The sequence below is a fragment of the Gobio gobio genome (assembly GCF_949357685.1).
Source record: "Gobio gobio genome assembly, chromosome: 1".
Lineage (NCBI taxonomy): Eukaryota > Metazoa > Chordata > Actinopteri > Cypriniformes > Gobionidae > Gobio > Gobio gobio.
In genome coordinates, this window is record NC_137097.1 from 52,547,265 (window position 1) to 52,663,806 (window position 116,542).

The window sequence follows — 116,542 nt, forward strand, 5'->3', positions numbered from 1 at the left end:
TGAAGCACGACATGAGATGAAAGAGCTGCTGGAAGTAGCCCGCTCGCTGAGGGAAAACCTGGCCCAAGTTAATAGTCCAGCCGCAAACTACAGCAACCCCACATCTCCACAGGCCGGTGCTGTGGCCTCAAGAAGTTTCACTGATGCAGCACACTCGAAGGAAATGGAGGATGAGGACTGGCCTGATCCTCCACCCTGGCCTGAACCTGATGAGAACCTGACGGGAGGCATGCGCAATCTCAGGGTCGAAGAACAAGGGCTAGACCGGTAACCAGCTCGACTTTTCCCCCGGAGGTAGAGTATGTATGCCTTGTAAGTCTCCACTGCATCCTCAGTACCCCGCTCCTGCTTCTGATTGAGGGATATCATCATACCACTCTAAACGGCCCTCTCAGTTGCTCACACACCCTGCCCCAGCTCATGCACCTGTAATGAAATCAGCACCTGCCCGTGCCTACCATCCCTTAGAGGCCAGATACGGAGCGATACATGGTATGCCGCCATCTAACCCGTTTATGCAGCCGCTGGGGAATGAACAAGTGTATCGAGGGCCTCAACCCACAATCCCAAGGTTCATTCATCCGGATCCCAGTGAGTTTGCACGGCTTCGCATAGCTTTAGAAAACCTACTCCCATCCACGGCTACAGAACTCTTCAAGTATCAGATACTTGTAGATCATTTAAAGCTGGAGGAAGCCAAGCTGATAGCTGATGCTTATCTAAACTCACCCACCCCTTATAGTGACACTATGTCAGCCCTCCATGACAAATTCGGGCAGCCTCATCAACTTGCCTTAAAGAAGATAGCGAACGTCCTGGAGACTCCCGAGGTGAGGCGAGGTGATACTATGACATTCCAGAAGTTCTCTCTCCAGATACAATCTTTAGTGGGTTTATTGCAGACTCTGGGACCTGAAGGGGGAATCGAACTCAACTGCGGATCACATGTTGCTCGTCTGCTGAGTAAGCTCCCTCCGGAGCAGCGAGCTGATTTCCGTCGACATCAGTTCAAGCAGTTGGGGGCGACCCACACTTTACATGATTTGTCAGAATGGCTCCGCTATGAATCATGGTGTCAGGGCTTCGACAGTCAGGCTACTGGACGCAGAATAAAGGAAAGGCAGAACGTGAAGACTGATGGTCGTCCTGGTAGACAGACGGTGACTGTCCTTCATGGAGCTGGTGAGTCGGCAGAGACAGCTTCTTCGTATCTTAAAGAGAGTTCAACTAACCGAGGAGCCAAGAGTAAAGCCTACTGTGCCTACTGTGAGAGTACTGAACATTATCTTAGTCAATGCAGTGCTGTCACCAAACTCTCTAGAGACCAGCTTAGGGAATGGATCCGGGTTAACAAACGGTGCTGGCGCTGCGCACAAACTCATCAAGCTGCTCAGTGCACATTGAAGAAACCTTGCAACATCTGTCAGGCAAAGCACCTACTGGCTCTTCACGAGATAAATACAAGAGCAGAGAGGGGCAATAAAGATGTAGCTGCTAAAGAAGAGAGCTGCTTAACTAGCTCTGCGGCTGATTCGCTCTACCTGGACAGACCTGGAGCCGGGAATCGAGTCATGTTGAAGGTCGTCCCGGTGCTTGTACATTATGGAGATCGGACGCTGGACACCTTTGCGATCCTCGATGATGGGTCAGAGAGGACCATGTTGTTGCCAGCAGCAGCTAAGTTTCTTGGCCTAAAGGGCAAACCCGAAGCGCTTCCTTTGCGTACAGTCCGACAGGACATCCAGATCCTCCATGGCCACACAGTGTCTTTCAGCGTCTCACCAGTGGCGAACCCTCACATCAGCTATAAGATCAAGGGGGCCTTCACAGCTGGCCGCCTCAGCCTAGCACAGCATACTTACCCCATTGACCGCCTGAAGAGAAAATACAAATACCTAAGTGGTATTCCCCTACCTGCCTTAAGAGATGCTCAGCCAACACTCCTTGTAGGATCCGATAACCCTCAGCTGATAACACCTGTTGAGCCAGTCAGACTTGGTCCATCAGGTGGCCCAGCCGCAGTCCGCACCCGGCTTGGGTGGACTCTTCAGGGCCCCACCCCATTCATGGGGCGGCCTATCCAACCTGCACAGTGCCTGTATACTTCATATGCGCCATCAATGGATGAGCTTTACAAGCATGTTGAGAGGCTCTGGCAAGTAGACACTGTACCTTACCGACCAGAAAGAGAGGTGACTCGGTCAAAGCAGGATCAACAGGCTGTAGCATTGCTTGAATCCACTGTCCGTACTAATGTGGATGGAATTCTTAGGTATGCCACACCATTGCTGCGACAGGCAAGCATGCCACCATTGCACTCGCCAAAGGAGGCAGTTATGCCCATGTTACGTAGTACTGAGAAGCGACTCTTAAAGGACCCCAGGCTGGCGGATGCATACAGGAAGGAAATGCAGAAGCTCATTGAAGCAGGTGCTGTGAGGGAAATCACTGAGGATACCTCAACCAAAGAAGGATGGTACATCTCACATCATCTCGTCAGCCACAATGGGAAACCCCGCCTGGTCTTTAACTGCTCTCACCAGTACCTTGGGCAGACCCTGAACCAGTACCTGTTACCGGGCCCTACTCTTGGTGCCCCTTTGCTGGGAGTTTTACTGAGATTTCGTGAACACCCCATCGCGGTTAGTGGAGACATCAAGGGGATGTTCCATCAAGTCCGCCTCATCCCTGAAGATCGCCGCCTTCTAAGGTTCCTGTGGCGGGACCTGAAGGTGGAAGAGCCTCCAAGAACATTTGAGTGGCAAGTTTTGCCTTTCGGCGCAACCTGTAGCCCGTGCTGTGCGACATATGCCTTACAGTGCCATGTTGTTGACCACTTCGGGCCTGACGATGACCTGAAATTCTCGGTTGAGAACTGCTTTTATGTGGATAATTGCCTGCAGAGCATGGGTACATCGGGTGAGGCCAAACGACTTGTTGATCGACTCAGGGATCTTCTGATATCTGCAGGTTTTGAGTTGCGCCAATGGGCTTACAACGATCCAAGCGTCCTGCGTCACTTGCCTCAAGAGGCCAGATCGGAAAGCCTGGACCTGTGGCTGGCACAGGATAAGTCCAACCCTCTCGAGTCAACACTTGGTCTCAGCTGGAATTGGGCAACCGACTCCTTGGGCTACAAACATAGGCCTGTGTCCTACGAGGAACCAACCTTGAGGAACATCTACAGAGTTCTAGCTACACAATATGATCCCCAGGGTTATATGTTACCTTTCTCCACCCGAGCAAAGCTCATCATCAGGCAGCTGTGGGATAAGAAGCGAGGATGGGATGACTCGAACTTACCCACCGACCTCCTGCAGGCCTGGTTCAGCTGGGAGGCTGAACTTGAGTCCTTACCTCTACTTACATTCCCACGTGCATATGTTCCGGCGGACGTTAACCTTGCGGGTGCCACACGTGAGGTGCACATCTTTGCAGACGCCTCTGAGCAAGCATATGGAGCCGTAGCCTACATGAGAACCGAAGACAAGGAAGGACAGGTCCACCTGTCTTTTATCCTTGCTAGTTCACAAGTAGCTCCAAGACGTCTGCATTCTATCCCACGCCTGGAGCTTTGCGGAGCTCTGGTTGCAGCACAGCTGGCTCGCGTTCTCGAGAGGGAACTTACTTTGACAGTGGCTCGAACTGTGATGTGGTCCGACTCCACTACAGTACTGACCTGGCTACACTCTCAGTCTTGTCGATACAAGGTCTTCGTGGGCGCCAGAACAGCTGAGATCCAGGAGTTAACGGAGAAGTGCACTTGGCGCTACGTGGACTCTGCAAATAATCCTGCTGACGATCTGACGAGAGGGAAGACCCTGGAGGCCTTAATAGATCCCAACCGATGGTCTCAAGGACCTCCCTTCCTTCTCCAGAACCCAGCTACTTGGCCAGAAAGACCCAGCACCGAACCATTTGAGGATAAAGCGGAACTCCGGAAGACCACCTTCTGTGGAGTAACGATTACCTCACCAATGTCAATCAGCAGGGATGACAAGCTGTACCGAAACTGGCAGGAGCTCATAGATGCTCAAGAAATCCTAGGACAAACCCCTTCTAGTTTACCACGAGTGCTGAAGAGTACCAAAAGGTGGAGATGATAGTTCTCCAGCGAGCCCAACAACAGTCTTTCCCAGAGGACTACAAACTCCTTGCAGTAGGGAAGCCTGTCGCACATGGGAGTCGGTTACTCACCTTGGCTCCAGAGTTGGACAAATCCACGGACCTTATAAGAGTAGGAGGTCGGCTGCGACGTTTGGAAGGTCAAGACGACTTGACATTGCACCCTGTGGTTTTGGATGCCTCACACCCCTTTACACGCTTGCTTATCCAAAAGTATGATAGCGACCTGCATCATCCTGGTCCAGAGCGAGTCTTTGCGGAGATGCGGCGGTCATTCTGGATAATCCGTGGGAGGGAGGCAATTCGCAGACACCAGCATTCTTGTGCCGATTGTCAGCGTTGGAGAGCTCAACCCTCCATTCCCCGAATGGCGGACCTTCCCGTTGCTCGTCTCCGATTACACAAACCAGCCTTCCACTCCACTGGCGTGGATTGTTTTGGGCCCATGTTAGTGAAGATAGGCAGACGTCAGGAGAAACACTGGGGGATAATATTTAAGTGTTTAACAACCAGGGCGGTACACTTGGATCTCCTCAGAAATATGGATGCGGATGCTTATTTGATGGCCCTAAGACGGTTCATCGCCAGAAGGGGGACACCTGCAGAGTTGTTGTCAGATCAGGGAACCAATTTTAAAGGAGGAGAACGGGAAATAAGAGAGGCTTTTGCCAGTATGGAGCCAACCTTGCAGAAACCACTCGCGCGACAGAGGATTAAGTTCCAGTTCAACCCTCCTGCAGCTTCACACCTCGGTGGAGTGTGGGAAAGAGAGGTCCGCTCTGTCAAGTCTGCACTTTACACCTGTGTTGGGGCCCAACCTGTTCATGAGGACGTCCTGCTCACCGTTCTCCTGGAAGTTGAGGCAATTCTCAATTCCAAACCATTGGGTTACGTATCTGCCGACATCGCGGATATCGACCCCGTGACACCCAATAGTCTGCTTATGGGGCGGCCTGATGGATCTCTTCCCCAAGTGGTTTATCCTGAGACGGAGCTCCTGAGCCGTAGACGCTGGAGGCATTCACAGGTTCTCGCTGATCAGTTCTGGTCCAGATTCATCAGGGAATATCTCCCTGGGCTGCAAACTAGACAGAAATGGCACTCCTCTTCCCCTGAACTACTGGAAAAGGCTGTTGTCATGCTGGTGGACCCGCAGCTACCTCGAGCCTTGTGGCCCATTGGGCATGTAATCAAGAGTCACCGCAGCGACGATGGACGCATTAGATCTGCCGATGTGGACATCAAAGGACATGTGTACACCCGACCAGTAGCTCGGTTGGTGATGTTGCCAGCTCTCCCGTCGGGGATGGACGATGCCTCTGTGAGCCCCTCACAGCCTGACTGATAAGCCTTTTAAAGGGAGCAAATGTGCTTGCACATTTATGGAAACGAGTTCAAGTTTAACGACATCATTTAGCCTACGTATCTGTGCTGTGCAGCTTCCTTAGTCCCTACTGAACAATCCAGCTTCCAATGTTCATGCGTTGAGTTAATGACGGAAAGTAAGTGACTGCTACTTTGCTGTGTTAATGTTTCTATTGTAGAAATGATTATGCATTATCATGTGCCAGAGTGAGATTTATAGTGATAGAACAATGTTTATGTTGTAAAACACTGTAGGAAATAATAAGTTAACTAGTGTGAGCCTTCTGATATATAAGTTTCATCGTTACGTTTATAATATTGAGTTAAGGGAATTAATATCGTGCTCACTAGACCATGTGCAGACGCTGTTTGAGTTGTAGCCTTGTCTGGCCAGAAGATGTCGCCATTGCTCCTTTTGTAAACCTTTTCTAATACAGTTTAATGTGAACTGGTCAGTGAAATAGGTGAAGCGCTTTATATTTCTCCAAGTAGTAATATTCATGTTTATGTAATTGTAGATTATGTTCTAAGGGGCATATTAATGTTTATTGAGATATTTATGTTAGATGAACCTGATTTGTATTATATGTGTGGATATATTCTTTACGTTGCATAGAAATGTATGTACTGTAACTGTTTAGATGGCAGTACCTAATGGTGATTTATTTGTTTTATTATCAGACTATAATGACAATACTGGATATTGGAATGTTCTGATGAGCACTGCTGAAGTCCAATACAATCTAAAGAAGAATATCTCCTCGTCTTTATTCCTGTATTCTGACCGATACACCATCCTGTTTATTGCCTGAAACCCTAGATGAACTAGCCCTACTAGATTACCTCTTTTACAACACTGTTAAAAAACAGTAAAAAATAAAATAAAATAAAAAAATAAGAAGGGGCACCAGAAAAGGTCTATTTAAAAAAGAAAAATACTGTCAGGAAAAAACATAGATAAAGTGTAAAAACGACCACTACCTTTCATCGCTTTGCAGCAAAATGACTTCAAGGAATGCAAGGAAATTTCTGCAAAGAACAGGCCTACTGCACCTGAAAGAACTATTTACCCGGATATTAAACCCAAAGAGAACCTGGTCAATCCTCTAAAGGCAAGTGGACAAGATAAAATCCACAAATTGTGATCAACTGCAAGCCCTAATAAGGCAAGAATAGATCCCCATCAGAAGCTGATATCCAGCATGCCAGCGCGATTTGCAGAGGTTATGCAGTAGATGGATCAACTGTAAATATCGACTCTTTGCATGAATGTTTTTGCCAATAAAACCTTTTAAAACTTACAAAATTCTAATCGTTGTTTCCCAGTATAGCCTACCATAGGAACATGTGAAAAACATACTGAAATACGCATGATACAAATACTGAAGCAGCAGCAAAATTTGTCACATGAGGCATATATAGAGTGAACATAAAACTAATTTATTGTGAACTAACATAGGCCGGCCACCAGATGTCAACAGATCAACCCGTTCAGTTTAGGTAAAATGTAATTTTAAAGGTCCTGTTCTTCGTGATCCCATTTTTCAAACTTTAGTTAGTGTGTAATGTTGCTGTTAGAGCATTTATAATACCTGTAAAATTATAAAGCTCAAAGTTCAATGCCAAGCGAGATATTTTATTTAACAGAAGTTCCCTTTCAAAGCCTACAGCGAACGGCTGGTTAGAACTACATCCTGGTATTTCCTGCTGTAATTACGTCAGTAGAGCAGTATGTCGACTAATGCTGCGTTCTATTATTTATCCGTGTCGGAGCTCCGACTAGGAAGACAGACGTTACCTAGCAACACGCACCAACACGCCCCCTTTCCTCTGATTTTTCCGCTCGGAAGTTTGGACAACCGTGAGGACACCGAGCAAGAATTCCGAATCGGAATACAAGATGGCTGCGACCTGTGTGACTTGTAATTATGAATTGTTTTCATTGTTTTTGGACCAATTTAGTTGTTTAAATGTTCATTTGGCAAAGATGTTCAGATATCTCTATGCCTAGTAGACCTACAACAAACGTTCATTAAAAAGGGTCCTGTACCCGCCTTTTTCAAACTGGCGCAGCGCTGACTCGCGGTAGGTAACGTTAGAAAATGCATGATTTGATTTGATAACGTTAACCTAGATTATTGTTAGCTATTATTAGGCGCATAACCAAGTGTGTGTGCGGAGTGTGGAGCGCGCACTGCATGACGAGGCGCCGTCCATGTTTTTCTCCGACTCGGACGCGCAAAACATACCAGAACGCTTGAAGTGTGGAAGTGACGTCATATCCGAGGGCCGAGTCGGATCGTTGACCATAATGGAACGCAGCATAACCTCCGCCCACAAGAACGCGCGAAAAAGGGGGCGTGGTCTTGTTGCTCCCGCGTGGAGAATAGGAAGTGTTGCGTTCGTATAGTTTGTTTGTTGCCATGTCGTCGAGACGCTGTTATTTTCATCCCGGAGTCAAGTCACCTTTGTTTGGCTTTCCCAGGGACGCTGTACTTACTCGTTCAGAAACACGTAAGTACAGAAACACGTAACGAGTTCTGATTGTGCCAGCGGTTCCCGTGTTGTGATTCGACAGCAGCTTAGGGCACGCAGAGCGCACGTTACCGGAAAGGTCACGCCTCTCACCATAACGGGGATGCATGCGCTCAATGATCAACTGTGCGTTCACACCGCCGCCGGCGAGAGCGTCAAAGTGGCCGGAAGTCATTCATTCTCAATGGGAGCCCGGCGGCGAGCTCCGGCGAGAGCGGTGCGGCGCGTCTTGGACGATTTGGGCGTCGAGGAGAGTTGGGATCAGGTCAACTTTATGGTAATGAGCTATGACGCGGTTCGGCGGCAGCCGGCGGCAACCAATGGGAATGTAGAAGTGCTCCGCTTGAGATGATTCTAGAGAACGCAGCGCTGTAAACTTCGGTTCCGACCACATTAGTTCCCAAGCAAAATAGAGAGAGGTTGATCACTGCTGGTGCGGCGGGTTTGATAAGAAGATGCGCAACATTATTTATACACCACACAAATGGCTTTTAATTGGTTTATTTCGTTAGCAAACATGTAACTATATTTGTTAAGTTCTTTCCATCGATCTGCTTTTTTTAACTTTCACATTCAAATGATTTCATGAGGTTATATTATACGGTTATACCCTACTTGTGGTCAGTCAGCACAATAGCCGATCAACATGAGTGTTTGCTTTGCAGCCCCTTTAAATGCTGTTTCAAAAAAGACCAAGCATTCGATCTACGTCAGAGCGGCAGTGCGTCCACGAATCTTCTACAGCGTCGATGGCAGGGCGGCCAGAGCGAAGTTTGACGCTCTCGCCGGCGGCGGTGTGAACGCACAGTTGATCATTGAGCGCATGCATCCCCGTTATGGTGAGAGGCGTGACCTTTCCGGTAACGTGCGCTCTGCGTGCCCTAAGCTGCTGTCGAATCACAACACGGGAACCGCTGGCACAATCAGAACTCGTTACGTGTTTCTGAAGGAGGGACTTCATAGAACAGGGAAATCTTTCAAGCCGTTTTGAGGACAGTGAAAACAGCAGTATACAAGTAAATTGTGTGAAAAATACTGTTTTTTTACACGCGAAACATGAACACATGTTATATTGCACACTCTAAACACAATCAAAGCTTCAAAAAAACACGAAAAACGGGACATTTAATGTGATTTTACAAGTTCAAATTTTACAATAATATATATATATATTGTAACATGTAAAACTACTAACGCATGTTTTACCTGCATGTAATTAGATCTGTAACTGTATCTATTATTATTACCCTTCCCCTTAACTCAACCTTAAAGGGTTAGTTCACACCAAAAATTTCTTCCATTAATGACTCACCCCAATGTTGTTCCACACCCGTAAGACCTCCGTTCATCCTCGGAACACAGTTTAAGATAAGATAAGATTTGAATGTTAGTGTATGCACACTTTGCTGTCCACGTCCAGAAAGGTAATGAAAACATCATCAAAGTAGTCCATATGTGACATCATTTGGTTAGACTCTTTTGAAGCGTCGACAATACATTTTGGTCCAAAAATAACAAAAACTAAGACTTTATTAAGCATTGTCTTCTCTTCCGGTTTAGTTTGAATCCGCGTTCACAACGCCACAGTGACGCTGCTGACGTAAGACGCTGTGACGTGTTATCTGGTGCGATTTGAATGTTAGTGTTCATACACTTACATTCAAAGGACTGAAAGCCCTCGGACTAAATCTAAAATATCTTAAACTGTGTTCCGAGGATGAACGGAGGTCTTACGGGTGTGGAACAACATTGGGGTGAGTCATTAATGGAAGAAATTTCATGCAGCCTTAGCTATTAGAGTACACACCTTTTTCTTTCTTTCACAATTACACTTGTAATTGAAACACAAGTATTTGCTGGGAGCTAAATGGCATAATGATGGTTTATGAAAGAGGTGAACACTCCCTAACACAATATTTTCCTACTTTCGGTCACTCCAGCACAAGAGACTTCATCTGATTATAACAGTTTTAACTTTTGGGTTCCTTGGCAAATTATAACATCCCATTTTACTTCAACTAACCCAATGAAAACTGACCAAAAGATATTTAGGGAAGTACTTGGAAATTACTTTTGCTAATAGCCAGACATGTGAGCTGGAAACCCACATTTTCCAAACAGGATTCGCAGACTGTTTTATACAGTATGCATGAAGGGCAGACGCTTTTAAAGGTCCCATGGCATGAAATTTTCATTTTATGAGGTTTTTCAACATTAATATGAGTTCCCCTAGCCTGAATATTGTCCCCAAGTGGATAGAAATGTTGATCGGTGTAAACCCGAGTTCTGGCTGTCTTTCTCTGCCTTTGAGAAAATGACAGGCCAGACGAGCCAATCCTGAAGTCTCCTGGTTTGACGTCCAAGCAGGAACGGTTACCTCCCTTTCCTCCACCCAGAGAATCTGGCACGCCCATGCAAACGCTCGAGAGATCATTGCTTGTGAACGAGTGAACGCTGGCAGTTTCTCAGTGTTTGGATGTACAAATGAAAACAGAAGTCTTTTTTCAGTTCCTTCTGATCTGTGATCAGTGTTTTCTTATGTGTAGCTAATTATTTGCTTTCCTGTAGCTCAAACAGTAGAGCATGGCGCTAGCAACGCCAAGGTCATGTGTTCGATTCCCAGGGAAAGCAAGAACTGACAAATATGTAAAATGTGTACCTTGAATGCAATGTAAGTCGCTTTGGATAAAAGCGTCTGCCAAATGCATAAATGTAAATGTAAATATTTATTATTCGTGCACACGCTGCGGCTTCTCTCTCTCCCGACAGAGCGTGTTTTCGTGTTTTCTATCTTGTGAGACAGTGTTTTTGTACGTCCTCGTCGCGTCTATCTGTTCTACAATGTGCATACAGTCGTGAGTTTCTGCTCAACATCAGCAGAGTAACATCTTTAGAGATAAACCTTACACACGCCGAGGCTCGGGCTGCACTGGCCCGTCGGCCTCCAACATCCCCGACCCCCAGTACTGCATCTGGCCCACAGCGGAGGCGCCATACACGGCGCGAGATTAAGCAGAAGGGGGGTAAGCGTGAGGGTATCTGGGCTAGGCTAGCCAGCTATTCCCACAATAAACTGGATTACATTCGATTACTGCTGTTGTGTCTTTGTTTGCGCTGTGTACTCAATGCGCGTCACTGACGCTTTTCATATGATAGGAACATATCTAAAAATAATGGTATTATCAACACTTACTCATAACTCGTTCATCTCGACAGCTGTAATGGTACTTTGCATGTGTTACAAAGTTGGTAATAATGATGAAGACGGACTCAGTGTGACTGGGACTCGTGTTTATTCAGAACTCTCAAATACAAACACAATAAACTCGCGCTGACTGACAGCGCTCTCATAACTCAGTAGTTACTATAAACAGTGCTTTAAGTGGGCCGGTACGCGCCGGTACCCAGTACCGCCACTTCCAAATATAGCTCTTGAGCGTACCGCCACCTCTCCGTGCGCCCAGAACGTGCTTTTAGCGTACCGGTACGCTCATTTGCGAGCAGGGACTACATTACCCATACACCCTTGAGTTTTACAAGTGAAAAGCGCATGCGTCGCTTTTGCCGCTGTCAGTGTCAACAACTCAAAGTGGTCCGGAGAGGGTGTGTGAAACGCCACGTGAGACTGGGTTGGAAACGCGCAACCATAGCTGCTCGTTTAAAATCTATGGTTAAAATACAAAGCACTTGTGCCGCGGACGAGGGTGGCACCACTTCTACCGATGACAACAGCCGCATGTTATAGCTGGGTCGTTCATGTTATACAGTGACTTTTCTGTCTTTATGATTTACTTACTCATATTTTCTATTAAATGAGTCACATAAGAAATGGCTTAAATTATAAATGTAGGTCTTCTTTATCACTTAAACAGATATAATAGGTATTAAAAATACTATTTTGTATTTTGCACACCTTTTTATTGATATATGCATTCAATTTTATCATGTCCTCAGTGCAAAGTAATCAACTTCCACAAGAACTATAAACCATGAAAAGATGAAAATCTCAAAATATTTTTAGATTATGTTATAGAATAGGCTAAACTACCTCTAGTTATACATATAAATCATGCGAAACTATAGGGTTTTTTTTTTTTTTTTTTTTTACAATTGTCTTCATTTACTGTGTCCCTGAAGTCATCTTCCACCCTGTTAGTATGTATTTCTCGACTTCCAAAAAAGACCACAATTTCATTGAGACAATTTTCAGGAAATTACATAATTTGTTTTTCCTGCTGGAATTCAACCGTACAAAATTAAGTAAGCTTCAACTCACCTCTACCTTTTTTTTAGTTTTTGAAATGTTATCCTGCTTGTCCCACTCTTAAAGTTCCACCCTGTTAGGCTCTGTTATGAAGAATGTTTGTCCGGTCAAATTTTTTTAAAAACATATCTGACATAGTTATAAAAGTTCTGTTTATCTGTAAAAGGTTAGTTAGCTAAACGTTGATCCCTCAAAGAGCAACGGCTAACTTATCTTAAAATGCTCCACCCTGTTGATTCCGCCCTGTTAGATCTATAAACCTAACAGGGTGGAAATTCTAATAGAATAAATCGTATTTTGTGTATATTGCAAATTCTATAAACACATATATGCATATATAAATATTATATATAAAACCATGTTATATAGGTGCAGTGCCACTGATGGCAAATCATGCAGGACAATGACGGAAAACTCATCCACTGTTATGGTCTTCCACCCTGTTAGGCGAGTCATTTTTAAATAATAATTTGACAGCAACGTTAAATGTTTTGCATACTTATGTTTCATTTTGGGAGGTGAGGATCATTAAAAGCATATACAATATATGTTTTTAAACACATTTTTTTATTATTTACCATCCTGTTGGCAAAAATGGGTACAAAAAGTACCTGTTCTTAATAATCAAGACATTCTATTCATCAATAATAGTTTTGTTATTGTTTCAAGAATTTAAAAAAAATACCATGATGGCATAAGGGACATATACTATCCAAGAAAAACTTGTTATTGTTTAACATTTACATTATTAACATTTTGTGATAACTATGTATATGTCCCTAACAGGGTGGAACACCTTCACGGCCAGTGTCTGAACAATGAATCTACCCATAATTATTATTTTTTTAGTCCCTGAGCTTGACCAATATGTATTCTGACTAGTTAAACATGTCACCATTTTGGTAGAATGCTAAAAACATGAAAATCATGTACTTTTTTTTCAAACATTTATGAAGCCAAAATGTTACCGCATACCAGGAATGACCCAACTATAGTTTCTAACTGTGTTGATTAGAAAAAAGAAAGAAAAAAGTGAAAATTGGCCTGCATGGTAGCCTAATGAGGTGCCGTCAATGGTCTTGCTTTGTAAATAAACCCTTATTGTAACAAATTATATATTTACACAATTACAAGAACTATATGTAAGTTCTAAGGCTGAGAACAAGTTAGAAAGAGCTTTAAAATACAGACCTTCTTGAATTACTGACTAAACAATCCCCCAATAACCACGCCCCCAACAAAGCCCCGCCCCCTCTGGTGAGTACCGGCACTTTATTTTTTCCACTTAAAGCACTGACTATAAATAACTTTGTTAGCAATCGCTGAGCTCAGTCTCTGGTACATTAGTGATGTCCGGTTCGCGAACGATCTTTCTTTTGAACCGGTTCTTTTTAGTGAACCGAATCAGTTCACCAAATCGGACTGAATCGTTCTAAACGGTTCGCGTCTCCAGTCAGCGCTGATCCATAATTTACTAAAGTTACTAACTTTCTGACATGAGTGACAGCCCCTCCGACTAGAAATAGACTAATAACCTGAAGTATATGCTGTAACTAAAACAGTTCACTGAACTGAGACTGACAGAACCGATGTGAAGTGAACTCCGGTCCATCCATCTCTCTGGCAGCAGCTCGTGCCTGCTCGTGCCTCGTAGACCTCGTTAAACCACGCCCCCTCCGCTCATATCAAATGCAAAGATGTCAGCCTATCACAACAGTGGGCGTTTTTACTGAAGTCTCACAGCAGACACGCCTCTTGTAACAGGGCCTTCAGCCACAGGGCAAACAGCAGTATAGGAAAAATGCCTTTTATTTCTAAATGATGACATTTTATGATGTAAAAATCATACTAACAATATAAGTACACCTCAGGAAACATTATAAAATAATAGAAAAATGCCATGCCATGGGACCTTTAAATCACGTCAAAGACGCTTCTCCCCTTTCAGAGTGAAATGGTTTCAGTTGCATAACCAGTCTACTTTACTAAAGGTCAGTCTGTGATTAAGTGATGAATCAGACACAGTTTACATTTACATTTATTAATTTAGCAGACACTTTTATCCACAGTGCCTTACAAATGAAAATAAAACAAGCAGAAGCGGTTAATCTAATCCAAGCACATCAGATCTGAGAGAGGTTTTGAACATATTCAGAAATTATTATTTTTTTGCAGAGGCTGTGAAATTGTCAGAAGAGTCAGAAGTAAAAGCATCCATGTTGGCTTTTCAGAATTATCCAATGTCTTATTTCCAGCGACCTCCGACCTTTCCTTTACCATGGACTTTTTTGCTGTGATAAAGAAAGAGGTGAAACTTCAGCACAACTGAGAGACAATTTTTCATATAGACAGATTACCAGTCTTTTTCATGAAAGAAAAATGCTTAAGAAATAAGCAAAGCCTAATTTTGGCTTAAAGGGATAGTCCAAAAAAACAAAACAAAAAAACAATTCTGTTATCATTTACTCACCAAGACTTCTTTTTGCTTCTGTGGAATATAAAGTAAGATATTCTAAAGAATGTTGGAAACTAAAGCAGTGAAAAGGGACTTCAGGGACTTTGGGGTGGCACTCTGTGTGTTTCGACCATAGGGACCAGGGTTTAAATTAAGTTCTGGGTAAAAATGTCCCCCTCAAAAAGACCCTACTCGCGAGGTAGTACTTTTTCAAAGTTCAGGAACTTTTAGGAGTGGGACTTGCTGAACAACAATGCTGAGTTAATGCAGCATTTTGATTGGTTGACTCCAACGCAGCATTTTATTTCAACCACCATTTTTAAAAGTCTGTTGCGTGGGTGCAGTAAGAGTTGTTTTCTATTCGCACACAGTCCTATGTCACCGGACTAATCTTCACTGTACTTTAGACTGCGGTGGAAACGCAGACAGCAACAGGTCTGGGGGTAAAATATTTCCTTGTCCTGGGACAAATTGTGGGTAATTTTAGTGGAAACTGTTCTTAAGCGAGTTTCAGTTCCCATTGACTTCCATTGTATGCAATGGAAGTCAATGGGAACCGAAACTGCTTGGCTATCAATATCTTTTCCAAAATATCTTCTTTTGTGCAGTAGAAAAAAGAAATGAAAGAAATACATCTTTGGAATGACATGAGGGTGAGTAAATGATGACAGAATTTCCATCTCTTTAAAGGGTTAGTTCACCCAAAAATGAAAATTCTGTCATTAATTACTTACCCTCATGTCGTTTGACACCCGTAAGACCTCCGTTGATCTTCGGAACACAAATGAAGATATTTTAGTTGAAATCTGATGGCTCTGAAAGGCCTCCATTGGCACAATGCACGGTTCACTCTCAAGACCATTAAAAGGTACTAAAGACGTCGTTACAAAGTCCATCTCACTACAGTGGCTCTACAATAACTTTATGAATCGGCGAGAATAGTTTTTGTGCGCAAAAAACCCTAAATAACGACTTATATAGTGATGACGATTTCAAAACACGGAATCATGAAGCTTCGAAGTGTTATGAATCAGTGAGTCGAATCATGATTCGGATCGCGTGTCAAACCACCAAACTGCTGAAATTTGGCGATCCAAACTGCTGATTCGACTCACTGATTCATAACGCTTCGAAGCTTCATGATTCCGTGTTTTGAAATCGTCATCACTATATAAGTCGTTATTTAGGGTTTTTTGCGCACAAAAACAATTCTCGCCGATTCATAAAGTTATTGTAGAACCACTGTAGAGAGATGGACTTTGTAACGACGTCTTTAGTACCTTTTAAGGGTCTTGAGAGTGAACCGTGCATTGTGCCAATGGAGGCCTTTCAGAGCCATCAGATTTCAACTAGAAATATCTTCATTTGTGTTCCGAAGATCAACGGAGGTCTTACGGGTGTCAAACGACATGAGGGTAAGTAATTAATGACAGAATTTTCATTTTTGGGTGAACTAACCCTTTAAGGCTGATATGCCTTTTGCTCAGATTTTTACACCGATTTGTAGTATGGACAAGTCGATGCTAGTTTTCGAAAGTCAAAGTCATTCTGCAGATTTTGGGCAGTCTGAGTTGACAGATTTCACAGAAAATTGCAGATTGAAGATTTTTTTGCTTCAGGCATTGAATCAATCGAGGTGGATATCAAACATGTTCGATATTTGGAGCTGATTTTAGAACACATATTGTTTTCATTTGTCTCTTAGCAAAGAGGCACATTTTTCTGCATAAATGTTACCCCTTTTCCACCAGAATGAACCGGGTGCTAGTTCAGAGCTAGTGCTAGTGCCATTTCTTAGTTGGTTTGACTGACGTGCCTTCTAAAGAACCAGTTTGCCTTTCCACCACAGAGCCAGTTCTTACGTCACTGTATACCTCTCATCTTTCTCAGCAACGTTAGCGAGGCAGCGGGAAACACAAACACTGAAACACACCAGAGGCCTGTACCATGATGGTAGTTTAACAAACTCAGAGTTACAGGATTAGTTTCGAGTTGACAAAACCAAACCAATCTATTCAGGCTTTGTTGGTCCCATGATACTGATCATCCGCTTTCTCTATCAACTCAGGCTTTGATCCTGAGTTTAGGAGTTTAGCTGTGACATCAACAGTGAACAGCCAATCACATGCTGTGGATCAAGGAAACTGAGATTCACTTCTCGCGAGAGAAGCAGTGAAATTCATTTCTCTCTTCAGCAGAATATGACATGATTGAAAAATACTAAGAATTTAAACTAATTTACACAGGAAGAAGAAAAGAGCTGTCTATAAAAGAGGACCACTTAAAGAAAAATCTTACTACGTCAATGCAAGTAAAAGTTATGAAGTTAGTTTAGTTGATATATTGAGAAAATATAGCTTTATTTATTGATTTTAAAGCTTAGTTGTATGACCTTTATATAGGCTATTTATAATAATTTTAACCAAGTGCCTATTAATGATTGATTAACTAAAATTATACATGTGTAATTGATTAAAGCAGCACCAGGTAACTTTTCAACCTTCATAATATATTTTCAAGACTCTTGTGATGATACATCGACTTACAATAGGTTGAATGACACGTCTGCCATAGCCTGACGGGGTCTGTATCGTTTTTAATCGTACTTTTAAACTTCGGGTTTCGGGTAGTAAGATGAGAACAAAAAGAACTACAAAATTCGACCGCTTTACGGCATATACGTCACTTCCACCACCACCCCCACTTCCTTAAATTCGGTCAGATTCATCTATGGTAGCTTGATATTATAATATTGACGATATATGGTTATTACCTACCACTCAAACATTGAATTGAAGTATCAAATAGATTCTGTAAAACGGGAACCAATAGACTAGGCTACTATAATGACGCTGGCTTGTAAACGTGAGCATCGCGATCATTTGGCGTTTGAAAAAAATGAAACCCATGAAATTATATTCATATGACATGCTGAAACATATGCCACTGTACCTGGGATGAAGACATTTCACACGCGACGCAAGCAGAACACCTGCATGTGAACTCCTCCTGCAGTGTTCAGGGCTATCATGGTTGTCATGTCAACAAATGCAAGTGCGCATCCCCTGATGTAGGATGACAGAGTTTACGACAGTAGTAGAGGACAATACTGTTTCCCAACTGTAGGGGGACCCCGAGAGCAAAACCTACCTGGTGCTGCTTTAAAGGATTAGTTCACTTTTAAATAAACTTTTGCTGATAATTTACTCACCCCCATGTCATCCAAGATGTCCATGTCTTTCTTTCTGAAGTCGAAAAGAAATTAAGGTTTTGGATGAAAACAGTCCAGGGTTTTTCTCCATATAATGGACTTCAGTGGGACCCAAACGGTTCAAGGTCCAAAAGACAGTTTCAGTGCAGCTTCAAAGGGCTTTAAACGACACCAGACGATGAATAAGGGTCTTATCTAGCGAAACGATCAGTTTCTGCGAGAAACCGAGCAGTATTTATGATATTATTTTACCTCTTAACAGAGGAACGCGATCGTCTCTGAGCTACGGCATTACTTCCGGAGAGTGAGTTCAAATTTGATCGTGGTCATAGATGTATACGTAGATGCCTCATTAGCGACTGCACGGATCAGTAGAATGAGGCATTTACTATCGATATATCTATAACCACGATCAAATTTGACCTCACTCTCCGGAAGTAATGGCGGAGCTCAGAGACGATCGTGTTCCTCTGTTAAGAGGCAAAATAATATCATAAATACTGCTCGGTTTCTCGCAGAAACTGATCGTTTCGCTAGATAAGACCCTTATTCATCGTCTGGTGTCGTTTAAAGCCCTTTGAAGCTGCACTGAAACTGTCTTTTGGACCTTGAACCGTTTGGGTCCCACTGAAGTCCATTATATGGAGAAAAACCCTGGACTGTTTTCATCCAAAACCTTAATTTCTTTTCTTTTCGCATCGTTAAAAGCCAGACGCTTTGATATGTAGTGACCTTTAATTTGGAGTAGAAAAAGGGGGAGTGACTTTATGGCATCAGAGGTGTGCTCACAGCTGATTGGTCCAATTTCAGTTTGAGATCTCTTATCCAGAACATAACCTGCCCTGGAGCAGGTTAGACGTGGAACGTAAGTTACTATGGAGATGAACACTGCTAAAAGCCAAACCTCTTTAATGGTGCCAAAAACCCAGGATTGGCACAAACTAAGCTTAAACATGTCTGGTTAGCCAGCTAAACCGGCTTCATGGTATAGGCCCCAGGCTCGTTCGTGATGAATCGGCGCTATGCAGACGATCAGCGTAGGATATCAAAATACAGCATGAGCGATTCAAAAGCATAAGGAGTCGTTTGCTCTCGTGTACTCGTTGTCATACGGCAATCGGTCTGCACAGCATTGATGAATCTCAAACAAGCTCATCAACAATGACGAACATTGCGTTACTTGATTCACATGGCTTTACGATCCTACATCAGCAGAATGACAGCGAATCCAACGCATTCGTGCAGTTCACCGTAATTTGAATAGACGGAGATTACAAACGAGCAGCTATTTCAAAAATGGCGGTCACAAGTTTGTGTTCCCCGCCCCCAGCCCAGTTCTTACTTCTAGACCACTTTTCCTGGTTCGGAGCTGGTGCTTTGGGTGTGTAAAGACAAAGAACCAATTTGAAACTAGGCTCTGGCTCCGCACCTGCACTGCCTCGGTGGAAAAGGGGTAGGCCTATTTGTTATGTTCAGAACGACTTAATCAGAAACAATCTGCTTATCAACTTAATGTGACTTACAACTTTTGAGCATGAGAAATCCTGTTCAGCAAAACAACAATCTGTTGAGAAGGAAGCATATTTCAGATAAATACTGTTTTCCTTGCACTTTGAAAACTCACTATATCCTGCTTTCTCTAGTTAAATGGAATAGAGATTAGTAGGCTATTTGCCAATAAAAACACAGTCAGGTTTCATTCCAGTAGCCACCACCTAGATTTATCTAACCTCAGTTCAGCAAAAATAGTCACTACACCTCATACTTCTGCCTCTTCATTTGATCCAAGAGATCAAACTTCTCTGACTCCAGCTGGTGAATCCAGTTCCACATCTCCTGAGCTCGTTTCCTGGTTTTTTGTTGTTATATTTTGGGAGTAAGGAACAGATGAAAACAATTATTCATGGATCATGGAAAAAAACATGTTTGGTAGCGATAAGTGATCCGAATGACTGATTAAGAATAAGAGTCCCACTTTATATTAGGTGTTTTAAAGGTCCCATGGCATGAAATTTTCATTGTATGAGATTTTTCAACATTAATATGAGTTCCCCTAGCCTGAATATTGTCCCCAAGTGGCTAGAAATTTTGATCAGTGTAAACCGAGTTGTGGCTGTCTCTCTCTGCCTTTGAGAAAATGACAGCCCAGACGAGCTGATCTGGAATTTTCCTGTTATGAAGTCATAACAGGAACGGTTACCTCCCTTTCCTCCGCCCAGAGAATTTGGCACGCGCCCATGCAAGCGCTATATTTGTCCTCGAGAGATCATGGCTTGTGAACGAGTGAATGCTGGCAGTTTCTCAGTGTTTGGATGTACAAATGAAAACAGAAGTCTTTTTTCAGTTCCTTCTGATCTGTGATCAGTGATTTCTGATGTGTAGCTAATTATTTATTATTCGTGCACACACTGCGGCTTCTCTCTCTCCCGACAGAACGGTGTTTTCTATCTTGTGAGTCAGTGTTTTTGTACGTCCTCGTCGCGTCTATCTGTTCTAAAATGTGCATACAGTCGAGAGTTTCTGCTCAACATCTTTAGAGATAAACCTCACGCACGCCGAAGCTCGGGCTGTACTGGCCGGTCGGCCTTCAACATCACAGACCCCCAGTACTGCATCTGGCCCACAGCGGAGGCACCAAACGCGGCGCGAGATTAAGCAGAAGGGGGGTAAGCGTGAGCATATCCGGGCTAGCCAGCCTAGACCCACAATAAACTGGATTACATTCGATTACTGCTGTTGTGTCTTTGTTTGTGCTGTGTACTCAATGCGCGTCACTGACACTTTTCATATGATAGGAAAATATCTAAAAATAATGCTATAATCAACACTTACTCGTAACTCGTTCATCTCGACAGCTGTAATGGTACATTGCATGTGTTACAAAGTTCGTAGAATAATGATGAAGACGGACTCGGTGTGACTGGGACTCGTGTTTATTCAGAACTCTCAGATACAAACACAATAAACTCGCGCTGACAGACAGCGCTCTCATAACTCAGTAGTTACTATAAATAACTGTGTTAGCAATCGCTCCATCTCTGGTACATTAGTGATGTCCGGTTCGCGAACTAATCATTCTTTTGAACTGTTTTTTTTTAGTGAACCGAATCAGTTCACCAAATCGGACTGAATCGTTCTAAACAGTTCGCGTCTCCAGTCAGCGCTGATCCATAATTTACTAAAGTTACTAACTTTCTGACATGAGTGACAGCCCCTCCGACTAGAAATAAACTAATAACCTGAAGTTTATGCTAGTAACTACAACAGTTCACTGAACTGAGACGATGAACTGATGAGAAGTGAACTCAGGTCCATCCGTCTCTCTGGCAGCAGCTTGTGCCTCGTAGACCTTGTTAAACCACGCCCCCTCCGCTACATGATCTGATACTCATTTCAAATGCAAAGATGTCAGCCAATCACAACAGTGGGCGTTTTTACTGAAGTCTCACAGCAGACACGCCTCTTGAAACAGGGCATTCAGCCACAGGGCAAACATCAGTATAGAAAAAATGCCTTTAATTTCTGAATTATGACATTTTATGATGTAAAAATCATACTAACAATATAAGTACACCTCAGGAAACATTATAAAATAATAGAAAAATGCCATGCCATGGGACCTTTAAAAATTATGTATTGTCGTTAAAGAAAAATGTTAGGTACAATGTACTGATTCATTATCTTCATATGGCAAAACACTTTTGCTGCCATTGAGGTGGATACGAGTAAGGTTAAGGACAGGTTTGGTGGTATGGGTAGGTTTATAGGTGGGTTAAGGGGTCAACAGTGCAAGGGATATCCTATTTAAAGATATAGTATACTAATTGTTGAGGCAATAAAACATGTTTTGCACCCAAATTACAATTATGTGGTGTTATGTTTTATAGCCTAAACCTAACCCTAACCCTTTACACAAACGTTATTTATAAATATTTACAAATGGTGAATAGTTTCAATTTTAGATTGGGTACTGCAAAAAACATGAACAAATAATTAATAGGCAAGACAAGTTTATTTATATAGCACATTTCATGCACAATGGTAATTCAAAGTGCTTTACTTATAGAAGGTATTAAAATAATGATAAAATAATCACAAAATATGCATAAGAAATAAAAGTCCTGAATCATTAAATTCGGGGTGCTCCTGTCTGGGAAAGATTGAGAGTCAGGTTTGTTATTTTACACTAGAACTTTTTGGCAGTGTCTAGTGTCTTTTAATTAATAAATTATTTGTAAAAAAAAAAAAATAAAAATACACACCATGACAAATGACTGGTTATGAGTTAATGAATAATATGTTAACATGAAGAGTGTGTGAAGCGCTTAAAATTACTTAGATAATATATGAATCTAGGTTTAATGTGTCTTGTGCTGCGTTCCACTCCAGTTTTAAACACACTTCCCTAAGCACTTCCCCTCGGGGGAATCCCCGCTGCCATTTTGAAGTGCGTTCCACTTCGTGAAGTGGACAAGGGAAGTTTATATGGACAGACCCTTGCACCCTCAATTTTGACAGAGGGAGCGAGTCTACTTCATATGTACACTTCAGGCAGCTTCATATACCACAATCCAACACGATTGTGACGTCACCGCATATCGCGTTTAATTTACCCCACCACTCTATGAACTTTTTATTATTTTTAAAAACATTTAAAGGGGTGGTAAAACACATTCTTTTGAAGGCTTGATTGTGTTTGTGGGGTGCACTGTAACATGTGTTCATGCTTCGTTTAAAAAAAAATTGCCTTATTTTTCATATATTTGACCTTTATTCTACACTGCTCTGTCCCTCCTTGTAAAACGGTCTGATGGTTTCCGGGTTGTATGAAGCCAGTCCCTCAAAAATACGCAGTGGGCTCAGATTGGTTAGCTGGCCCAGTGTGTTGTGTTTCGCTAACCACCTAGTGCACGTTTGTCGGAAACGTCACGCCCCTACCTTTACCGGTAGACTGTGCTTTGGTCAATATTAGAAACATGGCGTCAATAAAACCATATGAACCCGAATCAGACCCAGAACATTTTAGTGAAGATGATCGAACAGAACCTGTTCAGTCCTCAAGAGTAAAGACTGCGGATCTATAGTGATCGCTACTGAATGGCACTTTTGTATTTTTAGAACGATTATAGCCAAATATCTGTCGCAAGAACTATTAACCCAAAACGAACACTAAACACTGGCTTTACTAGTAAGTTAGCCAAATCACACACAGAACCATGTTTAGCATGCCTGTAGATAAATAATACATAAAAGCTCTAATCAAAGAATAATTTACACTAATGCCAAGTTCGCTGTTGAGATTTTAACGTTAGGTGTTTGTAATGTTAGGTGTTCGTCGGATAACGTTAAGTATGAATGAGCATTTAACAGACTGGTTTGCAGAACCACAATTCTGCTACAACGTACAATTAACCTATTACAGGAAAACACATAGATGAAAAATAAATCAGACTTACAGGTTGTGTTAAACAGCCCATAAACAGCCCATAAACAGATTCTGTTTTTAAATCCAGCTTTCAGGACAAGCCGTTGTGCAAATCCGGCATTGAACTCGCAAAGATTGTGGATGTTTTCCTCCGTGAAATGTGCAGCGGGAGGCGCGCCCGTAGTGCATGATTCACACTGGCAGTGTTTGTCTCACTGAACCGCTGCTCATGAATTGCAATGGACGAATATTGTCCATTAAGTCACATTTTCCAGTCTTCTCCTCCGACCCTGTCTGTCTCGTGCTTTATGATGGGCCTCTGCCTCCAGCCTAACTATACCACAACAACAGCGATACAAAATGCCCCCCCCCCCCCCTATTTAATATTCTCGGAGGAGGGGTTTATGTAAATATTGAGGCTGGTGATGTCACCAACCCTGGAGGAATGTCTGTAGTCGCCTACCGGCCGTTTGCTGTAGTTCTTAGAAACTGATTTCGTTAAAAGCAAATATCTCCCTTTGCTTTAAACTTTGAACGTTGTAACTTTGCAGATGCTGTTTATGCTCAAGCAGCAACATTACACGCTAGTTAAAGTTAGAATAGTGAAATCGTGGTTTACCACCCCTTTAAAACAACCCAAATACACCTATATACATATTAGGGATGCCACAATTCTCAATATAATATTGAACCTAGTTATTCACAATCACGAAAGTTCATTATTTGCATGCGTTTTAAAGCCTTGCCGGCTCATTCGCGTGCGTGGTTTTAACATGCGCTTTTCCAAGCGCTCGCACTAAACGCCTGTCAAACACGTGATTACTGAACTAAGTAGTCGTCTTACTGCGCTAATACTGTCAAATACACACAAGGTTAACATAAACACAGTCGGTTATGTCTAAAGTGAAAGTAAAATCGAATGTGTCTGTATATTAGATGCACGGAGGTCTTAAATTGACAGCAGTGCAGTAGTGAACACGCTGTCCTTAAAGGGACAGACAGACCTCTAAAATTATGTCATTATTTACTCACTCTAATATTGTTCTAAACCTGTATTCATTTCTCGATTACAGAATTTTCATTTTTGAACGAACTATCCCTTTAATGTTAATACAACAACAAAAGACAGAGAAAATCACTCACTGCTCTTGACTGAAAAACTAATACAGTAGCTTTAATAAGAATCAATGTATATTTTATAGTGAAGTCTATGTAGTGTTTTATTTTTACATTTATTCATTCAATTTCATACTTAAATGCTGCTGTACAGCTCTGAGCTGCCAGTGTAAATCTTTATATATATTTATTTTGTATTTTACAATACACTAGGAATGTGTACAAGGGTTTTTTTTAAAGTAAAGTTTTGAAGTTTAAGTAAGGGTTTTCAATTATTTAAAGTAAAATAAAGAAAGAGTATTGCAATAAAAAATTGTATTTTTTCTCCTTAACCTCTTGCTGTTCCTGTCGCCTAAGAATAGAATAACAAAAAACTGATGTGACAAGTCATCAGAACCGAACCGAAAACCGTGGTTAAAAACCGAGGTATGTATTGAACCGTGGACTAACTGTTTTGTTGCATCCCTAATACATATAGAATGCTGCATTAAACAATTTCGTGAAGGAAAAAAAAAAAAAAAAATCAACTCCATAGGCTGCTCTTTGCGGATGACGTTGTCGTGTTGGCCCCTTCTAACCAGGGCCTTCAGCATGCACTGGGACGGTTTGCAGCCGAGTGTGAAGCGGCTGGGATGAGGATCAGCACCTCCAAATCCGAGGCCATGGTCCTCAGTCGGAAAAGGGTGGTTTGCCCTCTTCAGGTTGGTGGAGAGTTCCTGCCTCAAGTGGAGGAGTTCAAGTATCTAGGGGTCTTGTTCACGAGTGAGGGGAGGATGGAACGGGAGATTGACAGATGGATCGGTACAGCTTCTGCAGTAATGCGGTCGATGTACCGGTCTGTTGTGGTGAAGAAAGAGCTAAGCCGTAAGGCGAAGCTCTCGATTTACCGGTCAATCTACGTTCCTACTCTCACCTATGGTCATGAGCTTTGGGTCATGACCGAAAGGACAAGATCCCGGATACAGACGGCCGAAATGAGTTTTCTCCGCAGGGTGGCTGGGCGCTCCCTTAGAGATAGGGTGAGGAGCTCAGTCACTCGGGAGGAACTCGGAGTAGAGCCGCTGCTCCTCCACATCGAGAGGGGTCAGCTGAGGTGGCTCGGGCATCTGTTCCGGATGCCTCCTGATCGCCTTCCCGGGAAGGTGTTTCAGGCATGTCCAACCGGGAGGAGGCCCCGGGGAAGACCTAGGACACGCTGGAGGGACTATGTCTTCCGGCTGGCCTGGGAACGCCTCGGTGTACCCCCGGAAGAGCTAGAGGAAGTGTCTAGGGAGAGGGAAGTCTGGGCGTCTCTGCTTAGACTGCTGCCCCCGCGACCCGGCCCTGGATAAAGCGGAAGAAGAAGGATGGATGGATGGATCAACTCCATAGTGGATTCGAAGTGATCAAGGGCTTAGGACATTCCAGTTCAGTCCATTGCAAATGTTCCTCCAGTAGTGGGCACTCATGCAACGTAAGCAATGACGCACATCCGAGTGAACGAGACGGAGGGAAGTTAGCGAGTGAAGGGCCTAATAAAAATTAACTGGAACGCAGCATGGGTTATATTTGATCTTTATTGAGTTGGTTTTGCACACTTTCCTATCCCTGTTTTCTTTGTCTCTGCTTCTAATCAGTCTCTCATTGTGTAATGCCAGCTGTCTATTGTTTCATTGATTAGTTCACTGTGTATTTAAGCCCTGTGTTTGGTTCAGTTCAGTTGTTATAAGCTTGTTTGTTCTGTTCCTGTCTGAGAGTTAGTTCCTGAGTTTCCTTTGAATTCTTGATAATAAATTTACATTGCTGATTAGATCTTCTTTTTCCTCATCTCTACAACCCGCATGTGACATAATGAGAATTATTATATTATATTATATATAACATGGATATGTGTATCGGTGGTCACCTCAACCCATCCTCTCGCAGATTTTCGATGCCAAGTGGAGAGCGCCTCTCTGAAAGAGTCTTTCTCTTGATCTCTCGTCCAGTCAAACGCTTCCCCCTTTTCTGTTCTGCCTAAAACACAAACACAAGAACACATATGTACAAACATGTATTAATGGTACATTAATGTACTTATGGGAAGGCTCAGTAACTTACCTTGGCCAAGAAGCCACCAAAGTTTGCCCCCATATTGGACAAAACCTTCTTCTTCTTGGCATCGTCTTCTGCTCTCTTCTTAGCCTCCTCATCCTCTTTCCTCTGGCGCTCTTCCTGATGACAGAGCGCAGACATTATATTTCACATTGATTTTGATATTCTGTATTAAATTCCACAGACACCTTTAAGAGCAATTGAGCTTTTTTTTTTTTACAATGATTTAAGTTTGATTTCTAATTTACCGCAATCCTTGTCTGTCTGTCTCTTTCTTTCTCTGCTCTAACACGCTGCTGCTCTGCTCGTTCGAACCGCCGCCGCTCCTGAGGACAGATGGACAGGAGGGCCAACATGGAGAAAATTAGTATAAAGCAAACAGAAAAGTGAGTACAGAATGTTTCTGTGGTAAATAAGTCATGAAAGATTAAAAAAAAAATGTAAAGATCAAGACAATTTACAATTCTCTCCTTGAGACCGATCAGCTCTTCCTCCTCTTTCTTCCTCTGCTCAAAGTGGACATCAATTAAAGTCTGTAACTCCAAAAAGTCTTTTTCCATCCTTTTTCTGTGAATATCCTTAGATAGAAAATGATATAGATTAGAAATAGAAAGCCATAACTTCCATGAAGTCCAAGCTGAATGTTATTTTTAATTACATTTGGTAATTAATTGGGTATGAATTTAATCCGGCCTCAATAATAGACAAACACAGTCTGCTTTGTCTTCATTCAGTTTACAATTCATCCTAAACTGGTGAGCTGAATTGAAATGGTACTTACATCAAAATCTACCCGATCACCCTCTGGAATCTTTGGAGGGGCAAGTTGTGGAACCATGGGCCTGTGTGTGAGAGGACGATAAAAGCCAGAGATTTCGGGGATTAAAGGCCTGACAACATCTGGAAAATGCAGAGCGTGCCTGTGGTTTGATCACTGCATGTTGAAACACTTACTTGGGCCGGGGTCTTTCCTCCTCTGACAAAAGAAAAAAGAAACAAGGCAGTACTTGTCAAATGTAATTATTCAACCCTTCTTGTCAACCATACAATATGCCACTAGTCTTGCTGCCCTTTGCAGTGTCTTATACTGAATTTTCACATTTTAAAAATATCTGGAAATTATTTTTTAATAAAGCTGGTTCCCCTGAAGCAATATGAGACTAAAGGACACAACTGTAACACAGTTCTTTCATGGACTCTCATACCCCTTTTCCACCAAAGCAGAACTAGACCTAGATCGGAGCCAGAGCCTAGTTTCAAATCGGTTCTTTGTGTTTCCACACCCAAAGCCCCAGCTCCGAGCCAGGAAAAGTGGTTCTTAAGTAGCACCAAAACATTGCTGGGCTAGAACAGAGCTAGAAGTAAGAACCGATTACGTCAAGCGCTGGGGGCGGGGTCAACAAGGCCAACACAAACTTGAGATCCTCCATTTTTTAAATAGCAGCTAATGGAGCTAACAGCTGCTGCTCGTTTGTAATCACCGTCTATACAAATTACGGCGAACTGCATGAATGCGTTGGATTCTCTGTGTTTTCATGCCGATGTAGGATCGTAAAGCCATGTGAATCAATAGTAACGCAACGTTTGCTTTGTTGATGGAAGGCTTGTTCGCAGCGGTGCTGACCGATCGCCGTATGATAACGAGTCCAGCGAGAGCACACGACTCCTTATGCTTTTGATTCACTCATGCGTTTTTTTTATATATATATCATACGTGGATCGGTCTGCGCAACACCGATGCATCTCGAAAAAGCCTGGTGTGTGTGTGTGTTTCCCGCTGCCCAGGGTTGCCAGGTTTTCACAACCAAACCCGCCCAATTGCTACTCAAAACAAGCCCAATCGCGTTTCAGGGGGGCTTCCCCAGTAAAAATCTAAAAAATGACCCCCACTAGATAAGAATCACAAGCTGAAGTGTTGTAAAATACATGAAGAAGGTTTTTTTATAGGCTTTAAGGACAGATAGGTTGAGAGTGACTCTTGAAGGACCAGCACCACATCCTCTAGTACCACTGTTTGAAGAATTCATCTTCCAGAATCTGGCAGTACGTTTTGGGAGTTCATTTTTAGTCCATCTTTGCAAAACGGACTTCAGGATGGACAATAGTAAAATCAATAGTAGTTATTAGGATTACTGTGGTTTGGAATTGGTCAAATGTGCCTGGAAAAAAAATATGATCAGAAAATCAACATGCCTAATAATTCTGAACTCCCTGTAGTGACGTAAGACATGGCTCTGTTGTGGCTCTCAGCCATAGCTCTCAGCCCGTGGAAAAGCAAACGGTTCTTAGAAAGCTCCTCAGTCGAACCAACTATGAACTGGGACTAGCTCTGGCTCTGTATTAGCTCTAGCACTGCCTTGGTGGAAAAGGGGTATCACAGGCCTAATTTTAATAAACTCAGTGACTTATAGCATTACAGTTCATTAGTTACAGTATATAACATTCTGTGTTTAAAAAGCATGTCAGTGGTTAGTACAAAGTTAGCAGTAAAAGTTGGATTCAATCACACATTTAGAATCTGTTTATACTAATCTGATGTGGATAAAAGATGTATATATATATATACTCTATACACACACACACACATTCAACACACACACACATCATCATCATCATCGGCGGTCACTCGAAACTATGAGTATAGCCGTGTTTCCACCGCAGGAACTTTCCCCAGGAACTAGGAACTTTGGGGTGGTAGTCGGTGTGTTTCGACCGCAGGAACCAGGGTCTAAATGAAGTTCCGGGTAAATATTTCCCCCTCCGAAAGTCCCTGCTTGCGAGGTAGTACTTTTTCAAAGTTCAGGAACTTTCAGGGGTGGGACTGGGCGCTGAACATGCTGATTGGTTGAGCTCACGCAGCATTGTATTTCAACTGGCATTTTTAAAAGTCTTGTGAGGTTCATTCTGCGTTCAATAAATATCAGTCTTGCTCTTTCTGTCTGATGGCACGCGTTCGTCTGAGCCATCTCACGGTCAATGTCTGTAATGGCTGATAACATACGTTGTCATTTTAAATCTAGCTTTACGAGCTTTCAGAATACGCTTTAGAATCAGTGCTCGTCTCTTTTCCGCCATTTTGTTAATTGCCTCTTTAGTAAACCAATACATAACCAGAAAAACCAGCACAGCTTGAATCTCCTCCATACTTGTTATTGTTGCAGACAGTGTTGCACAAAAATAATTACTGTCCATCGCTGACTGGGAGGAGCAGTCACGTGCAGTCCTACGTTACCGGACTAATTTGCCTAATCGTCACGGTACTTTAGACTGCAGTGGAAACGCAGACACGGTCTGGGGGAAAAAAAGTTCCTGTAAAAAAAGTTCCTGGTACAAATTGTTCCGGGTAATTTCGGTGGAAACGGGGCATATGACTGTCCTCTCTGTTGGGTCTACTTGTGGGTCTTCAGGTGGCTGTAGAGGCCGATCCGCGATCCACATACTTTGGTGCAGTGTGGGCAAAGAAGAGTAGTGATCATTGGTGGTGGTTGGGCCTTTTTGTCTTTCTCCTTGCGAAACTGTCGCTTTGTATCTGCGGCACGGCGAAGATCTGTTTTCATGATGTGCTGCTCCTACCTGCACTGATTTCTTCCAGGAGCTCCTGTCAAGTGCAATGTGTTCCCAGTTGGTTGATGTGATCTGGAATTTCTTTAGAATGGCCTTGATATTGTCCTTGTAATGCTTCTTTTGCCTCCCAGTTGCTCGACTACCTTTCTTCAGCTTGGAGTACAGGATCTTCTTGGGGAGATGTGTATTAGACATACGGATGACATGACTGGCCCATCACAGTTGGTACTGCATTATTGTAGTGGTGATGCTGGTCATGTTGGCATGCTGGCTCTAAGATGCTGATGTTAGTGTGTCTGTCCTTCCAGCTGATCCTCAGAATCTTTCGTAAGTATCTTTGATGGTATTGTTCCATGGCTTTCAGGTGCCTGCTGTAGGTGGTCCATGACTCAGCACCATACAGCAGGGTAGGGAGGACAATGGCTCTGTAGACCAGAAGTTTTGTTTGGACTGTTAGAGTCTGGCATAGGCTCCACTGGCACAACTCAGATGATGGTTAACCTCAGAGTCCATGTCAGCTTTTGAGGAAAGAAGGCTGCCGAGGTAGGGGAAATGGTCCACGTTCTCAAGAGCAGTGTCGTCCACTTTTATGGTTGGCTGGGTAGCTTGCTCATTGGGTGGAGTCGGATATAGGACCTGGGTCTTCTTTATGTTTAATTTTAGGCCCAGGGTTCTGTACTGCCCTGGAGGTCTTCTGCAGAGTTTGCTGCAATGACGTTATCATCTGCATACTGAACCTCTGTGATGATGGTGTAGTTGACTTTGCTCTTTGCTCTTGGCCTTGAACCTGTTAAGGTTCTGCCATCAGTTTTATACATGATTGGAATCCCCTGTGCCAGCTCTTTGATTTGATTTCAGACCAATGTTCAATCTTAAATTGAGCTTGGTCTGGTGATAGCCAGACAAATGCTCCACAGGCCTGGCGTTCTACCATGTCAAAAGCCTTTTTCAGGTCTATAAAGGCCTCGTACAAAGGCTGCCTTTGTTCACAGCATTTTCCTGCAGTTGCCGTGCGGTCAATATAATGTCTGCTGTACCTCTGGATGGGCAAACTGCGATTCAGGGAGTACACCCTCAGACGGTGGCAGCAGATGGGTTGCAAGGACGCGAGCAAGGACTTTGCCTGTTGTTGACAGGAGCGAGATGCCCCTGTAGTTTCCACATTCAGCCTTGTCCCCCTTCTTGAATATGGTCACTATAAGAGCGTCCTTGAGCTCTGAAGGAAGTTCTTCTCTTTCCCAGACTTTAAGTAGTAGGGCAAGACTCTGGTGTCACCAAAGTCTGCCAGTCCCTGTATTTCCAGTGCTTTTTCTGTCCACCAAGAGTTATTTACCTCCCTTACCCGTCTCTGGACATCCGCCAGCCTTTTGGCCTTGCAGGTTACATCATTTTGCCAGGCACGAAAGGCTTTCCTTTTCTTGGAGATGAGTTGTTCTATCTCTGTCTAATTTTCATCGAACCAGTCCTGGTGTTTTCTGGACTTGTGCCCAAGAATGGTTTTGCAGGTAACAAGAATGGTAGACTTTAGCTGATTTTAGCAGAGCTCTTCGTTGTCTTCAGGGTATTCTTGTTGCATAGTTTCCTCTTTCTCTTGAGTTTGATTGACATTTTGGAGTGGATGAGGCGATGATCTGTCCAGGAGTCATCCGCACCGACCATGGCCCTTGTGATGTTCACGTCATGGCAGTCCCTGGCTCATACAATGACATAGTCAATGAGATGCCACTGTTTGGAGAGGGGTGTCTCCGAGATGCCTTAAATTTGTTTTTCTGGCGAAAGAGAGTGTTAGTGATGGTGAGGTCATGCTGAGCACACTTGCTGAGAAGCATGACTCCTTTAGAGTTGATGTTCCCGATGTCTTCCTTTCCTATAGTGCCCTTCCAGAGGTGTCGATCCCGGCCAACCCTGGCATTGAAGTCTTCTAGGAGAATAATCTCATCTTCCCTGGGGATATAAGCTGGTTCCTAATGTCAATTCCAACACCATGGAACCTAGGCTCATCAGCAGCTTTTCCTTTCCAGAAGAAAGTGTAGCCTTCATCCGCTAATCGGGTTTCAGAAAGGGTAGCTAGGTCCTTTCTGAAAGGAACTAGCTGAAAGGACCGGTATCTTCTCATTTCTCTAGCAATGATGGTTGCACTATTCATCAGTGTGCGCACATTCCAGGCTCAAAAGTTCATAGTTTTGTATTTTTGACCGCGAATGGTGATCCCTCTGGATACACTAAAAAAAAAATGGTGCTATACGGCACTAAAAGTGGTTCTTGGCTCGTAATCATAGCGGAACCTCTTGAAGTGCTGTATAGCACCAATCTTGGTGTTTCAGTGGTTCTTCAGCGGTTTTTCACCAGTTCTTCAGCTGAGGTTGTCAGGAACGGTTACAAATGAAAAGGAGCGAGGACTCAATTGCAGGAAGGTGAAGGTGAAGGTGATTTATTAACAATAAAATAAAACAAACAAATGGACACCCAGGAGGGGGGGAAAAAACAAACCAGAAATACCATAGGATGGGAGGAACAGACCAGGGTGGCACACACAGTTCAGGAGGCCCGGGCGGCGCACACAGTTCAGGAGGCCAGGGCGGCACACACAGTTCAGGAGGCCCGGGCGGCGCACACAGTTCAGGAGGCCAGGGCGGCGCACACAGTTCAGGAGGCCAGGGCGGCACACACAGTTCAGGAGGCCCGGGCGGCGCACACAATTCAGGAGGCCAGGGTGGCGCACACAATTCAGGAGGCCAGGTGCGGGCAGAGCAAGACGCCTGGGCGGTGCGGGCAGAGCAAGGCGTCTGGGCGGCGCAGGCAAGGCAAGAAGCCTGGACAGCACATTAAGGACAGCAGCGACCTCCGGAATAGTCTCTGGTCTTGGGACCACCGGACTCGGGACCACCAGACTCGGGACCACCGGACTTGGGACCACCGGACTTGGGACCAGGACTGAAGCCTTCCTCTTCCTGCGCCTACGCGGCCTAGACGAGGTGGAGAACCTCCACTTCCATTTCCTCCACTTCTCTAGCCGCTTCTGTGGTTGCTGCAGCAGCTTCGGCCGCCCTTGGAGGAGTCACCGCCTCTCTGGCAGCCTTCTCTACCTGGCGAGCGAGATACTCCACTGCCGCCTCAAATCCTGTGTGATCCAGCCCCCTCAAAACATACCAGTCAAACGGCTCATCGAGGCCTTCGAGGGCATAATTAAAAAGGTCCTTGAGAGTCCCATCATTGAGCTCTAGACCCTCCGCCGCTCTAATGAATTCTGCCGCAAACCTTCTCAGATCCGCTCTTTGTTGATGGAGAGAACATAAGGCCTCAAACTGGAGTGTACGCTGGTAGCGGTGGCACAGGACAGTGGGGGCTGGTGGATGAGGCGAACCCTTCTTCCGCTGAGTCCTCATAGTTGGCTGGATCATTATGTCAGGAACAGGTACAAATGAAAAGGAGCGAGGACTCAATTGCAGGAAGGGGAAGGTCTTTTACCAACAATAAAATAAAACAAACACAAATGAACACCCATGGGGGGGGGGGGGGGACTAACCAGAAATACCATAAACACTAGGAGCAAGACATGTAGCACGATGGGGAACAGACGAGGGTGGGACAACACAATGAACAGCACAGAACTCAGGGATCAAGATATGGAGTTAAAGGAAGTATTTTCATCAAAGCACTCACCTTCTTCCTGAGTCTCCTCTGATGAATACAACATTGAAATAATAAAAGAAGAAAATCATCAGAGAATAATGGGCAATGTGAAAATAAGATGATGTGTGTGGATGCATTGCTTTCCCAAAAAAATAAAATACTGTTCAGAAGCACAAATCGTAGCACAAATTTTCTTTTTCCATTTCCAATTTCCCACTGTGGCCATATGACCCACTGTCTCTTGTGAGCCGTTATCTGCTTGTTAAGTTGTGACGGAAGGAACGCCGTTTCTGGGTCCAAGCCTCAACTTGCTTCACTTGAGAAAGCCATCGACGGCCGTTCATGAGCGCTATTTATTCATATTAAACATCAAACATTTAAAAAAGTTAAACATTTCAAATACTTACAGTCTACACAACAGTCTCTGTGCTCACAGCGTCACAGACATTAATATTTTAACGATTTATAAAAGATGAATCACTGTCTGGCCATCTGGAATTTTGGTATGGAGATAAAGGTTATGATTATAATTTTTTTTGTAGTATTAGACCACATTGTGTGTGTATATTAGCACCGTTTTTTGTTTTTCTTGTGGTATGAGATAGAACATTTGGACCCGGAAATGCTGCCACGTGATGTCAGACTTAACAACCGAATTGTTAAGTACTGCCAAACATTTACAAAAAACACTATATTCACAAACATGTGCAATATGGTTGATAATATAGTGCTATATTTGACTGACTGACTAAATATTACATCACCCTTCAAAACATAAACAAAAACATGCTACCCATCAACCTTCCATAAGGTTTTTTTTTCATGCTGTTCTGATTTTTTCTATTTACGAAGATAAACAAAGTACCTTGATAATCTGTATACTCCTGCTCTTCTGTAATATAGATCCAGAAAAGAAACATGAAATCAAATTAAGTCAAACAAATCAATATCTCAATATCTTATATATATAAACTGGGTATTTTGTTCTCAATAATCACGTTTTCTCCTCAAGCTAAACTTTTGATTTGTTTATGTTCTGCCACTGTGATGCAAAAATTATGACCTCGTAGGCTCATGACCATATGCTCTGTCCTTTTGTTTAACAAGATACAAAATAATGGGTTTTGAGCTATACTGTGGGTTTTGACTTGGGAAATGAAGCCCTCTTCTCTTCGTTTAGGGTCTTAGAATGTATTTTTTTTGGTCAATATGGCCTTTGTGTGGGTAGGTGGGACAGAAAGATTTGCAATTTGTGATCATTGAGCAGAATAGAGTATAAGGGAGAGGAAATAGTCAATGATGGTGTAACATTGGACTGATCAGAAATGCATCAGAAGAAGGGAGACAGATGGCATCAAATACAGCATTTTACATGTTGTATACTGTAAAAAGATTACCATGGTAGAGACTGCCACATTACACCGTAACTCACCCTTATAAAGGCTTTTTACTCATTTCGCCCGGCTTCCACAGAATAAATATGTATTTGTTTTGTAATGAATTTGCTCATAATACCAAATTAATCAAGAATTATATTTTGTAGAAAGAGAATTGTCTGTTTGAACTATATTCTTATGCATTGTATTCTGCTCTTCTCCTGATAGCTGTATGAGACATTTAAGACAAATGTGTCTAAGGTCATGAAGGTCAACAACGCATTTCATGTATCCACTAACACATATGTATACTTAGCATGTGTAATTCTTTTTAGGATTTGTAGCACCATTAGTAACTATTGGTCAATATGTCCTTTGGAAGTGTGGAGAGCTTCAGTAAACTCTCTGTCAAATGATTGAATGTCAACTTTGACTCCCGGTCTTCATTGAGCATACTGGTCTTTTAACTGTAAATCCCCTACAGAAACAGTTTTAGATTTGCGCTCCACGAACTGATTGGAACACAACCTCCTGTCATGTGACCTTTTTTTTTTTTTTTTTTTTTTTTGCTGCTGCTGCTGCTGCTGCTGGATTTCACAGCTACTCCCTCACATTCACATTATTTCCGCTGGTGCGTTGCTCGAGTAAATGAGTGGATACAATCTCATATTTCATAATATTAATTTTTTGTACGGCCTTTTATTTTCTCATCAACTTTGAAGAGACTTCAATGCTTTAAACCCTCACTGAGGTATTATTTTACCTGCTCCTGCATCTTCTGCAGCCTCCTCCTCCTCTGCTTCTCACAAATACACAAGCAACAATGACAGGGTGATAAATGAAAGGAAAACATAAGTCATGAAATATCAATTATGTGCCAGACAGAGCACGTGAGGACAATCAGGAAAGAATATACGTGTGTGTATATAAATAAGTGTGTGCAAAGGATTATGTAAGTGTACACCATTTGTTAGGGATGTATGCTAGCAGAAACATGAGATCACTGTGGAATAATAAGCCTTCCAGGAAAAGGCAGGGTAACAAGCCTAAGCTCCCAATCAGTCTTGTGCGTAGCTCCAATCAGTCTGAGTGAAGCTCAGCTGAGCCTCTAGAGGCATCTATAACTGGCCTCTAGGTACACATTACATCAAGGCTTTACTGATAATCACTAAACCTACAGTTGAAGCTCGCCAAAAATTTAAATAAAAAATAAAGACTTACCCTCTGCTTGTTCCCTAACGGGCCATTTAGGGAAGAGAAAGGACTGAGTAAACATTACAGTATACCCTTTAAATGTAATGCTTTAATAGTCAAAAATTAAAGTAATGATTAAAAAAAGGAAACATTACTCACTCATATTCTTCCTCTACATCAGACATGATGAAACTGGATGACAGAAGGAGAGAAAGATAAAGCGAGAGTGAGACAGGAAGGAAGGAAGGAAGGAATGTTCAATCAGAACCACATAACTTAACATTTCGCCATCACGGTAGAAAGAGGATGAGAGAGCAGGAGATAGTGACAAAACCAAGGCACCGGATCTAAATTGTTCCATTGTTCCAAAGTGCTGACACCCCATCGAATGCTTCATATGAAGATTGATGGAGTGAGAACAGGTGGGAATGTGGAGACAAAGACAGGGTGAGATACAATTTCTGACACTTTCTACAGTTCAGTTCTTCCATTTAACTCGCACTTTGCTGTTTCAGATCTCACAGAGCAAGAAGCATCTAGTTCTGTTATGTAAGTAGACAAAACAGCCTGCATGTTTGTGAGATAACGGAGAAAACTCAGCTTTACTGTGAACCTGCCTTTGCTCGTTTATTTCTAATTGGAACTTCAGGATTTGATTGCAGGAATTGCAGCCAATGACTATCACACACTGTTTGGTTGCTGTCTATAACCTTCCACTGAGAGATTTCTCTCCCTGTGCCTCATCTTTCATATCAGTGCCATTTCATATCTGCTGTTTGAAATAATTGTATAGCTGTATGTCATCGGTAGAGAGAATTTATGAGGCATGTAGCTGTCACCACTCCACTTGTACTTCATGGTCTCAAGACAAAGGCTTGTAAGCAGTGCCCATCTAAAACCAGCCTTTCAACAGTTCGCCCTTACTTTGTTAATGAGATTCTAAGCATCTAAAGGGCACGAGTCTGGCTAAATTTTGCACCAAACGATTAAATTACAAATGAAAGATGCCCCTTGTCCTGGATCGTCCCAGGTAGGAATAGAAGCAAGAGTCATTTTGAGACAACAGGATGGGGAAAGTGTGAGACAAAGAGGGCATTTTGGGGACATGTCATAGCAGCATTAACCACATAATTCTGATAGGATAATTTTAGCCAAGGATGCAGGGAAGGATTACATGAGATAAGACAAATCTTTATTGTTCTGAGAGTGACTTTTATTAATAGGTCCACGTCCATTTGGTCCAGGACGCACTCAAACTCTACAAAAATCAGTACAGACAACTACAGGAACTTATAAGTATGAAAGTTGTGACCATTTTTGTCCATAGTTATTTAAGGCTGCAGTCCGTGAACATTGCAGCCGGAGCTACTTGTCTCTGTTTATGTCTATGGCGGGTCAAACAGGGACTGTGCTCCTCCGCAGCGGTTCCTACCAGACCAATATAAACACTTATTATAAGTGTATCATAGTGATTCAGGGTGAGACAAAAACACGGTTTAGAAAATGGGTTTATGTTGTACATTCTCATTATATAATTTTTGTAAATCTTGAACACAAAAAAAGTTACGGACAGCAGCTTTAATTACATCTATTTTTTGCTCCTGAAGTAGCACAAAAGTCTGGTACAAGAAATTAACGGATACAACATTATTATAACTGCACACAAGAACTAAAAATAACAAACAGACCTTCTACTTTCATAAAATGTAGCTAATTTACTGTCTGAATTATACTGATAAATTCAGTTACTTTTCGCCAGGTGGAAAGAACAGACTAAAAACAATGCAGTTGTTTAAGAAGTAACAAAAATACTTTTACCTTTTAGGATGGGTTCACAGTGGAAAAGGATAAAACACAGGCTCACAAAGGATGAGAGGAGAGTCCCCGTGAATTATGAGTTTTGTAATGCGGGACAATGGGTTGTTTTTATATGAGGACAGGGACAGATGGAGGGTGTTAGCAGCTACGGCATAGGACCATGGATGGATTAGAAATGAACCCAGGGACAGAAAGATGACCACCACAAGGGATTAGGGGAGACAGGGGGAATGACCTCATACAACAAACACAGGGATATAAAAAGAGATAGAAAAAACAAAGGGACAGTTGGAGACAAAAATAGCACTGGGGATTTAGACCCAATTCTTCCCAGAAGACATATTTTCTATTTGACACAAAGTAAAATATGGTAATAACCAAGACAACTTTAAAGGGTTAGTTCACCCAAAAATGACAGTTCTGTCATTAATTACTTACCCTCATGTCGTTCGACACCCGTAAGACCTCCGTTCATCTAAAACATGAAGATATTTTTGTTGAAATCCGATGGCTCAGAAAGGCCTCCATTGGCACAATGCACTGTACACTCTCAAGACCCATAAAAGGTACTAAAGACGTCGTTACAAAGTCCATCTCTCTACAGTGGTTCTACAATAATTTAATGAATTGACGAGAATAGTTTTTGTGCGCAAAAAAACCCCTAAATAACGACTTATATAGTGATGACCGATTTCAAAACACTGCATCATGAAGCTTCGAAGCGTTATGAATCAGTGAGTCGATTCAGTGGTTTGGATCGCCAAAGTCACGTGATTTCAGCAGTTTGGCGGTTTGACACGCGATCCGAATCATGATTTGACTCGCTGATTCATAACGCTTCGAAGCTTCATGATGCAGTGTTTTGAAATCGGTTATCACTATACAAGTTGTTATTTAGGTTTTTTTATGGTAAGTAATTAATTACAGAATTTTCATTTTTGGGTGAACTAACCCTTTAAGGTTAAAGGATGGGTAGATGGGAAAGTTGCTGATTCAATTTGGGAAAGTGAGATTCAAGGCAACATGTTTAACTCACACAGTTGTTGGAAATGTGCTTGGCTGGCCATACAAAAGACTTTAATAGATTACAGTTCAGTTGTTTTTTTGAAACTGTAACATTAAAACAAAGCATTGTACGCCTGCAAACTAGAACAGCTTGCAGTCTTGTAATATTTTAGAATATTCATTTAATCAGAATGAGAGACATTTCTTTCTTTTCTTTTTTTGTAGTCCTTCTAATGCCACTCACAGCTGTTAAATTATGATGGAAATTTACTTCAACTGAGTGCTTGGCCACTTCATATTGCAGCAAATCCAGAATCCCAACCTTCTTTTTTTTTGCCAACTTTTTTTCTCTGTCTGTTCAGAGAAAGCACTTATGGCAGAGATGTTTTTTTCCTGTGGGTTTGCACCAAACATAGAACATTTGTACTCATAAGACCACAGATTGTTTTTCCATGGTTTTCAGGTTTCGACATAATAAGAGTTTAACTCTCGACATGATGGTTTTTCTCAAAAGTGTCTCTCTTTGCTGTTTAAAGCACAGAGTTATAAAAAAAATCCCTGGGGGAATGATAGAAGGCAACACAGAAGACATCTTCAGAAATGTATTCTACACCTCTAAAGTAAATAACTTTTATAGCTATGTTAACGATTAAATCTTGTAGAGTAAATTGGAAAAAGATGGGAAAGTTGCTGATTCAAGTTGGGAAAGTGAGATTCAAGGCAACATGTTCAACTCACACAGTTGTTGGAAATGTGCTTGGCTGGCCATACAACAGACTTTAATAGATTACACTTCAGTTGTTTTTTTGAAACTGTAACATTAAAACAAAGCATTGTACGTCTGCAAACTAGAACAGCTTGCAGTCTTGTAATATTTTAGAATATTCATTTAATCAGAATGAGAGACATTTCTTTATTTTCTTTTTTTGTAGTCCTTCTAATGCCACTCACAGCTGTTAAATTAGATGATGGAAATTTACTTCAACTGAGTGCTTGGCCACTTCATATTGCAGCAAATCCAGAATCCCAACCTTTTTTTTTGCCAACTTTTTTTCTCTGTCTGTTCAGAGAAAGCACTTATGGCAGAGATGTTTTTTTCCTGTGGGTTTGCACCAAACATAGAACATTTGTACTCATAAGACCACAGATTGTTTTTCCATGGTTTTCAGGTTTCGACATAATAAGAGTTTAACTCTCGACATGATGGTTTTTCTCAAAAGTGTCTCTCTTTGCTGTTTAAAGCACAGAGTTATAAAAAAAATCCCTGGGGGAATGATAGAAGGCAACACAGAAGACATCTTCAGAAATGTATTCTACACCTCTAAAGTAAATAACTTTTATAGCTATGTTAACGATTAAATCTTGTAGAGTAAATTGGAAAAACACACAACACTCTGTGTACAAAAGGAAGTCAGTTTATTGTGAAATAATTGCCTTGCAATATATTTTATGAAGACACTACCGGCATGGTCACTGTGAGCGTCTGAAAGGAAGACAGTAAAAGACTATGTGAGACATACCGCAAATCTGCAACAGCACAAATATAATGAGCAGTAATTGTGTAGCGCTCAAAAAGACCACACAAAAAAAGAGTTTAAATGGAAGGACGCGAGGCAAAGCACACTATTCTGACAGAACTTACCTGCGTATTTGTGTTGTACTGGGCAACACTGTTTTCTTGGTCAATAAGCAGGGGAAAGAAAATATCCAAGTGGAAAAGAGCAGGTCGAGCAATCAGCACTAGTCTGTCTTCTCCCAAGTCCAGAACAAGAGAGCGAGCAGATATCTGGAAGACACAGTAATATCTTACTTTTTACCTAGAATATCTTACTTTTTGTTAACACGTGATTGAATGCAATACAAAACCAGGCAACCATTCCTCACCACTCCAGGAAGCAAGATCTCAGCGATCAGATACTCTGCATCTCCACTTGGGGGCTCCACTAATAAACTGAATTCTGGACTGGAATTAATGAAGCACAATAAAAGCATGAATTATTAAGTTATGTTATTTACAATAACAATATATCAAATTAAAATATTTACAAATCAATAAGATGCACAAATGCATTCAAACAACTCCAAATAAACTTACCGTTTGGTTGATGAAGGCAAGGAGTGAGGTTCCCTGTCCACAAAGAACAAAAGTGATTAGAGCAATTCTAGTTATAGTTATTTCAACAACTGATGGGATGAGGGGGGTATTCCAGAAAGCAAGGTTAACTTAACATCACATATACCCTGATGATACTCCCGGTTGATTAACCCAAACCTTGCTTACTCGAGGCTGGCTCCAAAAACACATCCGTGAGTAAGTTCAGCCAACCCAGAGTATGTTCCCCGTTTAACACACAAGACATTCTAAACAGAGCGTTGAATCAATGATTCACCATGAAAACAGATGCTAATAAAAAGCATGCCATTCTAGTTCCTCCTTCTTCTTTTTTTTAATGGCGATTTACATAACTTACTTAGTGCACGCCTATGGTGGTTTTGCAATCATATTTTCAACCTTTTCGTTTAATAAGTAATCGTTATTCACTGAGAATAAGGATTATATTATTCGTTTTATGCTAATTAGTTGAATGCAGATCCATGTGTGAGATAATAAAAGAAATAATAAATATATATGAATTGAATGATCATTTAAACATTACCTTGTAGTAATAGTGCTTTAGAATTAGGAAATCGTATTTTATATTACATAACTGTAACTATATAACAAATTTGGTATTATTAACATAACTATATTAATTATGTAACACACATCTGAATACCTCTTAAGCAAACTAACCCGGGAACATTACCCTCTTTTCTGGAATACCCCCGAGGTGTAGTGAAGAGCAATGAGCTGCAGTTGCGCATGTTAAAAGAATGGACGGCACACACAGTAACATACAAGCAAACTGTCAAGGATAACTTAATCTGCAGGCTTTTTTGGCACTGATTTTGAAACAAAATTGCCAGCATTCTGTGGAATGAATTTCATTGTGGTAAGATGTGGTGAACAGTGAGCATTAAACTCTTATTGGTAGCTGAAAGCATAACCATTAGATAAAATATTTATCATACAACCAAACAAGGGCCTGGTGATGTGCAGAAGTTTGTGAGATAATTATATTTTCCCACAGGTAGATTCTAAATATATCACTTATGCATTCATACTGTTATTCCGATTGCTACTATAGACATGTCAAGAATAGAAATCCCACCCCTCCTTCAGGCACACCTTGTTTAAGTATGAGCAACTATCCATTGTGTTTCAGTGATGTATCACCAGACATGTTAGAACATTGGCAGAAGGCTTTCTGTATGGTTGGTGATGTAAGTTACAACTGATACATTTGCTTTTGCATCTAATAAATTAATAAATAAATGAGAAATGGCACACTTTTCTGATTGTTTCTGAGTGAGTATTTTTAATACACAAGGTTGTTGTAAATAGTTTTTTGTGATAAGTGATGAAGGTTTAGTATTATATTTATCAATATTTTTTCACAGCAGTGAACCAACATCATATATACACTCTTAAAAAAAATATGTTGCTATATAGCACTAAAAGTGGTTCTTGGCTTGTAATCATAGGAGAACCACTTTTGGTGCTATATAGCACCATATCTTTAAAGGTGCTCTACAGTAGAATGGTGCTATGTAGAACCCATAAGAGGTGCCATATGGTATTTTATTTCTTTAAAGGTCCCATGGCATGAAAATTTCATTTTATGAGGTATTTCATTTTTGGATAGAAATGTTGATCGGTGTAAAACCGAGTTCTGGCTGTCTTTCTCTGCCTTTGAGAAAATGACAGGCCAGACGAGCCAATCCTGAAGTCTCCTGGTTTGACGTCCAAGCAGGAACGGTTACCTCCCTTTCCTCCACCCAGAGAATCTGGCACGCCCATGCAAACGCTATATTATTGTCCTCGGCTTGTGAACGAGTGAACGCTGGCAGTTTCTCAGTGTTTGGATGTCCAAATGAAAACAGAAGTCTTTTTTCAGTTCCTTCTGATCTGTGATCAGTGATTTCTAATGTGTAGCTAATTATTTATTATTCGTGCACACACAGCGGCTTCTCTCTCTCCCGACAGAACGGTGTTTTCGTGTTTTCTATCTTGTGAGTCAGTGTTTTTGTACGTCCTCGTCGCGTCTATCTGTTCTTAAATGTGCATACAGTCGTGAGTTTCTGCTCAACATCGGCAGAGCCACATCTTTAGAGATAAACCTTAAGCACGCCGAAGCTCGGCCTTCAACATCCCCGACCCCCAGTAATGCATCTGGCCCACAGCGGAGGAGCCAAACGCGGCGTGAGATTAAGCAGAAGGGGGGTAAGCGTGAGGGTATCCGGCTAGGCTAGCCAGCTTTCCCCACAATAAACTGGATTACATTCGATTACTGCTGTTGTGTCTTTGTTTGCGCTGTGTAAGTTACTCAATGCGCGTCACTGACGCTTTTCATATGATTGGAACATATCTAGAAATAATGCTTTAATAAAACTTACTAACTCGTTCATCTCGCTGTAATGGTACATTGCATGTGTTACAAAGTTGGTAATAATGATGAAGACTGACTCGGCGTGACTGGGACTCATGTTTATTCAGAACTCTCAGATACAAACACAATAAACTTGCGCTGACAGACAGCGCTCTCACAACTCAGTAGTTACTATAAATAACTTTGTTAGCAATCGCTCCGTCTCCGTGATGTCCGGTTCGCGACCGAATCATTCTTTTTAATCGGTTCTTTTTAGTGAACCGAACCAGTTCACCAAATCGGACTGAATCGTTCTAAACGGTTCGCGTCTCCAGTCAGCGCTGATCCATAATTTACTAAAGTTACTAACTTTCTGACATGAGTGATAGCCCCTCCGACTAGAAATAAACTAATAACCTGAAGTATATTCTAGTAACTACAACAGTTCACCCTGAACTGAGACATGCTGAGAGAACTGATGAGAAGTGAACTCAGGTCCATCCGTCTCTCTGGCAGCAGCTCGTGCGTCATAGACCTCGTTAAACCACGCCCCCTCCGCTCATTTCAAATGCAAAGATGTCAGCCAATCACAACAGTGGGCGTTTTTACTGAAGTCTCACAGCAGACACGCCTCTTGTAACAGGGCCTTCAGCCACAGGGCAAACAGCAGTATAGACAAAATGGCTTTTATTTCTAAATTATGACATTTTATGATGTAAAAATCATACTAACAATATAAGTACACCTCAGGAAACACTATAAAATAATAGAAAAATGCCATGCCATGGGACCTTTAACAAAAATGGTGCTAAACAGCACCAACACTGGTTCTTTGGCTCGTAAAGAACCTTTAAAGGGGCTTAACGGGTTCTTTGTACGGGAGTGGTGCAATATAGCACTTAAACCACCCCAAAGAACTGCTGAAGAACCATACAGGGGCTTAACAGGTTCTGTATACGGTAGCGGTGCCATATAGCACCTAAGTCATCCCAAAGAACCGCTGAAGAGCCACTGAAGCACCCAGATTTGGTGCTATACAGCACTTAAAGTGGTTCCCCTATGATTATGAGCAAAAGAACCACTTATAGCACTATATAGCACCATTTTTAGAGAGTGTTTTCAATGGCTGATGCTGATAACATTATCTAGAAAACATTTTGTACTTAACATGTACTTAAAATTCACTATGAAATTGGAATCATGACCGTTTACTGTCCAATGACAAAGCTGTGAGCAGAATTTTGGCTATTATAAATTCAATCAATACTTTTTATGCACAAATTATACAGCCAGATAAAGTTCAACCAAACATCTTACAGCTACCAACAGCTAAATACAATGATACTTATAATGCACCAATGTCACCTTATGAGAAAATATAGATTTTTCATATTGATACATAATTAGTTTCAATACTAATTTTTCGCTGTATCGATACACAGATACCAGCTACTCTCTTCTCACCAACAGAGAGTTCGAAGGCATGTTCTGTGTACAGTGTACAATGGTGTTAATAGACACAGCGCTGCTTTAGGTACAGGGGTAACCGCTGTATTTCTGCTTTTCCATAAGATCTGACAAAGTGTGAATGTGCATTTTCTGTTTAGACCAATGTAAAATACATCATTTTTAATGAGGTTTATTATTTTAGAAAACTTTTTGTTCTTTGTCAGAACTTGTTTGAACTGTAAAGTCTTTTAAATCATTTTACAGTTTAGGATGTTAACATAGACACTGTTCTAGTCAAACAAGTAGTTATATTCTAATATCTGAATTTTCTAAAACAATTTTAACGGCTGATTCCTATATGGAGCCCAGCTTATTTTACCAAAAATCAATTATCCATTCTCAATGATTCCACCCCACCCCACACTCACCTGGTTTAAATCACTAGACACGATTTTCACTCACTTCTACTGGAAAAATAAAACGCCAAGGATAAAACTGACTACACTACAAAAAAACAAGGTTCAAGGAGGACTAGAAGCACCAAATTTTCATTATTACTCAATGGCTAACCAACTGCAATACATATACAACTGGATCCACCCCACCCAATCCGATATTATATGGCTAGATATAGAACAATCACTATGCAAAGAATTAAATATAGCTGACATACTATTCCTCATCCAAAATCAATCAAACAACACACGTTTTAATGCTGTAACTATAGCTTCCACTCTGACAGCCTGGTGGAAATTTCACCAAATCACAAATTCTATACTAGCTCCATCTAACCTCACCCCACTGTGGAACAACCGTGACTTCATAAGCAATAAAAAAAATACTGAATTTTCGCACATGGGCTGAAAAAGGGTATCACCCACATTAACCATATTTTCAAATCTAACACATTCACAACATTTCCGCAATTGGCCCAGGAGTTTGGCATCGGGACCAACGAATTTTTAAAATACCTTCAACTCAAATCTTCTGTTCTGGCAAAAATAAATATCAGAGCCACAAATTTAGAACTTCCACCGGCAATATCAGACTTGGTTAACATTTCCTCTCCAAAGAAACTTCTCTCAAAAATATACAAAATCATTTCAAATCAACTTCAGACCACATACTTACCAACAATAAAATGGGAAAACGATCTCTCAATAGCTCCTGATGCCAACTTCTGGACCCAAATCCCAATCTCATGTCCAAAAATGCTAATCTTCAATTAATACAATACAAAACACTTCATAGAACACATTACACGGACAATAGATTAGCTAAAATGGGTTTCACATCAGAAGTCTGCACACATTGCAATCAGAAATCTACAGATACATACATCCATGCAACCTGGCACTGCACTCCAATCAAACACTTTTGGGAAGAGGTCACACAGTCACTATCTGCTACAGTGGGCTGCCGCATCCCACTGGAAAACTCATAAACAAAATACACATTAACCACTGGAAAAACCTTATTACAGACTTAATTTCAATGGAATGCACATCTCCCCCTTATATTTACGCATCTGGAACCGACCTCTGCCATCCCACACTTTCTGACCTCTTGCAACTATGAATCCCTTCTATCCTCTCAACTCTGACTCCTTCCACCTTTTAATCAACCAACGGATATTACTGCATTTTTGTTATTATTGTCATCATTGTCATTATTTTCATTACTGTTATTGTTATGATTACTAGTATTCTTTTTATGGTTGTAATTGCTGTTGTTATTGTCGTTGCTCTCATCATTGTTTTCACCATCATCATTCTTATTATTAATTTTATTGCTGTTTTGGAATTACTAACCTGGTTTTCATTGCTATCACTACTGCCAGGGCCGGCCCGTGGCATAGGTGGAATAGGCAAATTCTAGGGGCGCCACTCATCCATAGGGTGGCAAAATTTATTAGGCTACTGTTACCATTTTATTAATATTAATTAGAAATATTACCAAATAAAGCACAAAAAAAACTTAACTAAGTCCCCCGCCTCTTCTCGGTCCACCTCATCAATCTCCCCCGCCGAGCTACTTGAAGTGCGTCAGAAATATAACGCGCGATCAGTTTAACGTTGGGATTTTTTTGTGTCGCGTCGCCTCTCGCCACAGCCAACGTAGACAGGATTGCTTTCATTTTTTAGGGTGCTTGGCCGCTCGCGCCAGGTGTAGACACAGTGAAAGTTGCCTGTTTATTTATGATGGATGGCCGAGTTGTAGTGTCAAAAAAGACAGAAGCCCTCTGATGCAGGGAAGATAAGGGATAGACTACACTGCAAAAAAAATGCTCTTCTTACTTAGTATTCTTCTTTCTTAGTATCTTGTTTCTAGTCTAAATTTCTACAAATTCTTAAATTAAGATGCATTTAGATAAGTAAAATTACATAAGATATTTTTTCTTGTTTTCTTGAAAATAAAATCAAAATGTAATGAGTTTTTGCTTAAAACAGACAAAATTATCTGCCAATGGGGTGAGAAAAAATTATCTTGTTTCTGATTGAAATCTTGTTTCTGTCCCAAACAGAAATAAGATTATTTTTCTCACCCCATTGGCAGATAATTTTGCTTGTTTTAAGCAAAAACTCACTTCATTTAGATTTTTTCCCCCCAGAAAACAAGAAAAAATATGTAATTTTATTAAATGCATCTTGATTTAAGAAGTTTTAGATATTTGGACAGGTAAAGTGATATAGGCTAATGAATGAACAGTTTATCTAATTGCATTAAATGTGACCCTGTCTGTGAAAACCCAGCTAAAGTCATTTGTCATTCGCTGTTTTATACATAAAATCATCCTACATAATGTAAAGAACATTCTGTGAAAATATAACCTTGATATCTTTAATATTGACTGAGTAAGATCATGTCAAAAGTTAGCTGAATTTCGGCCTCAGAAAATCATGATTTTGAGAAATTCCAATTTTAAAATCAAGCTTATTTTTGAAATTGTAAAACATTTTAACCATTATTATTCTGATAATGTGACATATACCACATAAAAGCTCAGATTCTCCCATTTTCAGTGATATAGGACACATTTATAGGAAAATTCTTAGTTTTGTAAAACAAGTCTATTTATTATGATGTGCATGTCCAAAAAGCGTGAAACATTGAAACGAATGGGGGCACCACAAGAGCTTGATATACCAAGTCAGTTCACTCTAATGATTTGTAGGCTATAACTTTATTAGTAAAATGAAATCTCAGTAGAAAATGTAATTAATAGGCCTATATATATCCATTAATATATAAAACATCCATAGAAAATCTCACTGTGTAACATTTGGAGTAAATCCAGGACTAGGCCTAATGCCCTTTACTGTAAAAATAATTCCGCATTTTAGTTATTTCAAAGTAATTTTGTAAGTTAATACAACTTGCAGTTTCTGAATTTGTTAATTCAACTTCACATGTTACGTTTTCACGGTCTCAACTAGTCTGTAAGTTGACTTAACTAGAGTATGTGTCACCTCAACTTAAGAACATAAGTAAGTATGCTAAGTTAGTTAGTATATAAGTTCTCATTATTTATCGCGAGATCACGTGAAGCGGGAAACAGGTCTCGTTCATCCATGCAGGATCGAGTTTATCAGCAGATGATATAACCCTCCCATCATCATCATCATATCTGGTAAGTAAATATTCGTTCATATTGGTGTAATAACTTGTAAAATTACATATATGAAGTAACCATCCATGTATTGTTTACGTATCAACGTTTCTATATTAAGAAGCTATATAAGCTTAACTAACTATATCACATTGGACAGTTTCTAACCCAGTTTGGCCATTTATGTAGTTGATAGCTAGCAAACTATAGTTAAAATCTATAAAACTAGTCAATTATTACTTGTTTTCCTTTTATTTATCATGCAACATTATTTCATTTAGATGCCAAATAGGCACGTGGCTAGACGTTAAAATTTAATTCGGAGGATATTTCGATCCCCCCATATTTTTTATATAACGTTATGTATTCAAATGACACCGAATTCAGTTTTTTTTTTTTTTTTTTTGAGAAATACGTGATAGGGATGAATGGCATAACGCGCGTTCATAATCACTGTCGTGTTCAAGTTCTTTCCGCCAAATCAGCGAGTCTAACATTAATCACCATACAGGCAAAGCAGCTTCGACGCGTGAGTATGATATCAACGAGCTGACAAATATAATGTCATTTAATGTGAAACTGTGTGAGTGGTGCGGCAGGATTGTCACGAATCCTCCGGTGTTCAAACTGGATGCTCCATAACTGAAAAATTGTTCTCTTATGAAGCATGTACTCTTATGAACGCTTTTGTGTACAAGTAGTCAAGCTTTGGGATATACGTTATAACTGCATCTTTAATGGACAGCTCTGTTGTTTAGATCCATCTGGTCCATCCTGTCATCGTTTAAACTGGCCTGTCAATCATATTATTAAAAAAATTTATGTCTCTTACCGTTAAATAAGGTTTTGGTCATATTCACCTCTACAATTTAGGATGGATAGGAAAGTATAGCTTTTATTAATAAATTTTAATGTTGATCTATCTTAGTGCAAGTGTCTCAGACAGCCACCAAGCTAACACAGTAAAAAAACTAACATTCCTCACACTCAAATGTAGTTTAGTATGATCGTTTAGAGGAAATAAAACAGCTCTGTAACATTACATTTTTGATTTTATAAATACATGTCAATAAATATATATCAAGAAATTTGGTGAGACATTATTACTGTAGTTCTATTACTCTAATCTTGATTTGTGTACTCTGTTTTTTAAATGTTGGTTGACATAATTTTTCTTTTCTTCATAGAATTACTTAAGGCAGTGCCGCAAGCTCGACCAATGAAGTGGAGCTGCAAGTTCTGCCATTTCACAACAAACAATCAACGCATTGTCATAAGGCACTACAAGGTGAAGCACTGCCATCACGCAAGTAATTGTCCACTTCCCTGCATCTATAAAGACTGTGTGTGTTCATTTAGAACTGAGGTTGCTCTACAAAAACATTTGGCCAGGAACCATAAACAATCTGTCCGACTCAGTGCTGCGGCATTCACGTTGAATCGTATAATTTGTCCAGCATAATTTTTGCTGCAAATATTGAAATTAATTTGTTAATGCAGAAGTATTCAAAGGATAAGTTCACCCAAAAATGAATATTGCCCCATGATTTTCCCCCATTTACTCACCCTCAAGTCATCCTAGGTGTATATGACAATCTTCTTTCAGATGAACACAATCAGAGTTGTATTAAAAAACACCCTGATGCTTCCGGACTTTATAATGGCAGTTAATTACAACCATCAGTTATAAGCTTAAAAAAGTAAATACATCCATCAACTGCTCCACATGGCTCTGGTGGGTTAATAAAGGCCTTCAGAAGCAAAGCGATGAGTTTTGTATAAGAAAAATATCCATATTTAATAATTAGCTTCTGACCAAACAAACATATGGATTTGACTTAAGTCTAAAGCGCAACTTATGCGAGTAATGCGACAAACTGCTGATATTTAGTCTCCGCCATAACGCACTACGCTACTTCCGACGTTACAAATTGCACAAGTTTTATGTGCAAGTACAATTAGGATGACTTATTTATTTATTTATTTATAGTTTATTTAATAGGGACCGATACAGTAAATATAGATTATCTTCATGACTTGAGTAAATCATGAGGTAATCTTCATTTTAAAGTGAACTAATCATTTAAAATATTGTAGCTTGATTGTAACTTTTTATACCATTGCTTCATTTAGTGTACAGCACTATGAATATGCAAAATTCCTCCATTTATTCACAGTGTATAGTATTTGACTTAATTCTATCAGTTTAAAGGAATAGTTCATCCAAAAATTAATATTCTTCCAATAATTACTCACTCTCATGTCGTTCCAAACCTGCAAGACCTTTTTCGGAACACAAATTAAAATATTTGGATTGAAATCCACAACCTTTCAGACCCTTCATAGACAGCAATGTAATTACCAAGTTTCAAGGCCCAGAAAGGTATTATGGACATCTATAAAATAGTCTGTGTGGCATCAGTGGTTCAACCTTAACTTAATGAAGCTACAAGAATACTGTATGTGAGAAAATAAAACAAAAATATTGACTTTATTCAATCATTTCTTCTCTTCCGTGTCAGTCGACATGCACTCACAAGAGTACCACAAAATGAAGTAGAACCCAGATTTGCTGCAACTTGTTTACAAGCAGAGGAATGTACACACATGCGTTGTGGCACTCTTGTATCTGTGTGTCAAAGACTGATATGGAAGAGCAAACATTTTTGAACAGAGTCATTATTTTTGTTTTCTTTGCGCACAAAAATTATTCTGGTGGCTTCACAACATTACACTTGAACTACTGGTGTCACATGGACTCAATTAACGATGTCCTCAGTACCTTTCTAGGCCTTGAATGTAGTAGTTCGTAGTTGGGTCAGAAAGCTCTCTACTTTCATCAAAAATATCTTAATTTGTGTCCTGAAGAAGAACGAAGGAAAAACACTAAAACTAAATAAACACTTAAACTGGCTTCAATGAAACAGGCCTCAAATCAGTAAATCAACTTCTAACAACAGTTATAAGTAAACATTTTTTTCTCTAGGGGGAGGCATCAAATCAACGAAAGAGAGTTGCAGTACTGCAGGGGCTGCCATGGTTCATGCGTGAAAATCCATCACAATTCATAAAGATCTGTGAGGTATGTGGAAAGTAAGGAGGCACACTGGAGGCAGTTGAGTAGTTGAAGTTAATGTATTATTTCTAAGTATGTGGATGGAGAATGTGTAAAAAATATACAAAAATATATGATTTGTTGACTTATGGTAATTAAGATTTGGTGTACTAATGTTGTATTTAAGTCTTTGAATGTGAAAGCACATTTTGAAGTTTGTCATTTTTTAATACAGCACACAGATTCTGAGGAACATGATCAGGGGCATGACTCTTGGAATCCTCACAGTGGTGGAAGATGTGACGGATCCCATTCCCTGCAACCCCAGTGATGTGGCCCTTGTCATTGAGGAAGCAGTTGTTCTGCGAGGACTTGGTGACGTACCAAATGCGTATATGAATATGATGGGATTGCTTTATGCTCTCAACATAAACTACCCAAAAAACCTCAGATACACTTTTGAGGTGATTCAGAGGCTGTTGATGGACATTGGAGCCGATACCTGCAGTGCTAGAGTGCACTCCCTTAAAAATACACTGTTGAATTGAAGATGTTGTGGAGGTAAGGTGTTATGTTTTTCTACCAAGAGCCTGTGTTTGCATTTTACAGTTCTCTGCATCAATGGCCTGACATCCATTTTCATTGTTTTTTCAAGATGTTATGCGTTTTAAAGTTATTTCACAGTTAAAGGGGTATTATTAATGTGAAAAGTGTTAGTTTACCAAAAAAAAAAGCTTTTGTTAATCCTTGAATTATAAAGGAAGATATTTTTAATGAAATCTGTGAGCTTTCTGTCCCTTCTTTGACAGTCTATGCAACTAGCACATTCAAGGTCTGCAAAGATAGTAAAAAAATATCTTAAAGTAATCCAAGTGACTCCAGTGGTTTATATATTTACATGCAACAGTGTCTGCATTCGTGTACACACAAGAAGCATGTGCTGTTATGCTCTTGTTAACATGCAATGAAACGCTCACAATGCTTAATAAAACTGAGGTTAAACCACTGAAATCACTTAGATTACTTTAAGTATGTCTTTTCTGGACCTTGAATGTGCTAATTGCGTAGGCTGTTAAAGAAGGGACAGAAAGCTCACTGATTTCCTTAAACATATTTAAAATTTTTCTTCCAACAAAAGAAAAACTTAAAGGGTTAGTTCACCCAAAAATGAAAATTCTGTCATTAATGACTCACCCTAATGTCGTTCCAAACCCGTAAGACCTCCGTTCATCTCCGGAACACAGTTTAAGATATTTTAGATTTAGTCCGAGAGCTTTCTGTCCTTCCATTGAAAGTGTATGCACACTCTACAGTCCGTGCCAGAAAGGGAAGAAGAAAGGTATGAAAAACATCATCAAAGTAGTCCATGTGACATCAGTGGGTAAGTTAGACTCTTTTGAAGCATCGGCAATACATTTTGGTCCGAAAATAACAAAAACTACGACTTTATCCAGCATTGTCTTCTCTTCCGCGTTTGTTTGAATCCCGCTGCTGACGTAAGACGCTGTGGACTCGTGAACGCGGATTCAAACAAACACTAAAGAGAAGACAATGCTAGATAAAGTCGTAGTTTTTGTTATTTTTGGACCAAAATGTATTGCAGATGCTTCAAAAGAGTCTAACTTACCCACTGATGTCACATGGACTACTTTGATGATGTTTTTCATACCTTTCTTCTTCCCTTTCTGGCACGGACTGTAGAGTGTGTGTGTACTTAGGGTGAGTGATTAATGACAGAATTTTCATTTTTGGGTGAACTAAACCTTTAAGCCAGTTTTTGGATGACATAAGGGTGAATAATGGTATTTGAATTTTTGTGTGAACTGACACTTAATGTTTTTTTTTTCACATGAATAACCTACGCTTTCCATGCATTCAAATAAATGTTCACCTTTAAAACACAATTGCAATATTATTGAATTTTATTTGACAGATTCATTATTTGTTTTATTTGAGAGAAAAAATGTCTGTAATTTATTTCTCTCATTTCTATATTCTAGTTTTTAGTTTGTATTTACAAATATTCAGAAAATTCATTTTTCTGTTTCATTTTTTTTTATTTTTATTCTAATCCTTTGAATATGTTAATGTTCTCCATTTATTGATTTGTAAGGGACAATAAAATATAAAATATGTTTATATGGAAAATGTGTTTGTTTATTTATTTGGTTGAATGAGCTATTACAAGTTGAGAAAATATACCAAATTAAGTTCAATGAACAAAAAGTTTAGTACAGATAACTTGAAAATGTAAGTTTTCATATTTCAACTGAACTTTGCAAGTACAAGTTACTTGAAATAAGTTGTTGGGTCAACTATTTTATCGATATCAACTAAACTTTTTGAGTTGAAAATACTTTGTAGAGTAAGTTAATAAAACTTAACTGAGTCAAAGCAAAAAGATAACTAAAACATGTAAGTTGAGTGAACACATTTTTTTTTACAGTAGTCAGTCTCAAACTTTGTGCAGATAGTTAGTCATAACTGTGAATCTTCACTTGTCTCACAATTCGATTAGATTATGATTCATTAGGATTTTTTCATGGCTAATTGTGCTTAATAACTATTTTAGCCTACATAAAGCACGTCCTGCACTTTATGTTCTCATTCATGCATGTTCTATTCGTTTACAAACCGAAACCAAAACATCAGACGCAAGAGCTTTGCTTCCGAAGGACACACGCAACTTTTTTTATTTTAATATATAATACGGGTTCTTTATTTAGCCTACAAAAAACAGTAGGCCTATATTAATCCTTATTAATTAAACTATCAGCTGTTCTGTTCCTTGCACTTCGCTTGCCGCGGCCGCCCTGTCAGAGAGCGAATTCATAAACCCAGCGCATCAGCATCAAAAAACCAAACTATTTAGACACTTAGCAGCCATTAAATGTCTTTAAAATAAGATGGATGTATAGGCAGAAGGTGGAGTTAGAAAACAAATAAACTGTTCCTGAAATGTCGGTGATGACACAAAGAAATCCACACAGAAATCCGGCTTAAGTCGCCGTTTTCTTGCCTGTTTGCACTTTGTAATTGTAAAAAATATGTTTCTGAACCGAATGATATAAGAATCAGGAGTTGTTTCTGTGTCCAAAGTAAACAAAGAGACGATTCAAATCAATATTTAAGAAGCCCACGTCCGGTATTTTTTGGTGCAAAATAATAAAACGTAGCGTCAATAAAATCATTAATTTCAGTATTTATAATATTATAAATTAAAAATTGAGTACTGCATCTCAAAGGCCTTGGTATAATCTATCATTTACAGCAATAAACACAAATTGCCTGTTTTGGTCATTTTTATGGCTATGACTACTTTGACGCTCTATATCTCCAATTAGATTATGCGACTTTAGCCGGGGTTTCACAGACGGGCTCACAAATATTTAAACGCATGTAATATCACTTTTTTAATAGCCTAATGTTTTTACTCTACAGTTGTGCAGTTTCAAGGGGACATATGGCAATTTTAAAATGTATTTGCCAAAATTAGTAATGATATTTATATACAGGTTATTTAAAATAGCAAAATTTTATGTAAAATTCACATTAAATATCTACATTTCTCAGTTGAATTCATGGTGAAAACATGAATGAGCATAGTTTAGTGGAAGATTGCTGCCATCTACTGGAAAACAAACACTTGCTAGTTCTCAATGAATAGTTTGTGCATGAATGTTAGATGCAAGTACTCTTGCTATTTGTGTTTAGGCTGTAATGTGGCGAAGGTGCTATTTTTTTTTTTTATATATATATATCATGAACATAATTATTGGGTAGAATGGACTGGACATCATATAAAACAACAACAATAAAAATAAAAAAACATCAATGCATTACAAAAATAAAACCGTACCAGTGTTTCCACAACTTAGACTGATAACATGTAGTGCTAAACCTTTAAGGGGCACAAAGCAAATTGGTCAGGGCCGGCCCTGACTACTGCTATAGTTAAATCAATTGATTATTTCCAATGTGGGGGGAGGGTTATCTTATACTCTCTTATTATATTATCTTCTATTATTAACTTACTATCTAAAATTTATTTATCTATAGAGAGTGGTGACAATGGTAATCATTACATAGGAGAAAAAAAAAAAAAAAAAAAACCTTTTTTTTTTTACTAATACAATGATGGCAGTATGATGGTAGTGAGAATCGATCTTCAAGCAAAAGGAACTGGATGAATATTTGAATGCTACTGATCCCGATCTGAATTCTGACTTGGGATGCTAATCACACCATGTTTGTTTGTTGGCCAGAGGAGAACTGGTCCCCCCGACTGAGCCTGGTTTCTCCCCGTTCACCAGGTTTTTCTTCATTCTGTCACCTGATAGAGTTTGGGTTCCTTGAGCTTGGTACAGTCAGATCAATAATATTGTTGAATATTAAGTGTCCCCAACTGACGCCGTTGTATAAGAACTGAACTGACATAATTTTTTTGCAGAACTGTTTTTTAGATGAAATTAACTCATTTATTAGTTGATCTTTACAACAGAACTGAATCAACACTGAACTGACTTCAGCTGAACAACAACCGAAATGCATAATCGTCCTGTTATCATTGTAAAGTTGCTTTGAAAGAATCCGTATTGTATAAAGCGCAATATAAATAAAGATGACTTGACTGCTTCAGCTCTTCCCTGGCTTTCTCAGACAAACTCTGAAAGAAGACTTGTATCTTCGGATCTAATATATTTGATATTTCTGACGTGCCGATCCACACGATTTAACATTTTGGCACGATCTAATGGTGGGAACGAATTGTTAATTCATGGCCACAATATACAAATGTTTTCCCACATGTATCATGTGCAGGGCTCTGTAGATTCCAATAAATGTTTTTAAAGAATTTAAAGAGTAGGCCTAGTAATGAATATTAGTTGTATTATTAGAGACAATCTCCCAGTCCTTCTCACAGCCTGCTTTAGCACCACCCCCAATCCACCAAAGAGATGAAGAACTCACTTTGAGTCAATTTCCTGGATAATTGGCTTGCTCTTGGTACGAATGTTTTGTTCAGCTACAGAGCCCATGAACTTCCTGTTCTTCAAAATCTTGATATCTAAAAACAACAACAACAACAACAAAAATTATAGGAACAGCGGACATGGCATGGAAAAGGCATGTTCTGAAGTAAACACATGGAGGGAAATTTATATCAGATGTTCTGTATTTAGGCGTACCTCTGCTTAACTCAAGGTTGTATTTGTTTTCCAGTCCCTCCAAAGAAACTGCAATAAGGAACTGCTGGAACAGGGTATCTTTCTGTTGGGTACAAGCATACACAGTGATGACAATTGTGAAAAGAGAGCCCTGATCAGGCGGCAGGATGGCTCTGGCTCTGACACACACACACACACACACACACACACATTTTAATTTGCCTCTCCTCTGTAACCACTATGGTCCGGGTGCACACGAGACCCATAGCTCTTGTTCATTCAAAGTCAACGCACTCATCGTTCCGCAACAATAATCTCACACCACATGCATTTACATTTCAGTATAATTAAACTATCACTAAATATTCAACTATATTACTGATCTGCCCGCATTGACACTATATAATAATTGAACTGAGCTGGATGACATCACTGTTTTCTCCAGAGCAGCTGTACAGCCAAATCAATTTCTGTTGTATTATTTTCCTGTAAACAATTTTCTTTGAAACAATCTGCATTGTAAAAAGCACTATAGAAATAAAGGTGACTTGACTATAATTACCAGTTGGTTGATAGACATTGTATGATTCCAGGTGCGTAGGAGACAGAGATTAAACGTGATTGTTGGTATCGAGAGTACGTCACATCTCGGCAATAATAACTACCCCCCACTGTATATAAATAAAACACCATCTTTTGCACTATAGTGCATGCGAGTTGGGCCATCTTTTAATTTTTCCATCTTGGACAATAACACTTCCAATGAGCGGGCTGGCAAAACCTAGTTCCCTGCACAATAAATGCGGTTGCATATTCCTGAGGTACTTTCAGTGTGTACATTCACATGCAAGACACATACCTGACATTTCTGGAAGAACTCATCATTGATCACGACATCATACACAGTACAGCCTTGTGAGCCTGGCAAACATAAAAATATTCTGAGCACAAATCAAATGCTTTTTCATAAAAGGAAGTCAGTACAGATGAAGGAGGTTGTTTTGCCATTCACAGTTAATGACGCCTTTTTTTTCCTTTTTGGTGATATATGTCAACCAGATCAGACACCAAATGTCCTTGCATTGAAACAATAGATTTTTGATTGGATTAGGGGAAACAGTAATAAAAGGAGAATGGAGTAAGTTTGAAAATATGAATGTGTTTCTCACTGTTGTCCACTTCTGTGTGTGGCTCGCCGAGACTCATGGGCACTCTGTAACTCGTCGGGTCCTCTGACTCCAGTAGTTTCACGAGTGCTTCCTGGGACAGATGAGGAGGGGGCGGTACTGCCTGTGACTGACAGATGTTCATAAAGACCTTCTGTTTGTCTAACACTGAGGAGGTCTTCACGCACAAGCCTGGCATAGAGAGAAAATTCTGATGAATTTGGATGTGATTAATGATATAATGAATACAAACACCACCAATAAGCACTCTAAATATATAACTGAAGATGTTTTGAAATATCAGACTAACCTGGCTGTGGACGGATGACTTTGGAAGGGGGACTGTCATTTTGCATTTTTCCCATGGTCTGTGATGTTGGACAAAACAAATAATATTTTATATACAGGGTGGGGAAAAAAGAAAGAAAAAAACAAATAACAATTCAAACTGAAAAGAGGCAATGAACATTAAATAAATACTAAATACCTTAAGGTAAAGCATTGGAATGTACGAACATAGATAAAAATAAAAAAAATAAAAACTCTATTTCTGTATACAGTATATCTGGATGATAATGCAAAAGTAAAATATTCTAATAAATTCCAATAAAATGGTTGAAACACACACAGATGCTGTATTGTATAATAAAGTGTAAATATATTTTATTTATTTGTTTTCCTATTTTAATTTTTTTAAATGTAATACACGTTTATAACGCTGTTGTATTAACATCTTTCTCTATTCTGACTGCTGACTGTCTTTCTCTTTTTCCATCTTTTAGAAAGTCGTAGAAACTCAATCGCTTTTGGAGCAAACGGAAATGCAAAAATTACCCCAAAAATGTGAAAAAAGTTATTTAAGGCATAAAGTTTGAGGACCGACTCAGTCACCAATCACTTTCAGACAGCAAATGTGAATGGTAACTGAGTATGTCAGTCACCAAGTCATTCATGTAGGCTAAATGATGACAGCATTTTCATTTTCGGGTGAACTTAATGTGCATTGTTGTTGCACTATACAAATTCAACGCATTTGTAGATAGTGCTCGATTACTGTGATATTCCACAAAGTTTAATAATGTTTATAGCTGGGACCTGCCTCAAAACACAGCACAGTAACTTACTTATGTTGAGGTTAGTTGTGTGGCTTATTGTGTCAAAGCTGTTACCTGAAGCAAAAGTTGTTGATACAGCTCTTCTTGCTGTTTCTGCTCTAGTTCAACACCGAGGAGAGACGCGTCCGTTTCCATGACTACACACATGGGCGTACAGGATAAATTAGCAGTGCATAAAACACAAATGTTAAGCATGTAATCTGAACAGTTATCTAACCAAAGGTGTTACGCAGAGTGAGATACTACAGCATTGCTAAAATGCTAACTTATGAAGATAAACTAAAATCTCGCGTTACCCACGCGCTTACGTGAGTAGAACACGCAGTTATAAAACTATACTGCATGTTTACAGCATGATATACTCACTGAGCGCTTCAGACATGCAATAAGAAGAAACGAAATATTCATATCAATGTGTTTAGCATGACGATACAAGGGCCTTTCTTGTAGGTGTGTCAAAATAAAAGTACCTTCGGTTTCACTCCTTAAAAGAGAAAGACGTCAAGGAGCCATATGCTGTGCTTAATTAAATCAGATGCCTGATATTATTGGATTTAAAAAAAATAACAAAAATAAAAAAAACAAAAATGTTCAACACTTTTTTTGTATTTTGCACTGAAAAATGTGTTTTATTGTTTTGTTTTAATGCACAAAGCCACATTTCAAGGAATAGCCTATGGTCAGTTTGAATTCATGGACATTTCTTTCTTTCTTTCTTTGTGATGCGATTTTACATGAGAATATGAGTCAAAACATTTATAATATGGTAGGAAACAAACACATAACTACATCTTGGTAATGAAAATAAAATAAAAATAATTTGTCATTCAACTATATTAATGATTGTTTAGTCCATTAAATTAGGTTCAAGATACACATCATATTTCTTGTTTTATTGTGTGCATTTTGCAGCAAACAATTGCAAGAGCCACTTTCACTCACTTACGCTCACACACACACACACACACACACACACACACACACACACACACACACACACACACACACACACACACACACACACACACACACACACACACACACAAGCATCAATGCATTTTTTTTTTTTTAAAACAATAAAATACAATAACCATTCTGAGATACCCAGAATGCTGCACATAAATGCTGCATGTTCCATTTTACACACAAACACACCAATATATAAGCATATATTGCATAACTGCTGAAAAAACTGGATATAGCAGTATCTGCTGTAGCTGTAAATATTCTCTCTGGTCCTTGTTCCTTTCAAAAGAAACTCTCTAGCACAACCATTCAAGGACTGAAAGGTACAGGCAGGGTACATTTTTAATTAATATAAATAACTAACACGATCATCACAGTGCACACTTGGTCATTTACATTTAATTACGAAGTAGACACTTTTATCCGAAGCGACTTACAACTGGCAACTTCAAAAATCAAGAGCAGAGGTGCTTGAAGAATAACAGTTACGGAGGTACATTCAAGATTTAGAAATGGAAACACACAGGCTGTGTGGACGTGTGTGTATCTAAAGCTGTACTTGCTGGGATTACTTTGTCAGTCACAAATTCAAAGACAGCAGTGTGTCATGTCCCCGTGTCAGATTGCTAGAGAAACTGGGAAAAACAGATCCAGACAATCACCTGGAACAAGAAGACAGGTGAACAGCATTGATTAACTATTTTCAAACAGTGTTGACAGAAAAATAGATTAGATATGCATAACCTCTATTGTAAAAAGAAAATAGAAGAGAGCAGCTTAAAAAAGAGCGTCTTACTGAAGCGGATCCATTTGCTGCATAGAAGAGAGGAAAAGAAGAAGAATATGATTAATCAAACATTCTTCTCCATAATGTGATTGGTACATGGCTGTAAAAACTTGATATGTAACCTGTACATTGAAACACTTTTGCAAAAGCTTCACCTCTCCATGTAGGCCTATATTATTTGCCTGTAAAAAAAAAAAAAAAAAAAAAAAAAAAAAATTAAAGTTCCTGGTAAAGTAGTGGACAAATCTACAAAATATTACATTCATTCTTAAAAAAAAAAAGTTAAAAGTTAAATTAATACAAAAAAATATCGCAATGCCATTAAATCAAGGATTTTGGTTTATTTTAATTTTCAAATTTGATCAAAGATTTACAATATTTTTTCTCTGAACAGGTAGCAATAAGTGCTCAGTGTGTTACGTATAAATACTCTGTATGTAGCCTACTTAATTTGAAATACTATGAAATTTGAAATATTAAGATGATTTACAGATCCTCTTTTATGTATCAGGGCCATGACTTCTATAGATGATGAGAGGGACAAGTCCCCTTAATAATCAGATATGGCCAAATTGTCCCCCCAATTTCTGATATTCTTCATTACACCCGGCTTTGTTGTTAAGAAAAAAGTGACAATTTTAGGGTGGCCATTGTCAAAATGGTTGATAGCCAAGATAGCCAAACAAATCATAGAGTGTGGGCTTTACTTTTCACAAAGGCCAAGCACGAATTCCAGCACAGCACACGCACACGCACACACACACACTCACACACACACACACACACACACACACACACACACACACACACACACACACACACACACACACACACACACACACACCGAAGCATCAATAAAAAACAATAAAATACAATAACCATTCTGAGATACCCAGAATGCTGCACATAAATGCTGCATGTTCCCTCTTATACACAAACACACCAAAATATAAGCATATATTGCATATATTGCAACGCTTCCATTTCAATGGTGAAAAAGTGCGAGGCAAGCTATAAACAGCGAACCCCCCTAAACTTGGGTGGTTACAGCATCTTGGTTTAGAGATGCAGAGTAAGTAAGAGCCTCACCTGTTCAGCTCTTATTTTCTGTAAATAAAAAATAAATGTTTATATTAGACAAAAAAGTAGCATATCTGAGCTTAATAAGCCTCATATATTTAACCAAAAAAGTTTAACCAAAAACAGCTTTAATTTTATACAAACTCGCAAGCCACATTAATGCTTAGACCATTTTACCTTGATATCCAAATGACATTTTAACACCAATAGAAATAGACCGATATTCAGTAGTAGAGAGACAACAAGGACTCCAGAAAATGTTTCAATGGTACCTTGTTAAAAAAAGAAGCAATATTTAGGTTTACAAAGAGATTTGCAGGGAGAGAGAACAATGGCAGGCCAAAATAATTGGTCAGAAAGACTAACAGCTCTCACACGTACTCCTGAGATTCTGAGCATCTGTAATAAAAGGGGAAACCATACAAAAACATGAGATATAGAGGCCTTCGTCAACTTAAAAGATGATATATATAGTGTGTATGGGCATTCATGATAACTTATAAAATGTGTGGTTTGTTGGCTTTTGATTTTAAAGATAATCTTATATGGTTAGGGGAGAATCAATATTAGTTTTTAATTGAACACAAATATCAGTAATCATTGCAATGTACAAAATTAGTAGTGATTAGTAAATGGCTATATTAGTGAGATTAGTAATTAGTGACAATGCACATACTGTGGCAACGTTATTAGTGAACCTGCTAAATCTAATTAGCCAATCATCATCAAGTCAACTTTGACCATGGTATTACTGTTTGAACTATAGTGTTTCAAAACATGATGATTTGAGAATTGTGCAAATAGCAATAACAAAAGCAGCCAAACAGCAGAATTGCTGGTGTAAGGCCTTGTCAAAGAGAGATTGCTTCAAGCTGATAGCCAGATAGATAGCGAAGACAGCAGAAGAACCTCTCTCATATGTATGCCTATATATGCCTCATATCTAATATGGCCTACTCCAGACCGCACTGGATTACACTCCTTCTACACTCTTAGAAAAAGGTTTCATGGGGTTCTATATAGAATCCTAAGGTTCTTGGCTCAATGTAACAGAACCTTTATGCCAAAAAGGTTGTATATAAGAAGAAATTACTTAAATGATTGCATAATACTTTCATGTTTAACTTTTTATTTCAATTTTCTTTCTGCTTACGAGTTGTTTAATTCATAAAGTGTAATAAAATGAATTAATCACTTGCAACTAAATCCATAAAACGATCCTATGATGGGAACCCCCTTAAAAGTTATACATATGAAGCTCTTAACTGAATCCTTTAAGGTTCTATAGAACTTTTTTTTAAGAGTATAGCTAAGAAACGAATGCCACTGTAGGCACAGTCCTATCATGTTAAAGTGGCGTGTGAGTGGATGCTGAAGGCCTGCTACTAATTACAGATGAAGCTGCTCTCACAAGAGACAAACTTACTGTTGGTTTCTGTAGATGCTGATGAAACGGTTGACGAATCTAGAAGATATTGCATATTCACAATTAAAAACTAAATATGAACATAAATGACTGGTCTCCACATGAGCAAATCAAGCATATTTCCAGTTAAATTTCTGTCGTTTTATTCAAATCTGATCAAATTTGTAAAAAAAAATTCTAAACAAAGGCAGGAAGTATCTGTGTACTTAATTTAAGAAGATTATAATCGTTTTAAAGGGTTAGTTCACCCAAAAAAGAAAATAATGTCATTTATTACTCACCCTCATGCCGTTCTACACCTGCAAGACCTCCGTTCATCTTCGGAACACAAATGAAGATTTTTTTGGTGAAATCCAAAGGCTCAGTGAGGCCACCATAGGGGGCAAAGAAATTTACACTCTCAAGATCCATTAATGTACTAAAAACATATTTAAATCAGTCCATGTGAGTACAGTGGTTCAATATTAATATTATAAAGTGACAATAATATTTTTGGTGTGAATAAAAAAAAAACGAATAACGACTTATATAGTGATAACCTTTTTCAAAACACTGCTTCATGAAGCTTCGGAGCGTATCGAAACAGCGAGTCGATTCAGCGGTTCGGATCGCCAAAGTCATGTGATTTCAGCAGTTTGGCGGTTTGACACGCGATCCGAATCATGATTCGACTCGCTGATTCGATACATTCCGAAGCTTCATGAAACAGTGTTTTGAAATCGGACTGATTTAAATATGTTTTTAGTACATTAATGGATCTTGAGAGTGTAAATTGCTTTGCTTCCTATGGAGGCCTCACTGAGCCTGCGGATTTCAACAAAAATATCTTCATTTGTTCCGAAGATGAACAGATGTCTTATGGGTGTGGAACTGCATGTAATACATTACATTATTTTCATTTTTGAGTGAACTAACCCTTTAGCCTAATGCAACTCTACAGATTTGATGTCTTATGTACTGAATTTGCTTACTTTCAGGAGAAGTGATGTTTGGGCTGACCGTTGTTAAAGATGTTGTGGCTATGCATTAGAAAACGTGGTATGATGTCAGTTCACATGGCAGTCAAAGTATCTATGCTGTAATCTTTGTTGAGTATTTGAGTATTTGAATATGAAATACTATACTGACTTTGCTTACTTTTATGAGCTGTGGAGACTGAATCAACCGTTGTAAAAAATGTGGTGCCTTATGTGATAGAAATAGAAAATAGGAAACAGAGTATACTACAGTTAGCTTCAACAGAACAATATAAAACCAGACATGTGCTCAGAAAGTGAAAAGAAAAAAAATCTGTTTGAATATGAAGTTTTATCCAAGCATTATCTTCATATGTGGTTCAACAAGTTTAAAAAAAAAAGATATGTTTATCGAAAAGAGCAGATAGAGAAAGAAATACTTTGTGGCTAGTTGTCACTATATTAATAATTGGGTTATTTTAGTAGTGTCATGTCTAGTTTTGGTTTCCTGGTTTGTCATGGTTCATGTGTTGTGTTATGTTCTCATTGGTTGTTTTTGTCATGTGATACTCAGTTATGTTTGTGATTGGTTTATTGTTTTAGGTGTTCCTTGTAAGGCATTATGCTGCGTTCCAGGCAGCTTTTTGAGCCTGTAAGTTACGACTTCAAACCACGACTCACGACTTTGTGGCGTTCCAGGCGAAGTCACGCCAAACTGCCTGAGCGGTAACTTAGCTAGATATAAACAAAGAATGGCGAACTGTACGGACTTTCTATTGCCAAAGGTGCTTACTCCTTGCTTATTTGAGGGAAACGGAGGATAAAAAAATGGCGCATAAGGCAAGATAAGCTGTTATACCTTTTGTTTTACGTTATTTGTATCTTTGGAAATGTATTTGGTATTCATTTATTCTTGCATTCAATGGCCTGAAAACTAGCTAACACTAGAAAAGCTGCTGATAATGCATAACATTTGCGTATAAATAACGTTAGAGCAATACCTTATATTTGGTTTTTAATGTACGACTTTCATAAACACCGCGTCCATAGGGGCTGCCATTGTTGCTTCGCGGGCTATGTGACGTCAGAGCTCGTAACTGGGAGTACATCGATCTAGTACGAGTTCACAGGTGGGAAGTCATGGGTTTGACTGCCGTTCCAGTGCACTTTCACGGGTAGAAGGTTGGAAAAACACGGGTTACGGGTTGCCTGGAACGCGGCATTAGTCTTGGTGTAAAAATAGACCTCATGTTTCCATTGTCTATTGTTTGTGAAACTGCTTTTGGTTAGTCTGCTATGTTTATGTTCAAGTTTATGTTAAGTTCATGTTTTCAAGTCAGTTCATGCTTGGATGGAAATAATGCTGCGTTCCAGGCAGGTTTTTGAGCCCGTAAGTTACGACTTCACACCACGAGTCATAACTTTGTTGGGTTCCAGGCAAAGTCACGCCAAACTGCCTGAGGGCAAGGAATTGTGGTAGGTAGATGTAAACAAAACATGGCGGACCGTACGGGGCTTATGCTCATTTACAATCATTTCTATAGCCAAAGGTTCTTACTCCTTGCTTATTTGAGGGGAAACGGATTAGAAAAGACGGCGCGTAAGGCAAGATAAGCTGTTATATCTTTTATTTTACACATCCGTAGGGGCTGCCATTGGGCTATGTGATGTCAGAGCGCGTAACTGGGAGTACATCAATTTAGTACGAGTTCACGGGTGGGAAGTCACGGGTTTGATTGCCGTTCAAGTGCACTTTCACGTGTAGAAGTTTGGAAAAACACGGGTTACGGGTTGCTTGGAATGCGGCATAAACTGCACTTGGGTTTGTCAAGCTCACCTTCAGTGGACTATGATTACAGAATAAAAGACATGGAAAAAAGCATGAAGACCAAACCAAAACTAGACATGAGAAGTAGTGGTTGTTTAGTTCATGTACTTTCAAATAGTTTTTATATTATACATCATTATGTACATGAACTAATGATCTGTTAAAATTATCTTGTGAATGTGTTCAAATATCTGTGTTTGCATATGTGAATATGAAATAAATTAGTTGGCTTACTTTCTGCAGCAGTGATGTTTGGGCTGACCGTTGTACCTATGTGATTAAAAAAACAGCATATTACACATGACCGCATTGTGCCGGGTGTATGATGGGGCCCTAAGTATTACTAGAAACAGCCAGACCAAATTTCATGACCCAACATTTCAAAATCAAGGTGTGTGTATATGTATGAAAAATAAGTTTTGTTTAGCAAAATTTTCAGCTTCATATCAGGTTCAGCAAGTAAACAAAAACCCCCTCCTTTTTAGACATTTTGATTGTGTATGTAAGAGAGACAGTCAAATAACTTACTTTTTGATGGACATTTCAAATCTAAGTAGAAAAGTGAGAGAATGTGAGCAAAATCTGCATTTTCCATTCATAAGATTACATATTTACCACTCTGTGCAATTTTGTTTGTTTATTAAACATTCTGGCTTATTAAATAATTATTCAGCTATTAATAAAAGGAAGCCTTGCCAATGAGATTTATGGTGGCCATTGATCATACTATGAATGAATGAAGGTTGGGGAAAAAAATGGAAAGACAGGGTAAATGATGAAAGATTAAATGTCCTTACCTGATATTAATCCATTACAAGATCTTCTATACATATCACCAAATACAGATGTGTTTACCCAGGTTACTGTGTAAGCATCTGTGCAATTGAGATTCGCACACAAACTTGTATACTTGTCTGAAAAAGACTGTTAGAGAAATAGGAAAATCATGCAGTCAGAAATAATTATATTTGATATGACACAATATGATAGAATAAGCAGTATACTCACAGATAGCATTATTTCAAAAGTTAGTAGTACTTTGAATTTGTTCTTATCCTTATTCTTGTTTTTAGTCGAGGCTGAACATAGAGCGTTTATTACTGAAAGAAGCTCATGTTCCTGAGAAAACAGTCACACAGGACACACTGATTAAACAGGAAAATATCATAACCATAACATAACCATTATTATTTACTAAACTCAATTATTTCAACTATAATCCATACCAGTATAGACTGATTGATAATTTTGTGGCTGAAGTTAATACATTTTTATATAATATTTATTTTTCTTTACAACATATGTGGGACAACAAGAAACATCTCAAGTGGCTAATGCTGTTTATAATACAATGTACAACTAAAAAAGTAAATAAGTAAACAAAAGTAATCTTATGTTGTTTGCTCTTACCTTTGTTTCAGATGAGAATACCTTAATCTCAAACATATGCTCTTCCAACAACTCATCATCCTATGAGGATTCACAGAAGACACAGTACATATGTACATGTATAGATAATGTACACATTTAAAGAATCATACAGTCAGTATATATAGTCAATCGTAAAATAAACATCTGACAGGGTGATCAGGATATCATCTTGTGTCATCTTAAATGGGTTCATTTTTACAATGATTGTAGATTATCCTGATTATTACATGGCTAGATTTTGTGAAAATAAAGAGACAACAATTGACTACAATAGACATGAATCAAGCACATTGTAGGAAACCGGTCTTCAGGGACAAAAGCTTTCACTTAAGTGGTAATTACACAACAATATTTGACCATGCACTATGTACACGTCTAGTGTATTAATTCTCTAAGCTTATTTTGTCATCCAGCAGTATATTTCTGTACAGTACAGTGGCCTCGAAAAGAAATTTGGATAACATTGCAATTTCATTACACTACACTCAAAATATCAAACCAAGTGGTATCAGCAAACAAATGATGCGGTAACCCTTTATTTTAGGGTTCAGTTCTCGCTGTTTACTAGTTGCTTATTCGCATGCATTTTACTAGGATATTGGATGTTTATTAGTACTTATAAAGCACATATTAATGCCTTATTCTGCATTACCATATACACCATCCCTTAATCCTACACAACACCTAAACTTAAACGCTACAAAAATGACCTTACTAACTATTAATAAGCAGTAAATCAGGAGTTTATTGAGGCAAAAGTAGTAGTTAATAGTGAATATGTGTTTCCCATACTAAAGTGTTACCAATGATGCTAGAGCCTTTCTAAGAACTAATTTCTCTTTTCTGAACCACTCTTTCATTTTGATTTTAACCACTTTCATGGATGTATGTAGTCCCCCTCAAATTTAGACGAATGTCCGAGCAGAATAGTAGTTCATAGAATTAACAAACATGTTCACAAAGTCTGAAAATAAAAGCCAACTGTTGATGTTTTGAATATAATATAACACATTTTAACTGTGGCTTAAGTGTCTATTGAATATCATTACTAACAGAACAGTAAAATACATTTCCAACTGTCATTTATTGATTTCACTACCAAAGATGGCCTAGTGAGTGCCACCCAATGGGGGCCATGAAGATAAAATATTTAGATGTAAGACTGGTGACACAACTACACATTAATTGAGGGTTGTTAGTTGCATGTTATGGATATATAACTTGGCTTAACATCATGGCAGTGACCTTATTTGACCAATTTTGCATAGTAGTGGAGGCTACTTTCCCAAGTTACAAATTCAGAAATGTGTGAGATTAAAGGCATTTGGATGAACATCAAAAATGATGAAGGATAGACTTACCAGATGTATCTTAATATCCTGATACATACATCCAGATCGGGCATAATGAACATACGTGATGAATGAAAATGCCTGTGAGGGAAAGAGAAGCAATCAGGTTCTATCTCTGTACAACTTTCATTTGAAATCATTTGTCTAATGTAAGACTGTAAACACTGTGACAAGTGTCTAACATATTAGCAAAGACTTATTAATTATAACTCACAGTGAAGAATATCCCAATCATTACGTTGCCTTGTTAACCATCAGAGTTTAGCTCCATATGACAACTCTTCGCCTTCCTGGATGCATAACATAGGGAACATAGAAGAGAGTCAGAGCGAAAGAGAAAGTATTTAAGAAATTACAGCAACAAAGATGCGATCATATCAATATAAAATTGGATTATGAGCAATTCTAAGAATTATGAGCTCATTCTATAATGGACTTTTTATTGATTCATCTAGACAAATGCACTATATTTTTTATCTTTTTGACTAATGGATCCTCTTCAATAACCTCCTGGGACCCAGGAGGAGCATTTTTGAAAATGTATGTTTTATTCATATGTTATGATGTGTCCTCTATAGTTGACACCAGGACAGAAAAATTACATGAAATTGCATTTATAGGCAAAAATAATGGGATTTATTTTTAATTCACCAATCAATTTTTAGGTTTCAGGATTTTTTTTAAACAAACTTTGTTTAAAGATGACTCTGAACTATGTTATGAAAGATATAACGGAATGGATTGATATACCATTTTACTTTATGCAATATGTGGGTAAAATGGCCATACTTGGATTTTCTATTCAATACAATGTACACTGCATCTAATTAGCATATTAATGTGTTCTTGGTGCGACGTAATGAAAAAAGTGTAATAATGTGAGTAATAATTGGCAACATTTTCATAATAATATCTAATATTTCATGGAAATATTGATATGTAATTTCTTTCCCTATTCACTTGTTGTGTCTCCAAAATGCCTGATAAACATAAACAGTTAAGTGGCATCCACTACAGTGGACATTTAAGAAATAAATGCCCTGTTTTGTAACAGAAAGTCATATTTTGATTAGAAACCCCATAACATTTTCCTGAGATGTTGATTTTAACAAACAATTTGAAAATTAATCTGATTTAAATTATAATTACAAAATATTATAATTTTCCATAAGAGTGCTAAACATTAATGTCAGCCGTTTTTAAAGACCAAGAAGAAGTTGTTGTCCTGGTGAAACCTCCAAACATTTGGTATCTCTGCAAAAACCCCTCTTTGTGCTTTACAGGACATCCAGACTTAAAACTGTGACATATGTGTACCTATGATGTCAGAGAAATTCACTAAAATATAATGTCTACAGTGGACAAAGGTCTATTCCTTCTCCTCACAGAGAAAAACAAAACATCTAGTGACCTAACTTTAATTGATGACTTAAAAAACAGAGCATGTTGATCAACAGCAATGGATGTAAACGTCAAGAGTAACAAACACTATTACTTAGCATAACTGGAAAGAGTTTATAGCAACTAAATCCTCTGAAGGTGCCAACCGTCGCGGAGGCACTGCGGTGCGATCGAAAAGGGAACTTTCACTTTCAAATGGGCTCAAGCTCCCCATCTCCCGAAATCGCACCAAGGGCATTGTTCGAGGGGACAGCCATTTGTAGTGGTGTCCGAAACCATAGAGGACGTTGAGCAATCCCATGCACCGCAAATAACGTCTGTAGGCCAACAGCCGATGTAGCCTACACACAACGGCAATCCGAATTCACTCACTCGTTTTCATTCACTCCTTCAAGTGAGCTGTATTGGACTAACATAGGGAATAGTGAATGAGGGTTTATGGGCGTTTTTGGATTCCCCACATGAAAAAATACTATAGTATATTATAGTAAAATTACAGTAAAATGACTCTAGTAAATAGCCTAGCTATAGTGTTTTTGAACCATTGCCCTACAAGATAGGCTCTACAGTAGGCTAGCCTACATTGTAGTATATTGTAGTAGGCTATATTATAGTATTTACTACACTTTGTTAATTTACTGTAGTATATTTACTATAGTAAGGTTCAAAAACACTATAGTATTTACTAGAGTAATTTTACTATAATATACTATAGTATTTTTTCATGTGGGTCAGCCTATGGGTGGGAGTGGCTGCACCCGTGCCCTCACCTTCAACACTCCGGCAGCGACGTGATTCGATCGATCATAGGATTTTCACACATAGGACTCTGAACAGACAACTGTTTAAACAACGGTTAAAACGGAATTATACGTGCAGACAAACAGAAAACGCTGCATCTTCATTCAGATAATTGAATATTAACACTGACGTTCGGACCTCGATTACCTCATAGCTCTACTGCAATGGATACATTTCCTGAAGGTATGCTATATTCCATATTAGCCTATAAATATGCAATATATATTTAAATAATGTAACTGGACCGTCAGTAGGCCACTGTGTGATTACATAGATGCTGTCATCAAACATTGGAGAAATGCCTATAGGCTACTACTGCCTTAAAAAATTATTAAAACCTAGGCTGAATCTGAAATCGCCTCCTATACCCTCAAATAGGGCATTATTTGAAGGGACAGCCATTTGTAGTGGTGTCCGAAACTACTGAGTGCATTCATTTAATCCCACATTGCGCCGCAATAACGTGTATCCTACAGCTACAACAATGGCTGTCCGAGTTCACTCACTCCTTTTCATTCACTTCTTCAAGTGAACTGTATTAGTGGACTAACGCAGGGAATAGTGAATGGGGGTTTTGGGTGATTTCGGATTCAGCCCTAGTGTTGCACTAAAATCCAGCAGTTGCGCAGCCAAAAACGTAGCCTACATATGCTCCTCGTCACCAGGTGTCTAGCAGATGTCAACTACATGTGTCAGTGGAAACACTGTCCGCTTTACATGTCAAATAGCCGCCAAAAACAAGACAGACAATTCTGGAATATTAGCATGATATATGGGACTACCCAAACAGTAGCTTTACATTTTGTATTCATATTTAAAGAGTAAATAAATACATACATTTAATTCTTTCTAATATTTTATAACAATAATCCCAAATGGAGTTCGAAACTCATGCATCTAATAGCACTCTCTCAAATATACGCCTTACCTTTCAGCCGCCTTGTCTTGATCTGTAACATACTTTCGCTTTCTTGCCTCAAACTACGAGCCCCCTTGTGTTTGCTGAGAGTTTAAAATCCCCCCAAGATACCAGACAGGAAGCTGGAGAAAGTCACCAAGTGGAAAATGACAGTTTATATAGGCCAAGTAAACGATAATTTTGCGTAGCGTGGGTTTACTGGGCTAATTTAGTGCTGTTTAAAAACCAACCGCAACTTTAGACGCAACGGAGAATGTCCCCACCCCCTTTCGTGGTCCCGTTTGCTTTAGGACTTCTAAATGTCAATACTTATTTTTGTTGTTGTTGTTGCAACGTGTATAAAAGTAATAACGTAGGAAAGAAGTCACAGGAATACCTAATATGTCATAGCAATTTAAAGATTTTTATTTCATCTTATTTACCAACAATTAAGTCTGTCACATACAGAGGTAAAAGAAAGTCAAACTCTGCTTGAACATCTATGCCTAACCTATCATGTTTCCCTGAGATGTTCGCAATATACAAGACGTCATTTGAAAGGCAAATGTAAATGAAAATGATATATTACAGTATATGATTGAATATTACAATACAAGAACAATTCAATATTGTTCCTCTTTAAAAAGAAAACCGGTAGCCTATAAATCAGTAACAATATTTTGCTGGCCAAAAGTGATGTCCAGCCTGGGAAAATGTACATCACCCTTTATTAGAATATTATTAAACCTTTGTCAAAGATTGTGTAAGCCTATTGTGTAGTAGAAAGTCAGTTGTTTTACTTGTGATAGTGCATCGAAACATGCTAAATTGTGCAGACATAATCTTTGGCCAGTCTGTCATACAAAGAAAGTATAAATACATGCAAAAACAAGAGAACCAACAAAATATGCCAAATAATTTTGTCAGATAAATACTTTAACCAAGTTTAGAGTTTTGATCTGAAAATATTTTAAATATATAAAATAGGTTCCTTATTTTGATGGTTATTAGTCAAACTTGTAGTCATTGAAAACAAATATCACCTCCGGACATCACTATTGGCCACTACTGTATATGCTGTAATTCCGTTCCCAAGAATTCTAATGGATTAATTCAACTGAGCTGCATCCACTGTCAGCAAGCAATTTCCTTGTATTACCACTGCTTTAACACTAGGCCTATCATTTTGGCAAAGTTGATCCATTAAACATCTGGCAAGAGACTGACTTCATGTCATTTCTAAACAAGTGAATTTGATATTTGAATGCCTGTCCAGATAAAGTCACTACACAGAGTACATACACACATAGACACTACACACTGTCCCACAAAATTACAGGGTTAGCAGAGCACCCGAAATTGACACAAATGAGAATTCCAATTAATAGCCTTTTCCATGTACTGTAGACCTTTTTGGTAACAGAGACAGATGTGTTTTCCTCAAATGATCAATTCAGTGATATTTGACAGGTGCTATAAACATTTTATATCTGATATTCCAAAAGAAAAAACAACAACCATAACATCTCTTAAATCACAGGGAGGGAATCTTCATTGCCAGCAAAAATAATCTTCTCAACACATTAATTTACAAAACAATGAAACTCAACACACACATTCAGATCTACACTACAAGATAAACTTTGTATCTTACATCACCCCTAAAAGGTTGGTAGGAGTACTTTCAGGATATAATTACTCTACGGTATGAATATGCACCTTTTAGGGGAATATAAGGTACAAAAATGTTCCTTTAAGGTACAAAAGGCAAAAATTTTGCACATATTTTTTCTCACAGTTTATAAAATATATTAGTATTAAAGCTGCCGTGAGAATTTTTTTTTTTTTTTTTGCTAACTCCCAGATATGCTGTATCTTAAACCACACCACCTATATTTCATAACCACACCTTGGAAAGATAAAAATATGTAAACACACTTCCACCCACACAAAAAGAGCTGACTATCAGACAGACAAATGTAATTCCTCAAAACACATATTGTAGTGATATATTGTAAAAAATATTATATTGTAAAACCGTGATAGCACATTAGCAAAACCAGAAACTACTAGGTTTTTTTTTTTGTATTGACGCTGGGATAGCTCCACTATATAGCAGTCTCAAACCCTACGAACATCAAAGAATTAAATATAAAATCCAAAAATTACATAAATATAAACCCATCTTCACAAAAAAGGCATCTAGTGAAATCTTCCTGTCATAATTTTATGACTGTTTGACAGGGTTGGATTTGGTTGCTTCCTTGATGTCTGGGTTCAGCAGAGAAATAAGATCCATCATGGCTTGACTGATTTGAGAGCCAAATCTATGAGAATCCTATGAACAAGAAAAAAAAGAACACTGCATTTTAGTTTCATATGCTATAAAGGAGTACAAGAGACTCTGGATTATGTGTCAAATAGCATCATTTTAGAGAGGATGCTCAGTGGCGAGTCGCTGGACTATCTCTAAACATAACTCCACCCATTACGTCCAGAGAGAGTGAGCTGAAAATCATTTGGCTCAGCTGTGAGCACCATTAATAATTTTAGGGAACACAAACACTATTCATAACATTATGAAATAAAATCACTTGTCTTGCAGAGCAGGAAATTTAGTGCCTGTTATATCGGAGAAAACTACATCCTTTAAAGTCTAACTGTACTTACATGGGAGATTTTTTTTTTTGTACAGTCTCAATTTGATTTCAAAATAACAATGAGGAGAATAAAACAAAATGCTAGCTGGTAAAGTTAAATTATATGCATACACATTCACATAATTTTTTGGGTTTTTTTGGCAAGTCATTATGTCCCCATGCAGATTTGAATCAACAAATTCAAATTCTATTATATAACAAAACGAAATTACAAATATAATACTGGAGGGTCCAAAATGCACAGAAAAGATATACAAGATGCATAAGTCAAAGCTATGGACACTAATCCTTCTAAACTAACACACACAAAAAAAACACCACCACAATGCAAGTATATTATGAATTTCCAAAATAAGATCCTTTGCTCTCTTTTATTTAATATTATAAATAATAAGTGATTATACAGGGAGTGCAGAATTATTAGGCACGTTGATTTTCTGATCATATTTTTTTTCCAGGCACATTTGACCAATTCCAAACCACAGTAATCCTAATAACTACTATTAATTTAGTATTTAATAATGTATAAGTGATATATAATTGTTCATGAAGGCTGGAAATGAAAATCACCTTATATTCAGGTGTGCAGAATTATTAGGCATGTTTTCTTTTACAGATAAATTGAGCCAAAAAAGAGATTTAACTCAGACTGAAAAGTCAAAAAGTATTAAATGCCCATGAGAACGATGCAATACTAATGCAATACTAGACATTGCAGTTAAGGCGTGACCATTGGACAGTGAAATGCTCGTTGGGTCAGCAGGGTCAGACAAAAACAGGTGGTGAAGAAAAGACACCTGTTAACTGCAAAAGAATGAATTATTAAGGTGAAGAATTAAGGGTGAAACCATCAGGAACCCTTTAGTCTCCAGCGCCACCATTTTCCAGAGCTGCAACCTACCTGGAGCCTCCAGAAGTGCAAGGTGTCAGGATCTCAGAGACTTCAGTTAGGTAAAGAATCCTAAAAAATGACCCCCACTAGATAAGAATCACAAGCTGAAGTGTTGTAAAATACATGAAGAAGGTTTTTTTATAGGCTTTATGGACAGAAAGGTTGAGAGTGACTCTTGAGAGTGACTCTTGAAGGACCAGCACCACATCCTCTAGTACCACTGTTTGAAGAATTCATCTTCCAGAATCTGGCAGTACGTTTTGGGAGTTCATTTTTAGTCCATCTCTGCAAAACGGACTTCAGGATGGACTAAAATGAACTCCCAAAACGTACTGCCAGATTCTGGAAGATTAATTCTTCAAACAGTGGTACTAGAGGATGTGGTGCTGGTCCTTCAAGAGTCACTCTCAACCTATAAAACCTATAAAGCCTATAAAAAACCTTCTTCATGTATTTTACAACACTTCAGCTTATGATTATTATCTAGTGGGGGTCATTTTTTAGGATTCTTTACCTAACTGAAGTCTCTGAGATCCTGACACCTTGCACTTCTGGAGACTCCAGGTAGGTTGCAGCTCTGGAAAATGGTGGCGCTGGAGACTAAAGGGTTCCTGATGGTTTCACCCTTAATTCTTCACCTTAATAATTCATTCTTTTGCAGTTAACAGGTGTCTTTTCTTCACCACCTGTTTTTGTCTGACCCTGCTGACCCAACGAGCATCTCACTGTCCAATGGTCACGCCTTAACTGCAATGTCTAGTATTGCATTAGTATTGCATCCTTCTCATGGGCATTTAATACTTTTTGACTTTTCAGTCTGAGTTAAATCTCTTTTTTGGCTCAATTTATCTGTAAAAGAAAACATGCCTAATAATTCTGCACACCTGAATATAAGGTGATTTTCATTTCCAGCCTTCATGAACAATTATATATCACTTATACATTATTAAATACTAAATTAATAGTAGTTATTAGGATTACTGTGGTTTGGAATTGGTCAAATGTGCCTGGAAAAAAAATATGATCAGAAAATCAACGTGCCTAATAATTCTGCACTCCCTGTAAATTATAACATGTATTTTAATAGGGATTCTAGACACATTTTATTTAACATTTTTAATTGAAACCTGAGCTATATTCTATTTCAGGCTATATCAGATGTATTACTCTTTTCATTTTTTTTATAACCTCCCTATTGTACTTTGTACTCAGGGTTGCCAAGTTTGCGTTTTTCCCACGGAATTGCTTTAGACTGTTGCCGTGGGTTAATTTTTTTCTTGTGGGTTAAAGGTCATGTGACATGTTGCATGAATAGTATTTGACTGAAAAGCTTGTATTGAAATAGTCTGCATTCTACCAATGATAAAACTGTGCTGATGAGTTTTGCGAGGGAGGAGCCTTGTCTATTTATGATCACTAGGCTAATACAAGCGATTTTCAAGTTTAAATTGTGTATAACACATAACAGTGAGTGTAAAATAAGTATTTTAGGTATGGGGCAGGGCTGTACATTAACTTTTTTTTGCCATGGCACTGGTGCTAACAAAGGTTGAACGTTATGCAGCACAGGCCAAACAATTGTGGCACATGTATAAAATGTCTGTTACCATCTCTAAAAAATGCACAAAAACAAACAAACAAAATACAAAACAGAACATTTAAGAATACATATAATAATAATAACAAATATAGCCGCAAGCAGCAATTGTCGGGGCCAAGCGAAAAGAAGACAATAAGACATGCTAACATGGCTGGGAGTGTCAGACCAACTGCAACAATGAGCCATTAATGAGACCTATTAAGATCATTTTAGGTAATATAGCTGTAAAATTATAAATACAGTCAATAATAATGATTTAATGGTTTATCATTTTCGATCAATAGGTGGCACAGTTACAAAATTGATGTGGTGTGGTCAGAATAAGGGAACAATGACATGCAAAATTTGGAGTCAATATGTCAAAGCACGGTGTCAATATGGTGTCAATATGTCATTGCAGAGATAGCCTCAAGAAGCCTTATCATTATAAGTATGGACCACATGGTGGCGCTGTCTTGAAACCTTTTAAGTACCTTAAAGGCATGGTGCTGATGACACATACCAAGTTTTGTAATGATACACCAATGTATTCCTAAAGTATAGCATTAGCCTTTTATATCATAATACTGCATTATAGTCAATGTGAATTTCATGTTTTGTTCTATTATAGCGCCACCAAGGCACAATCCCACCATTTTTTTGTAACAATCCGTTCATGCGTTCATAAAATACAGCATTTTAGCACATAATTCAAAATGGCTGACAGCCAAAATGGTCGATATGGTAAAATTGGAAATCAGTCTACTCGGCATGACATCCCAAATCTAATGAGACCACTTTTAGATGGCCGAGATTTTTGGACAAAACAGTTCATAAATTATACGCAAAAATAGCCATTTTTCGTATCTCCGGACCAGTAGGTGGCGCTGTGCCGAAAACGCTGCATGTTGCCTCAGGTCATGCTTGTGATGACATGTACCAAGTTTGCTTTGAATACGATAAAGTGTTGCAGAGATATAGCCGTAAGTGTATTTTTGCAACCGCCACGTAAAATGTGTTTGCTCGTTGTTTGCGAACTGTTCTACGGTTCAACTTGAATTCCATAACTTTTGACAGCATGGTCTGAAGATGATCTGGTTAAATTTTCATGAAAATCGGAGCAACGGCCTAGGAGGAGTTAGAAAAAGTAGGTTTTTCGGTTAATTTAAAATGGCTGGAAAATGTACATGACGGAAAAAGACGTCATAGGGTGCAATCGAATCGTCTTGAGAATTTCGTTTCTAGCCCTTAAGGTTCAAAAGTTATTAGCATAATAATAAATAATAATAAAAAACCTTCGGTGCTTGGCCCCTAATTATTATTAGGGTACAATGGGGCTAAAGGCATACCTTAAGTAAAATTTGCTTTTCACTACTCCTATAATGTATGATATACAGACAAAATATATATGTTTGTATTGAACATTTATGGAGCAACAGATTTTGTGTGAAAATAAATCATAAAAGTGGTTTCTTTTATTTAAAATCTTAAAAATGTATGGGGTGCTGAGGGGGGCATTTTACCCCACACATGGGTAAAAGGCTCACCAGCATGGGGCAAAATGCACAGAGTATTGATACAAATACTTTTGCTTAAATATTATGTTTTTAATAATGTCTAAGTTAATAATTGTTCAAAACAATCACTTTAGAAAAGCTTGAACTATTTTCTGTTTATTTTTATGAATAAAATAATTAATTTTTGATCAATAAATATGCTGTCATTAAAATATGTTAATATAGAAATATATCTGAAAAATATTGAAACTAAATAATTAAAAAAAGTAAAGATTCTGAAAGCATTGAAGGAGATCCCATAATAATTTAATATAGATTTACAGCAGTAACAATAAATTAGATTTTACTATATGCTATGATTAATATCACATTTTTAAATATGATGGTTTCATTATCAATATGGTGATTATCTCTGAGGTGGACACCCAACTTTATATATGATACTTACAATCTGAATCTAACCATGTCATGTCAACAAATGGAAAAGTCATCCAGCTGTTTATCATGTTAAATATGGTGCCTTTTGCCCCAACAGCAGAGGTGCCTTTAACCCCAAATACCAACTTTTACATATTCGTCTTCCATTATTGAAAACTGTTGCTTTAATTACCCTGAACAAAACTGACAAACATTAACAAGACCTTAGTTTCAAAATATATTCAATAATTTTTGTGATTCTTATTTGCTACTTAAATCTACAACATTTAAAAAAAAACATCAAATATTTGATCAAATGAGCGCAGAATCAACTTTGCGCTGCTGCCCGTGATCGTGTCAAAAGGTCAGACAAATTTCCACGTGCATTTTGAAAAGCAGTTGTTTTGGAAAGTGCTGAGGCAAGTTTTTGTGCCATCTAGTGGTTTAGAGGAAAATAAAATCAGAGGAGCCTTTTCCCCGTGGAGCCTTTAGCCCCGTTGTACCCTACTATTATTTTCATATTTTTATATTTTACAGAAAATATTTTATTATAAAAGATTAAATAATGATAAAAACTGACTGTAATGTCTAAATTTTTCATCTTATGTATACACCGCGAATCCATCACTGTACAGAATATTATAAAATAATATAATTTCTGTCTCATTCTGTGATGTGAAGCACGCCAGACAACAGGTTTGTAAACGCTTCTCATTACAAGTTTGGAAAGATGTTAGGCACATGTTGCTTTTGGCTTTTCGCAGCGTTGGTCTGGTTTCACACTCAACTTGATTCTGTCGGACCCCATGCCATGGTGCATTTGCGTTCTTCTTGCGTCATCAAAAACATGCACGCGCATTATAGAAAACAGACCGCAGTAAATATTGTTTTTTATAAAAAAACAAATTTTTTTTAATTATTTTATTAGCGGCTTTCTGCTGCTTGTAAACTGACTCTTTTGCGGAGACTGTGAATTGCCATTAATTTGCCGCCTTGATTGCACTCGCCATGCTACACTGCAGGCTACTCTCGCTCATATCCAAGGTAAATAATCAACACTATCATCCCTTACATGTGTTTTATTGAACTAAATAAATCGTAATTGGCTAAAATGCATGCGCAGATGACTTTTCTTCCTGAACAAGTGCGCACCCGAGTCCGTGTTGCTTTCACATTCACGCGAATCGCGGCACAGTTCGAGTGCCACCGAACTCAGGCCACCACCACCTCCTCCAGTCAAGGGAGTCTTGGGTTTGGTACCCCGAGTGCACACGAGTTCCGCATGACAACTTTCACATTAGCAATTTTTCAACTAAACTGCCAATGAGTCAATCTCACAGCACTTGCAGAGATAGAGCAGCATTTATGAGAACCGATCGATCCGCCCTGAACAGTGCTTCACCTGCAGATAAACTGTATATATTTATTTAAAGGGGTGGTAAACCACGATTTCACTATTCTAACTTTAGCTAGTGTGTAATGTTGCTGCTTGAGCATAAACAACATCTGCAAAGTTACAACGTTCAAAGTTTAAAGCAAAGGGAGATATTTGCTTTTAAAGAAATCAATTTCTAAGGACTACAGCAAACGGCCAGTAGGCGACTACAGACATTCCTCCAGGGTTGCTGACATCACCAGCCCCAATTTTTACATAAACCCCTCCTCCGAGAATATTAAATAAGGGGGGGGGGGGGGGGGCATTTTGTATCGCTGCGTTGTTGTGGTTAGTAGGCTGGAGGTTTGTTGCCGCAATGCAGACGAAATGCTGTTATTTTCATCCGGATTGCAGGTCTGGGGTACTTGCTTTGTTCAGCCTTCCTAGGGACGGGGGTGCGTTGCAGTGCGTTTAACATACACCATGTTATATGCACGTGTGTATGAGACAGAGGGGAACAGGTCGCATTTGCAGCAGATATATGCTGCCCATCATAAATCAAAGCACGAGACAGACAGGGGTCGGAGGAGAAGACTGGAAAATGTGACATAATGGACAATATTCATCTGTATTTGCAATACACGAGCCGCGGTTCAGCTACGCGAGACAAACGCTGCCAGTGTGAATCCACAACGGGCGCGCGAGGCTCCCGCTGCACATTTCACGGAGGAAAGCTTCCACAATCTTCGCGAGTTCAATGAAGGATTCGCGCAACGGCTTGTCAAGTCAAGTCAAGTCAACTTTATTTATATAGCGCTTTTCACAAAGTAGATTGTTTCAAAGCAGCTTTACAGTGTTAAACAGGAAAATAATGCAGCAAAATCCTGAAAGATGGATTTAAAAACAGAAGCCATTTACGGGCCACAACCTGTAAGTATGATTTATTTTTCGTCTATGTGTTTTCCTGTAATAGTTCGTATTGTTAATTGTACGTTGTAGCAAGGAAGTACACAGATGACAACGCTGTTCTGCAAACCAGTCTGTTAAATGCTCATTCATACTTAACGTTATCCGACGAACACCTAACGTTACAAACACCTAACGTTAAAATCTCAACAGCGAACTTGGCATTAGTGTAAATTATTCTTTGATTAGAGCTTTTATGTATTGTTTATCTACAGGCATGCTAAACATGGTTCTGTGTGTGATTTGGCCACTATAGCAAAGCCAATGTTTAGTGTTCGTTTTGGGTTAATAGTTTTTGCGACAGATATTTGGCTATAATCGTTCTAAAAATACAAAAGTAACAGTGCCATTCAGTAGCGATCACTATAGATCTGCAGTCTTTACTCTTGAGGACTGAACAGGTTCTGCTCGATCATCTTCACTAAAATGTTCTGGGTCTGATTCGGGCTCAGATTGGTATGGTTTTATTGACGCCATTGTTTTTAGGGATGAAACGGTATGGAAATTTAACATCACGATTATAGTGACCCAAATTATCACGGTTATCAATATTATCACGGTTTTGTTCAAAGGAGATGAAAGTGTTCAAACAGAACAGATGCACACACTGAAAACATTTCAACAAGTTTTATATTTGAAAATCAACAAACAACAAATAACTAAAGCAGCTCTATGCACTTTAAGCTAGATTCTGTGGGATTTCCTTCCTTATAATGGCCGTTGTCAATAGCAACGCATATTGCATAAATAATAATAATTTGTCATAAATATAATCTCTAATATTATCTCTGTAAATATATTCTCAAGCAATTTTCTCATCAGTGTTCAGCAATGATGCATTTAAATCTAGCATATTTTGTGTTAGAGCCCAAACAGTATCCTAGTGAAATAATGCATATCCATATTTCCATATGATTTGACAGTTTATTTTATTAAATATCAAAATGTGTGCTTCATACCTGACACCTAAATGATCACTTTACAGTCAGTTTTATGACTGTCATTCTCTTCAAATGCTAGTGAAGTTTGAAACGTGTATAACGTTACCAATGTTGTATGTAACTTAAGAGACAGTCCCTAAATTCGCCAACTTTATGCCAGTCGCTGTGGTTCTGCTGTGTTTTTTTAAACCATTTTCGCTGCTGAAATAGAACAAAAACAGTCAACCACTGTATGATGAATGAATCTCTTGCGTACATCACACGTTTATCTCTGCTTTGAGTGTAATGTTAGATTTCAGCGAGTGAGAGGGGCGCGCGGCAACTCTGGCTAATCTGAACGCCTCTGATTATGAGACACTGCATTCATAAACTCAATAGAAACACGTGTGAGTGGTTATAATGCGCAACGCGATTATAACAGATGGCTTTTGAGAAGACTAGAATAAGTTCAACCGCCAGAGTGGCTAGTGTGCAGCCGAAATAACGTTAACTTCCACCCGCAAATGGCGGTTGTTAATGTCAAGCCCTGATTATTATCCCTTAAAGGGGCTATATGCAACTTTTTCCCCAAAATAAACGTAACAATAGCCTTTTTATTTTACCATTTATGACTCAAACATTTCCTGATGAGCATACTGACACCTTGTCCGCTCACAGTGGGTGCACCTATAAGCCTGTATCCTATTTTTCCTATTTTCTGGCGGGTCGTTTTTTTCCCGCGCTGTCTGCGGATGTGATGTCACCACCGCTGCGAGAGCGAGCAGAAAATAAGAGCAGTTCTGTTTTTTGGCCACAGGTGTCAGTCGCGAGTTTAAATTTCAGAAAAACGCATATAGCCCCTTTAAATGTCACCCTAGTCTTGTCTGAACTTGTTCGTTCGCTTCACGTTATTATTTCCCAGACATAGTTTTGGTATTGAGGTCAAAGTCCACTTGCCTTGCGTTCGTAGTTTTGAAGTGTTCCCCCTATTACAGCGACTTTCTTCTGGCATGTTCTGCAGACAGGGTGACCATCTTCGATTAAGTTTCCCTCAGGACTTTTGTAAAAGCCAAAATATGACCACACCTCAGATTTGGTCCTTTTAGAAGGCTGAAAAATCTCCTGGCGCTGTCACCGCCTTCTGCCATTTCTTCTCATTCAAAAAACAGCGGTGCACGCAACAGACTGACGCTGACTGGACAGGATTTACCGCAAGTTTTCACAATCGTGACAATCACACGCGGTTTTAATGATAATTAAATTTTATACGATATTACTAACCGTCACTAAATTTTATCGTGGTTTATCATGAAACCGGTAATCGTTTCATCCCTATTTCTAATACTGAACAAAGCACAGCCTCCGGTAAAGGTAAGGGGCGTGACGTTTCCGACAAACGTGCACTAGGCGGTTAGTGAATCACAACACACTGGGCCAGCTAACCAATCTGAGCCCAATGCGTATTTTTGAGGGACCGGCTTCATACAACCCGGAAACATCAGACCGTTTTTACAAGGAGGGACAGAGCAGTGTAGAATAAAGGTCAAATATATGAAAAATAATGCAATTTTTTAAAAACGAAGCATTAACACATGTTACAGTGCACCCCACAAACACAATCAAGCCTTCAAAAGAATGTGTTTTACCACCCCTTCAAAAATGTAAGCCTTTGCAGTTTTTATAATCTCACTAAACCAAATAGCAATTTTGGTTTCATTTCAGTCAATCGTGCAGCCCTAGATAACCTCACACAAACAAAAATTCTCACCTCACACAAACAAGCTGTCTCACATGATAAACTGTAGGCTATCGCACATGTGCAGTGGTAAATGTATTTATCGCATAGACCAATTCCTGCGGCATGGGAATGTTTTGATATTTGGATAAGGTCATTGGGCTAGTTTTGATTGGCCTTTGGGCTGGTTTTGTTACACAGACCTGACAACCTGTTGTTTGTACTTTACTTGTTTAACTGCTTCATATAAATTATTATTATTATTATATTATATTGAGAATTTGGCTTCTTTATAAAAAATATAATACTTTGTATTAGTTGAACTGGATACTGTTATTAAGCCTATTTGAAGTGCAGAACAAGAAGTCAAAATAATGTCAAGATCTGGACATTAAAAATATCTTGAATATCAAAAAAGGCAAGCAATTCATTGTTCTGAAATTATGCTTTGCTCTTACAGTCTCTGTGCACGAGTGCTTGCAGGACACATGGAAGCTGATCATTTCCTCTCCCATGATGATGTAAGATACACCGTAGCCATCGTCAGCCACCTTACACAGGAACAAAACATAAGCACGGTGAACAAAGGAGTGCTTCTACCTGTTAATGTGCATGTATGTATGTGCTGATCAGTTACTCACTGGGCCAAAGCCTCCTCCCAGCGAGATGAACTCGGGATGGTTGACCAGATCAAACAGCTCCATCTGTTGCACAGGAGTCTGAGAAGTGGAGAGGCGCCAGGGCTCTGACAAAACCTGCATGTCACGTACAGCCAAATCAACAAATAAATAAACAACTTCACGCACGCATCGCTTGCAACTCTTTTCTCACCCATGAATGGCCTTTATATCACACATTAACATTTTTAACAAACCATCAGCTTCCAATTAATGTGGTTTTGCTTGTTTAAGCACTATTTTAGTTAAAGATTTTTTGTTTAGTTTTAGTTTATTTTTTGGCACTATTAAACATCTTCTTAAGCCAGGGACACACTTAATGACTAGCTGAAACATTCTAAGACTGAACTGAACACACTTAAAGACTGTTCCCTTCGACTGGAGCAGATTTTAACCTTTGACAGTCAGAGAAGAGCACAAACGTTTACGACTGAGTCAGTCCACACCACACACTTAACGATAAGTGAGTCACAACGTGACATTCTGCTGAACTCAACTGTGCGAGATGGATGTCAAAGACAGCCGCCACTTATTTGCAGTGCAATTTGTGCAGAATTTTTTTTTTTATGAAACATTAAACATAAAATCATTAATCCCTTTTTTATCTTTCAAGTTTTCTTTTTGCTGTTATTGTCTGAGCCGACACATTTCATTATGCATTTCCTGATTCATTAATTAGAACATTTTAGTGCAATTTTTTAAACCTGTAAATCAAGCAAAAATGTAGACTGTTATTAACAAATCAGGAATTAAAAACAAATTGGTTTGTATGATCATTTTTTAATTATTTTATTTATTTTTTCAAGCTCAAGTTGTAATGAATTTCTACAACAAACCTTCCAAATATCTTCCTTTGTGTTCAGCAGAACAGAGAAATTCATACAGGTTTCGAACAACTTGAACTTGACTAAATGATGACAGAATTATAATTTTGGGGTGAACTATCTTTTTAACTCTGCAAAATGAACACACCCATCTCCCAATAAAAAGACACACTGACCTCTTTAAGGAAAGGAGACTCTACTCCCAGGTATTTTGAGACCACATATAGGCAGAAGAGGTGCCTATCAATGCCAGATCCAGTCATGGCCAAGCGGTAGAGATTCTGGTGCTTCTCAGCAGCTTTTCGGAACAGCTTGCGGCAATGTTCTCTGTCCTACAAATGGAAGAAGAAGAAAACGCGGGCAAAATGAGATAATTGGCATGTGAGATATTACATTACGCAAATCACCGTCACTCAAAAAGGAGGATGGCAATTATGGAGGACTGTGGCACTTAAAAATAAAGTGAAGAAATCAACTATCAATTTAATTTAAAAAATCTGCCGTCCCAGTACGGTGTTGTTCCCCCACCGTAATTGGCCGGGGCCATCCCTGGGACATCCGTATGTAGCACTGCCCAAGGCCCGTCCATATGTGTATTCTCCACATGGTAACTCCCTCCGGGCATGATGTTTTTATAAAGAATTTAGAAATTGCTTTTCTTTATTATTTTGCCAAATTATTTTCTTTATCCATTAATAAAAATCAAGTATTGGACAGTTTGAATATGGGAACAGCCAATGAACGTTTTAAATCTGAATTCAATAAACAAAAAATGTCAATTTCAATGTCTTTTTATTTGACCTTATATTTTGATGTATTAATTTATTTTACTGTTATGTTTAAATAATTACATTTTTATTTTTTACAATTGACAAATTGATAATTGATTCATTCGTGTTATTTTTAAGTGGCATTCATAGTCCACCATATAATTGGTGCAGTGCTGCCAATAACCAAGACGGAAGCGATAAGAATCTCAAAATTTCCAGCTAGCTTTTTAAGTCATCTGAGGCATACTGATAAAGTGAAAAGTGCATTATGATATGCTGATAGGGGTTTCAACAGTTCCTTCCTCAAAAAATGTTTGAACGGTAGAAGGAAGTATTATACAAAAAATTTTAAGCATTGACATCACCTCCCCTGTTTCCAGCGCAAGGACAAAGGCACAGCTTTCATTGGAGCAGGAGCGTACGGTCTCAGTGCGACCCTCACGAAACAGACGGGTCATGGAGGCTTCATATGTCAGACAGAAAGTTTCTCTATCCTAAAGTTCAAAGAACAAATGAGGTAGTGGTCTAGAAGACAACTTCCTATTTACACATTTCATTCATTCAAATTGTAAAGAAAGGGAAATTAAAGTATGGACACATTGTATTGGACAAATTAGAGGAAGTTCCACCCCAGGGCAAAAAATGACCTCTTAGGAATGTTGAAATTCCATATGTGGAACATGCAAATAGAGACATCATACATACTTATTATAATCAATGCTTTCGCCTTTGTGTGAAAATGTGAAAGTACCCTGTAGTAAGCCAGCTGCAGTGCCAGCTGCACAAATGAATCTGGGCTCATTTTCATTTTCTTAATGCAGCCTTTCCCAAATTCCCTGAAGGGAAACACATGACAGTCCACATCATCAGCCAGTGCTTGCGCAACAGCAAGGGACTCAGAAACTTGTGTCTGAACCTAGAGAAAGACAGAGGAGAGAAGAGGAGAGGAGACATCAGTATGCCTGTCATGGAAATGAAGAGAAATATATTATCGTATTTTAGAAAGAAAGTCAATTGATTTAAAGAAGCTTTAAGAAGATTGCAGTGGATGCAAGCAATTCAGCAACATGATGTTGTAAGACAAACTTGGAATCACAGCAAGTTTACAGATTGTATTAATGGTAATAATATTGTATATTAAGCAACTTCCATCTGATGGGATTGTGTTCCCCTACAGTAAACATAGAGATTTGGAATGACGAGTAAATTATGACCATTTTCATTTTTGGGTGGAGTACTTTTATAATGAGTTATATACAGGCTTCAAGCAACTTGTTACTGATTTTGTCACTGTGTACCAACTTAAATGAAGGACTAATATATAATAATTCCTTCCATTGTCATACATGTACACAAAGTAGTTCTCAAAAAAATCCCCACTGCTATTTTGAAAGTGACACTTAGAAGAGGCTGAGGGGAAATCCCTGATCAAACAGACACATTTTCAGAGTTCCCCAGTACCACAGTATACTGAAAGTCCAGTGCAGAGTTTGGCTGAACAGTGCTACAGCAATCAAAATTATAATTAGAAAGATTATAGTAATTATAATTACTGTACAAAGAACAGGGATATAAATTCCTTTACAAAAAAAGGCAAATGGCCTGCATACACATATTAGTATGAGCCAGTACAACATCAGTGAACCTTAAAAGATATGAAACATAAAGAATGCAGGATCCTCAGATTACACTTCGATGAGACTGCCTGGCTGCCAACTGACTGCTCAAAAAAAGGTTGTGTAACACTACCTTTCATTAAACTTATTTAAAGGCTTTATCGCTCTATAGAACATTAGGAGACTCATTTAAAAATAAAATAAAGAAACCAATAAAATGTATTAAGTAAAAAAAAAAGATAAAAAATACCTAACATTAAATAAATAGACAAATAAAACAGCTTTTCAAAACAGCAAAAAGAAAAAGCAAATAATGATTTATTAAAAAAAATATTTAAATGTGTCATTTATAGCAATTAATGTAATGTTATTGCTGTTTTTACCTAACATTTAAGCATGAATAAACTTGTTTTAAATATGTCTATTTGTTTGTCAATTTATTTACAATTGATTTATTATACAGTCGTGGTCAGAATTATTGGCACTCTTGGTAAATATGATCAAAGAAGGCCGTAAAAATAAATCTGAATTGTTTATCCTTTTGATCTTTCATTAAAAAAATTCTAACAAAAAAATCTGATCTTTCATTGAAGTAAAAGAAATGATAAATATTTTTCTCTAATATGCATTGGCCAGCCCTAGAATTTTTTTAAATGTCTCTGAAGTACATTCCCATTCATATTTACATTTTTAGCACACCAGGAACTAGGAACATGAAACTGTTCAGCCATGACTTCTTGTTTCACAGGAATATAAATATGAGGAAACACAAAGGCCAAATTCCCTTCATCATTCATCACAATGAGTAAAACCCCATAATCTAGTTTAACTATATTAGTTTAATATAGTTTAATATAGATCTTTTTGGCATCAAGTCCACCAGATGGGTTGTGTGCAAACAGGGATAAAAAGATACTCTAAAAAAGAAACCGCCTACAAAACAAATGGTCATATTGAATATTTCAAAGTATATACTGTACTTGCAATTACAATGAACCAATAAATCATCTCCAAGCAGGTATTTATCATCTGAAGATCAGTGAGCAATTTTGCAATAATATTCTCAAATAATGTACGTCACTTCAGAAAACATCCAATCAGACCCTAAAGTGGGCCTATGATTATTTTAAAAAGTCAATACATAAACATACTGCCTGTTGTTTGGAGATGATACTCATTAGAATGTCAGAAAATCATACCTAGAAGTGGTGAGGGTAGGGAATCGACTCTGTTATGTTAATGTCATCATCCTAAACCAGACAGTTGTGGCCAAAAGTGCTGTCCGCCCTATGAAAACTGTCATCTTTGCCCTTTATTCAAATATAATTGTTACGGTTCAGTTTTGTTTAGAATTTTTCTGATGTTATTATTCTTTTTTTTAACAGGCTACCAGTAAATGATCTACACCTGTTCTAAATTGGGAACGGTGTATTTAAGATGTCTGTCCAGAGTACACCCCCGTGTAAGTAAGTGGTTAGAAAAGTGTGGAGAAGGGGTGGTTGAGGGATGCTGATAAACTGTCAACAAACAGAGGTAAGACTGCTGGATATATATACCTCTTATTGTTGATTAGCTGAGTGCTCTCCGCTTGTGTCAATTATCTGAAAATGCTCCTCCCGAACCTTGTTAATAAAACATCATTTATTGTCAATCGTTTTATTTGTGATAATGCAATGAAACATGCTAAATCGTGTGGACGTCATTTTGGGCCAGGATGACATACAAAGAAATTACGAACACGTGCAAAAACGAGAGAACCAACAAAATATTAAAAACTGATTGTGTTGTAGGCAATGTATGCTTTTTCCGTGACCTTTTTTTTTTTTTTGCATAGTAAAATAAAACCTATTGCTGTAGTTTGCATTTTTTGCCAAATAATTTTATAATAAATACCTTAACAAAGTGTAGTGATTTGTTCCTTCCTCATAAAAATCTTTAAAGGGGTGGTAAACCATGATTTCACTTTTCTAACTTTAGCTAGTGTGTAATGTTGCTGTTTGAGCATAAACAACATCTGCAAAGTTACAACGTTCAAAGTTTAAAGCAAAGGGAGATATTTGCTTTTAAAGAAATCAATTTCTAAGGACTAGAGCAAACGGCCAGTAGGGACTATAGACATTCCTCCAGGGTTGCTGACATCACCAGTCCCAATATTTAGATAAACCCCTCCTCCGAGAATATTAAATAGGGGGGGGGGGGCATTTTATATTGCTGTGGGGAAGAGTTGTTGTGGTATAGTTAGTAGGCTGGAGTGTTCTTGCCGCAATGCCGATGAAATGCTGTTATTTTCATCCGGATTGCAGGTCCACTTTGTTCCGCCTTCCTAGGGACGGGGGTGCGCTGCAGTGCGTTTAACATACAACATGTTATATGCATGTGTGTATGAGACAGAGGGGAACAGGTCGCATTTGCAGCAGATATATGCTGCCCATCATAAATCAAAGCACGAGACAGACAGGGGTCGGAGGAGAAGACCGGAAAATGTGACATAATAGAAAATATTTGTCTGTATTTGCAATACACAAGCCGCGGTTCAGCTGCGCAAGACAAAACGCTGCCAGTGTGTGAATCGATGCCAGTGTGTGATTGACGCTTAGATATGATTCATACGTGACGTATTTCAGGGCGGCGCTAAGCGCCACTATCCAATGAATTGGTGGCGCTTCACGCCGCCCTGAAATACGTCACGTATGAATCATATCTAAGCGTCAAACCGTCAGATTTCATTCCTTCAGGAAACGGATCATCTGTGCCCTTAGGAAAGCTATTTTGCTACTATACTACCCAGCGTGTTCACAGCTACTGACCACTGTTTGAGAAGTTCCTTACTCCTCAAAAGCGGACACGATGAGTTTCAAGAAATATTTGGACCCGTGCGACAGACTCATTGCTGGAGACGACACTCATGACAGGTGTGTGATGTGTTTGGGCGTTCAGCACGCCCAGGCCACGCTTAGCGGTCTATCTGACTGTCAGCACTGTAATAGCCTACGCATGAAAGTGCTTCGCTCTAGGCTAGCTACCTTTAAAGACCGCCTGCCTAATCCCCGCTACCCCATCTCTGCGGCCCCAGAGGCACCGCACGAGTCGGACGCTTGGGACGACATGGGCGAATTACAATTTATGGATAGTGAGGGGACGGATTACAATCCTTTTCGCTCTCTTTCCCCCGGCCGGGTTTGCTAGCTTGAGAATCGCGGCCGTGTTGTGAAGGAAATTTTACATTTAGATGTTTTTACTATTAGAAGTGTTGATTTTACCTAGATGTGTTTTTACTTATAGATGTGAATCTTTTACTCCTAGATGTGTATCACTTATTAACATTAACATTGAACATTTAACATTGAACATGTATTTGTACTCATGAAGCATTTCATTATTAAAGATATGTAACCAAGCTTTAGAAATGCATAGGTTAGGACTAGCTTTCAGGAACAAATTGTTCTGGGTGATAGAATACTCAGTAGCAAGGAAACTGTGTAGTGCAAAAGGTCAGCAGTGACCTATTGTACTTCAAGTGTGAAAAGTATGAGCGTAGATCAAATTAGCAATAGGCAGAATGTGTGAAAATGATGTAGCTTAAAAACAGGAACTTCTGCAGACATGGGTATTGTGCTGTCTAGTTAGAATTTATGTTAGACAAGGGGTCTAATAAAGATATTTCCTTCTAAGGCAAACAAGATTGAATGCAACCTACTCAGGATGTATGAAGGGTATATAATGGTACCCCGGAGAGCAAACTGGGCCCTTCTCATGACAGACATTCTCTGTATTTGAACTGCCTATTTCTTGCAAGAAATAAAATCATGTTTGATACTTTGACTTTTCAAAGGTTTGAATTTGTATTCCTTCCTCCTCATTTTTCGAGTAGAATTATTTCCACAACAGTGTCGAGCCCGTCCTGTTTATGCATGACGAACTGCGGCCTACACCAGAAGCCAGGGACTCGGTTTCTTTTGGTTGCGGCCTGTTCGATGATGTTGTGCTCTCTACAGCGGCTTCCGATTCCGAGGGACTCGCGGGAGAATCAGCCGCTTCTCTCCCTCCGAGCGGTCAAGAGAGACAAGTTTCCCAGTCATATGACGAACTGATAGAAGTTGTAGACAAACTGGGCCTGGATTGGGACAGCGAGCCCGTGCTAGATCGAACCCAATCGAAACTGGACGATCGGTTTTTCACTAGCCGCGCGCCAACTCAGCCCCGCCGGCCACTGCCTTTCTTCCAAGACCTCCAACACGGGTTCTCGAAGTCTTGGAAGCAGCCATTTTTGGCTCGTATTACAAACCCCGCGGCCGTGGATTTTGCCACGGTTTCTAAAATGGCGGACTTTGGCTATGCGCGCTTGCCTACTGTTGAAGAGACCCCTGCGGCCCACCTCGCGCCTACTTCGGCCCCGTCATGGAAGTCTCGTCCCTTACTACCCTCTAAACCATGCAGAGTGACCTCCTCACTGGTTAATAAGTCGTTGGAAGATATCTGTGTTGCTGCAGGATGGTCCTCTCCCAACACCTTTATCAAGTTCTACGATCTGGACGTGAAGACGGCTCCTGGCTCCCAGGTCCTATCTGTTTGAGCGGGCGCTTTCCACGGTCCACCAGCTACTCTCAGGTATGTGAAGGCGTTAAGGTATAATCGTCCCCATGGCGACGGTTCGCAGCGTTGAGTGAACCTATGATAGGGAACGTCTCGGTTACGTATGTAACCTTGCGTATGTAACCCCTATTCAGCAATGTAACCTTGCTGAATAGGGGAACGAAACGCTGCGAACCGTCGCCATGGGACACTTCCGGTGTGACGAATGTCTGAAGCCCTTATGCCATCACGCCAATTCATTGCCTAGTGGCGTTTAGCGCCGCCCTGAAAGCGTCAAACTGTCAGATTTCAGGACGAAGGAAACTACTACTCGAAGAATGAGAAGGCCGGAATCGCAGCGTTTCGTTCCCCTATTCAGGGAACCAAGGTTACATACGTAACCGAGATGTTCTTTGTTTGATTTGGCTACTAGTAAAGCCAATGTTTAGTGTTCGTTTTGGGTTAATAGTTCTTGCGACAGATATTTGGCTATAATCGTTCTAAAAATACAAAAGTAACAGTGCCATTCAGTAGCGATCACTAAAGATCCGCAGTCTTTACTCTTGAGGACTGAACAGGTTCTGCTCGATCATCTTCACTAAAATGTTCTGGGTCCGATTCTGGCTCAAATTGGTATGGTTTTATAGACGCCATTGTTTCTAATACTACCAAAGCAGTCTACCGGTAAAGGTAAGGAGCGTGACATTTCCGACAAACGTGCACTAGGCGGTTAGCGAATCACAACACACTGGGCCAGCTAACCAATCTGAGCCCATTGCGTATTTTTGAGGGACTGGCTTCATAGAACCCAGAAATCATCAGACCGTTTTTACAAGGAGGGACAGAGCAGTGTAGAATAAAGGTAAAATATAAAAAACGAAGCATGAACACATGTTACAGTGCACCCCACAAACACAATCAAGCCTTCGAAAGAATGCGTTTTACCACCCCTTTAAAATATTTTAAAACTATAAATATTTTGCTCATATTTTGATTGTTTGACCAAACTTGTAGGGTTATTAAAAACAAATATCCCCTCCAGACATCACTTTTGACCACTACTGTAAGTTACTGTGGATAAACACAGAATCTGTAAATTAATCTCATGCGTGTAAATTAAAACATGAAGCATGAAGGAGGAAAAAGAAAGAAGGCATTATTTGTATTTGTGTGTGTGTGTGTGTGTGTGTGTGTGTGTGTGTGTGTGTGTGTGTGTGTGTGTGTGTGTGTGTGTGTGTGTGTGTGTGTGTGTGTGTGTGTGTGTGTGTGTGTGTGTGTGTGTGTGTGTGTGTGTGTGTGTGTGTATGTACACATGTCTTGCATCCTCAGATGTTTTGCAGATTCCATGAAGAACCTGCTGTGTGACATCCATGACATACCAAGATACGCTAGCAACACGGAAAGTATAACTGGTGAAAACAGAAACGTTCTATCTTGCCTCCAATGGAATGTCCCAGCTCAAGCGTTGAGGAGGTAGTAAGGAGCGCTCAACTTCTCCCTTGCAATTCCCATCCGGAGTGTAACCCAAATGAAATCTGTCTGTGGCCAGAGTGAACTAAGAAAGTGAAAGAGACAATCTGAAAAACATCTCCCAAACAATGATGCTTACACTTCACAACAAAACGTTCATTATCATATGAATTATATATGTGTGGAGGCGTGCATGTCTTTTGCAGAAATCCACTGTGGGGGAGATAAGAGATAAGGGGTCTTTGTCCAAGCAAAACATCCACAGAGACTTTAATTGCATGATCAAATGTTATGTTCAAATGGCAGTGGGTTGGTGACCACAACAGAAACTTGAACCATGACATTTGATCTATGATGACCACCAAGTTTATTGCTGCTGTGAGACTCTCACACTCACCTCCCACAGATGGGACACTATAGGAGCATCGGCCCATGAATGTTCTGCGTTCAGCCCATTCTTTCCATTCTTATACACCACAACAGAAAATGACTTATCAAACCACCTGAGAGAAAAAGGACAGATATAAAACAATGTCCTTGAGATGCAAAGTTTCTCAATAAAAACAAGTGATTGCTGCTCTCCTACCTGTCGTAGCATTTTCCGTGAAGGAGGGATTTAGCATAGCGGTCCAAGTTCACAGAGGGATCTTCCCCCATCATGCCTTCTTCCTGATCATCTAGTGTGACAAAGAATGCTGCTTTCTCAATGCAGTCCAATGATCGCTTGTTAACTCCAGAGCTGAAGAACTGTTTCCTCACCTGAGCCCAGGGCGTTCTGACAGGACAGATAGTTCAAGATATACAAAACAACTTCCTTGGTCTCATTGAAGCCTTATTATTGAGTCAGGATAAAATGCACTTCTAACTGATAAGGCAAAAAACTTCCTTGTAACCACCTGAGATCTTAAAAAGAGGGAAAATCTTAAGAATGTTAGTTAGCTCATATCTGGCTTTGAATCAGGAAGAACATTCACTTTCTCATTCTTCTCTTCTATTTTTATTTACTAAAGGTAAAGGTCCCAACATATGTATGAAAAAACATCTGCTGTATCACGATCTTAAGTAAACTTGGAATATACCATAATTTCAATATTTTTGTTGATTAATATTTTAGAGCAGAAAATATGGATGTCACTCCTCTAAAGAAGGACTAGAAGAAGTAGGGAAAAAAAATGTGCTAGCTCACTGTTCTACCAGTAGAGGTCCAGGAACAAACAAACAAACAAACAAACATGAATGAATGAATGAATGAATGAATGAATGAATGAATGAATGAATGAATGAATGAATGAATGAATGAATGAATGAATGAATGAATGAATGAATGAATGAATGAATGAATGAATGAATGAATGAATGAATGAATGAATGAATGAATGAATGAATGAATGAAAAAATAGTAAAATAAAGAGTTACACATAAATATCACAAGTTCATATTTGTTTGTTTGACCGTTTGTGAATTCAGTATTTTGTAATCGTTACATTTAAAATAGCACTTTTAAAATGCTATTATTAAAAAAGATATTTTATCTGTGTTTTCATGGCAACCTAAAAAATTGGGTGTCACCACAACTGTAGAGTGACTCATATTTTATCTAGGTCAGAATTCAACAAGGAATTAGTAATGTATTAAAGGAAACATTACAAGCTTAAACAGTTCCCATGGCAAATCTTACTACTGAACAACAGACAAATAAATAACAAAAGATATGCAAGGGATACATACTAACAGTTACACACGGCTTTATGTTCCCATTATATATCTATAGGCTGACATTCATAGAGGTGATGTGAAATGCTGTTCATTAAACCTTCCCAGTGAGTTTAAGTATAGCAGACTGACTCAGTATCAAAGCATATACCACCATTCAGAGGGTGAATAGTATAAAAATGCTTTTATTGCATTGATTTTTGCATTCTAGTAAAGGTCATTTCAGGTAATTTATAATCTAGTGCACAACATCTGAGCATAATGCACTGTCAGGCTTTCGTCATCTAAAAAATTCCAACATGCACAGACCTTTAAATATTACGCAGAAAGTAGTGGCATAAAATATACATAAGTGGGTGCTTATCATATGATATTCGCCACACTGCCAAAGTAGGTTCAACCCTCATCCGGTTCAAGGCACTGATGTTCCAAATGGCTTGGTCTTCCTTCCTACACTCTTTCTTTGATGCACATCTGTATGGTAAACCTCAGAACTACCGGTACTAAAAATAGTTTCAGAAGTGGATAAGTTGTTGCATTTTTAAGATTACAAATGCCCTAAAGGGACAGCAATTATTTCTCAGGGGTACATGATGTAATTTCAGCATTTACTAGTGAATTAATGGCGTCCAAAAATGACGGTGTTTCTCTTGGAAAACATTCAGCCTGGAATCTACTGTTTTTAGACAAAGTCCAAGGCTGTGTGTGTGGTAATTCAATATCCTATCTGAGTCGGCTGCTCTGAATTTAGGAGGAGGAATTGGTTGAAATTTTTTTTTGAAAATCTTTTATGCCACAGTCATACTATTTGACACTTTGTGTGGTAAACGTTTGAACATTTTGGGTATAACAGAGTGAGGCAACATTGCGAGGCACATCGAGCCAAAATTACAAATAAAATAATAAATAAAAAATGGGTTTGCTCATAACTCAAAGCTATAATATGACTTCAGAGGACTTTTATTATAAAACACAAATTGTTTGGACTATTGTTAGGTTAATTTATGGTGCTTTCTGAACTTAGAGACCCCTATTCTGGTCACTTTATGGATTAGTTGTATGGAAAAGAGCAGCGTTAATATTTTGAGTTCCACAGAAAAAAGTAAAACTGGATTCGAATGACATAAGGGTGAGTGAGAGAATAATTACATCTAATTTCTAATTGATGGAAAATATGGTGAGTGAAATATGTTGAAAGGAAAGAAGGAAAGAAAAAAAGTATGGTGGCAGTGCACTGTTTGCAGAAATGTCAGCAGTTAATGAATTAACTAATGGATTCGCTTTTGTAAACAATGTTTCACCAGGGGTGAAAACTTCTGAACAGGAAGATATCCAGATTTTTCTTATTTTGTATAAATATCAATTTTCTTCATTTAGTACTCCCCTTCGGAAACAACAGAAGGCCTAGTCCACACGTACACGGGTATTTTTTTAACCAGAGTTTTTCCTCCTCCGTTTTTAAAAAACAATCGCGTCCACAGAAGCACGTTTTTTTTTTTTAATCTGTCCACATGAAAAAGCAAAACCACGCTATGATTGGCTGCCTGATTTCCACAAGGGTCCCATCCACAGCACTGATGCCCTGAGGGATGCCATGGGCTCAGTGAAACCCTTCTACAAGTTCCTTTACTGGACTCAGTGACAGGTAACTGTATATACACAGGGGCAGGGCCCAAGTGGACTGTAATAGCTTCACACACTTGCCTTACTATTTTGCCTTACTAAAAAAATCTTCACCCTGGCCGGAGTTTTCAGTTTGGGTGTGGACTAATAGCCAAACCGAAATAATACAGTCACTGCTGGAAAGGGTTCAAATATGCAAAGGATGCTGGAAAACTGAAGAATGTGCTGGACCTGGAGGATTTTTCTGAAGAACGTTGGGCAGTTTAACTGCTCAGGACAAACAAGGGACTCAAGAACAACCATCACAAAACAAAAAACAGCCGTGGATCATCCAGGGAACGACACACAGCATTAAGAATCAATGGTTCATACATTTTTGAACGGGGTCCTTTTTTATAAATGCAGCTATTTTTTTGGCTTGTGGACTATATTTAAACATATTCGTACAAAATCTTATTCAGGACAGTACTAAATAAAAAATAACATGCATTTTGTATGAGCCCTCTTATTTGGTTAAAATGATACACGTTCAGATTCTGCAAGGGGTGTGTAAACTTTTGTTCAGCTGGTACAGACTAATTATGCAGTGTCAGTGCCTTGCCTGGATGTCTAATTTCATTAGTAACCCCTATATAAACAAATAAATAATAATACAACATTTATATTAATCTTTAATCATTACTTTAGAAAATACTCTTCTACTGATACTGTCTACACAGGAAGCATCACTTTGGTTTGTAGCATTCCTCATTTATAGTCCTTTAGGGAGTCTTCAGCTCAAAACAATTCAAGCATAGCAGCCCAAACATTCTTATTTGTAGTCCTTCAGGGAGTATGAATCAGCATATCAGCATATATATATGTAAATATAATATAAACCATGTTAAAGATCCACAGAGGCTCTCTCAGTTTTAATCTCTAGAAGACAATATGGAATAAATGGGTGTGATTAGTAATTACATTCTGTAGGAAGCTGTGCTTGACATAAAACCCTATAGCGCACCCTGCTGGACAGCAAACAGACACAAATTGTCTAAATATCTGACCTGTTTCCTGCTGTCAGTGCTCCTAGTTTGTCCTCTCCTGGAGAAGGAGGTGAAGGGTCATCCAAGATTCTTTGAATCTGATACTGGATCTCTCTGGGTGACAGAAGGCGTCCTGCTCGGTAGACCCATAACCTGAAGAAGCGCCCCCTGTGGTACACAGCAACAAACTCGCTGTCCTGCCAGTGCTGCAGCACATCTGAGAGATCAAGAGACTGTCAAGGACACACTTTCTTCAAGCGTGTATGTGTGTGTGTGTGTGTGTGTGTTTACCTGTCTCCTCTCCAGGTGTGCGTGTGGTGTTGAACATACGTTCACACTGAGCTGCACACAATGGTATGACCGTACCAGGAATACGACTCTACATAAACCAGAATAAAGGATCTCAATGACTTACAGCAAAACTGACTAAACATTCTCAATAATCTGAATTGATCAATAGAGGAGTATGACAGTGTTGCTGTGTTTAGAACTAATTTACTATTTGTGACTTGTTGGTTTTATAAGGTCAGGTTGTGACATAATTTTTTTATTTGTACAAACAGTGCAGATATTCAGTGTAGTCTATCAATTAATACTAGGTAAGAAACCTGCATGAATTATAATTTTGTTTTATTTTGTCTTTTATTTAGAAATCATGTTTAAAAAAAATGTGTTTAGCATGTCACCTTGCAAAAGAATTTCCTGTCAATTACAAACATATACACATTTAAATGTGTATATTTAACATATGCTACATGTGCATACTTAAAGCACACTCTAGTCTGCATTGTTCTTGTATGCCTGGCCAGCGACAAATCAAAAGGAATCAAGGAAATCCAGGGAAATGACTAAGTGAGTAAACAGGTAGAGACATGATTAGTAAAGCGGTTTCTCATTTAGAAAGTGAGTGTGGTGCTGGGTGGGGTTTGGTTCAAATTCAGCTGAGAACATTGAGGTGCGTAACATACAGGATTGAGCTCCTCACGGTTGACCTTGCGGCGATAAAGGAACAGGGCAGTGATAGTATTCCCAGCTCGAGCTGCCTGGTTTGCAGTGGGAGTCACAAACAGGAAGTCCTGTACATGAATAATACAGACAATTAGAAAAGAAAAATTATCTTCCCAAAATCTGAAGTTTTCCTTTCCCATATTTTTTATAGTGTTAGATTACTGAAACACTGGTGAAATCCAAAGAAACAAAGCCACACCTAAAAATCTGAATGCCTGAATGTCATTTGATTAGATACAACCCCAAATCAGAAAAAGTTGGGACAGTATGGAAAACGCAAATAAAAAAGAAGAAGTGATTTCTAAATTACTTTGACTTGTATTTCATTGCAGACAATATGAACACAAAATACTTCATGTTTTGTCTGGTCAACTTCATGTCATTTGTAAATATGCATCCTTTCCTGTCATTCAGACCTGCAACACATTTCAAAAAAAGTTGGGACAGGAGCAATTCAGGGCTAGTAATGAGGTAAAATGGTTAAATAATGATGTGATTTGAAACAGGTGATGTCAACAGGTGATTGTAATTATGATTTGGTACAAAAGCAGCATCCAAGAAAGGTCTAATCCTTTAGGAGCAAAGATGGGCCGAGGATCGCCAGTTTGCCAACAAATACGTGAGAAAATTATTGAAATGTTTAAAAACAATGTTCCTCAAAGAAAGATAGGAAGAGATTTGGATATTTCACATTCAACAGTGCATAACATAATTAAAAGATTCAAGGAATCTGGAGGAATTTCAGTGCGTAAAGGACAAGGGCACAAGCCGAAGCTGAACAACCGTGATCTCCGATCCCTCAGGCGGCACTGCATCAAGAATCGTCATTCATCTATAAGCGATATCACCACATGGGCTCAGGACTACTTTGGCAAACCTTTGTCAAGTACCACAATATGTAGTTACATCCACAAATGCCAGTTAAAACTGTACTGTGCCAAAAGGAAGCCCTATGTTAACAGTGTCCAGAAGCGCCGTCGACTTCTCTGGGCTCGGAGGCATCTGGGATGGACCATCACACAGTGGAAACGTGTACTGTGGTCAGAAGAATCAGTATTTCAGGTATTTTTTGGGAGGAATGGATGCCGTGTGCTCCGGACCAAAGAAGAAAAGGATCATCCAGACTGTTACCAGCAACATGTCCAAAAGCCAGGATCTGTCATGGTATGGGGTTGTGTCAGTGCCCTTGGCAAAGGTAACTTGCACTTCTGTGAAGGCACCATTAATGCTGAAAAGTACATAGAGATTTTGGAGCATAATATGCTGCCTTCAAGAAGACATCTTTTCCAGGGACGTCCATGCATATTTCAACAAGACAATGCAAAACCACATTCTGCACACATTACAAAGTCCTGGCTGCGGAGGAAGAGGGTACGGGTACTTGACTGGCCTGCCTGCAGTCCCGACCTGTCTCCAATAGAGAATGTGTGAAGAGCAAAATGCGTCAACGAAGACCCCGTACTGTTGCCCACCTTAAGACTTGTTTGCAGGAAGAATGGGACAAAATTACACCTGAAACACTTCATCACTTGGTGTCTTCAGTCCCTAAACGTCTTTTAAGTGTTGTGTAAAGTAATGGCAACATTACAAAGTGGTAAATGCTTTACTGTCCCAACTTTTTTTTAAATGTGTTGCAGGTCTGAATGACAGGAAAGGATGCATATTTACAAATGACATGAAGTTGACCAGACAAAGCATGAAATATTTTGTGTTCATATTGTCTGCAATGAAATACAAGTCAAAGTAAATTTAGAAATCACTTCTTTTTTTTTTTTTTTTCGTTTTCCATACTGTCCCAACTTTTTCTGATTTGGGGTTGTAAAATATAAGCGATAGAACATATTTTAAGCACAAGGGATACCACCCTTTCAAGCAATCATTTAGATGACAAAATGAAGACAAGGCCTGTGTGTGTGTGTGTGTGTGTGTGTGTGTGTGTGTGTGTGTGTGTGTGTGTGTGTGTGTGTGTGTGTGTGTGTGTGTGTGTGTGTGTGTGTGTGTGTGTGTGTGTGTGTGTGTGTGTGTGTGTGTGTGTGTGATGCATCAATGCCAAGCATTAAAAAAAATTAAAAAAAAAAAAAAAAAAAATCGATACCTGTAGGCTATTTATATATTTAAGAAGCACAGTTCAGTTTTCCTGGGTCAAAAATGGTCTTCAGTGGTGGTTCTCACACACACACACACACACACACACACACACACACACACACACACACACACACACACACACACACACACACACACACACACACACACACACACACACACACACACACACACGACATTTTCATGAAGTGTGCTTTATTAGTCTCCAAATACTTTCCAAAAAACATCAGTATGCACAATCATATGTGAGACTACATTTCTATATTCTTAGGTTCACTTTTTCTGAAACACCATAAATGTTAAAGGTATAGTTCACCAAAAAGTAAAAATTAGACCATTATTTACTCACCCTCAATTCATCCTATGTGTATATGACATTCTTCTTTCAGACGAATAAAATCAGAGTATATTAAAAAATGTCCTGGCTCTTCCAAGCTTTGTAAATGGCAGTGAATGACTGAATGGTCTGTTTTGAAGTCCATAAAAGTGCATCTATCTATCATAAAAGGTATCCACACAGCTTCGGGGGGTTAATAAAGGCCTTCTGAACCGAAGCGATGCATTTGTTTGAGAAAAATATCCATATTTCAAACTTTATCAACTAAAATAACTAGCTGCCGACACACGGCCATATGCATCGATTTACAGCGAAAGAGTAACCCCTGACCTGACGCCTGACGTATTGACGAATGTGGAAGCGCAGAGAGAAAAACAAAACACTGGTCATGAATTAGAAGTCTAAAATGAGAATTTTTAAAGAGAAATGCCAGAGGATTTCAATATAAGAGAAGAGGGGCTTGAGTTTGTTGCCCAGCCCTATTTGTTTAAACCATGAGAGGTGTCAAAGCTTGTGATACTCCTACATCTTGCATCATCTATCGCGTCAGGGGTTATTCTTTTGCCGTAAGTCGACTTGTTAAGGCTGTCTGCCGACAGCTAGTTTTTTTAGTTTTTAAAGTTTTAAATATGGATATTTTTCTTACAAAAACACATCGCTTCGCTTTTGAAGGCCTATATTATCCCCCGGTTCCGTGTGGAGCACTTTTATGATGGATAGATGCACTTTTATGGACTTCAAAACAAATCAGCCATTCACTGCCATTATAAAGCTTGGAAGAGCCAGGACATTTTTAATATAACTCTGATTGTATTCGTCTGAAAGAAGAATGTCATATACACCTAGGATGACTTGAGGGTAAATCATGGGTTTATTTTAATTTTTGGGTGAAGTATCCCTTTAAAACATAGAGCAGGACAAGTTGTCCAAAACAGCAATGGTATTCAGTAAATGTCATAATAAGCACAATGAGCTTAAATGTTTAATGAAAATTGGGGTGATACGAGACAATGAGTAATGTTGTAGGCTCACATACCATGCCATAATAGTTACTGTTGACCATGATAGGACTCCGGCTCCGGAGGTAAACATACTCTTCCCACCAGTCACTAACCTGGAAAATACAAAGAAACTTTAAATATGACATCCCAACCAAACGTCTATTAATAACAATATAAAGTATATTATTAATTATAGGTCTCAATACATTATGATATTGCTGTGTTGATCTGACTCTGACACACACACCAGATACATGGTCATACATTTGGCTCTAGTACTCTATGAGAGTATCACAATTTTACTTTTTTTTAAATGCTTACAATTTCCAGGCTTCAAAACTGTTATTAAATGGTTGTTATTTAAACGGGGGGGGGGGGGGGTATTTAAACCCTAACCCTAACCCTAACCCTAATGCTATTTCATGCATTCTGACTTAATTACACTGTTAAAGATTTGGATTATCATGCAAAAGTGTGTGTGTGTGTGTGTGTGTGTGTGTGTGTGTGTGTGTGTGTGTGTGTGTGCATGTGACTTAAACCAGAATAAGCTTTAGCTCCGCCCACTGCACACCTCCATGAGTTTGGCTTTTTTCGGAAAGAATCGGTACAGCGTATCTGTCTTTTATAAATATGATAAAACTAAAGACTCTTCGGAAATATGAAGGATGCAATACTACTCTATAGGCACTCAGGATTAAAATGAGATTGGCAGAAACTGTGTGTGTTATGTACTCTTTAACAGAAAGCTGGAATACCCATTGGCAACCAATTAAAAAATATATCTCAAATAGCTCTTCAGATCATATTAGAAAGTCATTGTCAATCTGATATATTTGTTTTAAGCATCCAAAATTGAATACCAATATATTTTTATGAATGATTAATAATGCAACTACATGCTCATGATTGAGACTAAGGAGTTATGACATTGACCAGAAAATAACTGTACAGATTTCAGCACGTACATAGTTTGTGGCCCACAGCGCTTTGAGTTTGAGATATCTTTGTAGGCGGTTACCCAGACTTTTCTCAAATTCAGCAGCCAGTCTCTTCATTCGCTGAAAACCAGCCGCATCATGCAATGGCTTCACTGACTCAAGATACTGAAACAGAAAAATGGTTGAGATAGCATTCAGTGGTATCTTTTAAAGCCTAAATCTCCATGAACCCTGCCAATTTCTATAAGACGACACTTCCCAGCAAACCAGCACTCATGCACATTACAAGGCAACAATTTAATCCATATTGCACTGACTCACTTTTTCCAAAGTGTCTTTAATGGGAGGTACAGGGAGGTGCGGTAAAGACGTCTGATAACTGTACAGTAATGGCTTTCTTCCGGACAGCATCCTCACTAGGGTCTGACAAGGAGTACAAGAGAAAGAAAATTATAAAGGTTTCATCTATCTATATCTATATCTATATATCTATATATCTATATATCTATATATCTATATATATATATATATATATATATATATATATATATACTTTTGAGTGATTTATAACCAAGGTATTAATCAATATTTATCCTTCTACATATTAAATGGTTTGAATGACTTCTTCAAGCTTATGAGATTTTACTTAATCATATAATTACCTGTTTGTTTACTGGAATGTGCTCTCTCCATGTTTTTGAGAGAGGCAACCAACATGTGTTAAAACATACACTGCGTGCAGAATTATTAGGCAAGTTGATTTTCTGATCAAATTTTTTTTTCCAGGCACATTTTACCAATTCCAAACCACATTAATCTTAATAACTATTATTCATTTTGTATTTAATCATTTATAAGTGTTCATGAAGGCTGGAAATGAAAAACACCTTATATTCAGATGTGCAGAATTATTAGGCACATTTTCTTTTACTGATAAAATGAGCCAAAAAAGAGATTTAACTCAGACTGAAAATTAAAAATGTATTACATGCCCATGAGAAGGATGCAATACTATTGCCAGACTAGACATTGCAGTTAAGGTATGACCATTGGACAGTAAAATACTCAATGGGCCAGCAGGGTCAACATGTTAACTGCAAAAGAATTAAGAATTAAGGTGAAGAATTGAGAATTGGGAGTTCATTGGGAGTTCCCAAAACCTACTGCCAGATTCTGGAAGATGAATTCTTCAAACAAGCAATGGTACAAGAGGATGTGGTGCCAGTCCTCCCAACCTATCTGTCTAAAAAGCCAATAAAAAACTTTTTACAACACTTCCGCTTTTGATTCTTATTAAGTGGGGGTCATTTTTTAGGATTCTTTACCTAACTTGATGGTTTCTCACTTAATTCATTGCAGTCTTTTCTTCACCACCTGTTTTTGTCTGACCCTGCTGACCCATTGAGTATTTTGCTGTCCAATGGTCATGCCTTAACTGCAATTTCTAGTATTGCATTAGAATTGCATCCTTCTAATGGGCATTTAAGAATTTTTGACTATTCAGTCTGAGTTAAATCTCTTTTTTGGCTCATTTTATCAGTAAAAGAAAACATGCCTAATAATTCTGCACACCTGAATATAAGGTGTTTTTCATTTCCAGCCTTCATGAACACTTATACATCACTTATAAATTATTAAATACAAAATGAATGGTAATTATTAAGATTAATGTGGTTGGGAATTGGTAAAATGTGCCAGAAAAAAAAAAAATATATATATATATATGATCAGAAATTAACATGCCTAATAATTCTGCATACAGTGTATATTTAATCTTCTAGCTGACCAAGACATCCAAGGTCACTGGGGTCACTTCAGCCTGTCGCTTACATGATACATTTTTAGTTGAAGCACTTACCTTACTTTTCATCTTCCATACTAGAGAATAAGGATGAATATTGTCTGAACCTCTCACCAAGAGAAAAAAAATGTTATCTGTATGTTTTGGGAAACTTCACCGTTTATAGTTACAAATTCAACCTTGAAGAAGCTGGGTCTCCATAGTATATGTGTGTGTGCGCTAGTATTATTTGTTACAGGTCTTGTTTTGGTGAGGTGGACAACTGGCACCCTGGTGAAGATGGAATGACTTGTTTTGCTCAACATACTGGCACCTGGAAACACAGTCCTGTGACTTTGTGCCTAAAACCAGGGTCCGGGTGTCAGCCGTATAATCGATGAAGATATGATTCTGTCTATCAGTCCATGTGTGGAAATTTTCTACGTTTATTAAATTAATTACAAAACAAAACAAAAAATCATATGTACATAAGTATTCACAGCCTTTGCCATGACACTCAAAATTGAGCTCAGGTGCATCCTGTTTCCACTGATCATCCTTTAAATGTTTCTACAACGTGATTGGAGTCCACCTGTGGTAAATTCACTTGATTGGACATGATTTGGAAAGGCACACACTTGTCTATATAAGGTCCCACAGTTAACAGTGCATGTCAGAGCACAAACCAAGCCATGAAGTCCAAGAAATTGTCTGTAGACCTCCGAGACAGGATTGTATCGAGAACAAGCGGCAACCTCCCGCAGTTTCTCTTGAAGCCAATACGGAAGTGACATATACTGCAATTCATCGACTGGCCACTATAGGGACAGGCTCCAGAAGGGAGCAGAATCTCATTGAGCCCCATGTTAAAATGGCCAACTTAACAGCAGAATAAAACATGTTTACAGCCTGGTACAAATTGTGGTTTTAGTCTATACAGCAAATTTTACCCTTCATGACAACTGTGAGGGGGGTGAATTTTTTCGTTTACATTATATAAAGCATTAAAGTTCTGCATAATTAAAAAAGTGGCGTGGCCACTGTCATATAATGTGGTATTGTGTACTGTTGCTTTAATTCTGAGTGACGAGTGCAAGGGGGTGTGTCTGGCGGAACGCGGGGGAAACCGCAGTGTAAAAACAGGTTGTTAATAAACGTGGTGTTCATGCGAAGAAACTGTCTCTTTACGGTCCTTTTACATGGTGTCAAAGTGATGGAAAATGGCAAAGTTTAATCCACCATCGAGTTTTTCTTTCGACAAGCCGACGGAGTGGATGGATTGGAGACAAAGATTTCAGCGCTTCCGAACGGCTAAAAAGCTAGACAAAGAGGATGGTGAAGTGCAAGTGAGTTGTCTCATTTACGCCATGGGGAGAGAGGCAGAGAACATTTATAAATCATTCGTGTTCACAGAAGAGGGACAGGAAAATAACTTTGCAATCGTCCTGGGAAAGTTTAACGAGTATTTTTTCCCGAGGAGAAACGTCATTCACGAACGTGCATGCTTTCACCAGCGAGTGCAACAATCAGGGGAACGAGCAGAAGCGTTCATCAGAGCACTGTACGAGCTGTCCGAGCACTGTGAGTTTGGCGCCATGAGGGACGAAACGATTCGCGATCGCATCGTGGTCGGCATCTTGGATAAAGATCTCTCTCGGAGGCTGCAGTTAATCACTGATCTCACATTAACGCAAACAATCCAGACTGGTCGTCAATCGGAGGAAGTGGCCACACAAGTCAGCATGCAAGGCGAGACGGTGAGCATGGTCAGAGCAGTTGTCAGCACAAGTAAGCAACTTGCTAAAGGACAGCACAGGCCTAAAGACAAAATCCGAGCTGACAGTCATGGAAAATGTGGCTATTGTGGAAATGCTGCGCATGCAAGTGATGAGCGCTGCCCTGCAAAGAAAGGTAAATGCCACAGAACCGGACACTGGGCCAGAGTTTGCCACAGTAACAGGTCAGTGAGAGAAGTCACAGAATGTCTAGACCAACCATCGTATTTTCTGGGCTCCGTTTATAATATAAATAAACTGGAAGAGCAGTGGATGGTGCAGCTCCTGATTGGAGCGACCCCTGTAGACACAGGGGCCGATGTAAACATTGTGGCAGAGGAGACTTTCACAAAATTAGTCCCAGCAAATGCACTAGAGCCAACTAATGTTACACTGGATAGCCCTGGGGGGAAGCTAGCCTGCCTGGGTCAGTTCCAAACCACTGTAGTGTACAAAGGACAGTCATACCCATTTTCTGCCTATGTGGTCCATGGATACAATGTAAATAACCTGCTGAGTCGTACTATATCTGCTGACATGAACCTTGTAAGGAGAGTGGAGGAGGCGAACAGAGTGGACCTTGAAAATTATGATGCGTTTAGTGAGCATGGCACGCTAAAAACCGACCCTGTCAAAATTCAGTTAAAAGACTCAGCGCAGCTATGTGCAGTACACACTGCGAGGCGTGTTCCAATTCCAATGCTGCAAAAGGTGAAAGAGGAGTTGCAGAGGATGATAATTGCCAAACTGAGCGGTGCAAAAGTTTTCTCTTCCTTAGACGCAGCCAGCGGATTCTGGCAGATCCCTCTCCACCCAAATAGCTGCAGACTTACCACCTTTATCACACCATTTGGGAGATATTGTTTCAGGAGGCTTCCCTTCGGGATCTCGAGTGCTCCAGAGATCTTCCAGAGGAAAATGCAGGAGGCACTTCAAGGGCTGGAGGGGGTAGAGGTCTTCATGGATGACATATTGGTCTATGGGTCTTCCCTGGAACAACACGACTCTCGTCTGGAACAAGTGCTGCAGAGAGTGGAGTCTACAGGGTTAAAACTGAATCCTGAGAAATTCACGTACAGACAAAGCCAACTTCGGTTCCTGGGTCACCTTATTGATGAGACTGGGGTGCGGCCAGATCCAGAAAAGGTGGATGCCATCAGACAGCTGCCACCACCACAAAACGTGCAGGAACTGAAAAGGGTGCTAGGCATGGTGAATTACTTGGGGAGGTTCATTCCCAACCTCTCCACAGTCAGCCAGCCGCTGTACGAACTACTCAGACAGAAAAGTTTGTGGATGTGGACACACACTCAGCAGACAGCATTTGAAAACATCAAAGAGCTGCTCATGAAGGCACCAGTTCTCGCAAATGATGTCACCAAAACCACTGGTGTTTCAGCTGATGCAAGCAGTTATGGACTTGGGGGGGGGGGCTCTTACAGCTACACAAGGAAGGATGGAAGCCGGTAGCATACTGCTCCAGATGTCTCACTGATGCAGAAACTCGATATGCACAGATCGAGAAGGAATGTCTGGCCGGCGTGTGGGCGTGCGAGAGGTTTGATAAATATCTGTGCGGCTTGGATGAGTTTAAGCTAGTGATCGATCATAAGCCACTGATTCCTCTCATCAACAGCAGGAGTCTCGACTCGAGACTGTTGATGCGTCTAATGCGGTTTAAGCCTAAAGTAGAGTATGCACCAGGCAAGACGCTTGTCGTTGCAGATACATTGTCAAGGAGCCCACGAATTGCCACTCCCAAAGACACAGAAACACATGCTGAGGTGGAGTGCTATGTGGATGCAGTAATACAAGGTATACCTGCAACATCCCATAAAATAGACTGTATCAGAGATGCCACTGCAGCAGATGGTGAATTGCAAGCCGTAATCAAGCTGATCCGAGCTGGATGGCCACAACACAGGAGTCAAGTTCAGGTAGAAGCCAGTGAGTACGAAGCTGCAAAAGCAGAGCTCTCAGAGCATGAGGGCTTAGTGATCAAGGGAAGGAGAATCGTTGTGCCGAGGTCCATGAGAACTGAGCTTCTGGAAAAGATTCATGAAGGTCACCGGGGCCTTACAAAGTCTAGAGAGCACAGGAGTCAGTGTGGTGGCCAGGAATTTCGGCCAACATAAAAAACACTGTGCTATCATGCCAGATATGTCGTGAGTTGCGAAATACACAACAGAAAGAGCCCCTGATCTCCACACCACTCCCAGAACGTCCCTGGAAAAGGATTGCAGCAGATCTCTGTGAACATCGTGGACAGAATTATTTAATCGTGTCTGATTACTATTCCAGATTTCTGGAGATTCTGCACTTACCTTCCACAACAACATCTCACGTCACACACAAGTTGAAGGCTATCTTTGCCAGATTCGGGATTCCGAATGAGGTGGTGAGTGACAACGGTCCTCAGTTCTCTAGTGCAGAGTTTCAGGAACTAGCTAGGCGACTGGACTTCAAACACATTACATCAAGTCCTCACCATCCTCAGGGTAACGGTCACATTGAAAGGGCTGTGCAGATTGCAAAAAGAATCCTGAAACAGACAGATCCTTTGGTAGCTTTAATGTGCTACCGATCTACCCCCTGCGCCACAACACTTCCAACCCTAGAGAAGAATCTTCAACCCCGGTGGCCAAACAGGAAGTCTGTCATGCTGAAAGACAAAATGGAGAAAAACAGACAAGCTTTTTACTACAATCGTCGTAATGGAGCTAAAAATCTGTCAACACTGAGACCAGGTGACACTGTTCTTACCAAGTTGGACCACGAGAAGGTCTGGGCTTCACCGGCAGTGATCAGGCAAGAAAGTGTAACACCTCGTTCCTATGTTATTAGGACGGAACATGGAGCGGTACTGAGACGTAACCGACGTCATCTTCAAGCAGTGCCAGCACTGACAGAAAAACAGACTTTACACACACATTCACCACAAACGAAAGAGACTTTTGACACTCAGCCTACACCTACTGATACAAAAGAGACTGTACCAACCCAAACATGCAGGGACACATTTCCCACTCCAAAGCGAGGGCTGATACTTACTAGGTCTGGGCGAGTCAGTAAACCTGTTGTCAGGCTTGACCTGTAAAGAACCAGGGAGCTATGTGCACAGTAACTAGTTAAGAAAAGGGGTGCAGTTTTCAGAAAGTTTAACTGTTGTTCCGTTTCCACAACAGTAAAAGTTATATTGTCAAAATTCAGTATTTTGAGATGTTTATGAGCTAGTTGCATGCTGTTTTGCTTTGCATGACAATGTTTACTGTCAAAGTAAAGTTTTCTAAAAACGTAAAAAGGGGGAGAAGTGAATAGTTGACTTTATTTTCAGGAAAAAGGGGGAGATGTCATATAATGTGGTATTGTGTACTGTTGCTTTAATTCTGAGTGACGAGTGCAAGGGGGTGTGTCTGGCGGAACGCGGGGAAACCGCAGTGTAAAAACAGGTTGTTAATAAACATGGTGTTCATGCGAAGAAACTGTCTCTTTAAGGTCATTTTTCAGCCACTTTGAGTGACAAGTGGATAGCCATTTATCTGCTGTCAGCCCCGCCCACGTCCCGCCTTTTTGCCCATTTTCTGTAATCCGGGAGTGACGTGCTGCCAAGATGGCAATGGCCATCTCGTCCATACTTTGCGCTTCAGAACGGCTCATCAGAATCCTATGGATGACATCACGGACACTACGTCCATATTTTTTTAGTCTATGATCGAGACACAGAAATGGGGAAGGGTACAGACACATTTCTGCAGCATTGAAGGTCCCAATGAGCACAGTGGCCTCCATCATCCTTAAATGGAAGAAGTTTGGAACCACCAGGACTCTTCCTAAAGCTGGCCAAACTGAGTGATCAGGGGAGAAGGGCCTTAAGTCAAGGAGGTGACTAGGAACCCTATGGTCACTCTGACAGAGCTCCAGCGTTTCTCTTTGGAGAGAGGAGAACCTTCCAGAAGAACAACCATCTCTGCAGCACTCCACCAATCAGGCCTGTATGGTAGAGTGGCCAGACAGAAGCCACAAAAGGCACCTGAAGGACTCTCAAGACCATGAGAAACAAAATTCTCTGGTCTCATGAAACAAAGATTGAACTCTTTGGCCTGAATGGCAAGTGTCATATCTGGAGGAATCCACCTACAGTGAAGCATGGTGGTGGCAGCATAATGCTGTGGGGATGTTTTTCAGCGGCAGGAACTCAGAGACTAGTCAGGATCGAGGAAAGATGAATGCAGCAATGTACAGAGACATTCTTGATGAAAACCTGCTCCAGAGCGCTCTGGACCTCAGACTGGGGCGAAGGTTCATCTTCCAAAAGGACAACAACCCTAAGCACATAGCCAAGATAACAAAGGAATGGCTACGGGACAACTCTGTGAATGTCCTTGAGTGGCCCAGCCAGAGCCCAGACTTTCACCCGATTGAACATCCCTGGAGAGATCTGAAAATGGCTGTGTACCGTTGCTCCCCATCCAAGCTTGAGAGGTCCTGCAAAGAAGAATGGGAGAAACTGCCCAAAAACAGGTGCCAAGCTTGTAGCATCATACTCAATAGACTTGAGGCTGTAATTGGTGCCAAAGGTGCTTCAACAAAATATTGAGCAAAGGCTGTGAATACTTGCGTACATGTGTTTTTTTTTTTTTTTTGTTTTTTACACATTTGCAAAGATTTCAAACAAACTTTTCATGTTGTCATTATGGGTTATTATTTGTAGAATTTTTATGAAAATAATGAATGTAAACATTTTGGAATAAGGCTTTAACATAACAAAATGTGAGAAGAAGTGAAATGCTGTGAATACTTTCTGGATGCACTGTATCTAGAAAAATAAAAACATTTAAAAACATTGGCATTTTTTCCCTCAATGCTAGGCTAAATGTAATGAAACACTAACCGCCCAGACTTTGGTCTTGGTAGAAATGCATCCATGTTGCTCGAACATCCATCTGTGGTACGACAGAAGAAGCCTCAGGCAGAACCTCAGAGCCAGAATGAGAGACAACCACAGCAGAGTACTGAACAGCAGCGCCGACAGCATAGTCTGACCTTGAGCGCTCAATGACAGACTAACAGAGAGAAACACAGTGGACCAAATCAGCATTCTCGCTTCCAGGTTAATATTAAATATATGCTGTCAAAAATATGCTCAAATGTTGTCATTTCACACAGGCTTTAAAGTTAATACAAGCTTGCATCATGTCATTTGTTGATGGACATATGAAACATTGACTAGAACAACAAAAGACTCTTACATCTTCTGGAGTTTCAGAAAATATACCAAAAGTGTCAAACTGTGCACAGATATGCCAAGATGCCAAAACAATTTTTTAGAGAGATTTCAATATTAACCCATTGAAACATTTCTCAACAAATTCTCTAGCTCTATACTCACGCTGTATGTAAACAGCTCTCTTTATTTGTGTACTTTGTCAGTTCTCTGAACAAAACAAAAATAAAATAGGAGAAAAATCTGTAATAAATGCCAATAAAAAGATTGGACATAATGTTTAATTAAGAACAGTAATAATAACGGTTTAGAAAGGATAAATGAAAAAGGCAGAGCAAAAATATGACTTAAATATAAAAATAGTACTTAAATAAGAAAATAGTGATTAGTCTTTCCAGCTTGAATTTTATCGTTCAACTATTTACCGTTTAGATAGAATATAAAGCCCACTGAAGGGTAAAAGGAAATGTTACCTGAGGGGCAGGTGCTCCTGAATCTTAGCAATGAGGCCCATGGATGGATCGGACTGCATGTACACAGTGGCCATGATTGCTATGACAACAAAAAGCCAAGAGGAGGGGCTGGCTGGGTACACGCCTTTAATGATTCTGTTCTGTCCATGAAAAAGAAGAGTTCATAAGTATTAATGCAACATATGTACAAACACATACATAACACATTTGGGATATATTGACACAAAAGAAAACTTTGGGGATTTTAACACTGAAAAATAATGCCAACCCTGCAGTTCAAAGCTGACAATTCAATTTTTATGAAATATTGCAGTATTTTTTTTATAAATTATCATTTACAATAGTATTATAATAAATACTGACTTGAAGTCAGTATTTATACAAGACTTCAAGAAGCTTAATTTCATGGCAGAACAAACGTATATACTCCTAATATTCCTATGAGATTTTTACCCATTTATATTACAAAAAGATTTCAAGATTTATGCTATTTTTTCACACTCATTCGACTCACTGACCTTAATCCTGCTGATGCGTTTCTTCCAGGATCGCAGTCCGGAGAGGTAGATTTGATTAAGGGCTTGGTAGGACAAATGCAGGTTGATCCCCTCAGGAGAGATGGTGAACTGAAACGCTACTGCTTGGTGAGCCTCTGCCATCCCTATCGACAGAAACAAAAACACACACTGGATCATTGAAACACAAAAAAGCAGTGTACATTAACTCATGGTATTTGTTTTTGTCATAGTATTCAAAATAAATACATTTTGCACCAAATTTTAATTTGTTTTATTGTAACAGGTTCCATCCTTTATTGAAGCTAAAGTGGCAAACCCATGAGGAACTGAATGAGAAAAATTGGCAATATCTTCAGAAAGGTCACTGAAGGAAACTGCTGTCAATATACCAGTCACATCTAGTAAACAAATTTAAAAAAGGTACTTGTGCAATACAAGGCCAAACATCATGAACTGAGGCTACAACCAAGACATCAATGACCCCTAGTGGTGTATTTATATAAAATAACCCTTGACATATTTTTTGTGCAGGTATTCACAGAATAACTAAGATCATCCTGAAAGTTGTTTGGTCATGTGTGTGTCCTTGTATATAAATCCGAGAAATCATGGCATAATATTAAAGGAAACGAATGAGAACCCTGGTGCACAACAGGACCGAATTTAACATGAAAATTATGTAGGCAAGCAGAGTTGATATGAACAAGGTTATACAAAGTGAGCAGTTATGCTGTGAAAATAAAAGCTTCATTCAAAGTTGCATCATTCTCTGCCACTCATCATTTACAATTGCTTTGAATTAACAAATGCAGTGGATGGAAGATGTAAAACATAACCTCTTCATTCAAAAGGGAGCATTTTTCAGTTACCAAGATCGAGGTGCTTTTTGAGAAAGTATGAGAATTGATTCTATTATTTAATAATAACCAAAGAGAAAACGCACATCCACACAAGCATATTCCCACTTTTATAATGTTGAAAATGTTTACATTATTTCTTACTGCAATTAAAAACAATATCAAAATTGGGGGGGTCAACAAAATTGACTTTCCTTTGGACATTGTTAGTTCCAAACAAAACACGTGTTTTAAAATAGTTTTTTTTTTTAAAGCCAACGGGACCAAATGTTTACATAGTTATGTCAAAGTAGGCCTATAGACAGAGACATTTATCCATTATTGCCTAGAATGAGGCGATAAAGAAAGAGATGAAAGATTGGGAGGAAGGTTTGAATGTTGTTAAACTGGTAAAACGTGGTAGCCTAGTAACGAAACTCGACAACCAGCACGACAAATTATTTGCTGGAGCTCTTTAGAATTTAGGCTACTCGGGGATTTCGTGACAAAATGTTTGGGTGTGGCGTCATTTATAAACTTTAGTAGTACAGTTCATACATTTTTAATTATTTTGCATATTGAGCAGAACAAGAAAAAAAGTATCCTATTTGTGTTAGTTTGGGCTATTATACGGACATTAGCCTAAGTAAGTGCGGGTAACGTACGTGGCGAGTTATCAAAGTTTAAGTGCCTCCTCCATTTTACATTTCTGCAGGGAGAAATGTATCATTGACTTAACTAAACAAGCAAATAAAACAAAACTCAGCTAAGTTTCTCTAGATTACATCTCTCCACTCCCTTCAACAATCGAGAATATTCCTGAACGCTGTAGTCACTGTAGTTATGACACGACAACACGCTGCTAACTAATAATTACCAGTTACATATGTAAAGCTATTCAAACCTAAAGCCAATCTGTAATCGGATTCATACATAACTAGGAAATGACATGTCTGAAAAATCATACCTGTACGTTTGAATGTAAGTTCGGGAACAGTTTTCTGACACAGATGTAAACTTTAGGCTCTCCACCCTTTCACTTCCAGAAAGCAGCAACACATACCTGAGGTAATGTGTGTTTACACACACACACACACACACACACACACACTTTACATACGCGATGACATCACGCGCAGCACAGAGGTAAAGCTCGACATGCTACTCGCATAAAAAAAAATATATATATGCTACTCGCATAAATTTCGGCATTCTTGAGCATGAGGAATTTATGTCTTTGTATGACTTTTAACTCTGTCATCATCAAAGCTTTATTCCGTAATTGTAAATTTTGTTTGAACAATTTTTGACAGTAGCCTATTCACTGGAAACGAGCATGGTTCCTCCCTGAAAAATACTGCATTTCGAACAAAATAAAAGAAGTAGGCTACATTTTCAGATACTGTTTATCTATCCAGTTTGCTCCCACTTTTGCTGATGTGTCCAACTTACGTGTATTCTGTAAACCTGGGGAAGAATATTTGCTCCGTTTATTTTATCAATACAATCAGATTCTCTTTGGGAGAATCATTCTCTTTTTACATAGATACATTCTCTTTTTTTTTATAAATTGTGATTTAAACTTTTAGTTTATTGATACTTACTGCTAATTTCTATTCACACATTTTTATTCACAAGAACATATTTCTAACAGTTTGCCTAGTAGCCTGTGCTCTGCATACTGTAAAATCTCATACATTTCTTAAGGACTATGATAGTATCTTTCTTATTGAGGTGTCCTTTGTTAACCTGTTTGTATTTTTACCTTTTCTTTTCATTTTATGCTCTTTGTATTTCAATACAGTGCTGTTTCTTTTTAGCAATATAAAGCAAGTACCACAGCAAAAAAAAAGGACAGAAAATGGGAACAAGAGGAGCATTTTTTATTAACTTAATAAAGAAAACACAATGGCGCATAATAGTTTTTGTATTGTTTATTGTTCTTTATCACAGGCAATAATAGTGCACTTTCATTTTTTAAATTTTAACACAGACATTTATTTTCTTGTCATTATTTTTTTCCCTCCAATTTAATGACTTGCATTTCTTATGAAAAAAATGTTCCTACTGTGCGCAAT

General features: G+C 39.2%; 4 protein-coding genes across 27 annotated transcripts; all 4 read right to left on the reverse strand.

The window, feature by feature from the left end:
• Window positions 1-14,311: 14,311 nt before the first annotated feature.
• Window positions 14,312-36,528, reverse strand: tnnt1 (troponin T type 1 (skeletal, slow)). 2 transcript variants are annotated; one of them, XM_079833714.1, is made up of 13 exons: window positions 36,492-36,528; window positions 35,906-35,944; window positions 34,632-34,658; window positions 33,797-33,814; window positions 27,524-27,545; window positions 27,351-27,411; window positions 27,031-27,147; window positions 26,818-26,895; window positions 26,576-26,689; window positions 26,382-26,491; window positions 19,714-19,804; window positions 19,479-19,519; window positions 14,312-14,580 (listed from the first exon to the last, which is right to left on the reverse strand). In XM_079833714.1, the coding sequence occupies exons 6-13, from the start codon at window positions 27,405-27,407 to the stop codon at window positions 14,535-14,537; spliced, it is 654 nt and encodes a 217-aa protein (XP_079689840.1). In that variant the 5' UTR covers window positions 27,408-27,411; window positions 27,524-27,545; window positions 33,797-33,814; window positions 34,632-34,658; window positions 35,906-35,944; window positions 36,492-36,528; the 3' UTR covers window positions 14,312-14,534. The 2 variants fall into 2 exon arrangements, with proteins under 2 accessions (XP_079689840.1, XP_079689839.1); XM_079833713.1 differs by lacking the exons at window positions 27,524-27,545; window positions 34,632-34,658; window positions 35,906-35,944; window positions 36,492-36,528 and having other exon boundaries at window positions 33,797-33,967.
• On the reverse strand, window positions 35,711-59,675 carry pih1d1 (PIH1 domain containing 1). 3 transcript variants are annotated; one of them, XM_079833681.1, is made up of 13 exons: window positions 59,558-59,662; window positions 59,246-59,328; window positions 58,387-58,444; window positions 58,080-58,268; window positions 57,770-57,831; window positions 56,932-57,013; window positions 56,714-56,810; window positions 41,255-41,287; window positions 41,044-41,122; window positions 40,802-40,945; window positions 38,593-38,629; window positions 36,496-36,528; window positions 35,711-36,377 (listed from the first exon to the last, which is right to left on the reverse strand). In XM_079833681.1, exons 1-12 carry the CDS (start codon window positions 59,571-59,573, stop codon window positions 36,509-36,511), a joined length of 900 nt encoding a protein of 299 aa, XP_079689807.1. In that variant the 5' UTR covers window positions 59,574-59,662; the 3' UTR covers window positions 35,711-36,377; window positions 36,496-36,508. The 3 variants fall into 3 exon arrangements, with proteins under 3 accessions (XP_079689807.1, XP_079689809.1, XP_079689808.1); XM_079833683.1 differs by lacking the exon at window positions 38,593-38,629 and having other exon boundaries at window positions 59,558-59,675; XM_079833682.1 differs by lacking the exons at window positions 35,711-36,377; window positions 36,496-36,528; window positions 38,593-38,629 and adding an exon at window positions 40,553-40,642.
• Window positions 59,676-59,803: 128 nt separating this feature from the next.
• LOC307136571 (uncharacterized protein) lies at window positions 59,804-72,464 on the reverse strand. Of its 20 annotated transcripts, none has more exons than XM_079833749.1 (17): window positions 72,148-72,383; window positions 69,232-69,307; window positions 69,027-69,098; window positions 67,645-67,704; window positions 67,243-67,353; window positions 67,032-67,158; window positions 66,763-66,783; window positions 66,469-66,504; window positions 64,579-64,635; window positions 64,422-64,469; window positions 63,451-63,489; window positions 62,391-62,423; window positions 62,202-62,296; window positions 62,034-62,051; window positions 61,100-61,126; window positions 60,954-60,970; window positions 59,804-60,819 (listed from the first exon to the last, which is right to left on the reverse strand). In XM_079833749.1, exons 2-17 carry the CDS (start codon window positions 69,250-69,252, stop codon window positions 60,816-60,818), a joined length of 786 nt encoding a protein of 261 aa, XP_079689875.1. In that variant the 5' UTR covers window positions 69,253-69,307; window positions 72,148-72,383; the 3' UTR covers window positions 59,804-60,815. The 20 variants fall into 20 exon arrangements, 16 of the variants coding, with proteins under 16 accessions (XP_079689875.1, XP_079689874.1, XP_079689876.1 ...); XM_079833748.1 differs by having other exon boundaries at window positions 61,067-61,126; XR_013817802.1 differs by lacking the exon at window positions 62,034-62,051 and having other exon boundaries at window positions 61,073-61,126; window positions 62,180-62,296; window positions 62,406-62,423; window positions 64,588-64,635; window positions 72,148-72,411.
• Window positions 72,465-72,521: 57 nt separating this feature from the next.
• On the reverse strand, window positions 72,522-115,571 carry cpt1a2b (carnitine palmitoyltransferase 1A2b). 2 transcript variants are annotated; one of them, XM_079833897.1, is made up of 20 exons: window positions 115,432-115,571; window positions 113,629-113,771; window positions 113,111-113,250; window positions 112,803-112,847; window positions 112,305-112,476; window positions 104,180-104,281; window positions 103,886-104,023; window positions 102,956-103,033; window positions 99,437-99,544; window positions 98,760-98,847; window positions 98,490-98,685; window positions 94,694-94,882; window positions 94,505-94,610; window positions 94,076-94,192; window positions 87,201-87,365; window positions 86,815-86,943; window positions 85,856-86,011; window positions 84,820-84,933; window positions 84,637-84,729; window positions 72,522-74,455 (listed from the first exon to the last, which is right to left on the reverse strand). In XM_079833897.1, the coding sequence occupies exons 2-20, from the start codon at window positions 113,767-113,769 to the stop codon at window positions 74,345-74,347; spliced, it is 2,388 nt and encodes a 795-aa protein (XP_079690023.1). In that variant the 5' UTR covers window positions 113,770-113,771; window positions 115,432-115,571; the 3' UTR covers window positions 72,522-74,344. The 2 variants fall into 2 exon arrangements, with proteins under 2 accessions (XP_079690023.1, XP_079690024.1); XM_079833898.1 differs by lacking the exon at window positions 112,803-112,847.
• Between the last annotated feature and the right edge of the window lie 971 nt (window positions 115,572-116,542).

What these genes read in the sequence shown, in the direction of transcription:
- tnnt1 (XM_079833713.1), bottom strand. Translation starts at nt 33,903, where the DNA reads ATGCATCCACACACATCATCTTATTTTCACATTGCCCATTATTCTCTG. An exon ending in AGAGGAGACTCAGGAAGAAG is followed by an intron (nt 27,412 to 33,796) that starts GTGAGTGCTTTG and finishes TCTCACACACAG; the next exon opens with GCCCATGGTTCCACAACTTG. An exon ending in ATTTCTCATGCTCAAAAGTT is followed by an intron (nt 14,581 to 19,478) that starts GTAAGTCACATT and finishes TCTTTATCACAG; the next exon opens with CAAAAAAGTCCATGGTAAAG.
- pih1d1 (XM_079833681.1), bottom strand. An exon ending in ATCCAGGAAATTGACTCAAA is followed by an intron (nt 41,288 to 56,713) that starts GTGAGTTCTTCA and finishes CTTTGTGGACAG; the next exon opens with GGAACCTCACTCCTTGCCTT. An exon ending in GGGTGTCGAACGACATGAGG is followed by an intron (nt 36,529 to 38,592) that starts GTAAGTAATTAA and finishes TCTGTCATCCAG; the next exon opens with TTTCATCATGTCTGATGTAG.
- LOC307136571 (XM_079833743.1), bottom strand. Translation starts at nt 69,252, where the DNA reads ATGATTGGGATATTCTTCACT. An exon ending in TATTCTCATCTGAAACAAAG is followed by an intron (nt 67,354 to 67,644) that starts GTAAGAGCAAAC and finishes CTGTTTTCTCAG; the next exon opens with GAACATGAGCTTCTTTCAGT. An exon ending in TTTGAAATGTCCATCAAAAA is followed by an intron (nt 66,505 to 66,762) that starts GTAAGTTATTTG and finishes TTAATCACATAG; the next exon opens with GTACAACGGTCAGCCCAAAC.
- cpt1a2b (XM_079833897.1), bottom strand. Translation starts at nt 113,769, where the DNA reads ATGGCAGAGGCTCACCAAGCAGTAGCGTTTCAGTTCACCATCTCTCCT. An exon ending in CAGGAGCACCTGCCCCTCAG is followed by an intron (nt 112,848 to 113,110) that starts GTAACATTTCCT and finishes TGTTTTGTTCAG; the next exon opens with AGAACTGACAAAGTACACAA. An exon ending in CACACCTGGAGAGGAGACAG is followed by an intron (nt 98,686 to 98,759) that starts GTAAACACACAC and finishes TTGATCTCTCAG; the next exon opens with ATGTGCTGCAGCACTGGCAG.